The sequence below is a fragment of the Adiantum capillus-veneris genome, chromosome 7 (assembly GCF_014529385.1).
Source record: "Adiantum capillus-veneris isolate H3 chromosome 7, ASM1452938v2, whole genome shotgun sequence".
In the NCBI taxonomy this organism is placed as follows: Eukaryota; Viridiplantae; Streptophyta; class Polypodiopsida; order Polypodiales; family Pteridaceae; genus Adiantum; species Adiantum capillus-veneris.
This window is the reverse complement of record NC_140937.1, coordinates 93,226,926-93,371,104: the sequence shown is the minus strand read 5'-3', so window position 1 is coordinate 93,371,104 and position 144,179 is coordinate 93,226,926. Positions and strand designations below refer to the sequence as shown.

The 144,179-nt window shown below is 42.1% G+C and overlaps 1 protein-coding gene across 1 annotated transcript; it reads right to left on the bottom strand.

The window, feature by feature from the left end:
• Positions 1 to 29,851: 29,851 nt before the first annotated feature.
• Positions 29,852 to 80,270, bottom strand: DWF5 (Ergosterol biosynthesis ERG4/ERG24 family). Its single transcript, XM_086516241.1, has 13 exons — positions 79,891 to 80,270; positions 73,261 to 73,483; positions 73,128 to 73,183; positions 72,953 to 73,055; positions 72,789 to 72,854; positions 72,543 to 72,656; positions 69,342 to 69,468; positions 69,038 to 69,138; positions 30,989 to 31,114; positions 30,537 to 30,601; positions 30,381 to 30,462; positions 30,209 to 30,291; positions 29,852 to 30,121 (listed from the first exon to the last, which is right to left on the bottom strand). The coding sequence occupies exons 1-13, from the start codon at positions 80,052 to 80,054 to the stop codon at positions 30,055 to 30,057; spliced, it is 1,377 nt and encodes a 458-aa protein (XP_086372367.1). The 5' UTR covers positions 80,055 to 80,270; the 3' UTR covers positions 29,852 to 30,054.
• Between the last annotated feature and the right edge of the window lie 63,909 nt (positions 80,271 to 144,179).

Below are 144,179 nucleotides of genomic sequence, written 5' to 3'. Positions count from 1 at the left end.
ACGGGCAAAACATGGCCCTTGCGTAGAATCCATAAAGTACTTCTTCAGATGGTTGGCCAGAGACATCATAGCATAGACCTTGTGTATCTTCAAGGAAGGACATCCATGCTGCATTTGTTTGTTCTGCCTTATGAAAGGTTTGCAAACAAGTGAGGAGCATCTTTGCAATCTTTACAACCATAATACATGCTAAATCTCGAATACCTCAAAATAGTTGTATGGTCGATGATAGTGTCTCCGCCATGTATAATTCTGTCGGTTGGTTATTTCGAGCTGGTGGAAACTGGGGGTAGTTAAGCCAAGTTGGTTTTTTCTGTTTGAGGAGAAGGTGTTGTTGCCAATTTTTGACTCTTGGTACCATGCACTACACAAGATCCTGTTTGATAAGTAATGGTGCATTTCTGAAAAAAATTAGATACTTGAGATGCCGATTAAGCCAGATCTCTCGCCATTTTGAGTGTTGTAGTGCAGGATTGGCCTGGAGATCCTTGAGGAGTCTTTCTTTGATTTGGAGGACTTTGAATTTAATGAGAGGGTAAGAGAGATCTTGTTGATGCCACATTTCATTGATTGTGGAGGGTGTGAGTAGATTGACATTGATTGAGTGTATAATGCGTTCTTCTCATTGCATTGACTCCTTCCAAATGGTCTCTGTTTCCTCCTCTATCTGGTTTTTCAAAACAACTTCCTCCTCAACAGTGAGGCTTTTAGGAGTAGTGGAACGTTCCACTTCTCCTTGAGAAATTTCAAGCTCATGAGGACTGGACTCTTCTATGGTTGACACTTCCATATCCATGAACTGAAGGGTATCCTTACCTTACATTGCGTAAGTGACTTGCTCATCCCTCAACGTGGTTCCATGTGCCACGATAGCTTCTTAATCTTGCTTAACTCTCGTTAAGTTGAGCGGTCTGCTTTTGGTAGTTGTCTTCTCGCTACATGAAGCTGATTTACAATTCTCTTCTTTGCATCTGCTCAAGATTTAGCTCCATCTCTAAGTCCTTAACCTTCTGCCTCATTGTCTGATATGCAACAACTGTGCCTTGTAGTGGGGCTATTGTTGGATTATTCTTTAGCTGATTCTGAAGAGCATTCTATTCTTGGAATCTTGCTTCCGCCTCGGCTAACTGTGTATTTGCAATGTTAGCTGAATTTGTAGGCTTCGCACCATAGACTTTGATTCATGTAGAGCTAAAGTGGCCTTTGCTCGTGTTGCTTATTTTTTCTCTATAGAGATTCCATATTTGTTGATGTCTTTGCACTTAGTTCATCCAATTCTTGTTCTTTAAATTCTATGGCTTCTTTGTATGACTCAACACATATATTGGCCAAGTCTAGACTTTGCTATAGAGCCGCACATGCTTGTATACACTATGTAGATTTTGGTGTGGCGAGCATAGATTTCATCCTTCATTTTGTCTATTACATCGTGGGCATACTGTGTGTATTCATCTATGTCATCTAAATTCTCAATTGTTCTTGTGTTGCTCACTTCTGACTGGTCTGTTTATGTGTCCTTAGTCTCAGTCATTGGCGCATCTAGTTCGTTAGCTTGAGTAGTTGGTGTTGTTGTGGGACTAGCTCATTCAGTCACTTGTACCTTGATAGTTTCTTTGAGTGGTTCGGAATCAGGTTCCACATTGGTAGCAATGGGATTGGTTTCCTTTGGTGTAGTCCCCTATTGTGGTGGTGTATTTGTGGGAGAGAAGTGTGGAACTTCAACAACAGGGTTTTCTAGTGCTTTGGGTGAATTCTCTTAAGTATGTGTGTTGTCTTCTTCTTGTGCTTGGGCATGTTCTCTTTGTCATTCCTCGTAGAGATGCTCTAGGCCATCCCAAGGGTCATCCTTTCCATCATCGAACATTGGGTATTTAGTTTGAAGTTTCACTCTTCTTGGAGATGGTTTCCATTTTTCCTCAAAATCTCCTTTGAGTCCTCTTTCTAGCTCAAAAGCTGCCTTCTCTCTTTCGAGTCTTGTTGCCCTTTCTGCTGGTTCTTCTATAACTATTGTCAGTCTATGTTTCTGGTTTGATTTACTTCATCCACTTGAGCTTTCCCTTTCTCTTTCATTTTTCTTTCAAGAGGAGTGTCCTCCTCTTCCTGCGCTTCCTCTTCTATGTTCCTTTCTTCTTTTGTTGTTGCGGAGGTGGGTACTTGAGTTGGTACATTAACTAATCGAGTCCTCAGTATTGTTGCTACCGGTCGAGCCCGTGTTTGCACTTCTAGCTCCTCATTTGTCTTGTTGAGCAACCATAAATTTTGCTCTAGGGCAGGTGGAAAATGCTCTACTTGGCCTATAGCGTGATAGGCAATTCTTGTGAGCACTTCTAGAGCTCCTAAAAGTATGATTTTCTATGGCTTCTTCACATGAGTGAGGGTTGTGTAGATGCATTGTGCGTGGTTCACCTCTGTCATCCCCTCTGTACTTTTGGTATAGTCCTATCATGAAAACAGTGCGGTTGAAGTTGAAAGCTAAGGGTGCTCGAACGCATTCCCAAGGGTTGCTTGTCGACAGAAGTGGATGCACGCTACATGCGAATTCAAATGTAGAAGAGGGTTAGGGATCCTTTCTCCAACTCCCTCCATATCCACATAAGAGGCAAGTAGATCTTGATACATCAACTCTAAACATAGAACTATAGTGATTTCAAATGCGAGCTTCCAAGCCTTCGCTGCCAAAACTTGAGATATTTCGTTAGTCATAGGAATGGACAACGCTTCTTTTCCTAATGAAAACTTCAATTTGAACTTGTAATCACCAGCCCCTTCATCTTCAACAATTACCCGAAGAAAGAACATACATCATCTTCACGTTGATGTATTGCAAGTATACGCACCATTGCAGAAACATAGGGAGGAGTCTTTCTTATCTCAACGGGAGAAAGAACTTAGAAGGACAAACAAGGAACGATGGGTCTATATACCCAAAGGATCCTATAACAAATACGCCACCGCCCTTTGCTAACATCACTAACCTTTTACATTTCACCAGCGATGGCAAGGATGGTCTACTGGGATACACTAAACATTTGGAAATGCGAGGATTGAATGCGAAAACAAAAAACCTCCTAGCAATGGAGAACATGCAGCTGAAGAAACTTAATGAAGCATGCACTAAGAAGATTTCATCAAACAAAGAGACAATCCACAACCTTAAGAAGAAGATCACAAGTTTGCGTGTGAAAGACACCATGCAATAAGAGGGCGATCAGAAAAGCCCTCAAAACCTTCTTTCACATACACACACAATACGCAAAGACAAGGCTAAGTGAGGGGCATAGAGAAACTCTCACCTCATTTATATAGTGATACACTACCAATAGATCTATTGCGAAGCGCCACAAGGAGAATCCACTCCGGATCTGCTCATCAAGATTTTAGAACCCTGAGGCTTATGATTATAAGCCGCAGCCGCCATGGTAACTCCAAAGAGAGAGAGAGGTTAAGCCCTATACGTAGAAAGCGCGCATGCATAGCAGACAGAGCATCAGGGTTAAGGGGCAGAGAGTGAGACAGAGGGTGAGGCAGAGAGTGGGGCATGATGCTTTAGCAAAGTATGTACACACCATAATAGGTAATAATGCATTAAACTAAGCGTCACATAAATTAACAGTGGGAAATGAGCCAGGCGTCCCCTTGGGCGCGGGGGGGGCGGGGGGATCCCACGTGGATTTTACCAAAAGAGGCCAATCGCCCAATAAAAAGCCCCGTCTCACATGGGGTTTCAATAGATACCAAAAAGTGGGGAAGGAATGCGGCTTGATGCCATGAATAGGCACGAGTCATGCCAAGGGGGGGGGGGGGGGGGGGGGGGGCATACTACGTGGATTTTACCAAAAGACGCCAAGCCCAGGGAAGGGCCCCGTCTCACGTGGGGTTTCAATAGATACCAAAAAGTGGTAAGGAATACAGCTTGATACCATGGAAAGGCACAAGTCATTCCAGGGGGGCGGGGGGTTGGTTAATATCTATTATATAATGTGAAAAAGAGGAGCTAAGTTAAGATTGAGCAACATATGTTGCAGGAACGTACAAGGTGCCTAATGTATATCTATAGGCCAGGTTCAAAGAGTAGTCGAAGATTTGTAGAGGTTTTGGATAGGAGAATTCTGCGCGTATGGTAGAAAGCAATGCATATGAGTTTGTGAGTGTGTTTTATGCGTGGAACAGACTTCTAGTTACTTGTAGTTAAAAGTAGTACTTTGGTGTGTGTGTGTGTGTGTGTGTGTGTGTGTGTGTGTGTGTGTGTGTGTGTGTGTGTGTGTGTGTGTGTGTGTGTGTGCGGATGTGCGTGTGCGTGTGCGTGTGCGTGTGAGACACACACACACACACACACACACACACACACAGAGGGTGTGTTGTAACTTGAGCTAGGGCCGGTGATGTCGGAGGCAATTCATAGCTTGGAGGGAGCGCAGCAGAAGGCGAGAGAGAGAGAGAGAGAGAGAGAGAGAGAGAGAGAGATGCAACAAAAAAATAACACTATTCTATTGCTTTTGATTGAGTATAAATCCTTTTACATTTGTAGGCTAAACTTTTCATGCAAAAACCATGCAAACTCCACTTGTGGAGTGGCTCATAACTAAAAGTATTTGCATGCCATAGGATCTTGTTCCCACGGGTTCACACTAAACTAATATAGGGCTTGGAAACCCAACAGGGTGCTCTTTTAGACCACCTTAAGAACCCTTTTACTTTTACTAAGTCTAGGTGAGTCCACACCCTTTAGAAATTCCCCTCATGGGTACTACACCCTTTAAGTGTCTTTTCTGCATGATTCCATTCAACCTAGGCATCCAATAGACAAGAGGTGTTACACACACGCATAGCATAAATCCCATAAACCTAGCAACCCTCCATTTGGGGTTTACACTATGATATCTAACAACTCTAACACACTCCTATCTACAAGCAAAATAACATCTCCAATTTAGGAGGCCATCCCCACTCAAAGAGATAGATTCTATTGTATTGCATTTGTCTTTCTTGAAGCAATTGAAAGAAGGCTATTTAGGTGGCTTAGTGAGTATGAGTAAACTCTTGGTCTTGTGATTGGAGTGTGTGCTTAATTGTGTGCTTGTATGTGACTATAAGCACCATTCTCCTCTGTGAGTGAAGATTTTTATCAAGTACCTTCATTGGCATGTGGTGATTAATACAACTAGTGCGTGCTTGACAAGAGGATGCTCTTGAGACCCAAGTGATTGGTAAGAAGTCCTTTGCGAACTTAATGTGTATAGGTGGAGCTTAGTTAGTGATTAGAATATAATCAGTCAGTCAATTCAAGGATAATCTCTATGTACATTGATGGAGCATTCTCTTTAATCATTTTACTCTATGCATCCTATGAAGCTCTCACACTCGTTCCTGCGATGCCTCCAAGCCCTAGTCGAGTTATTGTGCCTTGGATTGAAAATCTGGTTGGTCTTGGGTTGTGGATTTTGCCTATGCTACGACTATCCCCAACAACTGAAAAACGAATGGGATAAGGGAACATCAAGAAATCAAGGATTTGAGGGAGATAGAAGCCTAAATTCCCTCATTATTGAAAAACTATGTGATTCTTAATGTTGAGATTGTGAGCATTCTCAAATAATAGAGTGAAGTCGACAATTCTATCATGTTGACATCTTTAAGCTTTGCCTCTTCTACCAAGTCCTTGCACTCAAAAATCATGTTGAGAGTTCACAACTAGCCCCTTTATCTCTATGGAGATCAATGTTCCATGATTATGGTGTAAGCATCCAACAAAAAATGGAAGTGGTGGATTTTATCATCTCTCACTATTTGAGGACAAAACCAAGTATAAATGACCTTTACATATGGTTCTTCAATATTGACTTTGAAGCCTTGTGATGTGAGCTCTTAGTTTTTCATTATCATGAGAGGTGGGTGGTTTGCAAAGGTTTTCTAGACTTGATAATCCTATCTTTCATTTTCACAAACTAATATGCTTTGGTCACAATTATTGTTAGCTTTTCTTGAACTATCTTAGAAGAACATCTATGGGATGGTACATTGTGTTTCACTCTCAACACATCATGACACTATGGATAGATTGTGCAGGTTGAATTAGCTTTTGCATACTGAATCAAGTTATTTGCTACTCAAATGTATATGAAGAATTGAAAGGCCCCAAGGGCAAACATCCTTCATGACTATTGATGTAGCTTTCAATATTTTAGATGGCCATGCTGCACAACGTTAGATGCTCTAAAAACATGCATGGGATTTAACTTTTTAGCTTCACAAAGGTGATGGAAAACTTCAAGAATCTATGACAATAAAGATTAATCATAATGTATCATTCATAGGAAAGTGGAGCTAAGAAGTTTATTGAAATACCCCTCACAAACTAGTTTGCACATGCATAGTCACTCCACATGTGGCTCCTTCTCTTTACGACATTATCAAGATTTTTTTGAATGGGCCTTACTATGCAAGTGGAGAGGAAGTCTACTTGGCACAAGATGCCAAAACTTTTATTTGTGCTACTTGAATTACAAGTGTTGGTCCTTCTAGACAACAAAAGACGTGCATTTGTAAGAAGTATAATCCAAAGGAATTGCAAGGACTCAATTCTATCATATATAATCGAATGTAAGCATTTCATTGTGATAAAAGCGATCCACACTAGAAAAACAAAATATTCTCTATAAAATGATGCGCACTATTTACTTAGTGGCACAAGGATGTTGGTATCATTATGGCCTGGACAACACCTTTTAGTGGAGGTAGATTCTTCTATCCATCAAGAAGGAGCACATTGTCTGTGTATAATTTTTCTCTACGATTTGACATACTATCACTCTATGACGCAAGTTAGATATATTCTTACATGGATTGTTTCATAAAAAAACACATGGCTACATAGTTATGATCATGATCCTAAGTTGGTAGTAACCTCCTATGGATCAAAGATCAACGAGTGAATACTTGGCTCAAGGCAGCATTCTGTGATGCATGCTAGCATCACTGAGGTTGCAAGTAAGAATACTAGACTCAAGAAGTATTGTCACCAAAAGAGACTTGGAAGATTAAGTCCATGAATTTTTCCGCAGCCTATAAGGTCTCCCCAATCTCATTTTTTAAAAAAAAAATCAAAAAATATTAAGTGCATAAGTGAAGGGTGAGTTTAAGAAATAAAAAGAAAGATCACAGTGGAAAGTCAAAAGACATATGAAGGTGGAAAGTCAATAGACTTTTTCTGTCCAAATAAAGAGGTTCTCTTCTCTTTTATTTACATTGAAAAAGCTATAAGTTAGGTTATGACCCATTTATAATACCCTTTAGATAAGGTGATTAATTTTTTACATCCCAAGGACAATCAAAGTGTGAAGGTTGGACAAAGTAGTTTTATATTGGGCAACGTACCTAAATAAGATGTTCCCAATAATATACTTTTAAGTTTTTACAAAACATGAAAATTTTAGTTTTTGGAAGTTGAGAATTTTCACTTGTTTTTGAGGACCAAAACTCTTTTCACGGGGTAGTAATGTTAGGACAATTCCCTTGCAATATCATTACACCTGTTTTATGGCCCATCTATTTAAACTAATTGTGTAGATTATAAGTCGCGTGTAATTCCATGGCCATTAATATAGCATATACCATATCCATGGATAGTGACCCAACCATGTTGATAGCGATACTAGGACCATATGAAGAGACTCGATGGCCATAAATCCCTAATATATGGCACCAACGGATTTTACACTACCATATGGGTAGCAAAAATAGAATCCCACTAGGTTTATCAATGAGTCTTACCAATTTTCCATCTTCATAGGTAGTTGCACAAAATTCCATCTCAACAACCATATTCCTATGGTCCTCTGCTTGCAAAGACCTTGCCCTATAGGCTTATTTTTGGTTTCTCATGTCTTTGGATTTTATTTTCTTTTTTCTTATATATTTTCCCTTTGTGGCTATGATGTTTTACAAAAAAAATACATCAAATTTTGTGTAGAGGGAGCGTGTAGAGTCTTTCATAGGCACCTTTCAAATCATTGACATTGACATCAAAAAGCTCTTACATGCTTCTTATGGATCGCTTAATTGTGGTGGCAAGGAAATATACTTATGTGGTCATACGTACATGACACCATATACTAATGGGTCAAGCACTTCAATTTCCCTCCTGCCAATTTTGCAAGGATGTAATGGCCCGTATCCATGAATGCCACACTTCTCTTCCAACTAAGAGATGAATGAAGGTGATGGGCATTCCACGTTAGAATCCACTTATGCCTCTCTTGCCACAGCATCTTTTGTGTTTTTTTCCTATTGCAAGAAGTAGAGAAGAAGCCAACATGATGGATGTGCAAGGGTAGCACCACCTTTTTGTTTCCAACAACAAGAATTCCCCTTGGAATGAGAGTTCTTGTAGTAAGGACATCAAATTTTGGCGATCCATTACTAAAATAAATTCCAACTAAGGAGATAGCCAAATTAATACAGATGGTCTTTACTCTACTTTCTTCCAAAATCTTTTTTCAAATTCAAGTATTTTACCATTTCTCAAAATTCTTTATCAATTTTTTTAAAGTTCATTTCTCACTCTCTCCAAACTATGTTTTGAAAGTAGATTTTTCACTATCTTCAAACTCTACCCTCTAGGTCTTGTTCACTAGCTTCAAAACAAAGCAATGGCATCCCAACATGCTCCCCTCTACCCTCTAGGTCTTGTTCACTAGCTTCAAAACAAAGCAATGGCATCCCAACATGCTCCCCTCTTGCAACTTCTGTAGATATCTCATGTAGATGACTAGTGTAGAACTTTAGACATGGTCATTCCATAACACGTAGGTTGCCAAAGTAGTTTTTTTTTAGTGACCTTAAGTGGCCTACCTTTAATAACACCTCTATTAGTGACCCTAAGTGGTCAACCCCTAATAACACATCTTTGGCCCTTTTTAGTTGAAAGAATGGACAGTCGCATACAAACTTGATGTACCTATGACTCTGATGAACTATATCTGTCTCATATAATTGTTTGCTTGCACTTTAATGATGGGGTTTGCAAAGTGTGAGAAGGCCTTGAGCAATTCCTTCCATGCTCAAGCAACAAAGTGGAGATTTAAGCCATTCACTATCCGTGGCATGCGAGGGGGAGAGTCCTACCATGCACCCAACTAGAGTCCATCCCAAATAATGTCCGGTGGCCATCGCAATGCTAACAATATCCTTCGCCATCCAGCCATAAGCCGTCGTAGCGCCTGATGATGGTGTGGCAGCCGCCACTTAGCGAAAACTCATGAAAAGGTACTTGCTAAGAGTGTCGAAGGGTGGATTGGGAACTCCGCAAGTGCAATAGAAATGACTCTCTCTCTCTCTCTCTCTCTCTCTCTCTCTCTCTCTCTCTCTCTCTCTCTCAACTGGATACGTAGAGGATACGAAGAGGACATGGTTACAACCTACACATGAGGTAGGTACGAAGATGACTTTCTATAGAGAGCATCTTCTCCAACTCACGAAGGATGGTTTTGTGATCAGACCAAGATACATGGACACTCATCTATCCCACGCGATATGATGTGCTATTCGTCGGATACGCACGCCCTCACATCAGCTAGAGATCGAGACAAGCAGATTTACAGTACCTGTTGAGTTCAAGATTTGTCAAGTGTGCCAGATAGAGCCAGAGACAGAGCTACATTACATGTCACTGCCCAGTATACTATGAGATACGAGGCTGCTTTCACTGTCTGTTCAAAGAGGGTTTTGGGCCACTTTCTAGGGTAATGAGATACCAAGATTAGAGATGCCTCGGATTATACTTACTGGAGATTCGCAAACACAGAGAGGACCTCTTGAAGACGGGCACAATGAGAGAGATCAAGCAACAACAGAAGATCACAGATTTCTTTCAATCACAGACAAAGGAGTCCGAGCAGCCCCAACAGCATAACAACACCAAAGGCATACTACTTCATCGGGCGATGAGAGTTACCACGGTCCCATCGCCCATCGATGAGGATGAGGGGGCCGTCTCGACATCGATGCAAACTGCGACAGAGGATCCATACCATACTGGCACGACATAGGAGCCGTCCCGACAGAGTGCCTACCTTGTAGGACATTGAATCTCTATAGCCTTTTGGATATTGATGTATATGTATATGATGCCTCGACATTCAGAGAGCTCCATTGTATCAGCTCACCCTTTGTATTCCCCTTGTATCAGCTTTCACCTCACCCCTACCGACTATTTTCTTTTCAGTTCTTTCTACTTTTTGTACCCAGACCTGGTATTAGATTCACCACATGTAACAATTTGGTCTCATAGGTCATTTTGGCCTTTTGAAGACGTTAATATTACATTTCATTTCTCCCCCTCTCTCTCTCTATTAGTTCACACCTACCGGCTTAGGATTTCACAGTATTTATATTCCATCATTTTGTCATTTCATTTCATTTTGTCACTCTAACTTTGTATGAGATCCACCACATTGTAGCGCTCTGGTTTCATAGGTCATTTTGGCCTCTTGAAGACGTTAATTCATTTCATTTCATTTCTCTCTCAGATAGTTTCCCGTCGAGAAGCAAGAATCTCAGCCCTTGAGGCCCAAAACAAGAGCTCATTGGGGAAAATGTTGCTCTCAAGCAACGCCTGAAAGCACAAGAGGTCAACACATCCCTCAATGAATCTGTGTTGACGGTCCAGAAGGAACTCCAAGAAGTAACCCATGGCATCACGAAGAGAATTGACATCGAGCTACAGGCGGCTCTTCAAGAACGCCAGCTACAAGAATCCCTTGGTCTCAAAGTTAGGATCGGGGGACTCCCATCACCATGGCGTACTGCCGAGGATACTCTCGAAGAAGCGATCTTCAAGCTCAATGACATACTTCAACCAGTCTCACCATCAAATCCAGCACAGTCTCTTGGATCAACGACACAAACAGACGCTTCCCACCCAAGCAATGCATCCTTACTCTCAAGGACAAACACGAGCATTGACGTTGTTACGTCAATCTCGCCTCCTCAAGGGAACGAAGCTTTAGATTGCCGAGGAATTGACAACAAACCAACTCAAATTCAAAGCAAGCAAACTCAAAAAGATGCACGACGCTCACAGAGAAGGCAATTGGGTAGTCTATCGAGATGGACAGGCTATCATCCAGGATTTTCGAACTCCGAAGAAGACCCCGCCGCAATCGGCTGAAGAAATCTCTTAGGTTTATCTTTTATATTTCTTTCTAGCCCCCCTTATTCTCGTCTTATGTCAACTGGCTAGTCCATCCCTAAATATGATTTACAAAAGCTAGAATTTTCCATCCAATCTATATCCTACCCAAATGAGTTGTCTCAATCATATCAAGAAGCCACTTTGTAATGTTTTATTTGATCCCATAGGTCATATTTGACCTCCGAGGACGATAGTCAAATCTCTCTCTCTCTCTCTCTCTCTCTCTCTCTCTCTCTCTCTCTCTCTCTCTCTAGGCGGCATACAACCTCACACTTGCTGGTTCGCGTAGCCCTGCTTGTCTGCGCACAGGGGCCGTTACGATGGAGGTCATCAGCGCTTCACCAGTTTGCAAGTCCCGTACAAAGGCGACCTTCATGCTTACAAACAAGCGGATAACACAAGTGGAAAGGGAGATGAAGGACTAGAAAGCAGAGATGGAAAGATGGTGGAAGGAGAAAGCCAACCTTCTTCAAATGTTCCTCAACGAAGGCACGCAATGGAAGAAGGAGAAAGAGGCCCTACACGTAGTGATACAAGCACTTAAGGCGGATTCACAAGCACTCAAAGAAGAGGTCTCAGGCCTCAAGCAAGAGCTTGCTGATAGAGCAAGCAATGGACTAGAGGAAGGTGAATTCCAACCCTCAGCGATAGAGGGAATCAAGGTCAACAAGAAGCAAGTACAGATGATCAAAGAGGAAGAGAAACAGAATGGGGCGAAGACGTCTTCGTGGGTGTAATCGTGAAGACACAGAAGAAGGTGGATGACGCCGAGAAATGGATATAAGTCGCTAAGAAAGGGAAAAGGGAAAGATGTTCGGTTAAAGGCCCAAATGGCCGCCTTTTGTGTATAGTTTTAAAGGTTATTAACCTTTGGCCAAGTTAACATTGAACTTGGTCACTAACTTTAAATTGGTCCTATACTTTTAATAAAGGGAATGTGAGTCAATTTACTCACTAACTCATTCCCCTCAAGAATCGTATAGCGTTCTCTCTCTCTCTCCCTCTTCGTTCTCTAGCGCTTCCCCTTTTGCAAGCCTTCGCCCCTCTCCAAAGCACAAGCCCTGCACTTCTTCGCGTGCTCTATCACTTGCACACACTGCTGCTCGCTCATCAACTGGTATAAGAGCAACATTAGGGTTTGCTCCCAAACCTGCAAACGCTGATTTTAAGCCAAGGAGGTCAACTTTCACACGAGATTTTGCAAGTTCGTCACCAAGGGACTCGTCCCCCGACACTAGAAGGCTCCCGGCAAGTCAAATTGACCTAAAACAGACTCAAATTAGGTCAAAATCAGCAAATTACAGGTTATGACAGCAAAATACATATTTTGCAAATCATGTAATAAGGTATGGGAACATCTTTACTAGGTCCCCGCTACCCGAAAACAAAGAAATTGCCGAAAAATAGGTCCCAAAACAGGCGTTTTCAGCAAATTTCAAATTTACGCAGGTTTTTGCAAGTGTATTTTTGATGCGTCTACATTGGGAAAAGTGCAAATTGATGCAATCTACGCACATTTGACAAGTTTTGGCTATGTATGACCATTTGTGGCTGATTTTTGTACAATTTGATGCTACAAATTGGGGCTTTTGCTCGTACATGCTTCTAAAGGCTGTGCATTAGCCTTATGCATGTTCTGTGAGGCTAAAAACAACTAAAATTGTTGTTTTTTAGCACAAATTCACTCGCTGAAATTTCCTGCGCATAAATTTCAGAAATTGTTTTTTGTGCCTAAATCGACCCATTTTGCCCCAAATTGCTCATGTGACCATTTGGAGCTGTAGTGCACACTCCTGTGAGGTTATACTCCGGTTTTTGTTCATTTTGGGGCAAAATGGGTCGATGGGTTCATCTTCTTCGGATGTGAAGAATCTCTTCGAGATAAGGAGGTTTGATGGAACAGGTTTCAACCCTTGGAAAGACAGGATCCAGGGAATCTTATTTCTTAAGGATTGTGAAGGGGCACTTGAACCGATAAAGCCACAGAATATGACGGACGAAGCATGGGTTAGCCTGAATAGGAAGGCAGTTACATACATTAAAATAGCCATGACCGATGAGATAGTCATTGATTTGAAAGGTCTCACAACTGCTTTTGATATGTGGGAGAAGTTAAAGGGCATGTATGAGAATACAACGCCTGTCAACCAAGTGCATTTGATACGAAAACTTATTGGCATGCAACTAGATGAGTCCAAGAGCGCTGCAGAGCACTTGTCGTTGTTCGAAGGTACTTTGTCGCAGTTGAGATTCAAGTTTGCCTCCTTTTGATGATAAGCCGAAAGCTAACTTCTTGCTTATGACCTTACCTGATTCATGGAAAACATTGGTGGTTTCATTGTTGAATAACCCCAATTTGACCTTTGATGGTGTTAGGGGTTCTATCTTGAATGAGAAAATCAGGAGGAAAGCAAGTGGAGAGGGAGGCAGCTCTACCAACATGGTTAGAGGCAAGACAGAGAAGAAGAATGTCTATGCACAAAGGAGTAAGAGTAAGAGTAAGGAAAGAGGAAATGCCAGCAAAGGCAAGGGTGATGTGACGTGCTATCAGTGTGGAAGTAAAGGTCACAAGAAACCCGATTGCAGGTACAGGCGGAGGCAAAAATAAAGAGAAAAAGGACGTCAAGACAAATGCACAAGATAGCTCAAATGACAAAGAGAAGGCAAATGTGGTTTCTAGTGTTGTCATTGAGGAGCTGTCAGATGTAGAGGACATCTTGTGTGCCACTTTGTCAGATGATGATGCTTATGACCTTGATGCCTCTCTTAATGTTCATTCACAGGATATGCAGATCACTAAGAGTGATCTTATTGATGCTTTGGTGCCTGTCAATGATGCATTATCCCAGACTTGGATAGTTGATTCCAGTGCTTTATTTCATGTGACTCCTATCAAGGAGTGTTTCTCTACTTTTAATGCAGGCAAGCATGGCCATGTATACCTTGGAAACAATCATGCATGTTCCATTGAGGATATTGGCACTTTGCATCTCTCCATAGATGGCACAAATGAGCTTGTCTTGCATGATGTTAGATATACCGGGAATCAAGAAGAGTCTGCTTTCTGTTGGTCAGATGGATATGCATGGTTACAGCATCTTGTTTGCGTGAGGATCATGGAAAATGACTAATTGTAAAGGGCACATAGAAAAGGACACATTAGTGCGTGCATGGAAAGGCCGTGTTGGGAAAATTTAGTGCATTGGCTGAAATTAACTCTCACATGGAGTTGTGGCACAAGAGGCTTGGCCATATGAGCCAAAAGGGCCTTTCTAAGCTTTGTACTTTGAACAAGCTTTCATGCTAAAGGCACAAAGCTTGACTTTTGTAATGAATGTCAATATGGCAAGCAAGCAAAGCGTTCTTATTACTCCGGTGTCTCTCATAAATCTTGTGTGCTTGATCTTGTACATTCTGATGTATATAGCATGCCTACTAAGTCTATGGGAGGTGCATGCTATTTTGTCTCCTTTGTTGATGATGTTAGAATTAGGGTTGCAGAGAAACGCACACAGCTTGGACAAGACGAAGGAAGCTCAAGGCACACAATAGAGAGTGTATTACTTAGTGTGCAATGGAAAGATAGATAGCCCTAGAGTGATGGGCCTATATACATTGCACGGGGGAAAAACCTCCTAGAGAGGGAAAAAATGCCCCAACGGTCCTAGTGTGTTCACACACATCACTACCACATGTATATGGTAACAAATCCCCCCTGGAGTGATGCGGTGAACGAGAGCTGGCACATGAGTAACGGAAAGTGCCATGCCCTGAGGACAGGATCAATCCACAAAAGGAGAGTAAGCCCAAAGCTTTGCGGAAAGCTTCAAGCTTCTCACAAGACAATGCCTTTGTGAAAAGATGAGCAAGGTTGTCCTGTGTTGGCACATGAGCCAAGCTGATCTCTCCTACTGAGAGCCTCTCCCTGACATAGTGGTGATGCACCTCAATGTGCTTTGTGCGAGCATGAAAAACTGGGTTCCTCGCAACTGCCGATGTCCTCAGACTTTCAGTGTAGATAGTGTTGGCAGTGTCCTGTCCAACACCCAAATCAGCCATAAGGCGTCTGAGCCATACACACTCAACCGTAGCTGTGACGAATGCCCTGTACTCAGCCTCAAACCTCGAAGTGGCCACAATCGGTTGCTTCTTGCTCAACCATGATATACATGAACTGCCAAGCATGAAACAAAAACCACTGGTGGACACTCACGTGTCAAAACAACCAGCCCAATCTAAGTCCGAAAAAGCATGTAAGTCTGGCAGCAATGATCCCCCCTTGGGATAAAACAAGCCAAGATGTAAAGTGCCACTAAGGTAGCGGAAAATCCTCTTGACAGCTTGCCAATGCTTAGACCCTGGGCTATGCATAAATCTGCTGACCTGTGAGACTGCAAACTGAATATCGGTCATTGGTCTCCAATTACTAGCGAAAGTCTGGTAGGAATCTGGTAAGGCATCAAGAACAGTCTGTACAAGGGAACTGTCTGAAATGACTTCACCTGCAGAAATAAGTTGCTCATTGATATCCTTGACACTAGAAAGGAAAGTGTTCATATCATCTTCCTCATGCATAATCTTTGACTCTAGCTCTTTACGCAGCAAAGCAATTTTAGCCTCATTACGACTTGCATAAAGACCAGCCAAATTATCCCAAGCCTGTTTTGCAGATTTTGCTGAACGGATGTGAGAAACAATAGTGCGTTTCACAGACAACGCAATCAACGCATGAGCGTGCGCATCTTTTACATCCCAACGAGCTTGTTCTGCCGCAGGCAAAACAACTCTAACAGCAGCAAGACATGCAACATCCTCAACATCACCTACATCCTCAGAACTAGGACGTACATCAATGCCCTGCACAATGTTCCAGACGCCCTTTGACACAAGAACATGTTGCATCATATAAGCCCACATAGGATAGTTGTCCCATCCAACCTGTCCTCGACAGCAAACATCTTGAACACATCTGTGTTGTTGCCACCCATGGTAAATGCTGCACCTAATGTGAAAACAGCACGAAAATAAGAGAAATGGAGTGGGAACAACCAGTGCTATATAGCGCAAACCGTAGAAGACTATAAGGCACCTGTTATACAGAAAACGGCACTGACAGAAATTCTGCACATAATGACGAAATAGCCTGTGCAGTAGTGCCTGTAGTGGAAACGAAGGTCGAAATGAGCCCAAATCAAATTTCTGAGCCCGAAATATTTGTCGACCTACGAACGCTCGCCAAAGCTCACTGAAATCAGAGAAAGTGAGCAGGCGTGTACTGGGACAGCTGGCGACTAAGCCCGAGAGAATGCAACCTGCTTTGATACCAATTGTTGGAATTAGGGTTCCAGAGAAACGCACACAGCTTGGAGAAGACGAAGGAAGCTCAAGGCACACAATAGAGAGTGTATTACTTAGTGTGCAATGGAAAGATAGATAGCCCTAGCGTGATGGGCGTATATACAAAGCACGGGGAAAAAAACCTCCTGAAGAGGGAAAAAATGCCCCGGCGGTCCTAGTGTGTTCACACACATCACTACCACATGTATATAGTAACAGATGATCATTCTAGGAAAATTTGGGTTTATTTGCTTAAATCTAAGGATGAAGCCTTTTCTGCATTTAAGAAATTTCATGCATTTGTGACCACCCAAATAGGTAGAAAGCTAAAATGCTTGCGTACAGACAATGGCGGGGAGTTCACAAGTGCTGAATTTAACAAATTTTGTGAAAATTTGGGGATTAAGAGGGAGCTTATTGTGCCAAACAGCCCCTCTTCTAATGGTGTGGCTGAACGATTCAATAGGACACTTTGTAAGAGGGTGAGATGCATGCTGTCCACAGCTAATCTCTCTCATGGATTTTGGGGAGAAGATTTGAAAACTGCAATCCATATATACAACCGATCCCCTCACATGTCTTTGAAAGGTGACAATCCCTGAAGAGGTTTGGTCTGGCAAGCCTGCTTCATATGATCACTTACGCATTTTTGGTTGCGAGGCTTTTGTGCATGTTAGACCTGAGTTGAGGAGTAAACTAGATGCCAAGTCTATTAAAGGCCTTTCATGGGATATGGTGAAGAAAGCGAAGTGGGTTACAGGATTTGGTTACCTCAGCTCAAAAGGGTTATAACAGCCAGGATGTTGTTTTTAATGAGTCAAGGCTACTTCAAAACAATTGTGCCTCAAAGCATGACCATAAAAGGGTCAAATTTCAGTATGACCAGCCACCTGTTCTTGACCCTCAGGATGCACCACATATGGCTGAAAATGTAGATGATCCAGTGGTGTTTGAGCCAGAAGATGTTAGGCAGCAAATTGAGGCTCCTGAAGGGCATTTGCAGCCATGAAACAATGTTGAAAATGGTGCTGAAAATGATGTACAGCAGCCCATTGTTGATGATTTTATCATGCCACCTGATGTAAACCCATTGCCGGATAATGTGGATCATTGGGTGAGGCGGTCTACTCGTCCACAACGGCCCGTGAGTAGATATGATCCCTCTTTGCATTACATTATGTTGACAGATGAGGGAGAGCCTCTACGTATAAACAGGCAAAGACATGTGAGCACAGCGACAAGTGGGAGCTTGCTATGCAGGAAGAGATTAAAGCTTTGCATGCTAATCATACTTGGGATTTGGTGGAATTGCCCAAAGGCAGGAAGGCTATTCCTAACAAATGGGTGTATAAAATCAAGACACTTATACAAAACCCAAGTATAAGGCAAGGCTAGTTGCAAAGGGATATGTTCAAACCAAGGGTATAGACTTTCGGGCACTGTTCTCTCTTGTTGTGAAGATGACCACTTTGCGTGTATTGTTTGCCATAGTGGCTGCTCTTGATTTGGAAATGAACCAAATGGATGTACATACCGCTTTCTTGCATGGTGATGTGGAGGAAGAGCTTTACATGAAGCAACCCGAGGGTTTTGTTATTCCTGGCAAGGAACATTTGGTATGTATGCTAATTAGAAGCTTGTGTAGGCTGAAACAATCATGTAGACAATGGTACAAGAAGTTCGATCGCTTCATGCTTAAACATGGTTACAAAAGAAGCCATGCTAACCATTGTGTAACGATCGTCCATCCTTGTAGAAGGCCACTTTCCCCTTCTCTCGAGCTATCATTATCTCGGGCATAACTTCTTTCATATGAGCAAGCTGTGTCAGTGTGAGGTCATCTCCAAGGAATATGCCCGTTTTCTTTAGTAAAGAACGCTTCTTCAAGAAGTCCTTGTGCCAATAGTTCTTGTGCCATTCTCCAATGCCAATGTCTATCCCATCACAAAAGCACATAATGTCATCCATGTAGACAAATACAATTACATACATTGCAAGAAGTTGTTGTGCTTGGCTGCAAGATTTTAATTTGTACTTTGGATTTTTGCATCAATGTGAAGCTCCTCTTCACTGTCGGTGAAGCCCCTCTTCACAGATAGGGGAAATGATTCTTTGCTTTTGATGCTCGAAAAAGCTGCCTTTGAATGCCCATGTAGAAGCTTTGCAAAACTTTGAGGCTTGATGCCCTTGGGGTTAATTGTCTTGCTGCAGTTTGGTGGGAGCAATGCCTTGAGATTGGAAGCTTTGGATCTCTTGGGATTGCTACTCCGTGGGAGCAAGGGCTTAAAGAGTCCTCGAAAACTCGGAGCGGGAAGGGGGAAAAGGGCAAGGCCAAGGGCTGGAGCTCGGTAGGCGTGTGAAGGGCGGCTAATGCCAGTGGGCAAGGCATACACTTTCCGGGCACGTCGGGCAGGCCGGGCAAGGCGCAGGCAGGAGGGCAGGAGCGCAGGCAGACGGGCAAGAGCGCCGGGCAACGGGTAGAAAAAGGGGTTTGATCATTGCGCGCGGCACCTGTGAGAATTTACCCCAGCGGACGTGCCAACGGGATTAAATTGCAACTTACTGCACAGTTGAAGTCCGCCTGTGGGCGGCCGGGGTGGGACTCCCTTCTTGCGGACCCGCTACCTCCAAAAAGGCCAATTTGAAGTCCAATTCGGGTCCGCCCGTTCTCCCCACTTTTGGGCAAGGGTATTTGACCCCACGACCTTAATGCCAAGAATAGTATGGTTAAATTGGGCTAGCCAACAAGCCAATGTACTTGGTTGTGGAAAAGCTCCGAAAAAGGAGATCTTAAGCTCAAGTCAGCAAGCCTTTTCCCACACAAACTCACACACACACACCTAATAATAGACAATATTGAAGATACCTTAAATGGAGTTCTCGAGCTCGGTTTGCAGAGCTTGAAGGCTCTACGGCGAGCTTGCGTCGAGCACTTCGAGATGAGGTTAATGTTGTTAGGCAATTGCAAAGGTATAGAGATTAATTGGAGGTGCAAATCACTAGAAAATTGACACAAAAATGACTTAGAAATGCAAAAAATTGGATACTAATCTTCTCCCTAATCAAGCCTATCTAGCCATGGAGGGTAGAGGCCTCTTGCGTGTGACAAGGACATGCCTACACATAACTAGATTAGGGCCTAATTAGTGAGATGCAAATAGTTATGAAAAATGTTAATGGGCCGTGACAATGAAATGCTAATCGATCTAAGAGAGATACTAATGATTAACACACACTAATGCATACTGAAAATCCTAGCTAGCACACCACGGCTCTGATACCAAATGTTAGGAATTGGATCGTGCTAGCTATGGTGGATGAAAGAGAAACATGGTGCAAGTGTGTGAGTGTGTGTAAGCAAGGTTATCACTCAAGTGAATTAGGTTCCAAGATAGACTAAGCTTGGACTCATAAACACAATCTTGAGTATTGACTTAGCTTAGCACAAGCTCACCATAGACAAGCATGTAGTGCAAAATGAAGTTGTTGTTTATTCATTCATGAAATGAGCTTTAAGTAGCTCTACAGCCTTGCTCCACAGTATGTGGGATAAATTCACTCTCCTCTCCTTGACTCACACCTTAAGACAAAGCTCACACTTTACACCTTTGAGGATAGTTTCAAAGGGAGAGATCATTTTCTACTCTGAGACGCATCAAGCCCCGAGGCAGTCCATGCCCCATGTGAGCGGATACAGATGGGAGACAACTTGCAGACCGGAGACTCAATTAGAGCGCAGAGGACGATGTTCAGGAGGAGTGGCAGTCTTATTCAAGGAGGAGCTACAGTCTCTGATACATATAGCTCGGAGCGATGACCATGCGAGGTACATGTGGGTGAGACTAAAGGCAGAGACAGGCAGATATCTCTACATCCCTATTTGCTATTTTCCTCCCAGTACGTCAGTATATGCATCACCTAGAGGACAACCCCCCTTCCCTATTTTAGATGATGTTATATGGAAGTTTTCCAGAGACGGCGACATTATTATCTTGGGGGGTCTCAACGCTAGGACTGTCCACCACCAGACAGTATTCTATGATACCTCAGAGGAGTTGATGCGGGAGCTTGATATTACAAAAATGCGACTGTCTAGATTATCATAGGATGAGGAGCACACTGAGTATGGCAGATACTTGATTGATATGGGGACTGCACATGGATTGGCCATTTTGAATGGCCTACAGAGATTCCCTGCAGCAGCTGGTGGTTTACATGCTTTCCACATCGGCATGGAGCTAGTACAGTGGAATATGTTATGGCTCCGCCAAGACTCATTCCTTCCTTTCAAGATTTCGTGGTGGGAACTAGACCGGTTGGGGTAGCAATCGATCATGCTATCTTGTCTTTCACTCTATCGTTCCAATTCAACACAGCTCCATTGGGAGAGGCCTCCACACATACTCGGTATACCTTCACGAGGGAGACGGATCACGTGTACACTGATGAGATCTACAAGCAGCTATGCACTCAGGAGCCAGGACGACCACTAGATGAGCTCACCCAAATTCTGACAGAGACGTTACACGAAGCAACATCAGAGTCATATCCCCAGAGCCAGCCTACACACAGACGATCTGGGAGCATGCCACAGAACAGCTTGTATCATGAGGAGTGTAGAGAGACGAGGATCTAATTACAGAGCGAGGTGCTCATGGGTACTACTACATATAGACAGTCACGTATTATCTTCCGCCGGCTAGTGCGATGAAAGAAGAGGGCTTACATATCTCAACTAGAGCGTGATCTCCATCAGCTGTTTATAGTCAGGACTCTAGTGAGGCATGGAGGCTTTTCAATGAGCACTCTCCACCGCCAGACATCACTTCCACAGAGCCATGGGGCGAATATGCTACATCTCTCTATACAGCATCGGGTGGCCACCTTTGCCTGACCCTCCAGAGGCATGCCCAGACACATGTACTTTCTTTACTGTTGAGAGGGTAAGGAAAGCCATTGACAAGATGAAGACAGGAAGAGCACAGGATCATGATGGCTTGGTAGCAGAGCACTTTATCCATGCCAAAGATATGCTTGCAGAGCCTCTAGCTATGCTATTTAATAGAGCCATGTATGAGGTTTTCCCTGAGACTTGGAGTATGTCCACTCTTGTGCCTATCCTCAAGTCGGGAGATCCTATGCTTCCCGACAATTACCGAACCATCATGGTTGGTCACACTCTGGCTAGGCTATATGCATCAATTCTTGAGCATGAGTTAAGTGGATGGGTAGCCAGAGAGGGCATATGGGCAGCAGGATAGGCAGGGTTCAGGAGAGGTTTCTCCACTCTTGACCAGATTTTGACACTCAGAGACATTATTGAGGAGGCTAGACACCATGGCAGGAGGATATACTGTAGCTTTGTGGATATCCGCAAAGCCTTTGATACAAAGCCACGAGCCAAACTCATACGCAGATTGCAAGACATGGGGCTGCCCACAGAGCTGATATGGGGGATCTTAGCTTTATACAGGACAATGGTAGGACAGGTACGCACCACTCAAGGCATGTCTGACATGGTTCACTCCACCATTGGGGTGAAGCAGGGTTGTCCCCTATCTCCGACTCTCTTTGAATTATATGTAGATGACTTTTCAGATTATGTACATACAAAGGGTGATAGAGGTGCTCAGCTTGCAGGGACATGGATTTTATTGCTATTATATGTTGATGATATTGCGCTCATCTCCGATTCTCCATAAGGGATGCAGCGTCATTTGGATGCACTCATGTATTTGCAGGGGACAGTGGATTGTCTGTGAACCTTGGTAAGACCATGGTAATGGTGTTTAACACCACGGCGCAGTGGGTAAGGAGGTCCACCCCCACTTTTACATATGATCGAGAGACTGTGGAATATGCAGACACATACACTTATCTTGGGGCGGTTTTCAGTGGTCCAGTAATTTCCCTGAGGCGTGCAGCAGATATGCGATTGACAAGAGCCTATGCAGCATTGCGGAGACTTGAGAGGATATGTTCGCAGGTTCAGTTACAGGAACCTCGGACAAAGCTTTGGCTTTGGTCACTTCGGCCATGTTGTACGGAGTGGAGATATAGGGCCCCTCAGTTGATCATCATAGCAGAGTTGGCAGTCCTGATGAATGGAGATGTATGGAGAAGCCATTGATGTCTATAATTTCTCGGATGATTAGGGCCAAGGCCTCAGTACCACATGACATTGTTAGGGCGGAGCTCGCTGCTCCTCCATTGGTAGTGGAGCCACTCACTCGATCAATTTCATTTATGCATAGCACTTGGGCTCTCCCTAGAGACACATATGCTAGATTAGCACTAGAGTCTTCGCAACAGCTATCATTGCAGGGAGGTAGATCATGTTGGTATACAGAGATGCCATCTTGGTTTTAGTTACATGGCTTTAGCATGGACCGGATACCCCCATTTCAGTACTCTTTGGATGCACCCTCCATCCCCCTCACAAGGGCAGAGATTACCAGGCTCATCCGGCAAGACTTGATTCAGTTGTATACAAAGAGGACATGGATACAACCTAAACATGAGCTAGGTACGAAGATGACTTTCTATAGAGAGCATCTTCTCCAACTCACGGAGGATGGTTTTGTGATCAGACCAGGATACATGGATACTCATCTATCCCACGGGATATGATGTGCTACTGGTCAGATACGCACATCCTCACATCAGCTAGAGATCGAGACAGGAAAATTTAGAGTACCCGATGAGTCCAGGATTTGTGAGGTGTGCCAAATAGAGCCAGAGACAGAGCTACATTACATATGTCACTGCCCAGTATACTATGAGATACGAGGCCGCTTTCATTGTCTATTCACAGAGGGTTTTGGGCCACTTTCTATAGTCATGAGATACCAGGATCACAGATGCCTCGGATTATACTTACTGGAGATTCGCAAACACAGAGAGGACCTCTTGGAGAGGGGCACAATGAGGGAGATCCTACGACAGCGGAAGATCACAGATTTCTTTCAGTCAGACAGAGGAGTTTGAGCAGCCCCCACAACATAACATCACCAGAAGTACCGCAGGCATACTGCTTGATTGGGCGATAGAGTTGGGGCGGTCCCATCGCCCACGGATGAGAGGGCCCTGTGGATATCGACGCAGACTGCGACAGAGGATTCATACCATACTGGCGTGACAGAGATGTATATGTATATGATGCCTCGATTGTCAGAGAGCTGCATTGTATCGGCTCGCCCTTTGTATTCCCCTTGTATCAGCTTTCACCCCACCCCTACCCACTATTTTCTTTTCAGTTCTTTCTACTTTTTGTACCCAGACATGGTATTAGATTCACCACATGTAACCTTTTGGTCTCATAGGTCATTTTGGCCTTTTGAAGACGTTAATATTACATCTCATTTCATTCATCTCTCTCTCTCTCTCTCTCTCTCTCTCTCTCTCTCTCTCTCTCTCTCTCTCTCTCACCCATCCCCGTCGGAGCTCTCAGCCGACCATGCCTACCTCTCTCTTTCTTTAAGTGAAGCAACCATCTCCCATGCACCTGCTACACCTACTCCACACTCTACCATCCACTTCACACAAGAACTAGCTCCTATGAGCTTTATGCAGGCCTTTGTCGGCTCGACCGGTCTGCATCATTATCCACACCTCCCAGAGCTTGCACACATAAGCCCACAGCTCCTTTCCACACACTACTCACACGGGACGTACTCCCCCCAGGGACTACCACAAAACTGTTGGTATGATGATGAATGCAGAGGGCTATACCGCACTCTACAACCACACAGAGCTCTTGGGAAGACTACAGAGCAAGAGGGCGAGAAGACAGATGAGCTGCAAGTGGCGAGCTTTTGAGGCAGCGAAGGGGCTTCAGCTTTACCACCTATTCATGAACATTGATAGTGTGACAGCATGCAGAGTCTTACAGAGCCCTGCCCGACCACATCGCCTCCAATCCTAGAGCCATGACCCACCATATCCACTTTCTTTGCCACAAACATGGTAACACGAGCCATACAGCACTGTAAATCTGCTGACTACAGAGGACTACAAGGGTGAGCACCTCATTTACACAGCCGACGCCATAGCCCTGTTGATTTCTCCACAGAGGAGCGGACTAGACACACTATTGTGCCGATCCACTAGTTTGACGATACCCTGGACCCAACGGATTACAAGTCCATCATGATTGGCCACACCATGGCCAAACTGTATGAAGCAATGCTTGAGGCACAGCTCAGATCATCTGCAGAGAGGGAGCCCTCCAAGCCCCTAGCCAGGCAGGTTTCAAACGAGCCATTGCTACTATTGATCACATCTTCGTTCTGCACTACCTCCTTCATAATGATCTGGGCTATATATTCTTATATGAGCAAGTGACGGGGAGAGTATGATGCCTCGGAGGCTTATCAAATCCTACTACTAGCAGCATTGGCCTGAAGCAAGGATGCCCGCTCTCCCTGAACCTCTTCGAGATCTACATTGATGAGATTACTGCGAGCTGGTGGCGAGGATGCAGATCTTGGGGATACTCTCACAGGACAGGCACCACGTGCCAATAGAAAAGAACGGACTGAACAACTTTAAGCACTTCAAATAACAACTAAGAGAGAGAGAGAGAGAGACAACACACGACACGGAGTGGCGGAATTCCACCCCAGAGAGCCAAGGCTTCGGTACCACGTGCCATTATACGAGCAGAGCTAGCTGCCCCCCCGCTAGTGGTTGAGGCGCTCACCAGATCTGTCTCCTTCATACACCGCATTTGCGAACTTCCCAGAAACAGATATGCCTGCCTTGCACTTGAGTCCTCTCGACAGTTAGCCATGCAGGGAGATACAGCATGCTGGTATGGAGAGATAACATCATGGTTTCAGGCGCATGGGTTCAGCATAGACACACTGCCTCCCTTCCAGTACTCACTCGATGCACCCTCTCTGACTCTCACACGGTCCGAAATCACCAAGCTCATCCGCCAGGACCTGACTCAGCTAGACATTAGGAGGACATGGATATAGCCAGTACAGGAGCTGGGCACGAAGATGGCTTTCTACAGAGAGCATCTTCTCCAGCTTAGGGAGGACGGTTTTGTGACGAGACCTAGATACATGGACACCCACTTGTCTCATGGGATACGGTGTGCTATTGGCCAGATACGCACATCTTCACACCAGCTGCGGATCGAGACTGGGAGATACAGCAGAGTACCAGCAGAGGCCAGGACATGCCTCCTATGTGACCTGGAGCCTGAGACAGAGTTGCACTACACATGCCACTGTCCCGTCTACTACGAGATACGCGGCCGCTTCCACTCCTTGTTCAGAGAGGGCTTCGAACCACTCCCCAGAGTCATGCGGTACGAGGATCAGAGATGCTTGGGTCTGTTTTTGCTCGACTTGCACAGACACAGACAGAGCCTGATGAGAGGAGAGGCCAGCCAGTCTCAGAGACGGATCACAGACTTCTTTAGAGCAGACACTGGACACCCGGAGGAGCTACTTCCACAGGAGAGGCACACTGATCGACCGAGCGACCGAGCTAGGGAGATCCAGACGCCCACGACTGCAGAGGACTACACAGCATCGACGGAGGTTGTATCAGAGGATTCGGTTAACTTTGGCCCAACATACACGATGCCTGGTCAGGCTATTGACCATGAAGGAGATTGATGAGATCCGCCAACGACCGATGCTGGATCTTTTGTGATCTGTGATTTAGCTATCCCACCTAGCTAGATCTTTTGTGATCTGTGATTTAGCTATCCCACCTATTTGCTTAGATCACACCTAGCTGTTTCAGATTCCATAGCATTTTATCTGTCATTCATTTTTGTTACTCTGACTTTGTATCAGATCCACCACATTGTAACTTTCTGATCTCATAGGTCATTCTGGCCTTTTGAAGACGTTGATATAACATACATCTCTCTCTCTCTCTCTCTCTCTCTCTCTCTCTCTCTCTCTCTCTCTCTCTCTCTCTCTCAGGCTATAAATACAAGCTTCCAAAATCATTTTGTCATCTTGTTACTCTGACTTTGTATCAGATCCACCACATTGTAACTTTTTGGTCTCATAGGTCGCTTTGGCCTTATGAAGACGTTAATATAACATTTCATTTCCTTTCATTTCTCTCTCTCTCTCTCATGGAGATGACAACTACGCATGGTCTGGCTATACTTGATGGTCTAGAGATTTTTCCTTCGTCTGGGGGATTCACATGCTTTCCACACAGACATGGGGCCAGTACAGTGGACTATGTCATGACTTCACCGAGCTTCATCTCTCATATTCAAGATCTCACTGTGGGCGCTATACCTGTTGGAGTAGCAGTGGACCATGCTCTCCTGACTTTTTCAGTCTCTTTCCAGTATAGTGTCTCTCAGACACCATGGAGGATTGCACACACACGGTATACTTTTACACCAGAGACGGATTCAGTTTATGTGGAAGAGATTTACAGACGGATGGGGGCAGCCGAGCCTGTATATACAGTGGAGGAGATCACCACTTTATTGACGGAGATCTTGCATGGGGCAACAGCAGAGGCATACCCACACACTCAACCAGATCAGAGAAGACGTTTTGGGAACATGCCTCAGAATAGTTGGTATGATGAGGAGTGCAGAGAGATGAGAGTTCAGATTCACAGCGAGCTTATACTTGGAAACATTACATATAGACAGTCTCGGATTGCCCTTCGGCGTTTAGTGCGACGGAAGAAGCGGGCCTTTTTAACCCAGATGGAACGTGATTTGTATAAGCTCTTTTTGAGCCGAGATTCAGGTGAGGCCTGGCGTCTCTTCCATGAGCACTCACCTCCTCCAGTGATTACCTCTCCCGAGATTTGGGGTCAATACGCAGCATCATTATATACAGTACCTGGGCAACCACCATTACCAGACCCTCTAGAGCCATGTCCAGCCACTAGTACCTTTTTTACCACTGAGATGGTTAGGAACGCCATTGACATGATGAGGACTAGGAGAGCATATGATCATGATGGTTTGGTGGCAGAGCACTTGATACATGCTAGAGATTTACTGTCAGAGGTTCTTGCGCGGTTGTTTAACCGTGTCATGTGTGAGGGACTACCCGAGTCCTGGAGATTATCTACTATTGTACCTCTTTTCAAGGTAGGGGACCCCAACATACCAGGGAACTACCGTACTATTATGATAGGGCACACATTGGCACGGTTGTATGCATCCATTCTTGAACAACAACTAAGTAAATGGGAAGAAAATGAGGGCATACGAGCAGCAGGTCAGGCTGGATTCAGGAGGGGTTTGTCCACTTTGGACCATATTCTTACACTCAGAGCCATAATTGAGGAGGGTCGGGCACATGGGAGACGGATGTATTGTTGCTTTGTGGACTTCCGCAAGGCATTTGACACAGTGCCGAGGGCCAGATTGATGCACAGGCTACTGAAGTTGGGAGTACCCACAGAAATCATATGGGGCATCATGGCTTTATGCGGCTCAGTGACTGGCCAGGTACGCACTCCTGAGGGGATTTCTGACATTGTTCATTCCACTATTGGAGTGAAACAGGAGTGTCCTTTGTCCCCTACACTTTTTGGTATGTATGTAGATGAGGTCTCTGACTACATTGACAGATAGGGTGACAGAGGCGCTCAGCTGGCAGGGACATGGATCCCTTTATTATTATATGCTGATGATATTGTGTTAATGTCAGAGTCGCCAGAGGGCATGCAAAGACATTTGGATGCATTGCACAACTTTGCAGAGGATAGTGGACTATCTGTGAACCTTGGTAAAACCAAGGTTATGGTGTTTAACACCACACCACAATGGATCAAGAGATCGGCACCTACACTCGTATATGGCCAGGACACTGTGGAGTACACAGATGAATATACATATCTGGGGGTGGTATTCACGGGACCGAGGTTTACCCTGAGGAGACCAGCAGAGACTAGACTATCCAGAGCCTATGCGGCATTAGGAGCGCTACAAAGGATGTGTTCGCAGGTTCAGTTTCAAGAACCACGAACAAAACTATGGCTCTTTGATACTTTGGTTGCTTCAGCTATGCTTTATGGGGTCCAAGTTTGGGGACCACCTGTGAATCATGACAGTTGGAGGAACATGGAGAGACCCTTGGTATTTATGATATCCCGGATGATTAGAGCTAAGGCCTCTATACCACATGCGATTATTCGAGCGGAGGTAGCCGCCCCTCCTATAGAGATTGAGGCTCTTACCAGATCAGTGTCCTTTATGCACAGTCTATGGGATACACATAGAGGCAGATATACTAGACTGGCTCTTGAGTACTCTAGACAGTTAGCGATGCAGGGAGATGCATCATGTTGGTATGCACAGATGACCTCATGGTTTGAGAGGCATCCCTTTCAGTATTCCCTGGATGCACCCTCCCTGCCAGTCACACGGACGGAGATCACTAGACTCATTCGTCAAGATCTTATACAGTTAGACACCAGGAAGAGCACCTTCTCCAACTTTCAGGGGATGGGTTTGAGACTCGTCCGAACTACATGGACACTCATTTATCTCATGGTCTACGATGTGCTATTGGTCAGATTCGCACATCCTCACACCAGCTCAAGATCGAGACGGGTAGATTCAGAGGGATACCACCAGAGTCTAGGATATGTCAACTATGCGGTAGAGAGCCAGAGACAGAGCTACACTACATATGCCACTGCACTGTGTATTATGAGATACAAGGGCGCTTCCATTGCTTATTCAGGGAGGGTTTTGGACCCCTAGATAGAGTCATGAGGTATCAGGACCAGAGATGCCTTGGCTTATATCTACTTGAGCTACACCGACATAGAGACAGTCTGTTGGGGAGACATGGAGTACGACAGTCGCAGAGACAGATCACAAACTTCTTTGGATCGAGGGAGCCAAGAGACCAACCACCAGCACAGGGTTGTACCCGCATTCATACCAGAGGCACCTTCATTGACAGGGCGATTGAGCTCGGGAGATCAAGACGACCACGACCGAGACACAGGAGCACACTACATCGACGGAGACTCCAGCAGAGGATCAGAGGCATTCTAGCACGACACCCAGATTGTCATTGAGGGCCTATTCTACATTTTCACATTTCACATTTCACACTTCATTTCAGTTTTCATTTTTAGTTTCAGTACTTTTTGTACTTGTACTTCAGACATTGTATTAGATTCACCACTTTGTATCTGATGGTCTCATAGGTCATTTTGGCCTTTTGAAGACGTTAATATATCATTTCATGTCTCTCGCAGGCTATCAGTACAAGCTTCCAAAATCACGCAAGCAAGCAATAAATCATGGCCAAACATTGCTCTTCAATACGCGTGCTTATCATTTGACAACAAAAGTACTAGGTGCTTGAACTGAATTAAATTAGAGATGTTTCAGTACCAATTACAAAAAGGAGGATTATGATTGATAAGAACCTAAACTCCATCTGTTACTCCTACTTTTCCATATTCAAACTGCGCGCCCCACTTTAGTTAAAAATCAAGCAAAAGAAATTTTTCTTCCAGAAACCCGAATCTCCTGTTTCTACACTAAAAAAGCAACATCAGTATACCCAAGGAACTATCTTGTAAGGCACCTTCTTGCAGTATGCAGCCCAGTACTTCCCATACCTGCAGAATAACCACAATCAAAATTAAAACTGGAAGGATAAACAAATATCTGCTTTGACTCAGCCAATATAAAGGGGAGAAAAGTACTTGGATTTGCACCGATGGTCATCCCTTTTAGACCGGTCAAATAGCAGGATGGTAAGAAAAATGACATAAAAATATGGTAAAAACTGTCATAACAAACACTCATAATTTAGCCATTTCAATCTGACAAAGCCCAGATGTAACATGCTTGAATACATAGCCATATAATACTTACATGGGAAAACAATGCTGGTACACTCCAGAAAAAAGCAGCTAATATCTCCCACATATAATGAAAATGCCGAGAAATACCCCACCTGTAATATGAAAAGAACCCAAATTGGCAAAACCACAATTTACCAGAAAAATTGGACCAGGTCGATTACATTACCAGCCAGAGCATAAAAGCAAGCTCGATTTGGTCTCTCCAGTCTCTGTAACATAAACTGCATCTATCTGCACATGATGGGTCAGTCTATGAGTGCTCATGTATGCGTACAAACTGTAAACCCCTAGAAGTGTGTCCTGGATCATGGAGATTATAGTTCAAGGAAAAGTCAACTTTTGCATACCCAAGCAAAGAATTATTTTGTGAAAACTCACATCCGAGACGAAGTAAAAGCACTTCAAACCATTTTCCCGCCAAGCATAATAAGCAATCACTAGCTTGTCATAAAGCATGGCAATATAAAACACACGGGTAATTCACACACAGAAGTGTATGCACACAAAACCAAAGAAAACAGTCACCATAATTAAAATGGATTGGGCTACAAAGTCTTGCAGCAAAACACTAAAGTACCTGGAAAATCCACAACACAGGAGATGGAATTCATGACAAACCTTTGAAGGTGGCTTTCCCCAGATATTGCATTTTCCATTTGTCCTTCGAAAAACTTGTCTTTGTCGATCACAATCATAATTGATGTAAATACAGGCAACCCCAGCCAAAAAGATACTTAAAGCCACCTGAAAACATTTTAATCTCTCTCTCTCTCTCTCTCTCTCTCTCTCTCTCTCTCTCTCTCTCTCTCTCTCTCTCTCTCTGTGTGTGTGTGTGTGTGTGTGTGTGTGTGTGTGTGTGCGCACTCACGCTGCTGCTGCTGCCCCTCGCGCTCCTGCTGCTGCTGAAGCGCACTGCTGCTGCCTGCATTGCCCGCCCGCTGCCTTGTTCACCCCCAACATTCTCGCACAGCCAGCCCCGCCACACACCCACCCAACCCCCCCCCCCCTCAGAATTACAGGGAAACAAAGAAACAGGAAAATCCCAAATTTCAGTTGGAGATTTTTGAAAGAAAGTGCAAGGACCTGCAAGGTTACAAAAGGCAGAACAGCTCTGACAAAAACTCTGCGGAAAATCAGAAAAGCAAATATCAAGAATGTATGATTGATTTGGGGAAACCCTATGTATACATTATGCGGGACAGGGATGTATGTGTGATGTGGACATAGTGGGTTGGTTGGCTTGGCAGAAGTACAGATTGTATTTTTGATGGAGGTCATGAGTGCTTCGCCAGTGTGTAAGCCCCATCCGAAGGCAACCTTTGTGCTTATAAACAAGCGGATTACACAAATGGAGAGGGAGATGAAAGACTCGAAAGCAGATATGGAAGGATGGTGGAAAGAGAAGGCCAACCTTCTTCAAATGTTTCTCAATGAAGGCACGCAGTGGAAGAAAGAGAAAGAGGACCTGCACGCAGAGCTACAAGCACTTAGGGCGGACTCCAAAGCACTTAGGGAAGAGGTCTCAGCTCTCAAGCGAGAACTTGCTAATACTAAATAGAGCAAGCAGTGGACTAGAGCAAGGGGAATTCCAGCCTTCGGTAATAGAGGAAATCAAGGTCATCAAAGAGCAGGTATGGATGATCAAAGAGGAGGAGAAACATAAGGTGTTAAAGACGTCTTCATGGATGGATGTGATCACGAAGACACAAAAGAAGGCGGATGAGGCCAAGAAATGGATAGAAGTCGCTAAGAAAGAGAAAGGGAAAGAAACCACACCTGTCCCCTCTCCTATAATCATCAACATGACTCTAGAAGAAGAACAGCGAAGGAAAACTAGAGCTTTGCATATAAGAGTAACCGGTCTAAAAGACCGAGATGATGTGGAAGGGGAAGTTAAAGAACTTCTCCGCATGATGGGTAGTGAGGCTAGTCATACAAAGGCATGGAGGGTGGGGACGAAGACAAGGCAATGGGGAGACTTCAAAAGAGAGAGCTTTAATCGTCCGTTTTCCATCCATGGAGGCAAAGGGGAGGTAAAGATAGTTATCAACAAATCTTTCTTTCCAACCAAGGGATTTTTCAGACTAAGACATTTGGACTTCAAAAATTTGCCTAACAGTACTCGAAGTTGAGTACTATGAGACTCTCTTAGCTCCAAATCTTCATAAGAGTAGTTCTCAAGGGTATACAAGAGCTTAAATAGGATCCTTATATTATACCTTTCAAATAATTTATAAGAAAAAGAACCCAATTCAATTGCTCTAGATAGGTAAATCAATCTCCGTTTGAAATCTCTATAAGCAAAAATTCTATGGTTAGAAGGGTCATCACTCTCAATTCTAGAGATCGAAGCCCTAGGGAGACCTTGTACACTACTAGAAATAGTGTTGTGCAAGACAACTTGATTGATTTCAAGGATAGAAGGCGGATACGAACGAGAACCTTTAGGAATCCAAGTTCTTTTAAACTGACTTGAAGGGAGAACTAACTCGGGTTTGGGATGCCTTCGCCAAAGCATAGGTTTCTTATGGTAAATTGTCTTAGTTTTACATAAAGAAGACTTTCCTTCCAAGTTGAAACCTTTAGGGAAAAAAGTATGCAAACTTCTCATCCAAAACAACTCTCGAGGCCACGCTGATTTATAGAACTCTTTAGAGTTTCTAAAATTACCTTCTATGTGCTCAATGGGAAAACAACGGAAAGACTCAAACCCATGTTTTGCTATTGCCGCATACAAGGGTTTCACACTTTCACGTACGGTGCTCTTACTTTGAACTTTTCTCGCTTCTCTTACATGTTCCTGAAAACGGACAAAAGTTGTTCGAAAGGTTTGGCCAACATACATCATAGAACTATCGTGAATATTATAAATAACATAAATAACTTGAGAGGTATGAATCGGACTTAGAGGACGATCTACCGCAAGATGTTTTTTCCTTAAACGCCTCAAACGATTGAGGGCTTTTATGGAAGAACTTGTGTAATCAATACTAACTAAGACATTCTTAAAAGAAGCCCAACGAATAGGACCATCACCAAAAACATGCAAATTCTTCAAATTAGACTTAGCTAAAAACTTTCTTTCTTGATACAGATTATGACTACTTCTAGCTACTGAAAAGAAAGAAGGGTCGAAAAGACGTACCTGAGAGTCATCAACATTGCTGGTTGAAGCTGAAGAAGAAGTAAAAGTGTTTTTCATTTTTGTAGTAAGGTCAGTGTTTCAGATCAACGCCCGCCTCAAGGCTAAAGATCCTAAGGTTAGATTGGTGCTAGCCACACCCCTCATTTGTATAGCAGGGCTGCTGCCAAGCATTGAGGTCCTTAAATAAGGCTGCCAGCTACACTCAAAAGATCATCGACAATAGCGTGCAATCGAGTGCCCGTGATCCCTTGCTAGAATCACTACTCAACCTCTCCTCTCACAAGAGATATTTCATGAAACCACACAAGAAACCCTTGATCGAAGGGACCCAAATTAAGATGTTATTTTTATTTTTTAAGAGTTTTAACAAAAAAACATTATTTATTAAAAACATGCAATCTACAAAGTTAGATTTATAATTTTCTCACTACAACAACCAAACACACACACACACACACACACACACACACACAATCAAAAACAAAAAACAACAAATAGATAAATCAAAACAAATTAAAAAATAGTAAAAGACATAACACTTAAACAAACCAAAATCAAGACGAAAAGAAGCTCTACACAATAAATCACGATACAACCAAAATTACAAAAAGACCCATTACTTATAAAACAAGTTTATTTAAAACAAGGAATAAAAGTAATACACACATAAAATCACATCGACACACACATGAGTATAAGATCGGTAGCTGTTGGGGTATGCACACCCTCCCAATATATCTTCGTGAAGCTCAACAGTTGGTCACCACTCGGACGAAAATCAAAAAGAGTATCATAACCCGATAACAGAGCAAGAGCAACATAAAAAACCATCCTCAACAGTAGTTTTTTCAAAAAAAAATTCTGCAACTAAAAAACATATGGCCAAGGAAGCGGACCTGTGTGCTAGAAGAAGTGAGCTCCATGCTTCAATACCACGCAGAATTTTCAAGGCAACCACAAAACAAAGCTAAGTGAGGGCCAAAGAAGAGCCCTCACCTCATTATATAGAGGACGGAGGGAGAGAGGCGGTCCGCTAGATCGAAGTAATGAGTAGAATCGTCATGAGTGTACCGACTATATTACACGACAGTGAGGCCGCCTATAGTTGCAAAGAGAGCCCCTACACCTTCACGGCAAATAATGGTAGTAGGGTAGCAAACTAATAAGTAAAACCTACTTGCAGGTAATATATACAAGCCTAGTCCTGTGGTGTGAGGTTTTTTTCAAAAAGCCAGAAACTATAGCTAAGTACCACAGAGTGTGTGCGCGCGCGCGTGTGTGCGCGTGAGCGCACCTGTGTGATCGTCTATGCACAGTTGGTTCAGGCCTCTCTAACACCTTTTGTCTTTAGAGACAAAATGGGCATCCTTCCCCTCCTCCTTCACTAGTAGTGGAGGAGTGCACTACATGGTGTAGCATCAGAGGCATACCCAAAGACTCTGCCGGATCGGAGGCGACATTCTGGGAGCATGCCCCAAAATAGTTGGTATGATGAGGAGTGCAAAGAGATAAGAGCCCAGCTTCAGAGGGATCTCCCTTTAGGAGTCATCACTTTCAGACAGTCTCAGATTGCTTCTCAACGCTTTGTGCGACGGAAGAAACAAGCTTACTTGGCTCAGATGGAACGAGACTTGTATCAGTTGTTCGAGTAGAGACTCGGGAGAGGTATAGTGACTCTTTCATGAGCACTCCCCTACCCCAATGATTACTTCTCCTGATGTGTGGGGCTAGTATGGAACCCCATCGAGATCCTACAGAGCCATGCCCACCTACGAGCACCTTCTTTACCACTGAGATAATAAAGAGAGCCATTGACAGGATGAAGACCAGGAGGGCATATGACCAGCAGAGCACTTTATACATGCTGGGGATATGCTAGTAAAGGTTTTTGCAGTGTTGTTCAATCGTGTCATGTGTGAGGGATAACCTGAGACTTGGAGGTTGTCTACTATTGTGCCTATCTTCAAGGCAGGTGATCCTACAGAGCCGGGGAATTACCGCACTATTATGGTTGGACACACATTGGCACAGTTGTATGCATCCATTCTTGAGCAGCAGTTGAGTAATTCAGCAACAGGTGAGGGTGTACACGCAAAGGGTCAAGCTAGTTTCAAGAGGGATTTCTCCACTCTTGATCATATTCTGACACTCAGAGCCATCATTGAGGAGGGCACGTTACATGGGAGACAGATTTATAGTGGCTTTGTGGATTTCTGCAAAGCATTTGGCATGGTGCCGAGAGCTCGATTGATGTGCAGACTGCAAGAGATGGGGATACCCACAGTGTTGATTTTGGCGATTATGGATTTATACAGATCAATGATGGGACATGTACGCACCCCGGAGGAGATATCTGACCGAGTTCACTCCACTATTGGGGTGAAACACAGTTGCCCATTGTCTCCTACTCTATTTGGTATGTATGTTGATGAGGTGTCTGATTACATTGACAGAGAGGGCGATAAAGGTGCTCAGCTGGCAAGGACGTGGATCCCATTGTTGTTATGTGTTGATGATATTGTGATGATCTCTGACTCACCAGAGGGTATGCAACGACATTTGGATGCATTACACAGTTTTGCAGAGGATAGTGGATTGTTTGTAAACCTTGGTAAAACCAAGATTATGGTGTTTAACACCACACCACAGAAGATCAAGAGATCACCAACTACTTTCACATATGGTCAGGATATCGTGGAGTATACAGATGCATACAGGAGTCTTCACTGGAACGAGGTTCTCGTAAGAGCAACAGAGACTAGACTGACGAGAGGTTATGCGGCCTTGCGAGGCTTGGAGATGATGTGTTTGCAGGTTCAGTTTTAAGAACCTCGGACAAAGTTACGGCTCTTTGTTACTTTAGTCCCCTCAGCTGTGTTGTATGGGGTGCAGATAGGGGAACCTTCTGTAGGCCAGGATGGTTGGAGATGGTTGGAGAGGCCCTTGGTATCTATGATCTCTCGACTAATCAAAGCCAAGGCCTCAGTACCCCACGCTATCATTCGAGGGGACACTTCATGCTGGTATGCATAGATGACATATGTCATTGCACAATGTACTATGAGCTACATTACATATGTCATTGCACAGTGTACTATGAGATACGGGGCCATTTCCACTGCTTATTCAAAGAGGGTTTCGGTCCTTTCTCTAGGGTCACGAGTTATGAGGATCAGAGATGTCTTCGGCTATATCTACTTGAGTTACACAGATATATAGACACTTTACTGGGGAGAGCTAGAGAGAGACAGATTACAGATTTCTTTTCACTAGATATGGGACAGCCATAGGAGCAGCCATCACTGCACAGCTCGGCCCACACTCTTTCGACCACTACCGGCACTCTCACCGACCGAGCACTGGAGCTACGAAGATCGAGACGGCCACGATTGAGGAGACGGACTACACAGCATCGATGGAGACTACAGCAAAGGATTCAAGCCATACTCTCTCAACATCCAGAGTGCAGATGAGAATAGATTCTAGTAGTAGTAGTAATTTTTTTCTAGTTCTTCTGTACCCAGATATGGTATCAGATTCACTATTTTGTAACAGATTGGTCCCATAGGTCATTTTGGCTTTTTGAAGACGATAATATTTCATTTCATTCCATTCCTCTCTCTCTCTCTCTCTCTCTCTCTCTCTCTCTCTCTCTCTCTCTCTCTCTCTCTCTCTCTCTTTTTTTTTTGTAAAAATAAGGGCTATATATTACTGAGTACAATATAATCCCCAGCCGATGCCAAAATAGCCTATCACGTGGGGTGTACAAGCGGAATGTAAGGTTGAGAGCCACTATAGTGACAACTCGACTAGAACAATCTCATGGTGGTCTGTATGATGAGTGGAGGAGAAACCACTGAGGAGGTGCATAATGCCATGTAATCTGTCCACCGGTAAGTGTGAAGAAGAGTGGAGAACGGGCCCAACGCCGAAGGAAGTCAAATCGACGGGCCTCGGCTGCTCTAGATGTACCTCAGGAAGAATCCCACTGCCAAATGAGGGTGTGAATGATGTCCAACCAAATGGCAGTGAGGGTATCCGGAAGGAGCTGTGGAGCCTCTCTCTCTCTCTCTCTCTCTCTCTCTCTCTCTCTCTCTCTCTCTCTCTCTCTCTCTCTCTCTCTCTCTCTCTCTCTCTCTCTCTCTCTCTCTCTCTCTCTCTCTCTCTCTCTCTCTCTCTCTCTCTCTCTCTCTCTCTCTCTCTCTCTCTCTCTCTCTCTCTCTCTCTCTCTCTCTCTCTCTCTCTCTCTCTCTCTCTCTCTCTCTCTCTCTCTCTGTGTGTGTGTGTGTGTGTGTGTGTGTGTGTGTGTGCAGACACACTGTCACAGGCTCCACAGCAGCACGCAACTTTAGGTGAAGACGCAGCACTACGCGCAAGCGGGCAGCTTACAAAGTGCAGTGTGGGGGCTTGCGCGTTGTTGAAGGCGGGCGCGCAGCAGTAGCTCAGAAGTACATGGGTGCTACATCTGCTACTACAGCCTGCAAGGCTGCCACCTACGTTTGTGGACAGCATGTGACCTGTGCCAACGACCAACCTTCTTGAATCTTACAGATGATTCAAGACTCAGGATGCAAACTACAACTGATGGACGCTTCGAGGCAGGTCGAGGCACTCTGTATTTTGCAGAGTTTGCACATCTTGAACTTTGAAGTTTGAAGAGAGAAATTGGAATCTACACGGCTTGTGTTAGGATTGTATCCGAGCTCAAGTGTTTATTATTTTCATTGGCCCAGACTTGAAATACATTATACAAGGGTTGTTATGATGGAGGTCATGAGCGCTTCACCAGTCTGCAAGACGCGTACGAAGGCAACCTTCATGCGTACAAACAAGCAGATAACACAGGTGGAAAGGGAGATGAAGGAATGGCAAGCAGAGATAGAAGGATGGTGGAATGAGAAGGCCAACCTTCTTCAATTATTCCTCAACGAAGGCACGCAATGCAAGCAGGAGAAAGAGGACCTGCACGCAGAGATACAAGCACTTGGGGCGGATTCACGAGCACTCAAAGAAGAGGTCTCAGCCCTCGAGCGAGAGCTTGTTGATAGAGCAAGCAGTGGACAAGAGGAAGGTGAATTCAAGCCCTCAGTGATAGAGGTGTACAGTGCAGCGGAAGTGGATATTGATATTCCTCAAGATGAGTGCTCCGAACTGTGCTCAAGGGTTCCTTTTACTTACGGAAGGGAGAGCCTTCCGTTCCTTTAGAGAGAGAATGCAATGATCAAACAAAGTGAATGCTACTGTGAATGAAAGTGTTCAGACTGAGAGAAAGAGAGAGAAGAATACGACACCAGACGGTTCTCAAACCCTCTTCCAAGGGCCCCCCTCTTTATGGCGAGAGAGGTCTATGCTATAGATTGCACAATTCTCGTACAATGATCTAGATGCAATGGACTTGCCGGCGATGTCGACGACAACAATGACGACGACAAGGACAAGCTGAAAACTGAAAACGCTAGGGCTGAAGTGCTAAAATCTGGAAAACGCTGACTTTCCATTGAAAACTGACACTGCGTCGGCGAGGATGGCGATGACAACAACTCGACCACGATGCGCTGAAAACGCAAATGGTGACATCTGAAAACAACGGGCTGAAAATGTAAACGTTGGCTGACTCGACCGTACGGCGAGGATCTGCTGCGGGTGGGTGAGATCTACGAAGCTAGGGGCTAGATCTGCAGAGGCTAAATGCTGAAAACTGAAAACGCTCGGCTATATGGCTGGATGGGGCTGCCGATGACTGAAAATGCTAGAGGGAATCTACTGCTAAAAACTGTTGGCTGATCTGGAACACCAAAATGCTAGCTGATTTGAATGGCTGAAAACGCTAAGGCCTTCTACTGGTCTTGCTGACAAGGTGCACTGTAAGTCGCCTGAGCTTCTTCTGCTGCCTGTTCTGCCTATAATGAGCGCCCCCTCTTCCCCTTATGTCACAAACTGGTGACGTGGCTTCCTTGTACATACACCCGCCCCACTGACATGCTGACATGGCAACAGCGTACGGACAGTTCCTGAAATTACGGTGCTTTCTGCGGAAATCCATACGGACAACTGACGTGGCAGATGCGTACGGAAAAGCAGCTTTTAGGTAGGCTTATTTCTACGCAAGAAGGATAGAAAGCTTTAATTTTTTAAGGTGATTTATTTACTAAGCAAGAGCGCTTGTGGGAAAAATTGCTTTATTTTTGTGGGAAAAACTGCTTTATTTTTGTGAAGGCTTTTTATGGGACAGCTTTTGGGGCTCTGCTTTTGGCATCCCTTGTAAAATCTTTATAGGTGTGGCTTGGCCTCTCACTTCTCAGAGCAACTGGACGCAGAGTCTGCGAGTGAGATCCAACCACTCACTCTACTTTGTGCAACAGATTAATACAAAATGAAATACCGAAAGGGACGCCAGTCTTTGGAGCCAATATCTCTAGGCACGGAACTCCGTCGGGCCGGTGGAATCAATTGTGAATTGTGAACTGTTTTGAAGTGAATTCCCGTCATGTCCCGGTAGAATCTTCACTTGGAGTGTCCAAGTTTGTTACAGTGGTATCAAAGCGCGGTCGATTTTTCTTCTACAGGGAAATCCGATCCTTTTTATGCGGCACTTATGGATTCAGACAGAGATTAGTCGACTTCCTCTACATCTGGAGATGCGGGAAGAGATCACGAAGAAGATTCACGCGAGTACGGCCCGCCTCGGCCTACTCAAGCGGAGCTTGAAGAGATGGAGCGTCGACGATTCATCGACGATGTAACAAAGATGATGCTAAATTTTGCGAACGACCTGAAATTTGCAAAATTTATGACCAAGACCTCCTTCAATGAGGTGCATTCACAGTGGTGGCAAACCACAGAACCACCCCTCAAACCGGCAATCACGAAACCTCCTTCTCCAAGGATGTTTACAGAGCAAGAATTAGGAGAGGTGGTTCATGCACGAATTTCTCAGCTTTTTGACGCGCAGAGCAAAGCCGAAAAGCACGACAAAACGCAGAAGAAAGGCACTGACTTCCGGGTTATTTGGGTCGTCAGTCTACATTTGCCTCGGCTAGAAAGCAGAAATAGCATGTGCGATTTGGAGTACCAAGTTCTTCTTCTTTAGACATTTCTTCTAGCTCCTCTAACTCGAGCGAAGCAAACAGAAAACGGAAAAAAGGAAGCAAAAAGCAAAGCTTCGGAAAGGGCAAGAAAAAGGCAAAGAAGTCTAAATCTCGCCCACTTATTGACAGTTTTACAGAGGACTCATCTTCGGATAGTTCGGACTCTGACGACAGCAGCTTTTATGCAAAGAAGAAGAATTTCTATAAAGCCAACCAGTATGACTTTCTGGAGGATAAAAGCAAGAAATTCCAAGAGTTCAAAGAAGGTGGACAATCGATTAAATTTGACACGTTTTCTGGATATCGAGATGCTTCGAAGGCTTTGGCCTTCATTCAACAGTTTGACATAGCTTTCTTTGGAGGGCGTTACTCAGAGCACTCCAAGATTCAGAGGGCTACCTCTTACTTCAAGGGAAATGCTCGAACTTGGTGGACTACGCTTCTATTAAACAAGATAGTGCCAGTTAAATGGCTGAAATTAACAAGGCTTTTAATTTCTCCTTGGTTGACTCAGGAGTACGAATGCAACATACGAACTACTTGGAATCATCTTCGGATGACCAAGAAGGATACATTGGACGCATATTGTGAGAGATTCTGGAGCTCTTTTCTACCAGCCTCTTCATTTAAGAAGATCTCGTTCAATAAACAGATTGGGCGGTTTACCTTGGAACTTCCTACAGAGATCCGAGATCACTGCTTAGAGCAAAAGTCAGATTCCATTCAGGAACTGATGAGTCATGCGAAACGGGGTTTTGCCAATCATTCAGGCAGTTTGACCTACCCCACATATGAAATCATGACGCAAAGGACTGGCCAGACTTCGAACAATGCAAGAAGAAAGAGCAAGAGCAACCCATAAAAGAATGAAAAGAATGCACGACCCAAGCTCACTCTTCGAGAAAGAGCTCTCTACATCAAAGAGGGGAAGTGTTTTGGATGCGGGGAAACTGGGCATCTCTCCACGAAGTGCCCTAGGAAGGCACTGAAAGAACAGAACGACAAGGATGAAGATAGGCCTGAGGGTTCAAACAGAGCTCTCAACAAAATCACCATTAAGAACAAAAAGGAGTCCCTTTCTCGTGCGGACCCACAGAAGTGACCGTCTTTCAGATATTGAAAGAGAAATTTACTACAAGACCAATTTTGACTTTGTTGGACTTGCAAAAGTCATTTGAAGTATATTGTGATGCTTGTGGTCGTAAACGTAGTGCGGTCTTAATGCAAGAAGGCCATGTCATTGCCTAGAAATGCCGATTGTTTTGAAGGCCAGAATTGACACCACAGATTTATGACAAAGAGCTTTTGGCGGTTATGCATGCTCTTACTCAGTGGCGACATTACCTACTCGGAGCGGATTTTACTGTCTTTACAGACCATCAAAGTTTACACTACTTCTTGTCACACAAGCAGCTATCGGAAAAGCAGATGCGGTCGGCGAACATCTTGTCACAGTTTCACTTCGAGATTGTCCATGTGCAAGGACAGAAGGATTTAGTTGCAAATGCTTTGTCCGGGAAACCGTTGGTTTTCGCTATTTCCGCCATACATCATAGGAGCTTCGAGGATGTGGTTGATCAATATGCCACAGATACAGATTTTGCAGATATTTTCACTCGGATACGGAATGGGGAGATAGTAGCGGGATATTCCATTCGGGATGGCTACTTGATGAAGAAAACCATGTTGTGCGTTACACAATCGTTGGAGGAAAAGGTTATGACCGAATGCCATTGTCTACCTTTTACGGGTCACCACGGCATTCCTACCACCTTGAAAGGGAAAGAGAGATACTTCTTTTGGCCGAGACTCAAGAAGGATGTGGACGATTTTGTGCGCATCTGCTTGGTATGGGTAAAGGCTGTAACAATCCCTATGCTTTATGCCTGTCAAGTATTGCAATGGTCTCTCGAGAACACAGAGTGGTCACGATGGTATCTAGACTGTTATTGACAGATTTAGCAAGCAAGCTCATTTCATTCCAGTAAAGAAAACACTCAAGCCGGATCACTTAGCGAGACTATTTGAGGCCCAGATTTTCAGATTACATGGCATGCCCGAGACGATTGTCTTCGACAAGGACCCCAGATTCACAAGTTTGTTTTGGAAGGCAATTTGGGAGAACATTGGCACGCGGTTGCAGTTCTCATCATCTTTCAAACCTCAGACAGACGGGCAATCTGAGATTGCCAATTCAGTGGTACTAGATTTATTGAAGTTTTACATACTTTCTTTATTGTTGAGAGGGTAAGCAAAGCCATTGACAAGATGAAGATAGGAAGAGCACAGGATCATGATGATCTAGTAGCAGAGCACTTCATTCATGCCAGAGATATGCTTCCAAAGCCTCTTGCTATGATGTTTAATAGAGCCATGTAGCAGGGTTTTCCTGAAACCTGGAGTATGTCCACAATTGTGTCTATCTTCAATTCGAGAGATCCTATGCTCCCGAGAATTACCGCACCATCATGGTTGGTCACACTCTGGCTAGGCTATATGCATCAATTCTTGAGCATGAATTAAGTAGATGGACAGAGGGAGAGGGCATACGGGCAACAGGACAGGCAGGGTTCACAAGAAGTTTCTCCACTCTTGATCAGATTTTGACACTCAGAGCCATTATTGAGGAGGGTAGACACCATGGCAGGAGGATTTATTATAGCTTTCTGGATTTCCGCAAAGCCTTTGATACAGTGCCACAAGCCAGACTCATACATAGATTGCAAGACATGGGGGTGCCCACATAGCTAATTTGGGGGATTTTAGCTTTGTATGGGATAGTGGTAGGGCAAGTGCGCACTACCCGGGGCATGTCCAACATGGTTCACTCCACAATTGAGGTGAAGAAGGGTTGTCGACTCTCTTTGAGATATATATAGATGAGTTTTCACATTATGTACAGACACAGGGTGATAGAGGTGCCCAGCAGGCAGGGACACGGATCCCATTGCTATTATCTACTGATGATATTGTGTTGATCTCAGATTCTCCAGAGAGGTTGCAACATCATTTGGATGCATTGCATGTATTTGCACAAGATTGGATTGCTTGTGAACCTTAGTAAGACCAAGGTAATGGTGTTTAACACTACGGCGCAGTAGGTAAGGAGATCCGCCCCCATCTTTACATATGGTCGAGAGACTGTGGAGTATGCAGATGCATATACTTACCTTGGGATGATTTTCAGTGGTCCAATATTTTCCGTGAGGCGTGTAGCAGATATGAGATTCACCAAAGCCTATGCAGCATTGGGAAGACTTCAGGCTATGTTCGCAGGTTCAGTTCCAGGTACGTCGCACAAAGCTTTGGCTCTCTCACAATTTAGTCACTTCGGCCATGCTGTACGGCGTAGAGATATGGGGCCCCTCAGTTGATCATCATAGCAGAGCTGGAATACTGATGGATGGAGATGAATGGAGAGGCCCTTGGTGTCGATGATTTCTCGGATGATTAGGGCCAAGGCCTCAGTACCACATGACATTGTTAGGGCGGAGCTCGTTGCTCCTCCATTGGTAGTGGAGGCACTCACTCGATTAGATTCATTTATGCATAGCACATGGGCTCTCCCTAGAGATAGATATGCTCGATTAGCACTGGAGTCTTCACGACAACTCGCATTGCAAGGAGATAGATCATGTTGGTATGCCGAGATGGCATCTTAGTTTCAGTTACATGGTTTTGGTATGGATCGGCTACCCCCATTTCAGTACTCTAGATGCACCCCCCATCTCCCTCACTAGGGCAGAGATTATCAGGCTTATCACACATGACTTGATTTAGCTGGATACGAAGAGGACATGAATACAGCCTACACATGAGTTGGGTACGAAGATGGCTTTCTATAGAAAGCATCTTCTCAAGCTTAAGGAGGATGGTTTTGTGATCAGACCATGATACATGGATACTCATCTATCCCACGGGATAGGATGTAGTTAGAGATTGAGACAGGCAGATTTAGAGGAGTACCCACTGAGTCCAAGATTTGTGAGGTGTGCTAGATATAGCCCGAGAGAGAGCTACATTACATATGTCACTGCCCATTATACAATGAGATACAACGCCGCTTTCACTATCTATTCAAAGAGGGTTTTGGACCACTCTCTAGAGTCATGAGACACCAGGATCGAAAATGCCTCGGATTATACTTACTGGAGATTCGCAAACACAAAGAAGACCTCTTGAGGAAGGGCACAATGAGAGAGAACCAGCAACAGTGGCAGATTATAGATTTCTTTCAGTCACAAACAGAGTTCGAGCAGCCCCACAACATAGCAGCACCACAGGAATACTGCTTGATTGGGCGATAGACTTGGGGCGGTCCCGTCACCCACGAATGAGGGGGCCCTCTCGACATCGACGCGGATTGCGACAGAGGATCCATACCATATTGGCGCAACATAGCTCAAGAGTGCTTACCATGGAGGACATTGAACCTCTACGGCCTTTTGGATATTGATGTCTTTGTTGAGAGCTCCATTGTGTCGCCCCCGCCCCCCTCTTTAATCCCCCTTCGTATCAACTTCCACCCCATCCCTACCCACTATTCTCTTTTCACTTCTTTGTTATTTTGTACCCGGACCTGGTATTAGATTAACCACATGTAAGATTTTGGTCTCATAGGTCATTTTGACCTTTTGAAGACGTTCATATTATATTTCATTTCATCTTTCTCTTTTCAAGCCCAAGCTTTACTAGAACCACAAGTTCGAAAACCAGAGGGTGTGATCCTTGTCCCACCTACACCAAGAATCCCACCAAACCAGGAACGAAAAGAGCCAGATTCCAGTCACGAGTACGAACAAAAGCTCAAGGACCCCGCATTAGATCCAAGGATAGCGCTGAATACCACGAATAACTCTTCCGAGGGATTTCATATAGGTATACCTGACAGCTGTAAAGAAATAGATGGTCTTGACGAATTGTGGAAACAAGTCAGAGAGGCCTATGAAACAAGTGAGATAACAAGAGTAAACTAGACGGACGATGGAAGAGGAGTGTCTCTTCAACCAATAGAGGAAATTGACATTGGATCTTAAATGAATCTAGAAGTGGAGTCGTATTGGGGAGACAAAGGATCTGCATAGTCTATGGACAGTCAACCCCATTCACTAAGAATACTACCGTCCTGTACGAGAGAATATGAGGCCAAGTCAGATGTTGTTGCAGTCCCATCACAAAGACTGTCTCCCAACAAGGACATCGATTCAAAAGGATTGATAGCCATTTTGTCGACACTAGTCAATTGTACGAAAACGTTAACCGAATTGCTCAGAATACGATTAAATATACGGGCTACTGTGGGAAAATGCCTGGAGAAATTTAGGATTAAAAAATCAATGACTCAAATCGAGGAAGAGATCAAAGAGCTTAAAATGCCTCAGCTAAACACTAAGCTAGTGCCATTAAACAAGGTCGACGAGTAATATGAGGGAGAAGATGGGAACACTACTCTTCCCGTGGAATTCCAAGGTGTAAAAACCATGGCAATCCTTTACGGTGGAGCTAGTGTTGCCATCGCAACAAAAGAGGTCTGAAAAAAATGGGGAAAATCAGCAATGAGGGCTACTAGAATGAAACTACATCTTGTAGACGGACACATGGAAAGGCCCATAGGACTATTAGAAAAAGCAGTTGTTACTTCCTGTGGTATTGAATATGAGCAAACCTGTGCTATTGTTGACTTTGATAAGAAGATCAACTATGATATCATTCTAAGAAGACCATTCATGAGACAATTGAAAATGGTCCAAGATTGGGAATATGACTATATCTACCTGAGACATATGGAAACCACGACAAGGATAAATATGAAGGACCATAGCTACAAGGATGTGATGAGAACAACTATGGAGGAGTTTGATTCTGCTACTGTAGCAGTATCAGAACTTCCAACATGGTTGGGTAAGCCTAAAGAAATGTGGATGTGTGAAGCTTTGCAATGCGGAAGCTTAAAGCGAGAGGAATACATCCTAGAAAGGGCAATTGAAGATACGGATTACATCTTTGAACCCTTTCCTGAGGAAGCTTTGGAGCCACTTGAATGGAAACACATCTTGGTTACTCTGGATGTGCGCGCTATTCAAGACGATCCAACAACTAAATTTTGTGATGAAAATGGCTATGATGTCGTTCCTTACTCTGAAGTGAGTGTAATCTAGGAAAATGAAGACGAAAAAGAAAATGAGTTCTACGACTTTGTAGAACACTTGGAGCTTCTAGAAGATGTTGACAATGAAAATCCAGATAACCCACCAGGTGACGTGAAAAACAATATAACAAATGCACAGTTTTATGTTTGTCTAAATCAAAGACCTAGGAACCAATGTCATTGCTACAAGAATAAAGTGCATCAGAGATGGATTCCAACATCCTCGATGGAAACGCGACTGCAACAAGCATCCTCACACATGGCTCCTATACATGAAGAAAAAACTCGACCAAGAAGAATACAGCCATGTCAACGAGCTAACAGCGCTCTAATCAAATGGAAACCAAAGTCATCCCAGAAACAACAATCCAAGAGCAAGCAAATAGTAACTTTCCATAAGCAGTCAAACCACACAAGAAAAGTGCTAGAATGCAACCTTGCTGAGGACAGTAGCGACAATGATGATTCTTTTAACATCCCCTACCAAGTACTCACGTCATCACCATCACTAAAAGCTTCCATGACAACCAAAGAGGGCCACAAGCAACAAACAACAAGTCAGAACCAAAAAGTTCAACAAATATGGATACCCAAGAGACAGATTGGCCAGGAGGAGGTATGAACCAAGAAGACAAAGATCTCTGATGAAAAATCACAAGATCCAATGCCAACAGGAAAACAGTCAAAGCTTGCAAGAGCATCTAGGAAAAACACAAAGTCACAAGCTTTCGCAACTCGGATTTGGATTTCAAAGAAGTCGATTCAAGCCAGAGAGATCAGGAGTTATTCCCGAAACGATTAAATATCAACTCCCAAAGTCTGAATCCCATTCTCAACCAAGATTACAAGGGCTGAAGCAAAGACCGCGGAAGACTCACACAAAGACAAGGTGGATCCCAAAGAAGTCTCTTCAAACACAAACAAAGCAGGAACAAGTATGGGTTCCCAAACAAGTAGCATCAACGAAACAGACAGTAATTACGTAGAAGTGGGTCCCAAAGGAAAGCAATAAAACTACTGCCACTGCATCGCCGCTTGAATTTGACCAAAGAAACCGTGGCTAAGGTATAAAAACCAATTTTTTTAAGTTATTATTAAGTTTTGGATAAGAAATAGACAGCGTGAGCTAATGGCGCTTGCTCACTTCTCTCCTTCTCATGCTTCCTTTTTCTTTGTCGATTGTCACATTGCAGTGCAGTCTGTTGCATTGCAACCGTGGGTAAGAGCTCTATGCATTGACGTAAACATATCATGGTAAATCGTAGCTTTTGGCGTCACCAACCCACGGCCTAATTTCATCATAAGTAAGAATTTAAGCTAGAAAATCACAAAGTACTAAGCATTTAAATGCATTCGGGGTCAAAAAAGACTAGGTCAAAATCTCATTGTTGTTAATAATCGTGTTTTTTGCACTTCATCAAAAGTGAGGTTTGAAACCATAAGTATGTACGCTTAGGTCTTATATACTTGTCCTATAAGTCTCGTAACATTTAGATGTCTTTTGATGATATAACAGTCATGTTTTGTTTGTCAGTTAGTGACTAGCTTTTGATTACTTAGGTCATTTGAGTGTAGCTTGAGTTAAATGCGAGTTGTCTGTTGTTTTCCAAGAGATTGACACCCGCTTGTAGCCTCTATGCACTAGTCGAATCAGTTTCGTCCAATGGATTGACAATTATGTTCGTGGTTCTTGCTATGTCTGCAATAAGATAAGAGTGACGTTAGAAAACCCATCCACATTTGACGCCGCTGCCAAGGACAAATAGACCTAAACTAGGGAAAACAAGACCGTCTTGTGTAGTTGTCCTTCAACTTTCTTTGCGATCACCTAAAGTAAAATTTTCTCTTTACAACCGCATAGCTTAAGAGTGTCTTCTTTTGCTGTGTAGAGGTAACCTAGAAGTAGATTGTACTTGCTAAGTACCTTGTAGGATTGTAAGATTAGGTAAGGATTTTGAGAATGATTGATAGACAAGGCAAGTCTTAAGATCACAACTGACAAAACCATAAAAAACAAGAAAACAAGTATTGTGGACACTTTCCACAACCAAATTCCAGAAGAACTTAGCAGTAGAGTAAGTAGATTCCGAGGTGGGATCTCAAATCATTACTCACTTCAAAAGAATTATTGGTGAGTTGTTAATGTGAAGTTGAAGAATTTCATATCTACGGCTTAGAAACAGCACCAAAAGACTGTCAACGGTTGAATCCGGCTCGAGATTATGCTCATAAAAGTTGTATGAACCAATAGGTAAGCTTAAAGATGCATTTGAGTAAGTTTTCAAGAGTTTGCAAAAATTCATATTATTTATATTTTCTTGAGAATTTAGGCCAAATTTAGACTCAAAGGCTTGAAACATATCACAAAAAGATTGACCATTCAAAAAATTGCAAAAAGAGTTCATTTTAAACCAAAAGTAGATAATCGCGATTATTTACTTTTAGCTCAAAATTGCCCAAGGTTGATACCAGAGACTCTATCCATGATTGCAAACATCTTTTGTGAAGACTTATAGAATTTAGTTCACAAAACAGACCAAAAACTTGATAAAAATTAAAATAAGTACTGATTGTCGAGAAAGTGAGTTTAATTTGATAAATCTTGATCAAATTTGATAAAACTTGACTTAGAGGCTTAGTTTGAAGTGTTTAACATGTGTGTATGCTCAGATGATCAACAATATGTTAAAATTTGCCAGAAATAAATAATTACGATTATTTACTTTTATCCAATTTTCAGACCTTTTTAGGAAAACCAAGCATACAAAAACTTCTATCATGTTATATTGAGCACATATATAAAATTTGGTAAGATTTGGATCCATAAAGTGAAAATTGTGACCAGATTTGTAAAGTCAGTCTGTAGACACAAAACTGTTGACAAATTGAGCAGAGTTTATCCCAACTTGGTAAAACTTGGCTAAGAAGCTTAAGTTGAGTTGCTTTACCTGTTTGTATCAACATTTTGACAAAAGTTGTAAAAAATCCCAGAAGTAAATAATCGCGATTAATTACATCTCTCCAAAATTGAGAATTTTGCACAATTGAGTATACGACAAGGTCAAGCATATCAAGTAGACTCCACATATCAAATTTGGTGAAATTTGGATTACAAAAGTGAGACTTAAGCCAGATTCTTAAAAACTGACTCTGCGGACACTAAACAATTGGCAAAGCAATTCAAAAAAGTGAAAAAAGTGTGAAAAGTAAATAATCAGATTATTTACTTTTGAGCCCCAAAAACAAGATTTTGGATTTTCGAGCTTGAACAGGGTTAGAACAACATAATACAGAGCCACTAGTCAAGTTGGATTCCATCGGGTCCAAATTGACGTGTTATGTCGATTTTCGAGTTGTAGATTAGTCCTTTAGCTCTTTGCAACGATAGAAGCCCAAAATCTCATTTGCTGACTCACTTAGCTCAGATTGAAGTGATATACACATGCCAATCACAATAGTTAGCAAAAAATGTACAGTCTTTGAGACAAAATTGCTAACTTGGTTAAAACTGACATAGGAACCAGGTTACAGACAAAGAATTGAGAGTTTGACAGGAGTTGAATTCAAGTCAAGTACAAAAACGGATAACAATTCAATCCGACGGTAAGTACTCTATCCAGGGCTTCACAAGTCTATATGAACCTTAGATCTGATCGTATACTAGCAAATCAAAGCATATTTGGAGAGATCGCTAGTAGGGTATCCACCCAAGAGAGCGTGAATCAAGGTGATCACTAGGGCACTATCTTTGAAGAACTCTCAAACACTTATTCCGACTCAACATCTGAAATGTCTTCGTATTCAACTCTGTCAAACCAAAACAACAGTGCGTTATAACCACATACTCACCTTTTATAAGACTAATAATATCCATGGAGCTTAGGTTTACCTGGATCCTAATGAAGAGTATGCCATTCGCATTGATGACCATGACATAGACTTTAGAGAGGAAATAAGGGCAAACAAAGTGTATATGGATAAAACCGAGACTCAATATGTAACAGTTGAAAATCCTGATGTGATAGACGAATGGGGATTAGAAGTGAATACAATAATTCCGGATCTGGTCCAAAAGCAAAGCCAAAAAGCTGTCAGCGTAAATCATGGAATTTTGTACAACAATCAGCGCAAAACGCCGAAATCTGTACAGCTTGCCACATCATCATGTGAGCCCAATTTTTAGAAATTTGCCACGTCATCAGTTTGTGTGTGTGTGTGTGTGTGTGTGCGGGTCTTGCTTTATTTTATTCCTTTATGTCACTTGGAGCCCCATCGGATGGGGTCCCCATAAGTTGGTAGGACTGCTACTTGTTCTCCTTAGGGTTTAGGCCCCTCGGCCAGCATCTGCAAGTTGGCTCCATTCTTTAGGTCTTTGACACGTCAACAGTTTGTTACACATTTGCTCAGCTTGTCCATTTTCTTATGGATGATATGAAGCGGATTTGTTATGGATGACCATAAATTAATTCAGCAGACACTCAATTAGCTCATTGAGAAAATGAGTTCTATCACTGACAATTTCTATTGGGTCCATATCTTGTGAATACATTCTCATATAAGAATGCGGTTGTGGTTCTAGCATCATCTTTCTGGTTGCCTTCGCCTCTGCCCACTTGGTCAATAATCCGTAGCTATAATGATATATTCAGCTTGAGTTTTATAACCAGGTGGTTGTATTGGTCCAACAAAACCTATGCCCCAATTTGCAAAAGCTCTAGCCCCCATCATTGGTCTTAAAGGCGTGTTATCTACCCTTGTTGGAATTTTTGCTCGTTGGCATGCATCACATCTTCGAACATATTCTATGGCATCTGCAAAAAGTGTTGGCCACCATATGCCTGCCATTAAAATTTTTGCTCTATCGGTGGTTTCACTAGAAAAGTGACATCCCGCTAATCCAGCAAGTGCTTGTTCTAGCGTGGGTATATATTCATCTTCATTTGCACAAAGACGCAAATGTTGATCCTTTCCTCTCCGATACAATTGGTTTCCAATAAGAGCATAGTCTCTTGCTTCAGTTTCAATAGCTCTCTGGCGACGTTTACTCATATCCTCTGATATGAGTTATGCTTGATAAGTAAGTAACTAGATAGTTACTCCACTTAAAAATAAGTGAAATTTGAAATAATGTCACGTGAGGTATGGGTGTTTGTTTCTGGCATTGATGACAATTTTCGCAAATGAATGAACATCACTTCTCATGGTTGGCCAAAATACTCCAAGTCTCAAGATCCGTTGCATAGTTTGGTCTTCTGCAAAGTGAAGTCCTACTATAGTCGTGTGTTTTACTTAGGTATTGGATTTTTTCCTCAGGATTAATACACAAAAGCAATATTTTATCTCAATTCCTTTTGTATAGTCTTCCAGCTAGTAATTCATACATAGCCAATTTCCCAATTAATCCTAGTGTAAAAGGAAGTGGTATTTGAGAACCCACTTGAGCTATGGTCATCAATGAAACCATATTTTCTGACCAATGAGGTATCATTTCCACAGAGAACAAATATACATCTGGTAGATCATCGTCTACCCCTTTTGGTGGTTCTCCAGAAATGATCCTTGACAAATGATCTGCTATTTGGTGTGCGGTGGTCTTTTTTACAACTACAATGAAATCAAATTCCAAAAGATGGATGAATCATCTCACGATTCTTCCTGTGTTGCATGGCTTATTGACCAAATACAATAAAGCTTGGTGGTCCACAAAGAACACAAATTTGTTGACTAATAGGTAGTGTCTATACTTTTTTACGGCATAGATCATCCCTAATCTTTCTCTTTCGATGGTTGTATAATTCTTCTCTGCCACATTCAGTTCTCTACTAGCATAAGAAATGGGAAAATCAATTTTTTTGTCTCTTGGTAGAGCTAATATACACCCAATTGCAAAATTGGAAGCATCAACATGTATATGGAATATCTTGTTCCAACCTGGTGCTTTCAATATTGTGGTTGAAGTCAGAGCTTGTTTAAGCTTCATGAAGGATTCTTCACACTCATTAGTCCATACAAAGAGTGTAATCAGGCCATACATGGGTTTTGCGATGATAGCATACATGTAAATGAATCGTTTGTAAAATCCACAATGTCCCATAAACGCCCAAACCCCTTTGACTGTTGTTGGTTTAGGGAATTCAGCAATAACGTAAATTTTATCTATATCAGTCGCTATGCCGTTTTTAGACACTATATATCCAAGAATTTTTCCTTGTCTGCCCATATAGGAGCACTTTTCAGGATTTGGGCAAATATTATAAAGTCTACATACCTTTTCGAGATGTTCAAAATGATATGCTCGGATTGATGAATGTACACATAACCATCCATATATACTTCCAAGAAATTCCTAAGATATTCCTTGAAGGCATGGCTCATCAATCTTTGAAAGATGGCAGGAGCATTAGTTAACCCAAAAGGCATAACCCTATACGCAAATATACCCCATTCAGTTGCAAAGGCAGTTTTATGCTGATCCTTGGGATCAACCAAAAGTTGATTGTACCCCGAAAAGCCGTCAAAAAAACTGTAAGCTTCTTTTCCTGCAACTCATTCTAAAACATGCTCGGTGATGGGAAGAGAGTAGTTATCTCTAATGGTGGCTAAATTCACTTTTTTGAGATTCACACACTCTTAATTTTTCTTTTTTTCTTGGGTACCACCACAACTGGAAACGCCCAATGTGTGTGTTCTATTTCATAAATGAATTTAGTTTCCTTTAGCTTTTCTCTCTCTTCTTTGATCTTTTTGACAAATATTTCATTATAAGTATATGGCCTTTGTCTACTTGGTTTTGCATCATCTCTCATGGGTATGGTATATTGACGTATTTCTAAATCAACACCCTTGAGATCTTTATAAGACAAAGCAAAGATATCTCAGTATTCTTTTAGTAAGCTTAGCAAAAGCTCTTCTTCTTCTTCAATCAAGTCGCTCGCTCTTATTCTTTGACACGTCTAGGCTCTTCTCCTGGTTCGGCTAGATCTATTTTCTTTGCATTTTCAGGTCCTTCATATGACTCACCCTGTTTTCTTAATTCCCTTACAGATTGTTCTACTATAATCTTTCGGTCTTGGAGAGTATATTTCTGATAATGGGATGGAACACTTATCACATCTTTACTCTCTTCTTCGATTATTTCCATTTCAGTGGTATGCATCTCCTTTAGAGTTTTCTTCAACTCTTGATATTTTCTCTTTCGTTCAACTTGTGTCATGAATGATTCATCACCTTGGTGTTTAAGTTTTGATTAAGTTTCGTTTCTTGTTTTCCTCGATGTTTTTGGTGTTCCTTGTTTGTTGTCTGAAGGATATCTGCTCGTGATTTTGTCTTTGACACAATCATGTGTATCTATCTGCACCAGAAACTGTGTTCTGCTAGAAACTGAAGGCATAGGTCTAGATTTCAAGTTTTTTGTCTCTCTTTTTCTTCTATACCATTTCTGTCTTCTTGTTTTTTGGTTTGGAAAGTCAAAAAACTTTTGCTTTCCTCTTTTTATGAGTAGTTGTGATCTCACATGTTCTTTGTCTGACCCAAAATCATCAAATGTAGCTGAATGTTCTTCAAACTCATCAATAGCATCATAATAGAGGTCTGAAAAGACTCCTTGAGTTCCTGAACTTCATTTGAATGTGAATGTGAATGGTTGAGAACATTTGTATGGGAATTATGTCATAGCCATTCTCATTGCAAAATTGAGTACGCATAAACGTATTCACACATACATCCATTGTTATCAAAATTTGAGTCCATTCAAATAATTCAAACAAATACTCCGGAAAGGGTTCAGGTACATATATTTTATCTGTGCAATCCTTTTCTAACATACATTCTTCTCGTTTATCCCGTTTTCTGAAGCTCCACATATCCAAATAGGTGTGTCTTTGTTTAAACAAGATAAAAGCTTTGATTCAATTGAAGAGACTGAGACAAATTCTTGATTCGGTGTTTTCATTACATCTCTATAAGTGCGATCTTTCAAATTGACCCTTGTGATTGATCCCTCTTGCTTCAAGTACATGTAACTGTTTCCCCAATCTTGAATGAGCTGTACTTACTGCATGAATGGCCTTTCCAAGATGATTTCATAGTTAAGTTTCTTTCCAAAGTCCACTATCGCAAAAGTATGTTGATAATCAATTCCACAGGAATTAACTATCACTTTTTCAAGTAGTCATAAAGGTTTTTCGATGTGTCCATCCGTCAATTGTAATTTCATTCGAGTTTGTCTAATGGCTGGTTTTCCACATGATTGCTATACTCCTTTTGTGGCTATGGCTATGTCAGCCCCACTGTCAAGTATTACCATGGTTTCTTCATCATTATAACTCACCGGAAGGGTTGTATTTCCTTCTTCCCCTTCGTAGTATTCTCTGACTTTGTTCATAGGGACGGATCTAATCTCCTTGTTATCCAATTCATGTTTCAATTTACCCAATTTTTTTGCGATTAGCCCTGTTATCCCCACTTTCTCTAGAGTTTTTTGTAAATCATTCCATAAATATGGTCTAATTTTTTACAGTTCTTCCAAGGTAAGAGTACATTGAATAGGTGTTGACATGATTGAATGGATGTTCTCTACCTCTAGGTCTGTTCCGCTCTTTTTACCTGAGTGGTTTTACATACTATGGACTCATCCTCGTTGTCTCCTAAGTAAGAGGGTAGTGATTTTAGAGTCATTGACTTAAACATTCCTGATGCTTCAGAGCCGCAATCCCCATACAAGGATTGTATATCATTGTCCATATCAGGGGGGGTAAATTGTCTAACCAAACTTCCTCTATAGGAGCTAATTTCAAAGTTATGCTCCCATCATTAATCTCTCTCACTTTTTCCCACAAATGTCTTGGCCAGTCTTCCTCCACAAACGAAATTCCATGTACAGCATCTTCACTGTCAGGCACTATGAGTTTTGGCTCTATAGATTCAAGGGGGGTTCTACCACAAGCTCCTCACGTTTTGCTATACTCTCAAGCTTGGAGTTTTGATTTTCCAACATTTCTTGAGTAATTCTTACCAAATTTTGATACGCTTCAAGCTTAAATGCTTCTATATCTGGAGAAGGATAGCTTTTCCATTTGTTTTCCGTGTTTTTACCTATTTTAAGTCCCGCTTGGAAAGCTTCCAAGGTCGCATTGATTGGCTCAAAAATTTTGTCTACCAAAATGGATCCTCCAAATTTTATTGTGGTTTCCTTAATTTCACTCCCAGTTCCTTTCATTTTTATCTTAAATAGTTTCTTGCTTTTTCCTCAATTCATTCCTTTGTTTCTGTTTTCTCATCTCTTACCTTTGACGACTTCTTTTCTTGGTCTTTTGAGAGGTCTATTTAGTATTCTCTGATACATCAAAGGAGCTATGTTTCTTTTTCTTAACCTCAGCTCTAGTGGTCACCTTGATTGGAACGTTCACTTTCAGAAGAGCTACTAGGCATTCGACTACATTCACCGTTGCTTTTCCCTTGTTTAACAGATTTTTTGAATAGTCTTCAGAGAAGTGCCCACTTTTTTTGCAACATTGTGTGCAAAAAGCGTCAGTTGGCTTAATGTTCTTGTCAGGTTCTGGGCATTCATTTTTCCAACGATCATCTGCACCATAGAAGTTTCCAGTCTTTGGCTTAATCATGGGTCTGATTGGAGGTCTAACACTCTAATTAGCTACAATGTACATCGGTGTAAGCTCTGGTGTAGCATAAGTCACAGGTTCGGTCACAAGACGAGCATCACTTGCCAACAGAAAAGAACAAACTGAACAGACTTTTAGCACTTCAATAACAACTGAATTGAGAGAGAGACGACACGCGACACGGAGTGGCGAAATTCCACCCCAGAGAGTTTTGGCCCCAAACCTTGGTGCCCCTTTCGGTATTTCTTTATATTGCATCAACAAATAAGCAGGTACTCCAGACTCTGCACCTTCTCCAAGAAGCATGCGAGAGAATGAGCCCTAGCCTCATATTTAAAGGCCCTTGGCCTAAAAGCAGTTACACTAAAAAGCCTTTAAAACTCAAAAGCTTCTAGTCCAAAAGCAAAGCCAAAAAGCTGTCAGCGTAAATCACGGAAATCCGTACAGCTTGCCACGTCATCAACCAACGCAATTTTCAGAAATCTCCTTGTTGCTCGTAGGGTTAGGGTTAGGGTTTCTTCAGTTTTAAGGTTAGGGTTTCCAGAATTAGGGTTTGCAAGTTTTTGGGTTAGGGTTTCCAAAATTAGGGTTTGCAAGTTTTTAGGGTTAGGGTTTCCAAAATTAGGGTTTCAACAGTTAGGGTTTCTAGCAGAAATTAGGGTTAATGTTTCTGCTCTCGGGCAGCCACGTCATCACTTTTTGATAGTTTAGGCCCCTCGACCACATCTGTAAGTTGGCTCCATTCTTTAGGCTTTGACACGTCACTAGTTTGTTACATCTCCCCTTCTTGAAAGAGAGTAATCGTCCGCGATTACAACATATCTGCAAAACAACTCAAGTTAGCTCAAAAATTTACGAGGGTCATTCCAAGAGACATTCGGAAGGACAATCACTTTGCTCTTTTTATTAAGGAGTTAGCTTCTCCTTTCTGCTCTTTTGATCAAGGAGTTAGCTTCTCCTTTCGACTGTTTTGATCAAGGAGTTAGCTTCTCCTTTCTGCTCTTTTGATCAAGGAGTTAGCTTCTCCTTTCTACTGTTTCGATCATGGAGTTAGCTTCTCCTTTCGTCCAGATCGGAACTCTTGATATTCCGGCGTAGTAAAATTAGCCATCACACCACCGTACTGATCTTCCACGGGTGTCTTGATGCACTAAAATTACATACCCACGCAATCTCATCCAATTAGGAATATCCAGTAATTGGCACATCACAATGCAACACAAATGCTTACATATGCATGTTACAAGACACGACAAACAGCGCCGTTGAGCACTCCCGCGAGACAAACGGTCTGCGGTATGAAGCTACTCAACGACTACCTCGTCACTCCCCCCGCAAATAACCTCAAAAGGTTCGGGCCATGAGCTCAAAGGACTGTACAACCAAACGCTCCCCACACCGCAGTCTGCGTCGCTTGGAGGTTCAAGCATACAACCAAACGCTCACCAAGCATCGGCCTGCGTCGTTCGAAGGTTTTCTAGCATACAACGAAACACTCCCCAGGCATCGGCCTGCGTCATTCCGAGGTTTTCAAACATACAACAAAACGTTCCCCAGGCATCGGCCTACGTCGTTCCGAGGTTCAAACAAACCACTGTCACAAGACGGGCACCACGTTCCAATAGAAAAGAACAGACTAAACAGACTTTTAGCACTTCAATAACAACTGAATTGAGAGAGAGAGAGAGGGAGAGAGAGAGAGAGAGAGAGACGACACGCGACCCGGAGTGGCAGAACCCCAGAGAGTATTGGCCCGAAACCTTGGCGCCCCTTTCAGTATTTCTTTATATTGCATCAACACAATACAAGCCAGTACTCCAGACTCTGCATCTTCTCCAGGAAGCATGCCAAAGAATAAGCCCTAGCCTCATATTTAAAGGCCCTTGGCCTAAAAAGCAGTTACAATAAAAAGCCTTTAAAACTCAAAAGCTTCTGATCCAAAAGCAAAGTCAAAAAGCTGTCAACGTACATTACGGAACTCCGTACAGCCTGCCACGTCATCAGCCAACGCAATTTTCAAAAATCTCCCTGCTGTCCTTAGGGTTAGGGTTAGGGTTGGGGTTAGGGTTTCTACAATTTTAGGGTAAGAGTTTTCAAAATTAGGGTTTGCAAGTTTTAGGGTTAGGGTTTCCAAAATTAGGGTTTGCAAGTTTTTACGGTTAGGGTTTCCAGAATTAGAGTTTCAACAGTTAGGTTTTCTAGCAAAAATTAGGGTTAGGGTTTCTGCTCTCGGACAGCCATGTCATCACTTTGTGACAGTTTAGGCTCCTCGGCCACATCTGTAAGTTGACTCCATTCTTTAGGCTTTCACACGTCAGCAATTTGTTACAGGTTCTTCCATTGATGGTGGATGTGAATTATACCACTCTCCTTCTACCATTACTGTAGATGGGCTAGGCTTTACATAAGGTGTAACAGACACTACTGCTTGTTCATCTATGAATCCTTCTGAACGCATGTACTTTACAGGCACTGCATTATGTCCAGGATATGGAGGTTGTTGACCCAGCACTGGTTCTGGTCTTACCATACTCATTGGCGGTCTTTGTGTTGGGGCCATATTAGGCTGATATCTGTACATGGGTTGTCCTTATGGTCTCATAGGCACATATTGAACATTTCCATCGTACTTTGGTCGGTAATAGCACTCATTGGTCTCATGGTTGGTCCATTTACTCTCGATAGCACACCATTTTTGCAGCCTCATCGATTGTCTGTTGAGGTATCCTTTGCCATGGTGCTCTCATAGGTGCTTTTTGCATATTATTCATCATCTCGATCATCCTTTTCAGCATGTCTTCTATGGCTGTAAGTGGTGCTGCAGCAGCTGTTCCCACTTGTTTTGGTTTTGTGGATGTTGTTTTCTCACTCTGAGTATCCTTAGGGACATCTTCTTCATTGAAAATATCACAATTGTCTCTCAAGTCAATAGCATCTGATACCCACTCTTCTAAGGTCATGTGCTTCTTGCTATACAATATAGCATGAAGTTCTTTGTTTAACAATCCTTCTAGAAAGAATGACACTAACCTTTCTTCTGCTGGTATTTTTAATTATGGGCATCCCTAGTTGCACAATCCCTAACAGACTCACCTTGTTTCCAATTGAAGCTATCGATTTGAGCTACCATATTATGTTTGATCCCAGTTTTGGAACATGCAGCTACAAATCCCTGAGCTTTTCCTTCTAAAGTCATTCCAAATCCCTGAAATTGAGTGTGGAAATCAAATATGCCTTATGTGCTTAGCACTAGCTCGAAGCTAACTAAGTGGTCATATGGATCCCCAAGATCCACTGTATTTTCTGACCCATTTTTGAAAATCAGCTGGTCTGACTCGTCTGTTCGGCTCAGCTCCAACTCTTCTGACAGTTGGTCCTGTCTCAAGTCCTTCAAACCAATCTGTTAAAAATAGTGACTCATGTAGCCATGCATTGGCTCTAATGTCACTCAGTTTTCTTCGTGACGAAGTAGGTTCGGGTTTTTCATCATAACAAAGTTATTGTTATAACAATCCCTAAATAGGTAAGATGGTATGTAACATTTAATGGTCTAGTAACTTGTGTGCATCGGAAAATAGCATGAACATAGTGAGCATTTCATTACAATAGATTCCTAATGAGAATAACAAGAGTGCTTGGGTGGAGAGAGCAACAAAAAGTATAACACCTAGTTAGATAGCATGAACAATACTTCAAAAGAGAGAAATTAAGCACTTGACAACAGTTGAGGAATGGATTTGCATGGAGCCGGTCCCCCTCCAAAAGGCTTTGTATTATGGTTTCTCCCATCAAGAGAGACATTTTACAATACAATTCTTTGTGTTCCTTCAATACTAGCTAGTGCAATGAAGATGGAAACTTCAAGCACTAAGCAAAACACTTATCAAACACAACATCAATTCCCTCACGGTCTCAGACCCAAGACCTCACACACCTTCGAAGATGGTGAGAGCTAGCGGGGTATGAGAGTAGATTGAGAGGAAGGAGGAGTCGTCTTACGAGAAAGATGTACATCTCCTCACATAATCGCTCATATTAGCATAGCTTAGCATAGTAATTAGCATGGTAGAGGAGATGAGCATGCATTGAAGCTTGGCTCAGCCAAGAGTTGTTGGTGTAGGCCTCCTTCTCACAAGCTTGGAGTAGGTGACAAGCTTTCCATTAAAGCTTGAGAAGAGAGAGAGTCTTCTTACTCCACACATAGACTAGTGTGAGTGTGTAATGCAATAATACCTTAAGAAAATCAGCCCCCTCTCTCTCTTGGTGGATCACTCTTGCTATTTGCTCATGCAGACACCCCATTGGACTCTCTCTCTTCTCAAGCTTTCCATTAAAGCTTGAGAAGAGAGAGAGTCTTCTTACTCCACACATAGACTAGTGTGTGTAATGCAATAATACCTTAAGAAAATCAGCCCCCTCTCTCTCTTGGTGGATCACTCTTGCTATTTGCTCATGCAGACACCCCATTGGACCTCCCCAAGCTTAGCCAATACGATAGCCTTCTGACATGTGTCCCCCTTTCCCCTTTTGTGAGAGCTTTAGGTAATTAATTAATGTCACTAAACTCTCATTGGACCCCTTTGTCTCCTGGCCAATAGGAATCAGGCAAGCCATTGGGCTGTTGAATGCTCATTGGACCCCTTGGGAGACTGTCCAATAGTCTTTTAGAGAGCTTAATTCTTATTTGCTCTTTTACTAAGTGTTTTTAATTAAATTAAACTAGATTTACTCTAGCCTAATTCTCATTAGTCCACCTTCAAGGCCATCCAATAGGATCTGAGTACACCTTGTGGGCATCTGGGCTAGGGAGCTGACATGTGTCCCTCATTCCCTTTGTGTAAAGGGAGCTTGTGTGTGTGTGTGTGTGCGTGTGTGTGTGTGAGTTTCTCTCTCATCTCCTACAACTAGAGCTTGCCCCTCCTATGTAGGGATGCATGAAGACTTTTTGGGACACACATGAAGCATCCAATTTCCCTAATGTTTGACCTTTGGACACAACCTTTGAATTTTGGAACCTTAGCATTTTGGAAGTCTTCATGGGCTGAACCTTAGGGTCTTTTAAGCCCATTGTTGCACATTGCTCTTTTGCAGATGGCCCCCCCCTTTGGATCCCTATTTCCCTCCTTTGGATCCCTACTGTGTGGCTGGTCTGCCAGTTTAACCAATATTCTAGCTTTTTCTCCCCTGGCACTTCCCCATATTAAAGGATCAGTTTAACATAAGAAAATCATGTAGGAAAATTAAATATTAGTTATTATGACATGGTAGATCTGCTGAATCTTTGTCTTTGATTTAGAAGATATAGATGATCTTCATGGATATTAAGTGCCCTGATTTGGCATGAGAGTCCATAAAAGATCCTTGACATTCCTATCCTCCCAACAATAGACTCCAATCCCAGGTCAATTTGATCGTATCCCTTGAATTCTACAGTGGGTGGACCTTCTCTTGCTACCATCTCCGGAATTATTGTATTCACTTCTAATCCCCATTTGTATATCACATCAGGATTTTCAACTTTAACATACTGAATCTCGTTTTTATCCATAAACATTTTTCCTTGATTGTTTGCTCTGATCTCATCTTCAAACTCTATGTGAATGGCATACTCTTCTTCAGGGTCTAGGTAAACCTGAGCTCCATGGACATTAGTCTTATAAAAGGTGAGTCATGGTCATCAATGCGAATGGCATACTCTTCTTCAACGTCCAGGTAAACCTGAGCTCCATAGTTTTATAAAACGTCAGTATGTGCTTATATCGCATTGTCGTTCCGGTTCGTAACTAAGTCGAATAGCAAGACATTTCAGATGTTGAGTCTGAATAAGTGTCTGACACTTCTTCGAAGATAGTGCCCAAGTGATCACCTTTATTCACCCTCTCTTCGGTGGATACCCTACTAGCCGTCTCTCCAAATATGCCTTGATTTGCTAGTATACGATCAGATCTAAGGTTCTTATAGACTTCTAAGGCCCTGGATAGAGTACTTACCGTCGAATTGAATTGTTATCCGTTTTTTCACTTGACTTGAATTCACCTCCTGTCAAACTCTCAATTCTTTGCCTGCAACCTGGTTCATGTGTCAGTTTTAACCAAGTTAGCAATTTTCTCTCAAAGACTGTACCATTTTTGCTAACTATTGTGATTGGTCTATGTATATCACTTCAATCTGAGCTAAGTGAGTCAACAAATGAGATTTCCGGCTTCTACCTTCATAAAGAACTAAAAGAATAATCTGCAACCTGGAAACTGAGTTAACATGTGCTAATTTGGACCCGATGGAATCCAAACTTGACCAGTAGCCTTGTATTATGTTGTTCTAGCACTGTACAAGCTTAAAAGTTCAAAATCTTGTCTCTGGGGCTCAAAAGTAAATAATCTGATTATTTACTTTTTACAATTTTTTCACTTTTTGGAATTGTTTTGCCATATAGACAGCTTGTTGTAGTCTATGGACAAGTTTCACTAAATTTGAACAAAACTTGTCCCAGTTATCAACTGTTTAGTGTCCACAGACTCAGTTTTCAAGAATCTGGCTTAAGTCTCACTTTTGTGATCCAAATTTTCACCAAATTTGATATGTGAAGTCTACTTGATATGCACTCAAATGTGCAAAAATTCTCAATTCTGGTGCAGATGTAATTAATCGCGATTATTTACTTCTGGGATTTTTTTGCAACTTTTTGCCAAAATGTGGATACAAACAGGTAAGCAACTCAACTTAAGCTCTCTAGCCAAGTTTCGCCAAAGTGTGGATAAACTCTGCTCAATTTGTCAACAGTTTTGTGTCTGCAGACTGACTTTACAAATCTGGCCACAATTTTCCCTTTATAGATCCAAATCTTAACAAATTTGATATGTGTGTTCAATACAACATGATAGAACTTGTGATATGCTTGGTTGGCCCAAAAAAAATTTGAAAATTAGACAAAAGTAAATTAATCGCGAGAAAGTGGTAGTTTTATTCAGGGAGGAGTTGCAACCATTGATATATATAGCCCGTAAGGATTAGCAAGCTAGGTACATGTGGGTGAGGCTAAGGGCAGAGACAGGCAGATACCTCTGCATTGCTATTTGTTACTTTCCTCCTAATACGTCAGTATATGCATCACCTAGAGGACAATCACCCTTTGCTATTTTGGATAATGACATATAGGAGTTTTCCAAGGATGGTGACATTGTCATACTAGGGGACTTCAATGCTAGACTGCCCATCACCAGACAATATCTTATGATACTTCCGAGGAGATGCTAAGGAAGCTGGAGGTTACAGAGATGGGTCTATCCAGACTATCACAAGATGAGGAGTACATTGAGTGTGGCACATACATGATACATATGGGAACTGCACATAGATTGGCCATTTTGAATCGCCTACAAAGATTTTCCACAGCTAGAGGTTTTACATGCTTTCAACATCGACATGGTGCTAGTACAGTGGATTATGTTATGGCCCAGCCAGGTCTCACTTCATTCTTTCAAAATTTCATGGTGACACTAGCCCAGTTGGAGTAGTAGTTGATCATGCTATCTTGTCTTTCACTCTTACGTTTCAGTTCAGCACAGCTCCATTAGGAGAGGTCCCCACGCACACTCGGTATACCTGCATGATGGAGACGGATTCAATGTATATGGATGAGATATACAGGCAGCTATGCACTCAGGAGCCGGGACCGCCACTAGATGAACTCACTCAGATATTGACAAGACGCTCCATGATGCAGCATCAGAGGCATACCCCCACAGCCAGCCTACACGGAGACGATTTGGGAGCATGCCCCAGAAGAGTTGGTATGATGAGGAGTGTAGAGAGACGAGGATCAAATTACAGAGGGAAGTGCTCATGGGTATTACCACACATAGAAAGTCACGGATTATCTTTCGCCGCCTAGTGCACCGAAAGAAAAGAGCTTATCTATCTCAGCTACAGCGGGATCTGTATCAACTATTTATGAGTCAAGACTCGGGCGAAGCATAGAGACGATTCCATGAGCATTCACCACCACCAACGATCACCTCTACAGAGACATGGGGGGAATATGCCACAACTCTCTACACAGTATCAGGGCAACCACCTTTGCCGGACCCACTAGAGACATGTACTTTCTTTACTGCCGACAGGGTAAAGAAAGCCATTGACAGGATAAAGACAAGGAGAGCACATGATCATGATGATCTAGTAGAAGAGCACTTCATCCATGCTAAAGATATGCTTGCAGAGCCTCTTGCTATGATAATTTAATCGAGCCATGTATGAAGGCTTTCCTGAGACTTGGAGTATGTCTACAATTGTGCCTATTTTCAAGTCAGGAAATCCCATGATTCCTGAAAATTATCGCACCATCATGGTTGGTCACACATTGGCCAGGCTGTATGCACCAATTCTTGAGGAGGAGCTGAGTAGATGGGCAGAGCGAGAAGGCATACGAGCACCAAGGCAAGCAGGATTCAAAAGAGGTTTCTTCACTCTTGACCAAATTCTGACACTCGCAGCTATTATTAAGGAGGGTAGACACCATGGCAAGAGAATCTATTGTAGCTTTGTGGATTTCCGCAAAGCTTTTCACACAGTGCCGAGAGCCAGACTTGTAAGCAGACTACAAGACATGGGTGTGCCTATAGAGCTGATATGGGGTATTCGGGCTTTATACAGGACAGTGATGGGGCGGATACGCACTACAGAGGGAATGTTTGACATGGTCCACTCCACTATTGGAGTAAAGCAGGGATGCCTCCTATCTCCGACTCTTTTTGGGATGATGTAAATGAGTTTTTAGACTATGTAGAACGTCAGGGAGACAGAGGGGCTGAGCTAGCAGGAACATGGATTCCATTGTTACTATATGCTGATGGCATTGTGTTGATTTCTCACTCTCCATAGGGAATGCAACGTCATTTAGATGCTTTGCATACATGTACTAGCGATAGTGGATTGTTGGTCAACCTTGGGAAAACCAAGGTTAAGGTGTTCAACACCACACCACAGTGGGTAAGGAGGGCAGAACCCACATTTACGTATGGTTAGGAGAATGTGGAGTACACAGATGCATATACTTATCTTTGGGTTGTTTTCGGTTGAGTGGTGCTTTCAATGAGAAGAGCGTCAGAAACTAGACTGACGAGAGCATATGCAGCCTTGAGAGGACTAGAGAGGATCTGTTCGCAGGTTCAGTTCCAAGAACCGCGAACAAAGCTCTGGCTTTTTGACACTCTAGTGACTTCAGCTATGCTCTACGGAGTTCAAGTATGGAGACCCTCAATAGACCATCACGGGAGATCTGGCAACAGAGATGCATGGAGATATATGGAGAGGCCTTTGGTCTCTATGATCGCTCGGATGACTTTTTACACACTTTATGGGACCTCCCCAGGGACATGAAAAATCTCCTAAGATATAACGGTTACAACAAACCGAAGGGGAAAAACCACTCATGATATAGTACAAAAGATGGGTGCTACATCAAAGGCTATGGACAAAGGAGGGAAGTACGACTGTAGCAAAGAGTTGAAGGAGAGTATAGGCGACCTAGACTTGTGACAAAGAGGTTGAAGAGTCCACCAAAGAATCTCCAATACCGCACTCCAAATCTCCAACGCCAAAAGGCGCACACTAGCAGAATTGGCATCACCACTGCACATCCACTCTACATCAAAACTCCGAGGACCCGGGGGAGGGGAAGGGAGACAGACACACACAGAGAGAGAGAGAGAGAGAGAGAGAGAGAGAGAGAGAGAGAGAGAGAGAGAGAGAGACTCAAGCCATCCTTGGCACAATCAACACGGCTACAACACTCTTCAACCATCAAACTTGCAAGCTTCAGCATGGAAAGGACAAAGTTGAAGAGGAGGCTAGTGACCCCTCCCACCAAAACCTCCACCTCCACCCACCACATCCACCTTATAATCTTAACCCAACACTTCAAATACAAAGGATTACATAGAAAAACATGCAAAAACAAGCAAGAAAAAGCATGCACAAATGTATACCACTCACATGCAACCACGCAACCTCATGCAAACAAGCAGCAGGAAACAAGCATCACAGACAAAAAGAAAAAGCCGCAAGCAAACTAAACGAACACACAAGCAGACAAACCAAAAATTCAACGATCAAATCAGTGTTAGGAAAGGAAACCAAAACAAGGAACAAAATATCACCGCTGGTAAAGAGAAAGGCACGGCATAATTGGGCGGGGGAGGGGGTGCCCAGCAAGGCTCACAAACGCATAGAGCAAAAAGCACACATCTCCTCATAGCCATAGACCTCTAGCAGAGGATTGTGCGAAGAAGGCAAAAGTGTGACACCCATCATGTAAGAGTAGGTCGTTGCCGCCAGACATGCACAAGAGACCAGATCCGTCCCAAAATCTCTCTCTCTCTCTCTCTCTCTCTCTCTCTCTCTCTCTCTCTCTCTCTCTCTCTCTCTCTCTCTCTCTCTCTCTCTCTCTCTCTCTACATATATATATATATATATATGTATTATTATTGATTTATCTATCTATCTAAATATTTATATTTATATTTATTTATTTTACAAAGCTCTTAATAAGATTACCATCAAAATAGGTTTCCAATACCCACAACCGATGATATACTTGATAGATCGCAGGGTTCTACTTTGTTTTAGCAAAAGGTCGATCTTAGAAATAATTATCATCAGATCAAGATCCCTCCTCAAGATGTTTACAAGACTGCATTCATTAACAACCTTCGGACTGTACGAGGTTTTGGTAATCCTCACAAATGCTCTTGCAACGTTCAATAGGATGATGTAACAGGGAACGGGCGGAACGTAGCCTAATGTTCCAAAATGATGTTCGGGATGGGTCCGGCTCTTGGAATGGAGTTGGGAATGAAACGCCGTTCTAGAACGGAGTGTAACAGGAACGGTGACCTGAAACAAGGCGAAACGACATCCGCAATGGCAGAATGAATATCCGGAACGGTCAACTTGAAAGGCAATGTTTTTTTAACTAGCCATTTGAGGGCATATTTGGGGCTGTTTGGGGGTAGGTTTGGGGCTATTTGGAGGGCAGATTTGGGGCTGTTTGGGGGCTTGTCTTAAGCTCCCCTTCTTCCTCAAGCTCTCAACGCCTCTCTGTACTGAGCTACTCTCCTTGTTAAAGCTTTAAGCTTCGGTATGGAGCTCTAGCTTCCACCTCTTCTTTTTTTGCCAAAAGCACAGCACCTTCAAGGAACAACTGTGCCTTTTACCTCTCTTTCTCAAGCTCCATTCCCCTCTCTCTCACTCAAGAGTCAAACTCCATCCCTCTCTCTGTCAAGCTCCGTCATCGTAAAACATAGCTAAATATGGTTCTTATTAGAGTAGTCAAATTCAAAAGCTTAGCTAATAATTTTCCACAAACATATGAGGGACGCAGTGCACAAGGAGGCCTGGTGTCCCTTGGCACTATGGCCCCCCACAGTGGGTCATTTTCCATTCCTCCCGACATGCCACCATGATGTGCACCAAGCCTTCAGGCTCCATTCTTTTGTATTGTCTTGTACTTCCTATTGGAGACCGGCTCTGTGGAGCATGCCAAAGAATAATCGACAATACTGCCCTGTCTCCACTGCAAAAAAAGAGAGAAAGCGCACCGCAAGGACGACCCTTGCTCTAAATTAAAGTTTGGCATTCCAGGTCAAACAGACGCAATGGCCAACTGCATCTTTCACCTAGATACTTAAGTAGGAACCCCCAAAACCCATACCCAGTCTTCATGTTGGTGGCATCTAGTTAATATCAAAGGTACATTGAATGCACTTCCATCGATTGCCACAGCAGAGATTCGACCACCTCTATTGCAGCCAGTGTTACAGCCTGGTCCCTTCAAAAGGCTCATCACCTGCCTGTTCCTAGCACTTCCTGTCCTGCAGAGCAGAGATTCGGTCTTCTTTTTTGTAGCCAGTATAGCAGCCATGCGCATTAGATGGTTCATTGTCTCAGCACAGAGCCTTCTGTTGCTGCTCACACACTAGCTAGGATTTGGGGCTCAAGCCAATTTATAACGTTCGTAGTATAGCGTAGCCGCAATGCTGTAGTTTTCTTCAGCACGGAAAATCTTCACACTCTGCAGAGAAGGGTTGGCATTGCACTAACTACCACCTAATTCGGGTCCATAGCTTTCTCTTCATATGCATCTCTTAGCTTTGTCCTGTGCGACCCAATTCAAGCTCCATCATGCATATTAACAACCAGAATATAATATGACATGACCATCAACAGCATCATTGCCTTATAATGGTGTGAAAATCTAAACAGACGACAATATATGCTCTCACACAGTGTACACAAACATAAATATAAAAGGTCAGTATAAGGATTTTTTGTCACAGATTTGGAGCAATGTACACTATAATTGAAGACTTGGTTCCATTGCTATGGGAATTACACAAATCCTAAGAGCTTGAAATATAAGTGTATAACACCAAATGTGACTTAAGTGTATAAGTGTGTGTGTATGCATGTATGTATATGTATGTGTGTGTGTGTGTGTATCTACATATGTATGCATATATGTATACACAATACACACAACATAGAAGTGTAAACATTCGATCATAACAGCTGCTAACCTAGCAGTCAAATTACTGGAACCACTCTTGCTAAAACTTAAAATTGGCACACAAATTCTTCACTTCCCTTAAGATGCTTAGCATAACGTACTTGAGACCCAAGAGTAACAGGATGGTTCACAAGATACATTGCTGGCGATGTGTACACGGAAGGAACCCACACCAGACAGCCCCAACAGATATAGAATCCAGCTGCAAACGCAATAGCTACACGTTTCAAACAATCGCACAAGGTTTGCCTCATCAAAAAATACAACAACAAACTAAAGAAAAACTCCAAACCAGAACTCACTCTAGGATCCCCCTCTTTGTGCCCTCTTCCCCCCTCTTAACCCCCTTCTAATGACGATTTTCCAGCCCCACAGCACCAACAAGTAGAAGTCAAAAGCATAAACCTCGATCATGAGCAATATCCATGGTATTCCAGTAACCTGACTCCCACCAGAAGAACTTCGTGATATATATTAACATCAAGGCAGTGCTGACCAGCATTGAGTCAGCAACCTTTCCTTGAACCTCATACTGCCAGAAAACACAAAGTTGTCAGGACTCAGCACCCCAATAGCAAAGAAAATCTTTCAACAAAAGTTGATTTTCAATCAGCTTCACTGACAAGACCTTACCAACAGTAGTTACAAACCAGTAGGAATAACAATACTACACAATGGTAAACCTCAAGTTCATGAGGTAAATAGGTTACAGAGTGTCTAGGAGATTATCCTCCATACCTGTACACTCACCTGAAACAACTTTAGTCAGCCATAACGTGGTGCTTACCAGAGCCGAGAACTGCATGTATATATGTCACGTGCACATTAAACCCTAGGTGCCTGTGGACAAGCTAACCCCTACTTCTTAGGATTTAGGACAGCCTAGAACATGTTGAGGCACCCTTCTGATCCTGTGCACATGTCCAAAAAGCACTTAAGAGTACCTCTGATTGCACATGAGCACAGCCAATGTCTGCTAGGTGTAGGCACTGGGGAGTGTTCCGATACACTCACATTCGTACCTAGCCTACCTGCATGTGAAGCACCCCTATAAGTGAGTTTATTAACTCATTAATAAGTGACAATTTAGCCATATTTTAATAAGACGTGGGGTATTTTGCAAGCCCTGCACGACCCAGAATTAAATACCTATATAAGTGACCGTAAGGGTCACCCATTGCATCCTAAGCTCTCAAGGGCAGCCATGCCCCGCAGTACCCAGTTTTGCTCCAGCAAACCCTTGCGTTTTTGCCCAACATCAGCCTACAGCACCAGATCAGCCCCACAGTTTCAGATCAGCCCTAGCGTTAGCAAATTCCAGCCCTCAAACAGCAGATCAACCAGCATTTTCTATAGTTGCCGACTTCAGCCGAGATCAGCCAGTTTTTTCAAATTTCAGCCCATTCCCATCGTCATCATCAGCACCCTTGACATCGGCAATAGTAGATCACCCATAGCCTCGTCAGTTGCACATCCCGTATCAAAACCACTAGCGTTTTGCATTTTCAGCCTTTAGCCTCGCACATCCCATCAGCATCTCAGCATCTAGGACCATTGTATCAGCATTTGTGCAATGTGGCAACCCTTCGAGGGTAGTCTTCTTTCTCTCTCTATCACTGACAAAACCTTCACTCAGTATCATTCGCTTCTCTCTCTAGTCTATTTCACATCTCTCTCATGAAGTAAAAGGAACCTTGACTACACACTGATCACTCATCCTGAGTTATCACCATAAATCACTTCCGCTATACATTACAATATCAAACTCCTGGAAAAGCAGCAACCAGTACCAAACCCTTCTTGCTTCTTGAGGTTTGTTCAAAAGGTAACGAAGAGCATGCTGATCAGTGATCATAGTGAACTTTCAAGTTCAAACCCAGAAGGTAGTGACCAAAATTTATGCAGTGCATAGACTATGACAAGGCCTTTTTTGGGCCACGCTTCCCTACACTTGTCAAAGATTGCGGGTCCTTGTTGAAAAAGGTGCTCTTCAAAGCTCTCTATAGCGGTAGAGCATTGTACACCTGAAAAGTTAGAAAAGTCATTCATGAAGATCCTCAGAAATTGAGTGAGCACTGAAATGCAGATTAGACGGACGATTCTATTGAAGAATAGTGGAGCATTTTGAAACCAAGGTCATCTCCGTGTCAATGAGAATGCCCAAAAATGTTGTTTTAGCTGGTCAACACGATGGTTGTAGCCACTCTGCATAGGGCATGGCCCGCGACATCTTCGTGTAGCCCTTGGTGAATGGTGTAGGAAATAGTTGCCTTGTTGACTTGTTGAAGAGCTTTTGGGGGCTATCTCCCGACACCGCTTTGACTGGTTGCCTAGAACTATGATACCTGCTTCTTAAATCTTCTCTAGTTCTTATTTCACTCCCGCTACATACTTGGGCTTGCACTTGTATGCTCATCCGCGGACTGGTCTAGCAGCACTGACTGAAGGAATGGTGTGGATGCCAAACTACGGTGGGATACCTTCTAGGTCATGGTAAGTCGAGAGAAACACAAATTTCAAAGAATGCATAAATGAAAGTACTTGATCCGGATGGTCAAAAGCTAAGTATGCAATACTATAGACCTTCCTACGACCTAGATCTTGCAAAAGATCAACGATGTATTGTTCGAACTGACTTGACAAATCTTCTGCGGCCTTTCAAGGAACAAGTGCCAGAAGATAAGGTGGCTAAGTTCTGAGGAGAGGCCAAAGCTAGAAGAGACAGTGGAAACCCTTCAATCTGAGCATATTTTGGCACATGAGGAAAGGAAAGTGAAGGGGAAGCTGGTCCAAAAAAATTTGGTCAAGTTTACAAATCATCTGGCCTTGGATGCATCATGCCAAGTGGATGGAGGAGAACTTGACAGATACTCCTCACTCGTTAGAGCTTTACCTTGAAGCTTTTGGCTTGACAGAAGTAAAAAAAGAAGCAGTTACTAGGGGCCTATCCACTCTTGTGCCATTGGAGAGCCACACTCTGTGATGCTCACAAACAAGTGAATGGATAACCATCACATTTTCAATGAGTTGTGAGAGTGTCAGAGTAGGTGATTAAGTGCATAAACTAATGTTCTCTACCATCTGTCTCAATTATTCACATATCTTGACCGGTCGAACTTCCTCCACATAAGTTCAAAAACTGGTGGACCTCCCAAAACTCAAACAAACAGTTACCTCTTAACATGGCTGGGTTGCAGAATTAAGAATCCTACCACAAATTGTTAAAAACCTTGCAAAATTGATGATAATCTTTTGAGCAAGTGTATAGGTCTCAACCTCTAAGTATTCTACAGTAAAACATTGATTTGTGTAATATCAGTGCTCAAATGCTAGAAAAAACAGACCCTCGATACATTCTGCAAGTGAAGGCAGCTCTTGCCCACACCATCCCAGACTTAATTTCATCCAAAATAACAGAAGGGCATGCTCCATGAGGGCAAGCATGATTATTGAGTCAACAATTAAGTGACAAAAAAGCTGTGTGAGTACAAGGCCAATTGCCAACCATCTGTGAAAGCTCTTCTTAAGAAAAACTTTGAGCTTGAAGAAAAATAATAATGAATCAAACTTGTCATATAAGCCAGGCAGGCCTTTTGAACTCCTTACCTGCTTTATACAGTATGTGATCGCCAGAACTGCCCAACCCATCATCCCAAATCTGCAGTTGGTGAAGACTTTAATATCAAAGTACTTTCCTATGCGTGGATAGAGTTCCATGCCCTGCAATAGGCAACAGCCTCAATTACACATGTACGATGCCACACATAGGTAGCACCATTGAAAACATGCATAAACATAAGTCACATGAGCACAATTATGCACAAAGAATCTAGTCCTGAAAATGGGATTTACCCAATAGAAATCAATAATAGGATCACCAGAAGAGCCAGAGTCAGCTGAAGATGGAGCAACATGGCCCTGGATATATATTAGAAGCAATAATTAATCAAATTGAAGATGATGTTGGAGAGAAAATCAGTTCCGTACAGGACAATTATTGACCCAGCAAACTGCACCTTGATGTAGAGGAGCATGCAAAAGACAAGGCTCCCTACTATCAATGCCGAAAACACCTCCCCCAAATGATCATAGACAGTTGCTGGATTGAACCAGCCCAGCCTGACAAGAAACGTTGATTCAGAAGCTAGCCATGTAAGAACAGTAGAAACTTTTGGATAGAATTACTGATACCTCCAAACCAGTAAATAAACCAAAATTGTGCATAGGTAAGCAGCAACTCCATTCTCCTGCATTCAATCAACTAGTATTTATGATACAATTAAAGGCAAAACAACCATTCGCCAGGAAGACTACCCTTACATACTCTGTACACTGGGCGATTGCCCATTGGAGAAATGGGACCCAAAACTTCTTTTCCCGGTAATAGAACCTGTAAAGCAGCTTCAAAGGCCGCATAACCTGCTATTAATTTCCATGCAATGAGAGAGGGTGAAGGCCAAATCTTGATGAGACCTTGAAGACCCTCATCTCTCAAAAACTCCCATGTTTTCAAAGCTGATCCATCCATATGCACCAAGGAATACCACCTGGGAGTGAAACAGTCAACAATCAAAGCACAGCTATATATCTTATACATAAGTCACAATCACCCTGCTTAATTTATAACCAGATGTTTGACTTTCTGCAGCACAACTTTTAATCTACTACATTTGTCACTGTCATTATCACGACACTCCCTAAATTAGAGAAATGTGCAAAAAATGTTTTTCAGTACGACGAATCATAGCCGAGTAAAAATACCCAATTTTCTCTTTGACAAGGTGCATAAATTTCAGCACCTTTCCCTGTGTTAAGACTCAAAAGTCCTATTAGCATTATGCATGGCTGACTAATTTACTGGTTAGCATCCGTTGCAACAAACGGCAAACCCTCAGAAGTCTCATAGTGTGCTAGCTATTGGTCAACTAAAAAATTGCTTACTGTGAGGTGCATCCATACTGAAAGACATGTGCATGAACATGTGCAAAAATAATATTTCGGACTGCAATACCATGTGTTCATGTGTTAGTGCCCCAAATTAAATCGGTGCAAATCTAGGACAGCAAGAAATGTGCATAACATGCCTGAAATCATGCGTTGGAGCTACAATGGAGTTGTAATCATGACCGGGATCAACACGAGTAGATGAAGCTATAAATGATTTGAAGGACTACCCAGTTCTTCTTCTCCTTCTTCTTCTAACAGTTCTTCTAGCTCTCCTGACTCAAGCGAAGAAGACAAAAAAGGCAAAAAGCGAAGCAAAAAGCAAAGCTCCGAAAAGGGCAAGAAAAAGGCAAAGAAGCCTAAATTTTGCCCAGTTTCTGACAATTCTATAGAGGACTCATCCTCAGACAGTTCGGACTCCAACAATCACATGTTTTATGCCAAGAAGAAGCATTTTTATAAAGCCAACCAATATGACTTTCTCGAAGATAAAAGCAAGAAAATAAGAGAATTCAAAGAAGATGGACAATCAATTAAGTTTGACTCTTTTTCTGGATTTCGAGATGCTCCGAGGGCTTTTGGCCTTCATACAGCAGTTTGACATAGCTTTCTCGGGAGGGCATTACTCAGAGCACTCCAAGATTCGGAGGGCTACATCTTTCTTGAAGGGAAATGCTCAACCATGATGGTCCACCGTTCTATTGAGAAAGAAAGCTCCAATTAAATGGTTGAAATTCAAAAGGCTTTTTATTTCTTGTTGACTCACTCAAGAGTACGAACGAGATATACGAACTGCTTGGAATCATCTTCGGATGACCAAGGGAGATTCTCTGGACGCTTATTGCGAGAGATTTTGGAGCTCTTTTCTACCAACCTCTTCATTTAAGAAGGTCTTGTTTAAAGAACAGATTGAGCGGTTTTGCTGCAGACTTCCTATAGAGATCCGAGACTACTGCTTGGAACAAAAGTCAAATTCTATTCAAGAATTGATGGGTCATGCAAAATAGGGTTTTGCATTACATTCGGGCAATCTGACTTACCCCACTAATGAGATCTTAACTCAGAGAACCCAACAGACTTCTAATAATGAAAGTAAAAAGAGAGAGAGTTCCCAAGAAAAGAAAGGCAAGAATTCACGACCCCGGCTCACTCTTCGAGAGAGGGCCAACTACATCAAAGAGGGAAAGTGTTTTGGATGTGGGGAACATGGGCACGTCTCCGCGAAGTGCCCTAAAAAGGCACAGCAAGAACAGAATGAAGACAAGCCAGAGAGTTCGAGAGCAGCTGAGGAACGTGGCAAAAAAGGCGAGATGAAAGCACGACTGGTTCCAGATTGCATGGGTACTGACCCAAGCACGATTGATGAAAGTATAGAACTTTGCCGAGCTTGGGGCAAAGTGAAAGATCAAGAAGCCCTCATTTTCTTTGATGGAGGAGCCAAGGCAAACTTCATTTCACCTGAATTGGCGGCGCCGCTCAAGATTACACCCGATCGGATGGGACCACAAGCAGAGGCAATTCTAGCGACACCCGGACGGGACGTAGCCATTACACCTGTCATTGGCAAACTTCGGTTGCATTCTCAAGGGTATTTGGGGCACGAGGACTTTTACATAATGCCCTTGGAAGGTTGTGATGTCCTCCTTGGAGTCCCTTGGTACCATAAGAACAACGTCGTGTCAATTATCGGGCGAAGAAAGCGACATTGACAAATGAAAAGGGCCGACCAATTGTACTTGATGTGAAATTAAAGGGCGAGTTCGTCCCTATTGTATCAGCTTCGGCCGTTTCAAAATTAATGAAATCCAGTCTGTTTGTTTACTCGATCTATTTGAAAGAGTTAAATCATGAACACAGGACAAATATCTCTGAACTTGATAAAGAACGCCAAGATTTTCTCCACACTCATGCCGATTGCTTTTCTGAGGGCCTGCCAGATGAGTTGCCACCATCTTGTCCTGAGGATCATACTATTGATCTGATACCTGGAAGCACACCACCGAACCGGCCACCTTACCATGTGAGCCGAGCTCAGAATGAAGAGATTATGAACCAAGTGAAAGACCTCTTGGAAAAGGGTCTTATCCAGCCGAGTACTTCACCCTACTACTCTCCGGTGTTGTTGGTTTTAAAGATAGACGAATCTTGGAGAATGTGCATTGATTATAGAGCTCTCAATAAAATCACCATCAAGAACAGATTTCCGATTCCAAGGATCAATGATATTCTTGACAGCCTACAGGGATCCTCTTGTTTCAGCAGGATCGATTTGAAAAGCGGATATCATCCAATCCGAATCGCGCCGGGAGATGTGTATAAGACGGCCTTTCGGACGAGCTTCGGTTTATATGAATTTTTAGTGACGCCTTTTAGCCTTGCCAATGCTCCAGCAACTTTTAACCGAATGATGGTTAGGATTTTCAGAGAGTACAGATCTTTTGTTGGCACTTTCTTTGATGACATTACAGTCTTCTCCAAGGATGAGGTAGAACATAGACAACATCTCCTACGGGTCTTTCAGGCATTGCGAGATCACAAGTTGGTGATCAATGCCAAGAAGAGTGAATTTTTCTTAACAGAGATACACTTTCTAGGACACATCGTCTTAGCAACAAGTGTACACATGGACGCGGCCAAGATTGAGACTATACGTGATTGGCCAGATTTGAAGAATGTCCATGAAGTTAGAAGCTTCTTGGGCTTATGTTCTTACTACCGGCGGTTCATTCGAAAGTTTGCAGAGGTAGCTTCCCCTTTGCATATCTTGACACAGAAAGGAGTCCCTTTCTCGTGGGGACCCACAAAGGTGACTGCCTTTCACACTTCGAAAGAGAAATTGACTACAGGACCATTTTTGACTTTGTCGGATTTGCAAAAGTCATTCGAAGTATATTGTGATGCTTGTGGTTGTAGTCTGGGTGCGGTCTTAATGCAAGAAGGCCATGTCATTGCCTACGAGAGCCGATTGTTTTCAAGGCCGAAATTGACAGCACAGATTTATGAGAAAGAGTTTTTGGCGGTTATCCATGCTCTTACTCAGTGGCGCCATTACCTACTTGGAGCCGATTTTACGGTCTTCACTGATCATCAGAGTTTACGCTACTTCTTGTCACAGAAGCAGCTATCGGAAAAGCAAATGCGCTGGACTGACATCTTGTCACAGTTTCACTTCCAGATTGTCCATGTGCAAGGACAAAGAAACTCGGTGGCAGATGCTTTGTCCCGGAAGCCATTAGTCTTGGCTATTTCCGCGATTCATCATAGAAGCTTCGAGGACATGGTCGATCAGTACGCCACAGATCCAGATTTTCCAGATGTATTCAGTCGAATACAGAATGGGGAGGTAGTAGCAGGATATTCCATTCGAGACGGCTACTTGATGAAGAAAACAATGTTGTGCGTTACACAGCCGTTGAGGGAAAAGGTTCTAACCCAATGCTACTGTCCACCATTTACGGGTCACCGCGGCATTCATACCACCTTGAAAGGTGTGGAGCGTTACTTCTTTTCGCCGAGACTCAAGCGTGGTTTCATTCACATGGTTTCAACATGGATGACTCCCTGGATGCACCCTCCTTGTCTCTCACACAGACACAGATCACCAAACTCATACGCCAAGATCTGATTCAGCTAGATACCAAGAGCACATGGATATAGCCGACACAGGAGTTGGGCACAAAGATGGCCTTCTATAGAGAGCATCTTCTCCAACTCACGGAGGACGGTTTTGTGACTATGCCTGCATACATGGATACGTACTTATCTCATGGGATATGATGCGCTATTAGGCAGATACACACATCCTCACATCACCTCCAGATCGAGACTGGCCGATTCCGAGGGGTGCCAGCAGGGGCCAGGATATGTCACCTATGTAACTTAGAGCCAAAGACAGAGTTGCACTATACATGTCATTGCCCGGCGTACTATGAGATACGCGGCCGCTTCCACTGCCTGTTTAGAGAAGGTTTCGGGCCATTTTCTAGAGTCATGAGATACAAGGATCAGAGATGTCTCGAATTGTTCCTGCTAGAGCTGCGCAGACTTCAGAGGAAAGACAGTCTCAGAGACGAATCACAAATTTCTTTACACCAGTCAAGGGAGAGCAAGAGGAGCAGTCATCGCAGCAGATCTCAGAGCCCACCCACACTAGAGGTACGTTGCTTGACCGAGCCACTGACCTAGGCAGATTCACACGCCCGCGACCTCGGGGGATCTCCCACCATCCACGAAGGTTGCAGCAAACGATACAGCTCGACATGCAAGACGGCTAAGCAAAGTACTGACCATGGAGGAGGTTGATGAGATTCGCAGCGACCGATGAGAGATTTCATTTGAACCCACCACCCTCCCCTCCTCCCCTCCCCTATATCTCGTCTCAATTCCGAATCAGCTTCAAATTCATTTCCTTTTTCCTTAGTGTTTTTTAGTGTTAGTTCTTTGTAATTTCCATACTTAGACATGATATCAGATTCACCAATTATAACTTTTTGGTCTCATAGCTCCTTTTGGCCTTTCGAAGACGTTAATATAACATTTCATTTCATTTCATCTCTCTCTCTCTCTCTCTCTCTCTCTCTCTCTCTCTCTCTCTCTCTCTCTCTCTCTCTCTCTCTCTCTCTCTCTCTCTCTCTTAAAGAGAGACCACAGACGGGTTGCCCTCTCTTGTCGCTTCAGTATGTTGTTTGTTTCAGCTCCAGCTTGACTAATGCTGGCAAAGCAAGAGTATATTGCCGATGGTCTTACCCATGGCAGGTTAACCTTCCACTATTAATTTTATGCAGCCCTGCAAACTTTAGCTAGATTCCCTCATACTAACAAAACCTCAACATTCCTTTGGGACAATAATGGTTATTACCAGCACAAACCAATATAATAATTACAACTCTGCCACAACTGAGAATCTCCTCAGATTTCAACAAGAAATCAGACTCTACTAGCTTCGATGTACATAACAATCCTTATACATGAGATGGATACATGCAATGTAGACATTCTTTTCTCTCATTTAAGAGCAATGAAGCTTACCTCTTTCAAAGCTTGTGTTGAGATATATAAGCAATGGAAAGACATCACCTAGACGTGTGCGTGTGGACACACGTGTGGATCCCTACTCAAAGGCAAAGATTACCACCCGCTCTGATACCAGTATAACATAGGCATAGTACATCTTTCATGTGAGCTCTAACTTAGGAGCATTGTATAAGCTGAAGCAATGGAAAGACATCACCTACATGTGTATGTGTGGGCACACGTGTGGATCCCTATTCAAAGGCAAAGATTACCACCCGCTCTGATACCAGTATAACAGAGGCATAGTACGTCTTTCATGTGAGCTCTAACATAGGAGCATTGCATAAGATTGTCCACCAGCCATAGAAGTCCCGACTCCCTTTATATAGAGCTTGCCGGACACTACCCAAGTATGCCACGCCTACGTCTTTCATGAGATTGTCCACGAGCCATAGAAGTCCCTTTATATAGACCTTGCCGGACACTGCCCAAGTATGCCACGTCTACGGTGTGTCGGGCTACACATCCATATGGCCATCTGACCTCCTCAAACCCCGCGTGGACGTGGACGCCACCCCTGAACTATGCATACACAATGTGGTCTACGCACCTATCCATGCATGCCATGCGTGCTCCATGGTCCGGATGCTATAGATGACATTGTTACTTCTTCCTTATCAATGTATTGAATAAATGCGAAAAAAAATTAGAATGCATGTGTGTTCCATCAAGAGGACAGAAAATACAACAAACCTCAGGAGTAACTTGAATAATCACAAAAATGCATTATCAACTTAGACAATAGTTGAACCGATGTCTTTCGGGAAACCTTAAATAATGGGGAAGTCCATATGTGCATGTGTGCGCTCAATGTACTGTGAATGAGATTACATTTCACAATATTCTTTTTGCTTTTAGCATGTAGACTGTTGAACAATGCTCAAGAATGTAGGAATTTAAATCCATAAGCAGATCCAGAGAGAAGGAGACAACTTACAGGAGGATGACGAAGGGAGGGCATGAGAGGAGAAGGCCCAGCATAGAGGCGTAAGCAAGAACGGGGGAGTGAGCAGCATCCTCCGCTGTCGTCTGCATAGAAGGCTGTTTCGAGACACCATTGCCAGCGTTGCTACTGCGCTTACGTTCCACTGCGGCACCCATCTCCCGACTCTCTCGTCCTCGCGAGTCACGACTCGCGACAACGACGTTAAGAGCTCTAAACTCTGTGTGTCTCAGTTGTGTCAGCCGCAACAACTCTTTATCTTTATCGAAGGGTGGCTTCACAAACGTCCGCGGACATTTGTTGTCCAGCTACAAAAGGGACTTTTATAAGGAAGTTTGTTGTGCGTTTTCACACAATTGCTTCCGAGGTTGGGCGAAGGGGGGAGTGCCGCAGCTTCGTTTGGGCACTTTGTCAGAGGCATCTCACCCACAGCGCTATTGCTAATGTTTGTCGATGTGATGGTTGATCATTGGCAAGCAAGTATTGCTTCACGACGTCCGTAACATTTGTGAAGCCACCTTAAGGGTCGGGTCCCCTATGCCTTGAGGTATTAGTGGCATTATGTTGTTGAATTAACTCAAAAGTAGTCCCACTAAAAATAGAAAGCTAACGCATTAAACTAAATTTACTAAGAGTAAGAGGGCCTCCACACAATGAGTTTCACAATTTGGTGAAACTATCCCTCTTAGCATTCTCACGCATGAAAAGAAATGCTTAAACTTCACATGGAAAGAAAAATGGGCTTTTAAAGATAGTGATGAACTTGCCTTTCTTACCAAACATAGACTTAGGATCTAGAAAACTGCTCCAAGTCTTTGAAACTTTTGCATATTTGCAAAGTCTCTCAAACGTTTCCCCTTTTTTCAAGGAAACAACCTTAGTTTAGTGTGTGCGAGTTATGAAACTCACTGTGAGAAGACTCTCTAAGTACAAAATGGAATCAGGACGTGCACTTTATCTTCAAAGGGGGAGTCAATTCTCACTGATTAGTTTTTTTTACAAGCTCCTAGTACTACAAAAAAAGTGTGTATTAGGAGGACTACTAGGTGTTCCCTTCATATTACTAAAATCAAAGAAGTAATATAAGACTACTTTCAACAATTTTAACTTAATCTTGTAAGACTTACTAATCCATAGGGGGGCTCAACTCTAAGATCGATTGGGAGAAATGAGCAAGAAGAGAAGTGCCACTTGGCAAAATATGATTGGATTGTCAAGGTGTTCTGAAGCTTGAATGTTGAAAGGAAGTAAAAAAAGTGTCCCCGAAAAGCACCAAGTCTTGAGCTAAAAGTAGAATTATTGCTCATCATAGCTCATACAGCAGCCCAACGGTGTAGAAGAGCATGCCCAAGGTATGAAAAAGAGAGAGCCTTCATTCATTTCTCTCGCATGTGTGTGTGTGTGTGTGTGTGTGTGTGTGTGTGTGTGTAGTTATTTTACTTAAATACATAAGCACAAAGAAGAACCATAAAGTTCAAAAGACAATTGGCTTTAGATAAGTGATTAGGGGTAGCACAAAAACAACTCAGTATTATAATTATTTTTGTACATTGCAATAAGAATGAGGTCTCATCCTAGTAACATAGTAAAAAGGAACAATTGTACTGTCTGCTTCAAAAAGTGGGATTAGCTTGATATATAAAGGATGGACGACAATAAAGCCAAAGAGATTCCAAGAAAGGATAGAGTCCTCACCTACATCCATTCAAACAAAACAAAAATTATGTTAGCCTTGAATGTGTATTACAAGTGTCAATGGACTATATCAGTTGTTATCCATATCCAACTTACAACCTTTTAAACCTAGACTATCATCCATAGTAATCAGTTGTGGTCAAAAAGGTATGTTTTTGTTCTTTTTAAGTTAATTTAATGGCAAGTCATCCAAAGGTCATCACTCCTTTGGGATAACAACTAATTAATGTAGTTTTAACAGATATGATTTGTATATACCCTAATTTTATCAAGACCTTATATAACATATTAACATACATATCATTATGATCAGAAGGCCACTACCCCTTCCGATCCAGTTGTTTTAATCCCAAAATTAGGCCCAAAATTTTAAGTCCTTCCCTACTGCAGGATCCTTTAAACAAATAGGCCAAATGATTGTGATTCCTTTATAACCTCCATTTTTGAAAAAAATCTTCAATAAGTTTCATTTATTCATGTAAAAAATACAATATACATCGCATTCGGTACCACTCAATAGCTAGTAGATGTTTTAAAATAAACCTCATGGCCTCAAAGCCCCATCTTTTTATGTGATTTCTTTATAACCTCCATTCTTGAAGAAATCTTCAATAAGTTTCATTTATTCATGTAAAAAATACAATATCCATCGCATTCCGTACCACTCAATAGCCAGTCGATGTTTTAAAATAAACCTCGTGGCCTCAAAGCCCCATCTTTTTATGTGTTTTTTATTTAGAAATTGACAGCACTTAGTAAGAGGTAAAACATCGTGACACTACAGCGTAGCGAAATCACCGTGCAAAGTTTTCTTTGCTTGTCAATATATGGGATAACCCTCCTATTTTTATCCATAAACATAAGCCAAATCCTTTCTAGACAAGACCAATACCAATATAACTGTTGTGTGCACGTGTGTGTGTTAGGAGTGTGTGCAAGAGAGGGGAAGAAGAGAAATGGGGAAGGGGGAGATGCACAGGAAGCCTGTGATGGGTTAGTGAAGAAGAAAGAGAAGAGGTCAACCCTTCCTCTTTTTCTCCCTATATTGATTAGGAGAAATCAAGTGTACAAGGGTGGTTTCTCACGACCACCTGGCCTACACCCCAACAACCTCCCACTTGAAGGTCATGGTGGCCAATAGTGGCATTAGTATAGTTAGTCTATACAAAATTGATGAAGCATTGCCGAGGCTTCATCCTACACCCATAAGTTCTATACAATGTGTAAATCGCTCCGAGGCTAGGCTCTTTGTGAGAGCATCTGCGGGGTTGTCGTCAGTGTGAACCTTGACAAGCTCGATACGCTTGCCAGCCAATGCATCTCGTATGACATGGTATCTGACCTCTATGTGTTTCGACTTTGAGTGAAACATTGGATTCTTTGCCAAAGCAATGGCACTTTGACTATCACAATGTAGTATTGGAACCTTGTGAATGCCCAAATCTCCCACTAGACGAGCCAACCATATGGCTTCCTTGCTGGCGTCAAACGCAGCAACATATTCTGCCTCAGTGGTAGATGAAGACGTGCAATCTTGGAGACACGATCTCCAAGAGATAGCTGCTTTAGCAAACATGAATACATAGCCAGATGTGGATCTTCTACGATCCACGCAACCCGCATAATCTGCATCCGTGTAACCTACAATAGATGCATCACTGTTTCCGAAGCGTAAACACTTGCTAGTTGTACCTTTCAAATATCTGAGGATTTTCTTCACTGCTTCCCAATGCTTCTTGCCAGGGTTTGCCATGTACCTACTAACCACTCCCACTGCATGTGCAATGTCTGGTCTTGTGGCTACCATAGCGTACATAAAACTGCCAACTGCTGAAGAATATGGTACTTTCGCCATTCCTCTTTCTCAACCACTGTCTTGGGAGAGTCTTCCTTGCTAAGTTTGGAGTATGCTTGCATTGGGGTACTCAATGACTTCCCCCCCTGCATACTAAAACGTTGCAAGACTTTGTGAATGTACTTTTCTTGAGATAATTCAAGAATTCCACGTTGTCTGTCTCTCTTGATGTGCATACCAAGAAAGTGATTGGCATCTCCCAAATCCTTCATGGAAAACTGAGTGCTTAGCATCTTTTTCAACTGATTGATTTCATCAATTGATCTGCCTGCGATAAGCATATCATCTATATACAAGATCAAGATTATTAAAGAACCATCGTTCAACCTTTTTGTGTATAAGCAGTGATCCTCTTGACTTCTAATGTAACCCTGAGACTGTATGAATTTGTCGAATTTTTGATACCATTGCCTTGAACCTTGCTCGAGGCCATAGAGTGCCTTTTTCAGTCTACAAACCAATTCTGTCCTCATTGGTTTTTGGGTTTCACATACGAATCCCTTGGGTTGTTTCATGTAGACATCTTCATCTAGATCCCTGTGAAGAAATGCTGTGTTCACATCCATTTGGACAAGTTCCATGTCCTGGATAGCAACCAAGCCAAGCACGGTGAGAAGTGTAGTCATTTTGACTACTGGAGAGAAAATCTCATCAAAATCCACACCTTTTTGTTGCTTGAAACCCTTGGCAACCAGACGAGCCTTGTATCTAGGCTCGGGATCTTCCGTTGTATACTTCTTCTTGTATACACACTTGCAAGGTAAAGCATTTTTGCTTCTTGGTAATTCAACCAAATCCCATGTCTCATTAGCCACAATCGAATTGTATTCTGGTTGCATAGCATGCTCCCACTTAACACTATGCTCCATTTGTATAGCTTCTTTGTAGCAAGTTGGCTCCACTGTCAGTGACCAAAATGTGGTGTATACCCGGCTTAAACCGCTCGGGCGCACGTGATACTCTCTCAGAGCGTCTCAGTGCCTGACTCCTGGACTCTGCTCTCTCCGGAGCAATAGTAGTATATTGCACTTGAGGAGTAGGTGCAACACTACTAAATTGAGTTGGTTCGGAGGCTACATCCTCAAAACGAACACGTCTGTACTCAACATCTTTGATGGGCTTCTTGTGCATTTTTGATTCATTGAAAATCACACGTGAGCTACGAATGACTTTGTTTGATTCTGGGTGCCAGAGACGATATCCCATCTCTCCGTTTGCACCATAGCCAATAAAGATGCATTTGTGTGATCTGGGATCTAACTTCCGACGAAGTTCTTTGGGCACATGTGCATATGCCTCGCATCCAAATACACGTAGATGCGCATAGCTTGGCCTTTTGCCAGTCCATAATTCTTCTGGAATTTTGAAATTCAAAGGAGAACTAGGTGACTTGTTGATGATGTGCACTGCTGTCAGAACAGCTTCCCCCCAAAACTCTGGAGTAAGCTTCGCCATAGACATCATAGAGACAACTTGCTCTTGAATCGTACGATTCATTCTTTCAGCTATCCCGTTTTGTGCAGGTGTGTATGGAGCAGTAAACTGCCGCCGAATGCCTCTTCTATTGCAAAAATCCTTGAACTCTGTGGAGACATATTCTCCACCATTGTCCGTGCGAAAAGCTTTGAGCTTTGTTCCTAATTGGTTCTCAACCATGGCGATGAATTTTTGGAATGTCGAAAAGACTTCTTCCTTACGCTTAAGGAGATACACCCACACCTTTCTGGTGGAATCATCTATGAATGTGAGAAAGTAGTTTGCCCCCCCTAGAGTTTTATGTGGCATTAGACCACACAAGTCATTGTGCACCAAGTCTAGAGGTTCGCCTAGTTTCTTATTCAATGGCGAAGATGTCAATCTAGTGTGTTTGCCATACAGACAATGCTCACGCAATGGAAAGTCCGTGTAATCTAACACAGGTAAGTAGCCAAAACACTGAAGTGTTTCATTCCCATTTGGCTAATATGCCCTAGTCGGCTATGCCACAACTCAGGAGAAGGCAGCTCGGCAACATAGATAGAGTGTTCGTCAACACTCGAAACAAACAAAGAGTACAGGGATCCGTTTTTATTGCCTTTCATCATGATAAGGTTGTTCTTGCGGATCATCCAAGAACGATTACCAAAAATTGTAGTGTAACCAAGTTCATCCAATTGCCCTATAGAAAACAAGCTTTTTGTAAGCTTGGGCACATGTTTGACACTCTGTAGCACAAAAGTAGTGCCATTATGCATATGAAGTTTCACATCACCAATGCCAATAATGTCAAGCTCATAGGAATCACCAAGCTTGACTATTCCATGCATGGATGCATAAGAGGAAAACCACTCTTTATGCGGTGTGACATGAAAACTTGCACAAGAATCAAGGATCCAATTCTGTGCATAACCCTCATCCTGTGCAACCAAAGCATCTGGAGTGAGATCTGAAGTGAAAATGAGAACATCTGAGGCATCTGTTGTCACCTCGGCATGAATCTCTGTGGGCATAATGAGCACCACGGGAGGAGGAGCATCCTCTACTGCAGTGATAGGTATGGGAGACTCAACAATATTGAGCTCCTCAATCTTTACTGTACTTTTGCCTTTGCCAGAATTATCCTTTTGCATGTTTTTCTGATCTCTTAGGAAACTGCGACAATTCTTTTTGTAATGACCCTTCTTGTGGCAATAGTAACACTCGACATTTTTGACATTGCGGTCTCTACTTTGGTTCCTGTGTCTGCTAGGACTACGAGGATTTCGCTCTCTACTTTTGCTTTTGTATTTGTTCCTGTCACGGCCTCTTGGCTTTGTTGAACTGCCAGCCATATATGCATCTCCATGACTAGCATTATCGAGAGATTTACGACAAATCTCTTCAGTGAGCAACGCATCTGTGACAGCATTGAATTCTAACTTGCCATTCGGAGCCGAATTGCTAATGGTTGTGCAAAAGATATCCCATGAACTGGGTAGAGAGCATAATAAGAAGATAGACTTGAGTTCATCGTCAAACTCCTTAAATCCCTGAGATGTCAGCTGACTGAATAAGGAGTTGAACTCATTTAAATGACTGAAAATTGTGCTACCTTCTTTCATGTTGAGCTTCATAAGATTTTTCATGAGAAAAACTTTGTTGGATGCACTTTTGCTCTCCCATGCTGAACATAAGCTATCCCAAAGTTCCTTGGTTGTTTTTTTCCTTATGATAGTGAAGAAGACTGACTCGGCTAGATGTAGACGTATCGTAGCCATGGCTTTTGCATCCAAAAGCTCCCATTGAGCTTGTGTATAATCATCATCCTCTGCACGCTCTTTCAACGGTTCTGAGAGGCCTTTGTTTATCAAAACATCTTTCATGCGCTCTTTCCACATGGTGAAGTTGCTACCATTGAACTTCCGAATGAAATACTTCTCCTTTTCTGAAGAAGAAGCCATCACTGAGAAGAGGGTTTGAGAGGTACCAAACTATGGCGAGACGCTGTAGAAATTTGGGCAGAGTAACCTTTGTATCGGGAGTAAAATCTCAACCGAAATAGACTCAAAAGTGCCAACTATGGAAGGCACGAATCGCGGGAAGTAAATCCGGCAGAGTCTCCTTTGTACAAGGAGTCAAAACTCAACTCAAAATGCATATGAATGTGCCAACTGCACTAACTGGGCATCTGCTGCACAAAACAATTGCTATGTGAGTGCCAACTCGGCGTCAAAAGCATAAATAACCGTCCAGATACATATCCTATGGCGAGGGTACCAAAAAAGGGGAACTCCAGCTACCTGTATCACCGAGGTGTCTCAACATTCGAGCACACCCCAGCTCAAAGAAAACCTCACGCTATCGACCCTCCAAAAGCTAATGCAGACACAAATGACTAGCCACAGTCTCAGAAAGGGCTCTTCCGGTCCGAGTTTCAAAAACGACCCGGAAAAACTGCCAAAATAGCCAAAAAATGGCTCCACACGTAGTACAGTGGGCAGTGTCCGCAACTCAACGTACATGAGTAAAATCGCGCTCAAACAGGCGCCAAGAACTGCTGCATGCAGTGAAAGCGATCCCTGCGGGGATATCTGCTCTCAAAAGAGCTCAGTAGCACTATGTGTGCTCACAACAAAATGCATCTACCAATGCATGTGTCCGCAGAGAATCTGTTGTCGAAATGACTGCCAAATCGCCTGTGAAAGCGCTGTGTCTGGTAACCTGGAGAATCTGTGAGTGAATGGGCTGAAAAACCCCCTTGTAGCCTGTAACCTGCATGTCGGTGTCGCTATGTGCCGATTTCTGCCACTGGGCAGAAATATGCTAGTCGAATAGCCGCCAAAGGTGTCGTATCCGTAAACTGTGTCGTACATGGCGATCGGTGCGCTCGGTGTCGATGCCGGCTGTCACTCCTCTATGACAGAGGTACCTCACCCGCGCATGTCGCAAGCACGGTCGTCGATCGTCTGGGGAACACGCTCGTCTGGGAAAAACGCCCGGTGTCTGGGTCGGATGTTGGAGATCCGCCGCAATGAGCAGTGTCAAGCCAGTGCGCATGAGCGGTGTCGATGTCGATGTCGCCTTCCGCCGCCGGGCGAAAGTGGCTAGCCCAGTAGCCGTAAAACGCCAATGCTCGAGCGGTCAATACCGAGTCGGATTGGTATCGATAGCAAATCTTGCTCGATCGGTGAAGATTGCTCCCAACGTGTCGGACTCGGTTGCTTGTGCTCGCTCGCAAGCATGGTGTCAAGCTCTCTCTCTCTCACTCTCTCTTTTTAAACCTCGTAGCTCTGCTGAATCCTCAGTCCAAGCCGGGTCAAGGCTGTAGTCGGGAATGATCGGGGTGTCGAGGGCCTTGGGCGGGAATAGCCCCCTTGCACACAAAGAAGTTTTATGGCTTTAAAAAAAAAAACCGATTTCTCAGTCAAATCTAACGAGCTACAGGGGGTTATGTGTGTGTATGTGTGTGCCACCACCATCACAAGCTCATAGCCCGGTATGACCCGAATTCTCCCCTCTGCTCGCTGCACTCTACCAGCGCTGCCTGAATGCACTGAGTGTGTGTGTTTAGCTCGGCTCCAATTGCTGCTACAACTGGATCACAGCCCGGTTTGCTGCTCGGTTTGCTACAACTTGATCACAGCCCGGTTTGCTGCTTCAATTGCTGCTCGGTTTGTTGACTAGCGTTGCCCGTCGGATGCAAATCCCCCAAGCCTGTGATCGATTCTGCCCGATTTGTTACCCGCCAAATAATCAATGCCTTCGATTGTATTGCAGGCTCACGAGCAAGTCGGGCTCATGGTCGGTGTCGATACCTGGCTGCTTCGGCTTGCACATACTCTCTCTCCTATGAGCTTCCAACTCACTGCAGTGCTGTCCGATTTGTTCTAGTATTTGGATCTACTAAATTCTCCCCCTATCACTATTTGCTAATTCCCTCCAAGCTCCTATGGAGCCTCGATTCAACTTCCCCCAATTGCTCCTTGCTTGTCACATTGCTGCCCTCGATGCTGAGTGTGTGTGTGTACACACACTCGTAAGCTTTACAATGCTCACACCAAAATCCACTCTGTGTGTCGACCTTGGTCTTGATTTGACCTGGAGCTTCTGCTTGGACTACCCCTTCTGAGAACCTGAGAACCTGATTCTCTCAATTCCTTGAAGCGCTTGATGCTCAAGCTTGCAAGGCTCTCTTCCAAGCCAAGCTTTGCAAACATAGATTTGCCAAATTTCCTGCAGAGCTTCAAAAAACCCAAGACTCCCTCTCCAATGGAGTCGTTGCACACGTCATGAAGCCGGGAACCGTCGACCTTGCTCGATCTCTCTTATCCGTGCCGGATTCGCTGTCACCACCAAGCTCAAGCACAAGCTCCGAGCTCCGCCATAGCCGGTGAGCTCTATCGCTTTCGAGTCGATCGTCGAAGAGCGGTCGCGCGTGCGGTTCGTCGCCGCAGCTATGATACCAGTTGTTGTGCGCACATGTGTGTGTGTACGGAGTGTGTGCAAGAGAGGAGAAGAAGAGAAATGGGGAAGGGGGAGATGCACAGGCAGCCTGTGATGGGTTAGTGGAGAAGAAAGAGAAGAGGTCAACCCTTCCTCTTTTTCTCCCTATATTGATTAGGAGAAATCAAGTGTACAAGGGTGGTTTCCCACGGCCACCTGGCCTACACCCCAACAATAACCAAGCCATAAAGTAATACAACCAAATGTGTGGTTATTTATACAAATTCGTAAGCAGTCAATACTACGCAAGGGAAAGCACGAGAAATCGGTATTAACATAAGCCATTTATTAGTGCTAGTATACCATATGCGAGATCAAATGAACAGTCTGTGCGCATGCCACTTTTTACTTGCTATGCAGGGCAATCAAAACAAAAAATGTCAAAGTGTGTTATCACAAGGCTTGTGAGCCTTACAAACATCATAAAATTATGCAGAGCTCTTTTACCCATTAGACTCAAATCAAAATAGAGTATGATAAGGTTGCTTGGCTTGGAAAACAAATAACCAGCGCTAACAAAATATAACAGTTTTTCTTGCAACAAAACTGTCAGCATGACATCATGTTACATCTAAATTTTATGGAGTAAAACCAAAGTCATTTCATGACCTGCGCCCAATGGGCAAGTAAATGTCTTTGCAAAAAAACCTTTTTAGTGCAGAGTGTATGGAATGATAAGGGCGGTTATGCAGAGTACGGACCTGTGCAGTTTCCTTCTGTTCCACTAACTCCATAGTTATGCAATGAGAGATCGACTAGAGAAAAGCCCTCAAATTCTCTATTTTCACATAAACTGACACACATGATCAAGGCTAAGTGAGGCAAAGAACCCCTTCAAGTGTAGTGTCATACGTGGGATGGGGGACTCTATACTATTGTAGTGTTTTATAATCTTAAAAAACCCTTCCCAACTAGGTAGGTGTTTTTTGCCATAAAGGTGCCAACCTTGAGTGAAAGAACTAAGTAACAAACTGTGTGTGTGTGTGTGTGTGTGTGTGTTTATTAGCAGACAAGGTTTTTGCTTCTGCACCTTTGAGGAAACATTCCCACGAGGAGTAGATGACAACCATATAGTGCTAGCAAAAAGCCATCTCGGGTAAAAAAGTTATTCACACTAGGAAATATCTCAAGAAATCACAACAAAACCTTTTAGTAGAGGTGGGTGTCCATATTGCCCCCCAAGCAATGGTGCCAACATTGGGTGAAACAAAAACCATCTCCCCCCCTTAAAATAAAAAAACTAAGTAGAAAAACTTGTGTGTGTGTTTGTGTGTGTGTGTGTGTGTGAGATAGGGGCCCTACACTATTGTAGAGTTTATAGTAGAAGAAAAATTCCTAATTGACTAGGAATTGCTACTAGACCCATTAAAAACGAATTTTTTATGTTAATTTGGTGTCTATGTTAAGCCTAGTGCCTTATTGGCCTTTGGCAGGTGAGGGGAACCTCCTTGACTCACTTGGTCAAGGCCCTAAACCGATGTCGTGGGCTGATAGGGGTTAGCCGTCACCTTGGTTGGCTAGTAGGTTTGGAACACCTCCTTGAGGGCTCAAGGAGGTGAGTCTCATAGCTCCTTGGCATAGTAGAGATATTGGAGGGTAGTACTAGCTATAGAAAAGCTTTAGGGCTTACAAAATAATAGGTTTTAGGCCTCATAGAAGAACACGTTAGTGGGTGATCTGATTATTGACACATCCAAACAAATGGTCGTATCATACAATGTCCCAATTATCATATATGAGAGGGAGATAATCGATGTCAATACAATCACGTTGTGTTGCCACCATTCAAACTGGATGGAACACTATTGTCAATACTCTGGGACAAATGATGGCGGCCCAAACATCCATCCAACATTCTAATGTCGTTCGCCTAGAGCAACAATTAGAGCAAGAAGCTGTCAAGGTTAACAACTACATGAAGGATGTGCTGAAGTTTAAGGAGATTCTAATATAAGAAGAATATGAAAGGGATCAACACATCAAAATAATCAAAGAGCTACAACAAAAAATAATAAATTAAAGCTATTAAATCCAATTTAAATGTTGAAAAATGGAGGCTTACAAAGAAGCCAAATGAACAAAAGTCGTTGTTACATCAAAAGCACATAGCTCATGAGAGTTTGAAGGAATTCCACAGTGTACTAAAGCAATTGATCATGGATAAATACATCAATCAATCTTTGGTAGACATCACAGATTTAGAGGGCAATCTCACCCTCACTTTAGAAGACTTACAAAAACTCGTGGTCACAATCAAACAAAATCTAGAGGATAAGAGCTCAATCTACATTAGCACATTGGTAAATCAAGTGAACCACTTGTTGTGGTCAACTTTGCTCCCACATTGACAGGCATATAGTTATTTTGGACATAGACAAGTGTTCACGTATCCACACTTGCAAGATTGCATATGAGATGTATGCTTGTGTGGCTTTGAGTTACAGGTAGGGGATTAGAGATTTGGCAGTGGCTGAGTCATTCTCCCACTCGCCCTATAGGTTCCAGGTACATTTGGCAGTTGAGATTTGCATCAATGTGCCGATTGCAGAGCATGGTGTGGTTACACTACTGCAAGAGATTTTATGCGTTGATGCGCTTGAGCACTGTGAGTGCTGGTGAGCTCTTTTTGAGAGCACTTTCTTCTCCACACAAAGATCCTTTTGGTCCAGGTTTTGTGCACTTCTCTTTGGCATCGGTTCATGCATATTGCCCTTGTACATCTTGTAGAGCCTTTTGATCCAAGTTTGGTGCACTTTTCTTTGGCATTGGTTTATGCACATTGCCCTTGTACATCTTGTAGAGCCATACCTCTTGTTTACTCCATTTTAATGGTCATGGTTTTGGTGATAGTGGTCGATTTATACAGTATGCTCATTGTGGCTATAAATTATGTGTTATACACTCTTTTCTATCAATGTATATTCCAATCATGAGTCTAATGCTTACATGTTACAGGTAGTCATAGGTTATTGGTTCTATAGGTTTCTGTGGTAGAGCTATATTGAGCTATAGGTTGCATATGCATTGATCATAGTTATAATTGCGTAGTGGTTGAGTTGAGCTTCCACTTTGACATTCACTAATGTAAGTTGATATGTGTGACAATTTTGAGTCCACAAATGACGACGCATGTGAGACAACGGTCTCGTTCGTGTCAACACTTGAGATGTTGGCATTGTGGTCACACTAGACACATTAGACATCGTTGTGTCAGATGTATGAGACATCGATGGAGATGCGTGCATGATGCATGGATGGTTTTGACACAGACTAGATAGATAGCTTCGTATGCCAATGACGGTGATGTCATATTTACCTCTATTGTTTCTCTTGCTTTTATGTTTGTTAGAGATACCACTTGCTCTCAATGGTTGCTAGATGAATATGCAACGTGCCACGTCACATCATGTCATGAGTGTTTTAGCACGCCTTAGCCATGTGCATCTAGCTAACGGATCAACATATGACATGACTTGTGTAGGAGATGTATACTTGTCATTGCCCAGTGATGCATCTTATATGCTATAACATGTGTGTTATGTTCCTGAGATTGTATGGATCTTGATCTCAGTCAGATGCTTGAGATATAGTGGATGTTAGGTAGAGAGAAATCTTTCTAGATGCATTGCGGTTCGCTAGTCATTGTGCGGGGAGCCTAGAGTGGCTTCGTCTACTCTATACATGTATCTAAGGTACGAGACGACATAGTCTTGATTGTGTTGCAAGCATGTCAGTGAGAGTGGGACAAGTATTTTGCGGATCTCCAAATGGTTGTGCTCATGTCTATATATGCGGAGTTAGAGCGGCCATGCTCTAGCAAGACATAACAGATTGATCCTCTTAGGACAGAAATGCCATTTACCATGGAGATGAGAGATATGGAGTTTTTGACATGCTCATGTTAGAGGTTGATATGGTGATGCCAAGACATGTGGATACAGTCCCTATGGATGATGAGGGAGTGACGACTACCTCGGAGTCATTATTGATGTATCCATACGTGAGGTGGTTATGCAGTGAGCGTTGAGATACCTACTACGGATAGATTGATAGAGGTCACTACACATGGCGTAGATGCAATTGCCATGGATATGCTGGCAGAGATTACACATTTTTCATCAACCTTCGAGACTCTCATGTACAACGTCTTAGAATCAAGACCAGATATAGCAGTTGCAATGGGAGAATTTGCAGTTCAATCGTCAGTCCAGCAATGGTTGACACAAGCATGATGCATCATGGAGTAGTGAAGGTCATTACAGGATACCTGCAGGGTATGCACATTGATTCTAGCAGGGACATACGCTTTTGCACACAGTTAGAGCCTATATGATGGCATGCATCAACTTTGAGAGAGCGAGAGGCATAGGTTGAGATGAGATTCCTCCCTATACCTCATGTACATATTGTTAGCTCATGTAGTAGTACCACTTATCGGCACATTCACCTTTAAGTGGGAAATTGTTGGGGTAAAGGGAGCGTGTCTCTTACCCTGATTGGATACAACGGAGACATCCAATCACCCATCATTTGTACACACACCTTATTCTTTACTAGATAGAAGGAAATAAGGGGCTCTCTCACACATATTGTGACGAGTTGCTCCTCCCACATTTTATGTTCTCTTTCCCTCTCCTTCTCCCTCTCCGCACATGCATCGCATTTGCACACTCACAAAAGCAGGTTAGATACGGGTGGGCATTTTTATAGGCGACACAATGTTGCAAAAATCTTGGTTGTATAATTGGTTCAGTGCTTGGGTAAAGCAATACATGACCAATGGATTGTAATACAAGTTGCCATTTGTTCGACCGAGGAGGTGGGGGTGGTTGCTTGCAAAATGCGGAAGGAGGTTGGCCATTTGATCTAGGATGCAACCATTTTGCGATCAAGGGGGTGGGAAACCAACCTAATGAAGGTAGGGAGGGATATGAATAAGACGTGTAGTAGGTTTCAAGTTCAATAACCATGTTTTTGGTTGAACATAAATGTTTAAAAAAAGGGTTGGCAATGATGGTATAGCCAAATCGAGTCGATGCCAAAAAAGGTGGAAAGCAAGGTCTAAGCTACTTATAGGCGCATGCTAGAATGTTAGAGTAGGTTTGAAGAGCAAGTGCACAAAAAGGCATCCATATAAGTATGATTTATGTGGTTATGTAGGCCCAAGTGTGGAGATTTAATGCTTGCAAAAAATGTTTTTTATGTGACAAGCCGATTAAACCATGCAAGGCAAGTGGGAAGCTAGAGGTCATGTGGCCAATGATAGAGAGGAGAATGGGTGAAAGATTAGCTCTACTGCATGGGGGAGGTCGAACAAGTTATAATCAATGATTTTTTTGAAAAAAACATTTTCTATACAAAACGATGGTCTCACGGGGAGGAAAAGGCCATTTTGGACATTTTTGCGTCTCAGACACATATGCATATTCTGTACCAATTGGAAGATAGTTTTCACACTTTGCTATTTTTTGGAGTTTGCGGGTAGAATAGAGAAGGAGAGAGAGCTCTAAGAGAGCCTGATTTTTGTATGCTCCATAGTCCATCACTTTGGAAAGAAGCAAGCTTTGATTGCATCTTCTCTGGTATCACCTCTCCCTATTCTCGATGCATTGACGTTCTCTTATGCAACGGCATCAATGTGTGTGTGTGTGTGTGTGTGGGTGAAGCCCTGAGCCGATTGATGCACGTGCACACACACACAGACACACACACGCACACAAAGGTGTTATGTGTGGATTTAGAATTGGGAAGTAGTTAAGCCAATTGGAATACAATAAGTTGTGCTTTTGTGCGTGATTGTGTGTTGGGGAGTGTGCAATCAAAGTTTTATTGTTTGATGTGTTTTTTCTGCTTTTGTGATTCCACCTAGGCTATATAGATGTGTGTGTGCGTGTGTGTGTTGTTGGGTTTGTTTTTCTTTTCGCTTTTCCATCTTTTGGTGGCCCCATGGAGGAGCATCTAATTTCTCCTTGATTAAAGAAAAAAACAGGGTTTGAAGATGGATGGTTTGCGGATTGCTTCATAAAATGTTTAATGGTCAAATCAAGAGTTGATGTTGATGATGATATCAAGTGTTTGCCTTATTTTCTTAGGTGTTTGAGATCCTAAAGATTGGGTAGCATATTTTGAGCTGTGGATGTTGTTGATGTGCATAATGATAAACGAGGAGAAGTTGTAGACGATGCTCTATTGGTGTGCGGACGATGACTTGATGGTGGTCGGAACGGTGGCAATTGAAGTACATGGTAGAATTATGAACTCAATTTTTGGGAAAGTTTCAAAAGACGGTTTCTCTTAAGTAAGTGGGTGCGAAGCTGAAGACACTGAAACAAGATGTAAGTAAAGATTTTTTAGTTTTTTTGGAGCAATTTGAAGGTTGTTGGAGATGGCTGGAAGTTGTTACTAGGTTTGTACGATCTCAATATTCCAAAGCGTTGAAATTCTTGGATTGCCTGCACGTGGTTCTTTTCTCTTCTTTGTGCAATGGCATCGGTGGGTGTATGAGTGTGTGTGTGTGAGCACCTCGAGCCAATTAGTGTGTGTGGAGAGAGAGAGAGAGAGAGAGAGAGAGAGAGAGAGAGAGAGAGAGAGAGAGAGAGAGAGAGAGAGGTGTTATGTGTGCAATCGAGAATCAAGAAGCAATTAACCCAATTGAAATGCGATAAGTTGTGCGTTTGTGGGTGATTGTGTGATGGGGAGTGTGCAATTGAAGTTTTGTTGGTGGATTTTTTTTTGGGAGAGGATCGGGGTGTTGTGATTCCACCTAGTCTATAGAGAGCCATGTGTGTGTTGTCGAGTGTGTTTTCCCTTCCCCCTTCCATCGTCTTCTAGTGTGGATATTGGAGAATGTGGATATCACCTGTTCGAGGAGAATATGTTTGAGCTAGTGATCCGTGACATGTTGAGCATAGAGGGGCTTGCATATTATGACATGAAACATGAGGAAAACACCCATTGTATGAGGGAGAGAGGGTGTCTAGATTGAAGATGCTTCTGGTCCTTTTAAACATGCTATCTAAAGTTTGGGTAGAGTGACACTAACATAACGAAACTTTTTAGGTAACTCTGTAACCTTCTTTACTCCATTTATGCAATGAAAATTCTTGAAAGGTATGTGATTGCTTTTCTTTATACATGTTGCTTAAGGATCATACCTTGCTAGCAAACAAAGCAATGCCATAATTATGGATTGATGCAAGAAAGGTTCTACAACATTTGGGAATGGGTTACAAATCCATTTATGCTTTGCCCTAATGATTGCATTTGGTTTTAAGGAGACTATGCAAACATGGAGATATGTACAAACTATGGAGAATAGGTATCAAAAAAACTATCAATTACAAAAAGTGCCACAATGGTGCTAACATGTTTGCTATCTCTACCTTGCATTAAACAATTTCAATGTAAATCAATGGTGGCTCAGGCATCGTGGCAACGTAATCACATCAATGATATGTGGCTAGATTTGCGCAAGATTCCTAAAATTTGATGCTCAACTTGGTTGTGGATGGTGTCAATCTATTCAAACAAATATCCACATCATCCTAGAGTGCAGGGCCAATTTTCATTGTCAACTACAATATTCCACCATGGCTAGCAACAAAGAAGGGACACTTGTCCCTAAGCCTAACTGTACCAACTCAAGACAAAGTGAAAAACATGGATGTATATTCTTATCCTTTCCTCAAAGAGCTACAACGATTGTGGATTGGCGTAGAAATGGTGGACATGAGCAAACATACAAGTCGGCATAACACTCTCATTGGAGTAATTATAATTTAGACAATGTATAACTATCTAGGCTATGGAGAATGCTCGAGTATATTGTGGATAGCTGTAGCAATGGTGGAAATGAACAAACATATAAGTCAACATAGAACCCTCATTGGAGGAATTATAATTAGATAATGTATAACTATCTAGGCTATGGAGAACGCTCAAGTATATTGCTAGCACACCCTTAACTTTGTCCAAGCAATGTATGCATCTTATGCTAGTATTGTTTGTGCAGGTGCAGGACTTTAAGACTAGTGACTACAATGCATGCCTTGTATGTGGGCGAAGATTGTGTGCTTGTCAAGTACCAACACTAAGGAAATGACCTTTCTTCCAGAGCCGAATGATCTACAAGAGGTAGAGATGAGCCACTTTGGGGGACAATGGATAATGAGTGCTTGACTCGAGTTGTGCCTAGGCAATAAAAGAGAACCAGTGCACACACACACACACACACACACACACACACACACACACACACACACACACACAAATGCCGTGGAATATTGACTTAAAAGGGTTAATAAAACATTTCCCTTAGCCAAAAATTTTGCCTGCTTCGTATGTAACTAATCTTGAAAATCTTTAAAAGTTTTTTTCACTCGGTAGGCATTACTAAAGCTGGGTAATAAGGGATAACTCAGATCGAGTGGAAGTGGAAATGGGTAATACTCTGCAGCACGCTAACTCTGGGCGGCGAAGTCGAGATTCATCACATGTATTGATGGAGTCTCCTAGCAATGCACATGGGCCATTTATGGCAAGCCACCTCCACCGAATGCATGGGTGAGGGTGAACGGTAGGACTATAGTTGGGGCTTTGAAATCTCAACCTAATCCGCAGGAACACTATAAAGGTGAGGGTCTCCCTCACTTAGTTGGCTCTTATATGCTTTTGTATTCTCTATGAGTAACTAAGGGTTAGTGCCTGAGTGATTGAACTTGGAGTGTATTAAACAATGGCGAAAGGGAAGCAGGTCCTAGAAGTCCACCCTTTGGCTTCTTCTTCTTCTCAGGTCGAGTTCCTTTGCTTGATAAGTAAAAATTGGGAATGATACTTGGTATGGTGAAATCATTTCAAATTGCTATGTATGGTAATATGCATAAGGACATGGGTCTGCCTGCGGTATTGATATAAATTGGTATGGTAATAAGAGGACTGCTTTAACCGCTAGAGACTATATCTGGTTGACATTATTCAGTAAGATTGGAATGGTGACAGCATAAGTAAAAGTTATAAAAGGCATGTTGAATAAGCATGTATATTCAGGAAAACCTGGTCATTATGCAGCTCCTACCCATTAGTGTACTGAATTTTGTTTTTTAGGGTACCATGATAAACTGTCTCGGTTTTTAGGTGTTGGATGCTGGTCATTCTTCTTATGCTAGTAGTGATATGCTTTCAAAACTTTAGAACATCTGACCTTACACATTTGTGGACATTGCCTGAGGCGGTAGAAAGTCTCGACCAAAGTACAGGGTCTCGACCTTGGGTAGATTGGCTGGGTTACTCCCTTCGAATGAAGGTATGCTAAAGAAGTTATGCCTTTTCTACTGTTGACATTAGTTTGCACTAAACTCATTGAAAACTAAAGTCTCTACCTAATACTAACCTTACCTTAATTCAAGCAGGGTAACCATGTAGGTACAGATATTGAGATAAGTTTGGTGAGGATTGAGAATGCGGTAAGTTTTCGTCTGAAACTAACAATATGCAATCTTGAAAGTTGCGGTATACATGCCGTTGTTTGATAGCAGTCCGGGCTGATACGGTATACTTGTCGGTTATGCTTTTTACTGACCTATTGCTGGATTCTTAGTGATGAAATAAATTTCAGGAAAAGCGGTCCTACCACTTGTGTCTTGAATTGAGTTACTTAGGAGGCTATGGTAAGCTTACTCAAGGATAAGTGTCGGAAGCTGGTATACAAAAATGATCATGCTTTTAGCCTGGCATGATAGTGATGTCAAAGACTTAAACACTTTTGTGGACCCGGACTAAGACAGTATAAGGTCTCGACCTAAGAATAAGGTCTCGACCTTGGGTATGGTTTGCTGGGTAATTTTCTTCAATTACTGGTTTACTTTGGAAGCTATTCCCTTCCAACTACTGACATTGGTTTACTCTAAACTCAATAACTACTAATGTCTTGACATAATACTAACCTTACCTGGCTTAAAGTAGTGTAACCAGGTATGTGCTGGTATAGAGATTGGGAATGAGGTGAAGTTTACTTGATGGATATGGTTTGTGCAGGCTTATTACTGAATTTCAAGCTTGATTGTAGATATAAAACTCTTGGGATTTTCATATATATGGCATGGATAATGTATATATCCTTGTTTGCTTCGTACCAAACAAGCTGGTTTTAGTAGACTCCCTACTCTAGATCTAAAAGCTTACTTTACCGAACCAAAACTGGTTACGGTCTACTAACTCTTTGCTAGAATATTATGGTCACTTAGCTGGACTTTTTTCAATTTCCTGTTTTCGAATGCTAGAAACTCATGATGCTTTCAATTTTTAGAGATTCTCGAAATAACGATATGTCTAAGGACATAGATGGTGGATTGACCTGCTAATGGCAAATAGAAATTTCATAAACTAGTGTTTCCTTTAAACTTTTTGACTATGCATGTTACTATAGCTAGTGAGGATTACTTCAAGTAAAAATCATGTTGTGGGACGCTCAGTTTTTTGAAAAATTTGATTCTATATGAAGACGAAGGTTGCTCAAGATTATGCATAATTTGTCGAGGTTGCATATATAAGAAAATTGTATAAGAGAGTTTACTTCTAATATGCCAAAAAATGACTTGTCTATTGTTATCAGGGTATACGAAGGTATAGGATGACAACTCGAATGAGTACTATAGTTGATCCGATCAAGAGAGCACATATCTCAAAAAAGCTCAAGGCAGCTAGGGCAGAATATATAGCCTCATTTGTGGCAAAGAACAAGGCATGGTCGAGGCACAGGGCATACCTTAATCGAACTTGCAAGAATAAGGGTGCTTAAAATCATTGGCAATTGTGGTAGACTGTTGAAGCTTTGTATGAAATTGTAACTGAGAAACAAGGTTGATTTTTTAAAAATCCATTGTTTAATGATAAGTTTATTTGCAAAGAAAAAATTGAACCTTTGTGACGTGGATAACAACTAGGATGCCCATACATCACCTGCATACAGAGCCAATGCTAATAGAATGTTATGTTGTTCTATGGGTGCATGTGAGGGCTACTCTCTTTGGTTCAGCTTTTTGGTTGATTTATGGTTTGGAGGATTAACTACTGGTTTGAAATTTGTAAAGGAAGTTTTACCTTTTGGATGGTGACTTGTACCAACGTGATGATATTCATTTAGACAAAATCGTGCTATCTAAATTTTGTTTTGTATGTTAAACCTTGTATTTATCTGGGTACCTTGGTCTTTGAACATATGTATGTTCGTATGTGGGTAATATATGTAGATAACTAAAACACACACACACACATAGGCTATACATGCTTTTCAATGGGGAAAATGACCATCGATGCACTACCCAAGGGATCTTGAGATTTCTTTCATGAGTCTAAGAGGGCTACACAATGGTTTTGATGAGGACCCAACAAGAAGTCATACATGTAACAATGATTAAGAAGCGGCTTTACTTATACACAAATGCAAAGTAAGAGATGGAAACTACATGACATGGCTTTCCAAGGGGCAAACAACCACTGGTGCACTGTTGAAGTGAGCTCAAGGCATTGTTGTCTTTCATGAGTCTAAGATGGCTACATAATGCTCTAGTGAGGTTCCAACAAGAAGGTGTACAAATGACAATGAGGAGCAGGGATTTTCTAAAGTTGTAGTCCTAAAGTAAATCTCTAATCTTTGACCCTTCAAAGGGTTTGGCTTGGCTACCTTGCATATTATCTTGTAACTATCTTAACATAGTACAAGTCACACACAACAACTTGGTTTAAATGCCAACACTTCAGGGTAGAGCCGGTTGACACAAAGCAATGCATGTTTGATTGTGGATCCATGGCTATATTTGAGTAGGCTAGTTGATGCCAACCGTCAGATGCCAGTTGTGGTGGAAATTTGGTATTTTTGAATGCTACACAAAATATTGAGGGTGTATTCCAAAGGCTTTGACATGGGGATATTTGATGTTCTATATAGTTTAAGGTGAACATGGAGGGCCGTGCTACAACAATCCGAAGAGGAGAGTCAAGGTGTCTTATGGTGGAATCAATGGAAAAATGAAGCAATCTTTGAGACACACTCTTCCTTCCTTAGCATTGCCAACAAATGCATCCATGCTGTTTACAACAAGCAATTGTGAAAAATTTACTACAAATAATCTCATACGTGCCCATTACTTTTTGCAAGTGATCTTCAATCCGAAGTCTTTGGACCCGAGTGAGAGACTATAGCCCTTAAAGTGCACAAGTCTATGATGGCGACAATCTCCCACTCATCGAGTTAGAGGAAAATGCACACATTCAAGAAGATCCCTTGGAAAGGGTGCTCAAAGCAAAAGTTATGAACAATGCCACATATATAGTTGTGATTTGCCACAGTTGATTGCTCTAGATCATAAGAGAAAGATTCGATCTCATTGTTTGCATGTGTTTGATGAACGGATTGTCACTCCGTCTCTATGTTCATCTACATTGCATACATGGTCTTTAGCGAAGACAAGATTTTTTCCACTCACTTTACATGGAATAGGTATGTTCATGGTTTTGTGTTGGAGATGGTTTCAGGAATTTTTAGCCATGGAGATTCTTGAAGATGGAAGAAGCACGACTCTCGACGAAGTTGAAGCATCGAAGGAGCCACAAAAGACTGTCACTTTCGGCGTGGCCCATAGAAGCAAGGTTGCAGACCTTTATGAAGTTCAAGTACCGCACGACCCACACAGCAAAGTGGGCCAACGAAGAGTCCCTTCCAGGATTCCGGATGTTATTGGCGATCTCCCTCGACGCCATACAGTTCAGTACCAGTACCTCACTTTGAAAACGAGGGGATGTCACGTGACACATCCAACCCTATGTGTCCGTGGACAAGCTACAGCATCTTTGAAAAATTTCCACTTGCATTCTAATGTTGGGCTCTCTTGATGCTCTATCATGCTTAACATTTGGTCCACCATATCAGCATATATAAGTGCTCGTTTGAAGTTTAGACGTAGGTACAAATGATTCACATCATGATTGGAGGCGACATGCTCGGGACGTTTACCACACTTGAGGTCAATACATAACATCCTATGATCTGATTCTAGATTCCATTCACCAAGTGTAAATCTTTGTATGCATTCTAGAGTGGCTTTCAAAAACAACATATTGTCAATCACGCTATCACCATTGTGCTTTCTACATGTAAAGTCATTGGTGCCTTGCCATAGAGATACACCATTTTCAATGAGCATTCTGGTACTATTGCACATATGTAGAAGTGAATTTCCATAGTGATCCACTTCTTTTGCATCATTAGAACTTCGATTATACATGTATGAGTCATCCATTCTTCTTGAGACATGCGGCATGTTGACTTGTTGTGTGTCGTGTTGTAACATATTTGTGCGAGCATTCATGTCTCCAAAAACAATGACTTTACCTTGATCCTTGTAATGAGCAATGTCTTCCTCTAGTTCAACAAAGGGCTGATCTCTATCCATATTCAAGAGATATCATAAAAGTTGGAGTCATAGTGAGGAATGTAGCAACCAGCCACAAACATGACTTGACCATTTGGTGGGCTGATTTTCAGCCATAAGTAACGTTTATACTCATCTTCTTTGACAATGGAAACATCTTTCAAACCCTTTTTGGTCATACATGCTACGCCTCCTTGGCCTCTTCGTTGATTTTCATTTTTGGCCCACATCAAAGAATGCACCTCGTATTTGTCAAATCCAAGAATTCATTGCGCATCATGCTCCCATGTTTCGACAAGAAGTATCACATAGGAGTCATTGGTAAGCTCACCAATGCCAATTCCCGCATTCCATGGATACCCGTTACAATTCCAAAAGCTTATTCGCAAGCGTGAGTTGGTCTCATAGATCATGTGTCCCTATTTTTTGGGTGGACTTGCATCCTCCTCAAGTGGCTTTTCTTCTTGAGATGATACCTTAATCTTCTTGCTTCTTTCCTCATATGATTTGCGACGTACATTTTGTTGCACAAAAGTGCAATCCTCATATACATTACAACCCGTTTCTTTGAGGTAGATCCAACCATTTTCAAGAATTATCTTTCTCTTTACCTCATCATCCATGGTACATACAATAGGTCTTTCTCCCGAGTGAGGGACTCCTTGTTTTCCAACTCAATGTGCACCATAAGCCATGATTCCTGACATGCCAAAGTGTGTAGCAAAAAACTCTTCAATAGCAACCGCAAGAGATTGGGGTGTTTCCATGCTTTCCTCCTTGATTCCACAAATGACAATGTTCTTTGAGCGTTTTTGTCGTTCTTGCAATTCTTGAGTGTCCACATTCTCTACATTCTTTGCTTGGACAACGGCTTGCGTGATAGGAGATGTAGAAACCACATTATCCTTACATATATCAGCACATGATTTGGATGCATTTATCATCTCACATACATCATGTCGTATTGTATCTATCGTTTCCTTTTTCAATACATGATCACTCTCAACTTTGCTCAAGCGTTCTTTCAACACATTCATGTCAACAAGAGAGCGTTTACATTCTTGAACTTCATTCTCAAGATGCATCAAATGTGTTGTTTGCATTTCAAGAACCTTCTTGAGGTGCTCATTCTCCACAACGAGAACTCTTAAAGTGCCATTCTCCATTGCAAGTGTGCGCAACTCTTCACCTTGCTTGTTGACGGTTTCTTGTAAGGAGATCAAGTAAGCCATGATCATTGCTTCCGTTGTTGTAGACGATGTGGTTGGATTAGCATCCAAATTCCTTGGAGATTTTGCATCATTCTCCATGGCGAGTGTGGCTTTTCCATCCTTGCGAGTTTTGTCTGACATTGCCTTCAAGTCGGCAACAAAAACAAAAAGTTTTGACAGTTTTTCAGTTCTGAGATGCTGTTATAGCAAAGCCTTCCATTACATAGAAAATTTTTGTCTTTACATCAATGCGTAGAGGGCTTCGTGCTCTTCGATTGAGGCTATAGATCACCTAAATCGGAGTTCGGATGAGCAAGTTATGGTCAAAAGAGTGAATTGTTGTCTACTAGGTCAAAAAATGGCTGTGAGAGAGAGATACAGAAAGAGAAATGTGGGGGAGAGAGAGAGAGAGAGAGAGAGAGAGAGAGAGAGAGAGAGAGAGAGAGAGAGAGAGAGAGAGAGAGAGAGAGAGAAATGGAGGGATAGAAAGAGAAAGAGGAGAAAAGAGGAAGAGAGGTAGAGAGACAGGCAGGGAGAAATGGAGAGAGAAAAGCAAAAGAGAGAGAGAGAGAGAGAGAGAGAGAGAGAGAGAGAGAGAGAGAGAGAGAGAGAGAGAGAGACGGATACAAACAGGGGAGAGAGACAATTGGGCATATAGACATTGTCTATAAATATAAGCTCTTAAAGATACTCCCAGGGATGGCTTTAGTCTCATCAAGCAAGTTGAGTTTGTTCTTGGATACTATTAGCAGTGAACCTTTGTTACTTGATTTCCCTACAATATTTTCTATGTTCAATCCTAGAAATTATGGGGGTAGTAGTAACAGCGAGATGTTTGCCATCAATTTTCCTCCAGATGGCGACATTGAGACTCAGGTGAAAGATGGTGTAAAATTAGGTGATCAATTTCAATTTGAATTGGATTCAACCTTGTCCACAAAGTTTATGTTGGTCACCAATATGGGTGTGGGAATGTCCTAACGATCAAATGTGTCAATGGTGGAGTTTTTTGACAGCTCCACTAATGAAAGGGGTTTTGTGGATGGTAGGGGCTTTATAATCAACACATATTCTCCATTTACCATTCTTTTTGGGAGCTACAACAATTGGAGAGACCCATTCTACATTTGTGATAGGATAAATAAACGAAACTTTTAGAACTTGTTTACCTCCACAAAAAGTGCTTCTTGTTGCATCGCCCCAAGCCTCCTTAGCTTTTGTGCTACGGACTTGGCATCAGGTTTTAGGTGAATATGGTGTAATATCACATTCACTCCCTTGATCATTGAGTAGTCCATGATGAAAAGATGTGGGTACCTTTTGAACATGTTGATATAATCCTCCTCCTCTTCTTTGGTGAGGTCCTTGGATAGCATTTTCCTTACTCGGTCCTCCAACAAAACTTCTTCTTCCTTTGTCACCTTGGCCTCCTTTGATGTTGTAGACTCCTTTGTATGTGGTTGGAAGAAAATTCCCATTACTTCAATTGATGAGTCCTCACTTGTGTAAGACTCTTCTTCATCATAAAAGCTCTCATCACTATTTGGATCCTCATCTGTACTTGTCTCATAGCAAAGGTTAGATGGTTTACCAAGCTTCGTGTCATAAACAATCTTTTTACCCTTTTGGAGGACACGTTTACTGCTGCCCCACTTTTAATCTGCATTCACCTCCATTAACCAAGGCCTTCCAAGGATAAGAGGATAGCCCTCCCCCTTGGATGGCATTTAACATAAAAGTCCACCCTTGCAGAAATATTTAAGACAATAATTTGAACATCCTTTATGATTCCAAGACATTTAAGTTTGGAGTTGTTAGCCAACTTTGCATGACAGTTCGATGATTCTATAATATCCAAACCCAGTCTACGCATTGTCCGTTCAGTGATTACACGCACTTTTGCATGCCCATCTACATAAAAATTTGACACCCTCTTTCCCTTTACATATGCTTCTACTACATGCTCTATATCTTTGGGGGTACTTGACTTTATGGACTTAATAGCTTTCTCTCCTCTCTTTTTGGGAATCCTTGTGCTAGCCAATTTGGGCCATTGATGACCTATTGAGGAAGAAAGATGCATGAGTTGTGGCCAAGTGATGTTAGGTCGTTGGGTTTTCAGGTCTTCCATTATAGGGTTCAAGATCCTTAACAAGAGGAAAGTCATCCATGGTGATGACTCGGTTGCCTTGACTTCTTCTTCTTACTGCTACTCTCTTCTTCATCCTCTTTGACCTTCTTCTTTCCTTTCTTTGGATCCACAAAGTTGTCAATTGCCATCTCTTTGTCCTTTCCTTGAGCTCTTGTTCTCTTAATTTTCGGCATGACATTGAATTCCTTTAGCTATTCAAGCTTGATTATGTTGACCTCTCACTCTTCCACCCTCTTTGGCACTGGTGGAACTGTTGCTATGTGTTGAGGAGGTGGAGGGGCTCTTCTAAGTATGGTTGGATCTTGTTGAGCAACATCAAATTGGATTGTTTGTGGAGGTCTTTGAGGAGGGTACATGTCTCCAAGAATCCTTCTTGGATATGGATAATGGTACATACCATGACCCATTTGATTATAATTCTAGCACCTTAGATCTTGAGTATTCCTCCTTGGTGGTCGTGCATCATCCCTAGCTTGTCCTCCTCTTATTGGTGCCTACACTAAGTTTAGAGTAAGAGTTTCCAATTGTTGAGTGAGCTTGTGTAGAAGATCCTCTTGAGAGTCACCACTTGTGGATGCTACTCTAGCTTGTACATCCTCTACATGTTTAGGGCTCACTCCCTCTTCTCTATCTTTTACACATTTTGACTTGTGCTCATGGTAGGCTAGATTTTGAAACTTAAGTGTGGCTATTTTTTGTGCTTCTTCAAAAGTTTGTGGAAACTTTGCCTCTACCTTCTCTTTTAAGGCTGGAAACATACATCCCACAAATTTGTCCTTCTTGAGAACGTTTGGGGCTCCACCTTGGCCTTGTAAAGATGCATCCCACCTCTCCCACAAATTTGTAAATTTAGATTCATAGAGAGCGTAGTCACCTAATGAGACTTGACGACGTTGAAGAAGTTGCTTCCATAAGCTCTCTAGAGTGTCTCCTTGACCAAATTTGCTAATGAAAGTAGCACAAAGGTCATCCCAGGTTTCTTTAAATGGAGATGCAAGAGTATCATACCACACTCGAGCATCACCTTTGAGCACCAAGGGAAAAGATGTTAGCTTCACCTCTTCTTGATCACGCCCAACCATGAGATAAGCTATCCATAAAATCATGAGCATTCTCATCATGACGTCCATACAAAGTGGGAAAGTAATTTGCCATCGTGATAGTGAGAGCTTGTGATAGGGAAAGCACAATAAAGCTTTACAATTGAGAGAGATCAAAATAGCACAAAAATGTAGATGTCAAGACTCAAGTCATATCTTATGATGGAAAAAAGAAAAGGGTTCACGGAGGCATTGATTGCAGCCAATCTGTCAGGCTCGAGTAAGTTCCTAATTATGCATTGGAACCTTATCTTTGTGCTTACAATAATGTGGATAGCTTGCCTTGTGATGGGAATTAGTGGTCCACTAATTTCTTGATGACTCATATGTGTGTGAGATTAGTATAAAGACCTTAAAGAAAGATCAAGATAGAAGAATACGTCTTGAAGATTCAATCCCAAAGAGAGACGCAACACGCCATTGAGAATGTATTTTGTGACTAATACACACATTCACCTTGAAAGATTGTAGAAAGAAAAACCCATGCATAGGTGGCCCATTGGTATTGTTATTCTTCATCAACACACACGAAAGGTAACTTGTAAGTATCTCCTCAGTGGGGACACCAAACTAATGAGGCAGAAAATCTTGAGTGGAGTGGCCTCTATCACCACCCTAAAGCTCCTCTCTCTAGGCAACAAAGGCCAATACAAAGGGCACCACTTAGTCAATACAGTGGACGAAGACACATTACACAAGTAAGCATTAACAAACCAGGCCTTCACAAACACACACATCAACGCATAGATAGCATACATGTTTCCCCGAAAGCAATCTTTTCCTCAATGCCACTCTCTTGCTGCACACACACAATCTCCAATCTTAGGAGAATTCTTCTCCACTAAGATTGAGATCAATTAACACAAAAAAAATCACATGAAATCAAGGAGAAAAAAGGCAACACAATAGAAAAGAAACACTTCAATTGAGAGGGAGAAGATGCACACAAAGTAGTGTAATGGGGTGGTGTAGGTTAGGCGGGTTATGGCAGCCTTTTGAAGTGATCTAGCCATCTATCTCCAATAGGTGGAAAGGAGGGCTATTTATACAAATTTGGAGAGGTTTGGGGTTGCTCTTAATGATGGTTGGGTTAGCATTTTCCATTATTCAAAATATGTACAGTTCCAGCTTCTACACTTTTCCTCTTGACCAAAATGACTAAGAGAGAAGGTGAGAGCGGGGAGAAGGTGAGGTAAACATTGGAGGTGATTAAAAGCTAAATTATCCACTTCTATATTGCGCATGTTGAACGGGTTAGTATTGGAGTGACTTTAATTCTTGGAGGTAACTCACAGAGTAGAGTTTGCACCTCCTCTTACCATGTCGTCGGTGTAGGTGAGAGTAAATTGTTGTATGTTTGTGATGGAGGGGATGACCGCTTTGAACCATGATTTTTTGAGTTGAATATCCGATATTCTTTTGTAATCTCCTCCAAATCTCCACTTGAGCTCATTATTATTTGTGATTATGAGAATAGATGATGGTAAATGGTAGGTAGTATAGGAGGAGTAGCCAACAAGATACATAAGAGAGGGAGAGAGAGAGATGGAGAGAGCAATGGAGAAGGAGATGGTACAGGTGGGTGGGAGAGTAGAGAGAGTTTCTACTGAGGTGAAGAGTGATTAATAATGGAGAATTTTCAATATATGGTGCAAAGGGGAAAAAGTGGGTGGCTCCACAGAAAAAAGAGCTTTACTTGAAACCACTGTTTTGGCCATAACTTTCGCTCCGTAACTCCATTTGGTGCATTCTTTATATGTACAAAGATGGCCAAGCATGCCCCATATGACTTGAGGGAGTACTTGAACCAAATTGTAGTGGAAAGGCTCCAAAAGAGGCGTTGAGAAAGTGGGTGTCTTCATACATAGGTGGAAAGTGTAGGGTGAGAAAGAGCCAAACTAAAAAGTCTTTTCTTTGGGTCCCAATGATTTCAGCCCCATCCCCCACTTTTTAATAGGTGGAATTAAGTGCCAAGGAGGTGATGCAAGAGAATCAAATTTCCTATGGTTTTGCATGCATCCTCTTTTCAATCCTCCCTGGACTATAGTGTGAAAACAGGGAGTCTCTGAGGTCCAGGTCACATGGCATTGTCGGAAGATTTTTCATGTGTGACTAAAAAGGTGGAAAAAGGATAAAACCATGGATAAAAATGAGTGTTTTGACTTGGTGAATTATTACAAAATATTATTTAGACAAATATTTATGTAAATAGAGTATAAAAGTGAATGATATGTGAGGCATACTAGGTTTTCACTTGCATAAGAGTGTTTTTTCTTTTCTACAAGAGTGTGAGAATGAAAGTATGAAGATAAAAAGGGAGGATAATACAAAAGATAAAGTAAAAAATAGATTAAAATATGAGCGATAAAAGTGAAATGTGAAAATGACAAGTGAAATTATTTTATATACAAGTTGGGGTAGAATATGCAATTGTTAAGTATCTAAAGTGTGTAAATATATACAAACGGTATTATGGTTTTTGAAGGAGGTTTCAAAAATTTCACCTTCACCAGAGCTGAAGGAATTGGGGCGGAGATATAGTTGTTAGACACATCAATTTGAACCTGAAAGGAGCAATTGGTGGCCTCCTTTAAGCTTGATATAGGAGAGGTCATGATCTCCTATGGTTCTAAGATGCATCTGATAAAGAGGCCTTTCCTTAACGTCTACTAAAAAAAAAAATCAAAGCTTTTTCTCTAGATATGTGAGATAACTCATCTACTAACAAAAATAAATCAAAGCTTTTTCTCTAGAAATAGAAGCGTGCAAGCTGCCACAAGAGAGAGAGAGATATGAAACATGGATTCTTAAAATAGGCAGAGAAAGATAAGAGAGCTCTTTCAATATATTGCTAATAGGTTGTTGGATTCTTTTTGGGGGTCTGTTAAAAAGAATTTTCCCGGTTGGGTTAAACGACAAAAAAGGAGATGATTGTAGGACAAAGGGAAATGAGGACTCCTGCACCATTGGCAACCAAGCAGAGAGAAATATTTCATTTTTGTTCTATGATATATGAGACAAAGTTGTAGCGATAGAGGGAGATTGCCCATGATTGTTTAACAGAGCATGATAATGAGGACCGAGCGTGAGTGAAAAAAGGGGAGGATTGTGATGTGTAAAATTGCATGCATGAGGGGAGTTTCTCTTTCTCTCTCTCTCTCTAATTTTTTTGCAGCCTATGGATTATCTTCGTCCGTCTCTCTCTCTATTAAGCGCACAATTTTTCTCTTGTTTGTGTGCAGGAGCACAATCTCTCTTAGATGGTCACCGATTGGACCAAGGGTGCAAAGATGTGGTCATTGCCAGCCCTGTGTGCATGTGTGTTCACACGCACGATGTTGCCACATGCCTTTATTCTTCTCTACAATGATCTATATTATGTTTTCCTGTCAGGATCATGCTACATTATGCAAGTATCAACATGTGCGTCTCGTGCTAACCACCATTGCAGCCCAGATTATAGAGGAGGGCAATGACCTAAGATCACAAGCGCCTAGGCTACAAGCTGCCAGAAGAAAATTTCATGTAGGCTACTGTGCATCAAGAAGGCAGCTTGTGAATGAGAAGTTTACATTGAGGCACTAGCGAGTGAGGCTTTGACAATTGTGCAACTAGGGAAGGGAAACAGGGAATCGGTCGTGCATATGCAAGAGGCATGGCGAGGAGGGATGTTGTGTAGAGATATTAGGCGATGGCCACGGTGCATCCAATTTTACTGTGGAATTGCTAGTATACCTAGATTCATGGCTAATTAAAAGAGATTTTCCAGTGTAGATTCAGTAGAGTCTTCTCTCTCTCTCTCTCTCTCTCTCCTGGGAATCTTTCTCTCTATTTTTTATATCTCTCTCTACTTTCTATTTTCTTTCTCTACTTTTTATTTTCTAAAATTGCTTTTTAGTTCTCTCTACTTTTTTTATACCCTAAACTTACTTTTTATTTCTCTCTTCTTTTGATTCTCTATTTCTATTTTCAATTTCTCTACTCTATCTCTCTCTAGTAGATAGCTCTATCTATACCTATTTGTTTCTCTCTCTCTTTTTTAATTCTCCCCCCCTCTCTCTCATTTCTCTCTCATTCTCTCCCTTAATTTTTTTCTTTCTTTACTTGCATTTTTCTATTCTATTCTTTATTTTTTCTATTTACATTTTTAATTTCTACTCTTTTATTTTTTACTTATCACTTCATTAGTTTTTTAAATATTTTTTTCCATAACACTCCATTAGTTTTTTTAATATTTTTTAACACAATCCCTTTCTTTAATCTCTTTTCAAGTTTTAATCTAGGTGATCAAGAAAGTTTCAAACAAGCTTAATCTATAAGCATGTCGATTTACAAACAATGTGCATCTTCTACAAATTGTCCTAAGCTTAATCTACTCTACCAATCGATTTACAAGGAAAAACCCTACTTTACTCTTATAAGCAAATGAAAGAGGTATGTGCATCTCTACTTTTCCTTTTGGTATGTGTATTGTGTGTGTGTATGTACGTGCATGCAGGTGTGTGTGCATGCGTACGTTGTGTGTGTGTCTGTGGGGTATAATCCAATAGGGGAAGGGGGGGGGGGGTATGTGCCTACCTTGACTTAAATGTTAAGTTGCCATTTAGGTTGAGCATCCTATCTCCCTCCCTCTCTACTCTACTCTATCTCCCTCTCCTTCTCTACTCCATCTCTATCTCTCCCTCTTTCTCTACTGTCTATTCTCTCCCTCCCTCTCTTTCTCTATTTTCTCCCTCTCTCTCTGTTAACCGGCAAGGTTAACAGTGGCCAACAAATCACTTAAATAGGGTAGTTACTATTTTCAGTAAATGCTGATGATGCCAGATGATGCGGATGTGAAGTACAGATGATGATGAAGCAAACACGAGCAAGAGATGTAGAGAAGACATGGAATTGATGACTATTTATGAAGTTATGGTCACTTAAGTTCTTATGATTTTTCGTCAAATGATCGGAAGTGCGGGTTGTAATTATGTTTGGGCTCACACGAGCTCCAAGTTGTAAACATTGTGCTATATTTAGAGCCTAGGTAGTGCATATATTATATTAAGTGACTCTGGCCATTTGGGCACCCGACCACTCCTAAAAAAGCCTAGTGGCGCCGCTGCTGGGGATCGATTGCCTAAGCTAGAGGTGCCATTGGAGTGATTAGAAGAAACTAATTTCGCTAATTTTTTAGTAATTTTCATTGGTTTTTGGTTATGTGTGTAGACAGATTGAGTGGTGATTAGTGTGATTGGTTCTTGGATTAGCATTGGTTATGCTTTGTACTTCACAAAACACCCCACACACATCATTAGATTCATGATTTTCATCACTAATTTTGACCTGCTAATTCACTAATTTTTACTAATTTTGCCTAACTTTGATGCTAATTTTCTGTTGATTGATAAGTGTTTTTTGTGCTAACACACAAGTAGAAAGTCAGTTAGAAGTATGGACAACATGACTATGTGATCCGCACACTCATATCCTACTCCATTTTTGCGCAAATCATAGCCGAAATCACTCATTAATCACTAATTTTCACTAATTTCATTTACCAATTACTCACTAGTTATTTGGGCACTTTGCAAAGTGGTGATTTGAATCGCTATTTGATGCATGTCCATTGCAATTGTGTGTTTATTTTCATGCTAATCATTGCTACACATTGATTTTTGTGTTGATTGCATGTAGGTGAATTTATGGGAAACGGTACACACACACACACACACACACACACACACACACACACACACACACACACACACACACACACACACACACACACACACACACACACTAAGGTACTATATGCATTTTGAATACAATTTATTTCCACACCCAACCACCGACCACAACCCCCCCCCCCCCCCCCCCCCACATTGATGTAATAAGACATTATTTTACTGTTTAAAAGCATGCCTTATAATGGGACCTGGCCCTAGCATAAATAAACGTGTACACTTCATCTGGAGTATCGAGCGTGAATAACTCCCTGTTCTCATTACACTGAGGAGGGTTTAGGGATCTCCCCTGGAGAGGGTATCTGCCTGCCGCTTGATGATTTCATACAATGGAGGGCGGCTTGGCCCACTCATTACGCAAGCTCAGAACACGTGCAGTTCATCCTATTTAAACAAGGTGAGGATGCACCTTTCCCCTCACTTAGCCTTTGATTGGTTTTGTTGCGTGTTGTTACTGCCTGCTTCACGAACTGAGCTATGGAGCTCACTACTCAAACTTCTCAGGTGCTTTTTCTGGCCTTTACTTGCCTTACTGCCGGTTTTGGTTTAAAAAAAAAAAATTAGCAGCACCCTGGCATTATGGGTTTTTTACTTGCAGACATGATTGGTTTTTTTGACAGTTGATACACCAAGGCTCTTGTACATTATATTGTTTGCCCTTAACACTTTAAATGTATGATGATTTGTTGCTTAAAGAAGTTGAATGTTGGGGTTTCCTGTCGACTGGTTTTCTGAGTTAAAACTGCGCGCAAACTGGCATCTCTCGACTATGTATTTTTGGCTTTGTTCAAGCCGCTGCATGTCTTTGCGACTGCTGACTAAACTGGTTTTGTTGCCTTTAACTGGTTTGCTCATGGAAAAAGGGGGTTATTCTTTGACTTCGTTGCATTCAAATCGTATGGTACCTTGAGTTACTATGCAGTATGGGAAAATATTGATATCTTACACATTTAACAAACATGGCCGAGCATAACCTTTCTTTTTTAAGGGGAATGCTAATGGCTGGTGTAATATGATCATTGTTCTTCTACTTCTGAAGGTAAGTATATGGCAGCTACTCTTGGGTTTGGCATATGGAAAGGTACCAAACTATGGCTCCTTTTATGATGTACCTCATTAAAAAGATGGATTCTTACTATTCTTGCCGCTGGTAGTACTATATTGCATGCTATCTACCACCCTTTTGGTACTTTGAGAAACCTGTCGAATGGAGATATTGCTAATCTGTTGCATTTTCTCGGACCTAAGTACTGGGGTTAGAAAATGTTATGGGGCTTACTTTGAATGACCTGATCAATATGGCATTTACAATCTTTTTTGGACGAGCTAGGCCTCTACTTTTTGGCTAGCCATTAGTGGATGTCTAATTTGATTAAAATTACATTGGGCTTCATTACAACATCAGTTCTATAATTAGAAGGAAATTTCCTTGCTCTAAATAACAATTAAACCTCATTATTATAATTTCTTTTAAAAAAACTCATGATGTGTGGATTCTTGGTGGACTATACCACTCTGATTAGAAGATGGAATTTACCACTCAGATTAGAAGTTATAAGAAAAGACTGCAAACGTAAACGTTCTACTAATGACCTAGCTTGTTTAAAGAAAATAAATTCTTTAATATGGACATGGATAACAACTGATATGGTCCATTGATACTTGTAAAACACATCCAAGGCTAACTGAATTGTTGTCTTGTTTGGATGGATGCAGGTAAGGACTCTATCTTATCCTGGATGGTTTCTTTTCTTTGGCAAGCTAGCCTACGTTGGATGGAACACACACTGATGACTTGGCAAGTTCTTTTAATATGTGCATACTGAAAGGGGATCTCTTTCCTACAAACATTGTACTTAAATAATTCTAATACTGTTTTGTTTTTGTACATATCTATTCCTTGATTCCATGGCCAGCTGTCTTTTGAATGTAAAAATTCAATTATGTCTTATTAATTAAGATTTAACAGCTACACACACACACACACTTGTGTGTTAAGCACTAATCAAGTGCTTAACTACTGATTTGGTGGCTAGTTTTGGTGCTGAATTTGATGCTAATTTTCTGATTTTATGTGCAATTTTAAGTCATAAATTATGTGCACACAATATGTGCAAATCTATGTGCCGACTATGCTTGCTTGTGTGTAGGCGAAAGTGCCTAAATTGGTGCAATTTGGGGATGTTTTGGTCTTGAAGTTTTTTATGTGAAGCATCTAGTGCTTATGATTGTTGATTGGTATATGGTTATGGTTTTTAATTCCACTGTGATGCCAAAATGATGTCGAAATTTGGTCAAATTTGGTTATGTATGCGTATTTGCATGATTTGGTGCTTAAAGCGTGCTTGGTGTTGATTAATCTTGAGATTTGTATGCTTGACTCCATGTTTATTTGATAAGAAATTTTGTTTTGATAGTACTTATTCAACATCCAAGAGTTGGTAATTTGTACTAATTTTAGGCATAATTTCAAATTGATTTGTGTGCAAAAGGATGTAATTTGGTGCTTAAAGAATATTTCTTTTGCAATTGTGGCCATTGATTGATTAATTTTTGTGTTTCAATTGTGTGATGGTGTGCCTAAAGGATGGTAGAATGATCAAGAATGTTTTTGAGATTTTTGGCTAATTTTTAGCAATTATTTGCTAAAATGTAGTTGATGCTACTAATTTTTGCCAAGAAAATCTATAAATTTCCTAATCTAGGAAATTTGGGGAGTGTCAAGAGGTGCCATACAAAATCAAGAGCACGTTTGTGATTATTGATGAATTTTGGCAAGTTTTTGGGGTTCGTTCCGTGCTAGGGTAATTTTTTTAGTATTTTTATTTTATTTCTTTTTTTTTTTTGTCTTTTGAATGTTTTTTAGTGTATATAGTTTCTAAAAGTGGTTGTTTTTAAATTTATTATTGTCTTTTAAGCTTTTTTTGCGTATATTTTTTGTGTGTTTTTGTGCATTTTATGTGTTTTAATATGCTTTTATGTATTTTTTGTGGGTATTTTTGTTAGTTTTAATTAGTTTAGCTTAGTTTCATTCTAATTTTATTTTAGTTCATTTTCTTATTTTTTATTAGGTTATCAATTAGTTAGTTTTTTTTTAGCTTACAGGCCCTCTTGCCTTCAAGGCGATGCTATTCATACCCGGAGCCAACACCTCCCACCGCTAAGTCACCGACCTACCACAACCCCCCTGAGCACTACACACCAAAGTTCTTCATACGAGGACAGAGGCTGCAGCTTGGGCGTACACTTTATACGTCGTGGCAAGAAGCCCATTCTATCTGTGTGTGTGTGTGTGTGTGTGTGTGTGTGTGTGTGTGTGTGTGTGTGTGTCTCCACCCCTACCTCATCATACGTGGATGCCCCCCACTCTTCATAGGGGCGTGCTACAGTGCCCTCTACCACTCTCTCCCTCTCACATCATTATACGCTTCCCTACCTCAACTCTCCCTATCTCTCTCTACGGAGCCACATTCACCAGACTCTCTCACATTCTCTTCCTACATTCCACTACCCTCGAGGCTCGAAATCCCTACCCAACTCTAAGCTCTCCATCTCTCTCTTCGCCAACCCTCATACTCTTTCTCTCTTCAATCTTATGACTCATCCTAGCCCTTGACTGATCTCTTCTTCTTCCTACGACGTTAAAGATTCTCTTCTTCTTCTTCTTCCTACGGACAACTCCTATGCCTCTCTCTATACCCAAAATTCATACATTGCATAGCACGAGCCATTATACCCAAGGTGAGCGTCATGCATAGCAAAAAAAAAACCAGCTCTTCATGAGACTTCATCTTCCTGAACTCGAAACTCACATTAATCCCCCATATGCGGATAGATTATATTGTGTAAATCAGTGCATCAAGCACAATTCCTAGCTAGATTACATCAATTGTATACACAATAACTGAATTTGAGTGAGTGCCAGGTATTTTGGTACCAATTGGACTTTGAAAAAACATCTAAATTTTGGAGAGATACACATCTTGAAATTGGGATGACCTATGGTCACTCATGTGGCAATTTTAATTTAAATTAAATGCCATAATTGTGCATTCAACAAGCAGTTTGATGCTAGAATTGTAAATTAGTGCACAATTTACATTGCGACCACCAAAGGGCAAAACAAATTAGTTTAAATTCTAGTAAATATTGTGTATTTTGACAATCGAGAGTTTTGCAAATTAATTGCACAATTGATTACACAATTGATTAAAACCAAGGGATTACACAGACCAGGAGTCATTGTAGTACAGTGGTAAGTGACTTACCAACTAGTGCTACAGCCACAAGAAATCATGCCATTGCAAGTGACAATCAGAGCAGGGATCACATCTAAATTTTAGTAGTGAATCTTGAAATTGATAAGACAAGGTCATCCATGGGAGAGGCTAATAATAAAAAGAATAAAGTGCTTAACAGGCCAAGAAGAAGAATGGAGCAGCAGAGGATGCAGACACAGTCAATGGAGACAATGGCTAGTCAAAGCAACTATAATGGGGCTTCATGCTCACTAATGACAATCAAACCAGCTAGCGTCATGCTAGAGCTGATCGGTCATTTCAAAGATTTTCCATGCTATATGGATGATGGAGAAAATTACTATCTAAAGTCCAAGCAAGATGCCCTAAAAAGTCCAACAATACAGGTTGTGGAATCAGAAGAAGCTACAAGCACGACCAATCCATAAAAAAGCCTAATGGAAGATTGTATAGGATCCGTGTACATGAAGCTAAAACTAGGTTTTGAGTTAGACATATATATGTTGTCTAAGCAAGATCTTCTAGAAGTTAACAATTCTCGAGGCACCGTGCACTTGATAAAAAACAATCTGATGGACAAAAACTTTGGCAGTCTCCACAGATATGTGAAAGGTAGATGGTACAAATCCAAATCAGCTACATAAGCAACGGAAGGAATAGATCAGTACTTTATAGCTCATGAAGATGGTTTAAAGTTAGGTCAAAGATACATATCGACAAGTGGTAATTTTTACCGCTTAGTAATGAGCTCACCATTAGCTTCAAATACAGATCCAGTGGTGTCTTAGACCACGGAATCAACTCAAATGATGGGGCCTACCACAAGCCATTTGCCAAAAAATAAAGCCGTTGTGAGCAGAAAAGAATTATTTGAAGCTGTTTAAGGATAGATCGAACGGGCACCGAACTGGTCGGAGACGTAGCCGAACACCACATTTAGTTTTTCGAGCTAGTGTAGTAAGACTATGTGTAAATCTTGATTCCAAAGTAGCAGGTCAATTCCCTGAGTTGTAATGCTGTCATGATAGTGTAAAAGTCCATGTGGACTTGCCACTAGCCATTTAGAAAGCCCTAGGTATAAAGGTCAATAACTTTAATGTGAAAAGAGGCTTACTTTTAGAAGAAGAAGGGAGATCTGAAACGTACGCTCAAGCTACGAACTGCTCCAACTTGTAATCATCGCAGTTAATGAATGGGTAATTAGTTTTCAATTCCGAAACTTGCATTTTTTTCCTCTTTGTTTGCTCTTTCATTTTAGTGTAAGCATTGCCAGTTTTGCTATGGTTTGTGACTACGTGTTAGTAAGCCTTATTTGCAGATTTGAGTGCTTAAATCACTATTTTTAGTCGTTTTGACCATAGGAGAGTGTTCTTAGACCATAGGACGACATTTTTGGCATATTTTGTTGCAATTTTTAGGACCTTTTCATGATGGATCGTGATTTTGGTACCTTGTCGGATTGCAACCAGACTTGGTAGGATAGTACCCCTAGGTGTCCTAGACCTCCTCCTAAAGTTTCGTTGCATTTCGAGTCCATTTCGAGTGTCGAAATGGCGTGATTACCTAGAGCTATGAGAAAGGACATAGGCAGATTTTCCTGATTATTGAGTGTTGGTTTTCTTGTTGAGTAGGCATGTTTGCTTGTTAAGGTTCACTTCTTGAGATTGACGATCTCAAAGAGTCTCTGTGCCCCATCCGAGTCACTTCCCTGAGTATTGACATTACGTTAGTACCAAAAAGATATGTTGTAGATGTCCGTCGCGGTGACCCGCTAACATTGGCGCCGTTGTCGGGGATATGATCCTTAGATGGTGAGTGACCTAGTTCGTATTTAGAGCGTTATTTTTTGAAGATTTGTCTCTCCATTCCATTTACACTTTAGCAGTGAAGCAGCTAGACAGGGGGTTTAGTGCTTGATAGAGTTTAGAAGTCGAGGACTTGCTAGATCTATTCTTGAGAAGTAAAGAGGGTTGTGAGTGAGATAGCCAAAAGCATTTCATTCTTCAATTTTCTCTATGCTTTTAGAGCGCTATTTCGTTTTTCGTTTTGACTTTATTTTGTGACGTTCAGTTTGTTTTTATTTTATGTTTCATTTGAGTACTTAGGAGTAGAGTAAGTAGAAACTACCATCATCAAAGTTGGGCTAAAATATTGAGGAAAAAACGGGTGAAAACTATATTTCGGCCGAAACAACCATAACTCTGAAATTCTAAAAATTTGATGGTAGAGATCTCAAAAGTGATCCAAATTCAAAAATTTGTGGATCAAGGACATCAACAAACTCTCTAGAAGTAATCTAGGAAGTTTGGCTAGAATCTGTGGAGGAACATGGATCGCGATCCATGTATCCTAGAGACCATTTTTGGTAAAAAGTGATCAGTGATGCTGTGCATCAGTGGGAAATTTCTCTGATCAAGTTTACTTGAAAGAAAAACTCAAAAATCACATCAAAATTGATTGTTGGGGCAAAAACAGCAAAAACAGGGATTCAGACACAAAATTGGACAAATCTTGAGATTTTGGGATCCAAATTCAAAAAGGGGTGAGATTTGGCTTCTACAAGGCATAGAGAACCAACATAACAAAATTCATGAAAAAATGTTGTCAATCATAAATCGCGATCCATGTACCTTTTTGACATTTGGGACTGACATTTGACAAGTACATCCCTGATAGCATCTAGAACAACTTTTCCAAAAGGCACAATGTCAAAAAATTGAAAAAAGTGGGTCAAAATAGCCAAATACAGAAACTAGCCAAAAACCGTAGGGCAGACAAAAAAACTCACTTTTGACTAGAAAAAAATTGTCCAGATTCAAAAAGATTTGGGAAAGAGTATCACCATAACATGGACTATGTCAAAATGAGGTCAAATATGGATCATGATCCATGTACCTCATGAAATTTTTTGAAAATTTTTTGACTGAGATTTAAGCAGTAGATAGCTGGTACTATTTGGAACAACTTTCCCAAAAGAACCATATGCAAAAAAGTTGTAAAAAGTGGTCAAAAGAGCCAAAAATAGTTCATTGTCAAAACTGCCACAACAAACTGTAGAAGTCACTTTTGGTTGGGCAAAACTAATCCAAATTCAAAAAGATTTGTGGAGCAAGCTACAAACATCATAAGCTATCAACACACCAAAAATTCAGATCCAAATGCGCTAGAACATGGATCGCGATCCATGTACCCTTGAGAAATTTTGGACATAAACTTTTCCAGCTTGTAGCAGAGATCATTGTGAACAAAAGTCCTCGAAGGATTTTTGTCAAAAAAGTCCAAAAAACTCATGAAAAGTGCCAAAAAAAATTCAAGGTAAAAACCCTAAAACAGACCTAGGGATTGACTTTTGCATCACCCAAACAAGTCCAAATCACACAAAAACCATATAGTAGGGATTAGGAGACCAAGGGGCAAGCCGTGTGTCAAGTATCATTACTATCTGACACGTAGGTATATGGATCGCAATCCATGTTCCTTTGTCACAGACTAAGACCAAACTTGTACCATAGCTAGAGGACATCACAAGGAGTCTACTGGTCTTTAGTGAATTTGGATATCAAAAACCAAACGAAAAGCCCTAAATTGCCAAGTACTCTGACAAAGTGCCAGAACTAACGTAGCTTTCAATCCAGAGGTCCATTTTCAAAAATTTTGATACTATAGGACCTCCTAATCATGCTAATTCTGATGGTACCAAGAGAAGTCAATTTGGGCTCCAAACATGGATTGCGATGTTACCATATACATGTGGTAGTGATGTATGTGAACACACTAGGACTGCCGGGGCATTTTTTTCCCTCTTTAGGAGGTTTTTTCCCCCGAGCATTGTATATACCCCCATCACTGTAGGGCTATCTATCTTTTCCATTGCACACTAAGTAACACACTCTTTATTGTGTGCCTTGAGCTTCCTTCATCTTCTCCAAGCTGTGTGCGTTTCTCTGCAACCCTAATTCCAACAATTGGTATCAGAGCAGGTTGCATCCTCCTGGGCTTAGTCGCCAGCTGCTCCAACACATGCCTGCTCACTTTCTTCGATTTCAATGAGCTTTGGCAAGCATTCGTAGGTTGAAAAAAGTTTCAGGAATGCTCGTAGAGCTCAGTCTACTCAGATTTTTGATTCGGGCTCGTTTCGGCACAGGAAATTTTGTCATTTTGTGTAGAATTTCTATCAGTGCCATTTTCTGCATAACAGGTGCCTTATAGTCTTCTTTGGTTTGTGCTATATAGCACGTGTTGTTCTCGATCCGTTTCTCCTATTTTAGGGCAGTTTTCACATCAAGTGCAATATTTACCATGGCTGACAACAACAACACAGATGTGTTCAAGATGTTTGCTGCTGAGGATAGGCTGGATGGGGACAACTACCCTATGTGGGCTTATATGATGCAACATGTTCTTGTGTCAAAAGGCATCTGGAACATTGTGCAGGGCACCCGGGGCAGTCACTTATCAAAAGATCCCTATATCACGTGCGTTCAGGAGGTAATTAATAATACCCCAATATACATACTATACTTACACTGTGAGCCTATTTAAAAAAACCCCACCCCCCTCTAATGTATACATAAAAGTATACATTTTTATACATTTTGGTCTTTTAATAATCCTCTCCGGTTAACTCACGTGATATCATACACATTCTAAAAAGTGACCGCCCCGGGGCAGGGCACTAATGTACGTCCTGGTTCTGAGAATGTAGGCGATGTTGAGGATGTTGCAGGTCTTGCTGCAAGGATTTCTACTATTAGAGTTGTTTTGCCTACGATAGAACAAGCTCGTTGGGATATAAAGGATGCACAGGCTCATGCATTGATTGCGTTGTCTATGAAGCGCACCATTGTTCCTCACATCCGTTCAACAAAATCAGGAAAACGGGCTTGGGATATATTGGCTAGTCTTTATGCAAGTCGCAATGAGGCTAAAATTGCTTTGCTGCATAAAGAGCTAGAGTCGAAGATTATGCATGAGGAAGATTATATGGACACTTTCCTTGCTAGTGTCAAGAATATCAATGAGCAACTTATTTTTGCAGGTGAAGTTATTTCAAACAATTCCCTTGTGCAGACTGTTCTTGATGCCTTACCAGATTCTTACTAGACTTTTGCTAGTACTTGGAGACTTATGACCCAAGGAAATCCAGAAGTTGTCAAGTTTGATGCATTATGCACATTGCTGTTGAAAGAGTCACTTTCCAGAAAAAATAGGACTAGACAGCGTGCAGTTGAATAGGCTTTTATTGCTTCTCAAAGAAAGGGTGGTAACAGCAATGTAGCCACTTCTTATGGTTCTACTGCGAGTGGCAAAACTTCTGTTCCAAATGCTTCTGCTGGCAGCACTTCTTTTGGAAATTCTCGTGATAAGGAAAAAAAGAAGATGCGTTGCCATTATTGTAAAGCTAATGATCACTTGATCAAGCAGTGTCCTAAGTTGAAGTCCAAAGAGGCTAAGAATAAAGAGGGTGGTTCCACTGCAAATGCTGGTTCCACTACAAATGCAGCCTTTGTTGAGTCTTTTGTAAAAGGAGACTGTAATGCTGATGTTGATGCAGAATGGGCTTTTAGTGCAGAGGGCACTTACAATCCTGATGTCCATGATGCATGCTTGTCAGTTGTTGCTGCAGATTCACATGTGTGGTATTTTGATAGTGGTGCTACAAAGCACATAACCTCACATCGTGAATTGTTCACCTCTCTCGAGTCTGTCCCTCATCGGAATTTAGTCACTTGTGCCAACAATGCCTCTTATCCTGTTTAGGGAGTTAGAAAGATTGTGCTTACTGCTGCAAATGGCAGTTCCTTCACACTTGTTGATGCACTTTATGTACCTGGGATCAAGAAGAATCTCTTGTCTATATCCGCACTTGCTAGACTTGGACTTGTAGTCAAGTTTGTGGATGAAAAATATACAGTTCATGATCTCAGTTTTGGTGATGAAATTGTTGCATTTGGCCTTTTGTGCCATGGACTGTATAAGCTTACTTTGTATGACAAGTGTGGACAAAATTTTGCAAATGCCGTTGCAAATTCAAGGGCTATTTCAGATGCAAAACTTTGGCATGCACGTTTTGGTCATCTGAATTTTGCCAGTTTGCTGCGTTTGCAGAAATATGATATAGTTGCTTCTTTGCCGCCTCTTGAAGCACCTGTCAAACATGTTTGTGAAGGTTGTATTTTGGGTAAGATGCAACGTTCTAAGTTTCCAAAGGATGGTTCAGTTCGGGCCATATGCAGGTTGCAGCTTGTGCATAGTGATGTTTGTGGGCCCATGCAAACTCTGTCCTTGGGCAATTACCTTTACTTCGTGACTTTCATTGATGGTTACTCTAGGAATGCATGGGTATTTCTGCTTCAAGTGAAGTACGAAGTTTTTATGTGCTTGAAACAATTACTCGCTATGGCTGAAAATGTCTCAAAATGTACTATGGGCACCCTCCGTTCCGATCGAGGGGGGGAGTGTATGTCTCATGAATTTAATGCATTTTTGGCTAGTCGTGGGATAAAACAGCAATGTACAGTGCCTTATATACCTCAGCAAAATGGTGTTGCTGAGAGGAAAAATAGGTCACTGACGAAAATGGCACGATGTATGGTCAAACGTCAAGCTTTGTCGCATTCTTTTTGGCTTGAGGCCATCATGTGTGCCACTTATGTACTTAACAGGTGTCCTACGAAAGCTTTGTAGTCTATTACTCCATATGAAGCATGGCATGATAAAAAGCCTTCTATTGAGCACATGCGTATTTTTGGCTGTTTGGCATATGCTTTGATGCCACAAAACACAACGCAGAAAATTGGATGATAAGGCTGTCAAATGTATTTTTGTTGGTTATAGTGCTTAAAGCAAAGGTTACAGGTTATATCATCCACAAACAAAGTGTATTCTGGTTTCACGGGATGTAGTGTTTGTGGAAGATTCTGTTCAGCCCTTGCTGTCATGTACTAGAGACAGTAATGTAAGCTCATAGGACATTTATGACACTTTGTTGCCTCTTTTTAGTGGTGGAAATACGAATGTAATTTCCAATGAGGCAAATGTACAGCCTATGGGGGTTTTTGAAAATGTTACAGATCAGCCTATTGTTGATGCAGATGTACATGATGTACTTGATGAGGAAAGGGCTGAAAATGAGTAGGCCAGAGGTATGCCAAAATGGCTGGTGCACTTTGCGTGACAGTAAATTGGCTGCACCTTTGTCTAGTCATACTCGTTTAGGATCTCACCATGCATCTTATGCATCAGATTGTTATGCTTTGGCTATGTCTAGCTTACATGATTTTGAGGAGCTCTGTCTTTCGATGAAGCACAGAATTCAGAAAATTGGATGGCTGCCACACAATCAGAATATGATGCACTTATAGAAAATGACACATGTACTTTATGTGATTTGCCTCCTGGCAAAAAGGCCATTGGTACGAAGTGGGTTTACAAGTTGAAACGCAAGCCGGATGGTGAGAACGATTGCCATAAGGCTCGTCTTGTTGCAAAGGGTTATGCACAACAAAAAGGCATAGATTATGAAGAGACTTTTGCTCCCACTTGTCGTATGACTACTGTGCATTTTCTATGTGCATTGGCAACTCATTTTGGTTGGGATGTACATCAATCAGACATTGTTATTGCTTTCTTGAATGGTGACATATTTGAGGAAGTTTATGTAACGCAACCTCGCGGTTTTGTCATAAAAGGACAAGAGGACAAAGTGTGCAGATGTAAGAAGGATTTGTATGGGTTGAAGCAATCTCCTTGTGCTTGGTATGAGAAAGCTGACACTCATTTGGTTAAGCGAGGCTTTCGTAACAGTCCAACAGAAAGCACATTGTACGTAAAGCGTGAGGGTGATGTACTTCTCATTGTGGTTCTTTATGTCGATGATTTGTTGTTCACTGGACCAAATGAGAGACATATTGCTGAATTTAAGGCTGATTTGAATGCTACTTTCAAGAATTGCCTTGTGACAGAAAAGTTACATAGAGACATTGCTATGTAAGTTTGGACTTGAGGATTGCAAACCTATTGCCACTCCCATGGAAACAAATTTGAAATTGAGTCTACATGATGCTGGCAATCCTGCTGATGTCACTCTTTACCAAACTCCTGTTGGCTGTCTCATTTATGTATGCAACACGAGGCCAGATATTCAGTTTGCAGTCTCACAGGTCAGCAGATTTATACATAGCCCAGGGTCTAAGCATTGGCAGGCTATCAAGAGGATTTTCCGCTACCTTAATGGCACTTTGAAGGAGTACGAGCGAAAGTGCGACACGAGAGAGAGTGCGAGAAGAAGAGCACGACGATATGGTGAACTCGCTCTACTGTAATGTGTAGAGCATAGTGAGTTCTTATTAGGTTTTTACAAAAGAATATGTGTAAATACCTGGCGGCCCGCCCACTTACCTGGGCGACCACATTGGGCTTTATACCCCAACAACCTCCCACTTAAAGTCCAATGTGGTACTTTAAGTGTGAGAGAAGCTACTATACAAGCTAATATACAAGAGATGTAGAGAAGTGATGTACTACCCTACACCTAACTGCTTGCGAAAATGCGCAAAGCTCTCTGAGGGAAGTCCTTTTGTAAGTAGATCAGCAGGATTTTCTGTGGTGTGAACTTTGACAAGCTGAAGTTGCTTATCCTCGAGCATTTCCCTGATGAAATGATACTTCACATCCACATGCTTTGTCTTTGAGTGATAAACTGGATTGCGAGCCAATTGTATAGCACTTTGACTATCACAATATAACACAGGCATCTCTTCTTTGATTCCCAAATCTGTTACTAGTCGATTAAGCCAAATTGATTCTTTGCATGCCTCTGATGCTGCAACATATTCAGCCTCTATAGTAGACTGAGTAACACAATCTTGTAATCTAGAACGCCATGATACTGCTCCACCAGCCAATGTAAAGACATACCCTGACGTAGACCTTCGGTTGTCTAAGTCACCTGCATAATCTGAGTCTGTAAAACCCTTTACACTTAGCTCCTGACTCCCATAGCATATACGCATACTCTTTGTAGCTTTCAGGTAACTCAATATTCCTTTCACTGCCTCCCAATGTTTCTTGCCTGGGTTTGACATGTATCGACTTACTACTCCCATTGCAAATGCAATGTCTGGGCGAGTAGCAATCATTGCATACATCAAACTACCCACTGCAGACGCATATGGAATCTTATCCATTTCAGCCTGTTCTTCCTCAGACACAGGACAATCTTGTTTGCTAAGTTTCACATATGGTGGCAATGGAACACTCAGTGCCTTTCCCTTCTCCATATTGAAACGTTGCAAAACCTTGTCAATATACTCTGTTTGAGATAACCAAATCAACTTCTTTGATCTGTCTCTCTCAATGCGCATACCAAGTATATGACTTGCCTCACCCATGTCTTTCATGTCAAACGATTTTGCCATCTTTGACTTCAAAGCTAAAATTTCTTCCAAGTGCTTGCCAGCAATCAACATGTCATCCACATACAAAATAAGGATCAGCCAACTGCCATCCTTAGCCTTCTTTGTATATAGACAGTGATCGAACTCACTACGTTTGTAGCCTTGAGAAAGCATAAACTTGTGGAATTTATGGTACCATGCCCTCGATGATTGTTTTAAGCCATAAAGACTCTTTAACAATTGGCATACCCAATCTTCCTTGCCTTTCTCAACAAACCCTTCTGGCTGCTGCATGTAAATTTCCACATCTAAATCACCATGCAAGAACGCTGTCTTGACATCCATTTGGTGCAACACCAAATCTAATATGGCAACCAATGCAAGAAAGCATCTCAATGTAGTCATCTTGACCACCGGAGAGAAGACTTCATCAAAGTCAATGCCTTGTTCTTGCTTAAAGCCCTTGGCAACAAGCCTTGCTTTGTACTTTGGCTGACTATCATGAGTGGTGATCTTATACCTGTAAACCCATTTACAAGGTAGACCCTTTTTTTGCCCTGTGGTAATTTAACTAGCTTCCATGTCTTGTTTTTATGCAGAGCTGTCATCTCTGACTGCATGGCCAATTGCCAATTCCCGGAGTCCTTCATTTGCACTGCTTCCTTGTAACATGAAGGCTCATTGCAATCAGTCAACATGACATAGTTCATAGATGGAACAAAGCTATCAGGAGGTCGCGTGACACGTCCAGATCTATGCACAATAGGTGGCTCAGGCTCAGCCACAACCTGTGGTTCCACTCTATCCTGTCCTTGCTCCTCTTGAGCCCTGACATTTTGTTTTGCACGTGCAGGTCCATCTTCTTGGAAGACAACTCTTCTAATCTCCTCAACCCTCTCTGGTTTAGAATGATATTTGGATTCATTAAAGTGAACATCATTGCTACGGACAACCTTTCTAGATTCGGGATCCCAAAGTCTGTACCCCATCTCACCAGAATTACCATAGCCTAGAAAGATGCACTTTCTACTCTTTGGCTCAAGTTTGTTCCTAAATTCCTTTGGAACGTGAGTATATGCCTCACAGCCAAAGACTCTGAGATGTTTGTATGAGGGCATTTTGCCTGACCATACCATCTCTGGCACTGAATCCTTCTGCAAAACCTTGCTAGGAGATCTATTTACAAGATGAACAGCTGTTGATACAGCTTCAGCCCAAAACCCATTTGGCAGTTGTGCATTAGACAACATACTTCTGACCTTCTCTTGTATGGTCCTATTCATCCTCTCAGCAACACCATTTTGAGGAGGATTGTAAGGAGCAGTAAGTTCATGTTTTATACCGTTTGACTCACAAAAGTCCTGAAAGGCCTTTGAAACATACTCTCCACCATTGTCAGTGCGTAAGCTTTTAAGCTTCTTGCCACTCTGATTCTCCACAAGTGTCACAAACGTTTTGAAAACACTAAACTTTCATCCTTGTGCTTGAGAAAGTAAACCCATACTTTCCTCGAGTAATCATCTATAAATGTCATAAAGTAAGAAGCTCCCCCTAGAGATAGGTTAGGCATAGGTCCACACAAATCACTATGAACAAGTGCCAACTGTGTATCTCTTCTACTGCTTCTATGCTTATGTGGCTGCTGTGTTTGCTTACCATACAGACAATGTTCACAGAATTCAAAATCAATAAATGAAAAGCCAGGCAAATAACCAGAACGAGACAAGATTTCCATTCCCTTCTTGGACATATGTCCTAACCGGCTATGCCACAAAGAAACGTTCGGCTGCTCGGTTACATTTATTACATTTTTAGAGACATTTGATACATAAATCATGTAAAGTCCTCCAGACTTTACTCCATGTGCTACTGTCATAGAACCCTTGGATATCTTCCACATGTTCTGTCCAAAAGTGGTGACGTAGCCAGCATCATCAAGTAAACCTGTGTTGATCAAGCTCTTTGTAATTGCGGGAACATGTCTCACATTCTTCAGCGTGAAAGAAGAGCCATTCTGAAACTTCAATTGAACATCTCCAACACCTAAGATCTCACATGTCTGCCCATTGCCTAGCCGAACATGATCTTTAGTGGTCACATAAGAGGTAAACCACTCCTTGTTTGGAGACACATGAAGTGATGCCCCTGAGTCTATAATCCAGTCACTCAGTGCATTTCCATCAGATGCTGTAAGAAGAGCTGAGTCCATTGTATTCTTCAAGAAGTAGATGTCTCCTGACACTAGACTGTCATCCTCTGCAACAGTGTTTGTCACATTTATTTCTTGAATCTTCACTGAGGACTTGTTCTTCTCACCATGGTCTTCAGATTTCTCTTTGCCTTTTTCTGCTTTCCATTCTCTGCAGTCTCTTTTCATGTGACCCTTCTTGCCACAATGGTAGCATTCTATGTCACTCTTGCCTTTAGCACTGCAGGACTTGCTACGAGACTGATTCCTCTTTCCACCTTTGTACTTTTCTTTGGTCCTTCCCCTGACTACTAAGGCTGTTCCTTTGCCTTTGTCCATTGTATTTCTATTGGTTTCTTTAGTAAGCAGACTTCCTTCTACACCTGCTATGTTCAAACCATCTGGAGGTGCAGAATTACTCAAAGCTGTGCGAAAAGTGTCCCAAATTTCCGGCAATGTGATCAACAGGAACATAGCTCTAACAGGTTCATCAAACTTGACACCTTGAGCTGACAACTGACTATAGATTGTGTTGAATTCATTCAGATGATTGGACACAGGTGTCCCTTCTTTCATCTTCAAGTTAACAAGCTTCTTAAGCCAGTATACCTGTGAAGCTGCACTCTGCTTCTCATAACGATCACTCAGCTTTAACCATGCTTGATAAGCTGACATCTCGTCTGCTACATTGAAGTAAACGCTTTCTGCCAAAGTCAGCATAATGGTAGAAAGTGCCAATTCATCCATTTCGCTCCATTCATCTTCGTCCATATCTTCTGGTTTTATCCCCTTGAGCTTTTTAGGTTTTATCTGCTTCTTTTGTACCAACACGTGCCAAATCTGCTTCTTCCACAATGGGAAATTGGTTCCATCCAGCTTCTTGATATTGTAAAGAGCAGTGTCCTGTGATCCAGCCATAGCTACGCTTCACAGTAGTTTACTTTCCTGGGAAAAATTCGGCAGAGTTTCCCCTGTAAACTGACCTTTGAACCAATATCAACCTGTCAAATGAACTAAGAAAGATTCAGATTCTGCAGAAATTTTGGCAGAGTCTCCTTTGTAAAATGGCTATGGTGTACTAAAAACAGACCAAAAAACAGCTCAAAAAACACTGTCTCTCTGACACTGTAAGCTGCGGGTAAACCTGTCCTGCACCTGTACTGTCTCTCACTGTCCTGTCACTGTCCTATAAGCATAGACTGCGACAATGCCTCAACGGCAGTAAAGCAAAGATGCAATCCCAACTGTCTAACTCACAGTCAATACATCCTAGCTGCCTATCTAAGGGTGCTCGAGGGATCGCTCCAAGACCTGTATCACCGAAAGGATCTCAACATTCGAGAATCCCCCAGGTCAATAAAACCTCACTCGACCCTCAACAAAGGCTGCAATAAATCTGACAGTACATAGACTTCCCACAAAGTCATACATCCAACAAATTTCCCACTGTATGCTGTAACCGCTGCGGCGGTTGTTTGCTGCGTGACTCACAGCCAGCAAACCCTCAACAGACATACATCATCTCTGACAATATATCCCATGTGGAAGTACCTGCAATGTCAGGATGAAATTTGGAATATCAAGCAGCAAACACAAGCTACCTGATGAACTAGTGGATGTCGCCTACACTCTGTGTGTAGATGCGCCCGTGTCGTATGTGACACGCCTCCAAGAACTGTGAGCCGTCCTTCGATGTGTAGACAGCCACAAATCAACACTTTGGGAGTGTCGATATCCACAACACCTGCAGTCGTAGGCCGAAAACCCCAAATTTGCAGAGTCGGATCTGCACCCGTCGAGACCACGTAGTCGAAAATGGCCTGCGCAGACCTTTGTCGAAGCCGAACGGTTGCCGAGATGACCTCATAATGAAATTCTGACAACACCTAGCCCTTTGGGCTTACCCACGAGATTTGAGTCCGTGTCTTTGCCTGTCGAATTTCACTCCAATCTCAGTTGGTGACTCTAGCCTCCTGCAGTGCTGCCCCGAGCCTCGATCTGAGCTCTGATACCAGTTGAAGGAGTACGAGCGGAAGTGCGACGCGAGAGAGAGTGCGAGAAGAAGAGCACGACGATATGGTGAACTCGCTCTACTGTAAAGTGTAGAGCATAGTGAGTTCTTATTAGGTTTTTACAAAAGAATATGTGTACATACCTGGCGGCCCGCCCACTTACCTGGGCGACCACATTGGGCTTTATACCCCAACTCACTTTACATCTTGGCTTGTTTTATCCCAAGGGGGGATCATTGCCGCCAGACTTACATGCTTTTACGAACTCAGATTGGGCTGGTTGTTTTGACACGCGAGTGTCCACGAGTGGTTTTTGTTTCATGCTTGGCAGTTCATGTATATCATGGTTGAGCAAGAAGCAACCTACTGTGGCCACTTCGAGTTGTGAGGCTGAGTACAGGGCAGTCTTCACAACTACGGTTGAGTGTATGGCTGAGAGGCCTTATGGTTGATTTGGGTGTTGGACAGGACACTGCCAACACTATCTACACTGACAGTTAGAGCGCATTGGCAATTGCGAGGAACCCAATTCTTCATGCTCGCACAAAGCACATTGAGGTGCATTACCACTATGTCAGGGAGAGGCTCTCAGCAAGAGAGATTAGATTGGCTTATGTGCCAACACAGGACAACCTTGCAGATCTTTTCACAAAGGCATTGTCTCATGAGAAGCTTGAAGCTTTCCGCAAAGCTTTGGGCTTACTCCCCTTTGTGGACTGATCATGTCCTCAGGGCATGGCACTTCCCTTTACTCATGTGCCAGCTCTCGTTCACCGAATCACTCCAGGGGGGATTTGTTACCATATACATGTGGTAGTGATGCGTGTGAACACACTAGGACCACCGGGGTATTTTTTCCCTCTTTAGGAGGTTTTTTCCCCCGAGCATTGTATATAAGCCCATCACTCTATGGCTATCTATCTTTTCTATTGCACACTAAGTAACACACTCTCTATTGTGTGCCTTGAGCTTCCTTCATCTTCTCCAAGCTGTGTGCGTTTCTCTGCAACCCTAATTTCAACACGCGATCCATGTACCCATGGTAACAGCTTGACTAGAAGTTTTCGAGATCAGTAGGACACACATAAGGAAACATATCCCCAAGTACAATTTTGGAAAAAAATGAGCAAATTTGGGTTGAATGGGAGCAAAACAGGTGACAGATAGAAAACCATTGTGCATACCTTGTATTGGATATTTGACCCATCAAACCAAGTCCAAATTCGAAATAATTTGAGACTTAGCTTGTGGACATAGCCAGGAACAAACTCCTAAGAGATCAAGTCCATATGTGTTTGAACATGGATCGCGATCCATGTACCTCAACCTCAGAATTTGATGAAAATTGGCATAGAGCCTGCACATGACCTTGTCTACACACAGTCAAAATTTGGGGGAAAAAATTTGACAGAGGAACATGGATCACGATCCATGTACCTCAGCACAGTAAGGGTATTTGACTTGATGATGTTGTAGACATACTTGAGAACATCCCAAATCTCAATTGAGCTAAAAATATCTTCTAGAGACCAAGATACGAGCCAAAATTCCTGTGTTGGTCTTGAAACTATTTTGAGTGTTGTTTCAAGTGCAGTTCACTAAAATTGCTCTAACTTTTGATAGACAACTCCAAATTGAGTCAGGTATAGCTAGGAAGAAAGCTTGTGGGAGATTTTTGGTTTTAGAGGTGAATTTTCCTAGGTTTCCTAAATCCAAACTTTTAAGGTTCCTAGAACTAGTTTTCAAAAACCAAAAGAGTCAGAAATTCCTCACTAGACCTGGTTAGGGGGAAAAAAGAGATAAGTTACACAAAGCCAAAGTGGGCTTGTAAGACACTATCTTGAGACTCTTAAGTGAGCCTTAACCATGACAAATCATCCACCTCCAGGGTTTTCTAATTCACTCAAAGACATGAAAAACTCAACAAACGCTGCAATGCCTTGAACATGAGGATTGAGAGAATACATAGAGGAGAGGCATCCTCTGATCAACAAACCAAACGTGAGATTCATTAAAGCCAATGAATGCATGAGAGTGATTACAGATTACACTCATGAGGGCTTGTACAGGTTCACAAATGGAGATCATATATCTTCTACAAGTGTGTAGAGCCCTATGCTAGAGAGTTGACCAACCATAAGAACCTCTATGACTTTACGTATACGGATACCAACGGAGTGCAAGTTTTGATGGTAGATAAGTATGGACACGAGTACAAACTTGTCAATTTTAATTGACTTAGAACAATACACATACAAGGGTACTCCAACCTCTACTTGCTTTCAACCATAACAATGCCAAAACACGCAACAGAGAAGATTCCACCAGGATTCTTTCCAAAACGAGACGAGAGAAGTCTTTCCAAGAGACCACAAATTGGTTAGATTAGTGGCTGAACCACAACGATTAAGACCATATCAAGTGGCTCAATGTGTCAAGACAAAATAGATGGGTCAGGGGATCCATATGCTCATGTCTCACTCTTCAAACAGGTTTTGAGAGCTGAACGGATTGTAGATTTCCATACTCAGTATGAGGGATTTGGATTGACATTAGAAGGGACGGATTTGATGTGGTTCCAACATCTAAACAGACATGATTTTCCAAACATAGTGCAACTCTTACAAGAGTTTGTAGAAGAGTTCTCAAAAAGGGGAATCAAACATAACACGGTGTCACACATCTACACTTTCAAGCAGAAAAAGAACGAGAGAGTGAAGGAGGCTTTACTTCGCTTCAAATAGTACATAGACAGATCTTCTGTGAGAGAGTTATTGCAAAATGAAAGATTATCAGTTCTCTTCATAGAGGGCTTGAGGAATGAAACTCTAAAAAATGACCTGCATTTGAAAGGATGCATGTTGTTTGAGCAAGTCACTAGAGAAGCTCTATATCTAGTTGACAATTGCAAGGTCTACAGAGAGGTGAGTGAAGATAAAGACAACACGACTAGTAGTGCCTCATCTCCAAAGAGCGAATCAAAAACAAAGAGAGATGTTCAAACTACGTGGGAACAAATCATTGATCAAGTGGTCGAGGGGGTGATTAGAAGAATAAACCAAGGCTACAAACAAAACCTGAATGTACAATAGCCTCAATTGAGGATATGTAATACTTATGGAGGGGATCACCCCACTCCATGGTGTAGCACTCAACCAAAACCGCAACGTATGCTAGGACAACAGCCACCTCTTCAGAATGATGGTAGAGTAGTAGTCAACTACACTTAGCCAACATATGTGCCACAACCCGTGAAAAACCAATACTCCATGGATGCGAATACGCTCATGTTCATAGCCATCATGAGTATGGGTCAAAGAATATTTTTACCAGGTGTTGAGCCAGTAGAGGATCACACCCACATTTTTGCTCACACTCATCATTTTTGTAACCATTGATTGTAATAAATGTCTTTCCGACATTAATTTTGATTTAAGCCATTCATTAAGTAACGGGACTCAATTGAGTTTCCAGCTTGTAATTCCGAAGTAATTTCACTTGCTGATGTAATTAGTTAGAGATGTTCTCACCTCCAAGGCTGAGGTATATAAGCCAAAGTTTTTGTAACCTAAGGGGATTCAGATTATTAATCAAAGTGAGTTTTTGAGCGCCGTGACTGTGTCTGAGAGAGAGAGAGAGAGAGAGAGAGTCTTATCTACTCGCTACACGAGCTACGGAGCTGCCATTGGAGAAGCGACACCGCCATTGTGTTAGCAACGGCGAGAGCTACGCACAGATACCAAGAGTGCGCGCTATCGGCTTCTATGTGTGGTAAGTTCCTACGAGCTTCGGTGTGAGTTTTCTTCCAACTCGTGTGTTGGAATGGAGCGTGCAGCATATCTATAGAACCACAACGAGTAGAGCTACGCATTGGTACCATCGGGGTCAAGTTTCGATCACCTGTATTTTTCGGCCTGTCTTCATACGCGTTTACCGCACGGAGTGATTATAGGTTGATTTTGCAGTTCAAGTCTTTAGGGTGTTGTTCTTACCTAGTGTATAGACTTCCCCTTGAGTTTGAGATCGATTCAATGATTCTAGATCCTGTTTCGTATAGCATTCGTTCGTAGTACGGATTTCAGTCACTTGCGTATTTTAGAACTTAGATTTGATTTCCTTAGTAGTGATTGTCATTAGAAGGTCGAGTAGGTGATTTGACACCCACCTAGTTGTTTCCATGCGCCTGCGGGTCAAGCTCCGTCCTCGTCTGACAAATTCTGTTGTTGGTTGAGTTCTCGCTATTTAGCTTCCGCTAGCGGCGTAACCGCCTTAACATTTGGCGCCGCTGCCGGGGACGAGAGCCCTAAGTAGGTGACCTTAGACTAATCCTACGAGGTGAGTCGTATAAACTACTTTGTATACTTTAGTTAGAAAAGATCTAGGAGTGGTGGACTCCGAAGATCTCGAGAGATACTAGGAAGTGGGGTATTCCTGGGTCTTCCGTGTTGACAGTATTTTTAGTTTAGCTTAGATTTGTTTGTTGTTTTGTTGGTGTTGAGTAGTTGTTGATAGAAGAAGAATTTGCTAGTCCGTGAGTGACAGTGGATCTCTTTAAAATCACAATTACCAAACCCATTTGATGATTAGGAATAGCTTAGGTAGGACTTCATTTGATCCTAATCTAGAGCTAGTAATCATTGGAGTATTTGCTTGATATGGTTGATTGCATGTTAGATCACTAAACCGTCGAGTTAGTAGTGAAACTTGCAATAAACAAAAGTTAGAGAAATTTTCTGTGTATCTGGGAGCTGGTGAGCACTTGAGAAAGCTTTAGGAAGGATTCTGTGCCAAAAAACTGGAAATCTGCAACTTTAGACATCATACGCGTATGATGTCTAAATGACCAAACAGAGACCAAAACAGAAATTTTGACTTTACCAGAGTGTTCAAAAAGGGGGGTTATACCCTAATTTCAACTTAAAACAAAAGCATTAACACTCAAAGAAACCCAAAAAGACAAGTCGGAGTCCAAGAAACGCAAAGAATAGGAAATTTTGGATTCAGATCTTGTTTTTACATTCAAACCTGACAAAAACACTTGAAACTCAATTATAAACATTGGAGAAGGCTTAAAACCAAGAATAGTCAAAATCTGGGACAAAAGACATCATACGCGTATAATGTCTTTTAGCACATCCACTGCTTATTTTTGATATCTGACCTGACAAGATTGTTACAAACACTGTAGAAAGCATAAATATCAAGTCTTGACCCAAATTGATGAAAAAGACATCATACGCGTATGATGTCTTTGACCTAATTTTGGACATATTTTGATACTTTGCCAGCACAGATCCATTGTAATAGCTGTCTAGAGGTTATATTTCAAGTTTCATCCCATTTGGATCACAATTGACCCAAAACAAGTCAAAAGCGGAAAATTGCCAAGAAAAGCCTAAATTAGCCATAACTTGCTCAAACAGAGTTCAAACTGAATTTTGTGAGTGGACAGAGCATAAGGGGGCTACTGAGAGTGAGCATAACCAAAATAGTCTAAATCTGTGAAAAAAGACATCATACGCGTATAATGTCTTTTTCAGCATAACTGCAACAAAATTCTCACTTGATGAAACAGAAGTTGTCCAACTGACAAGATTAAACAACTGACCAAGTATCAATCAGTTTGGATCAATTCTGACCACAAAAACTTGGGAAAACAAATTGCCGAGACGGAAAAGTTAAAGTCCTTTAGGGGAATTGATGAATTTGAGATCGGGTAGGAATCTCCAGAATAACCAACCAAAACAAGGGGAACAAGCAAGTGTCATATCAACCGAGGGAAGTGTGAACCAAAGTTGGGTGCAACCATTAGAGCCGATCTTTGAAGGAAGTGTTTCTGATACTTCTTCGGAGAGACCTTACGAGATTTTCACCGAACACTTGGAACACTTGAACCTAAACAACAGAGAAAATATGGCAGCAAGATCATCAAACCCTTCCGCCACAATGAAGCTATTGTTCATAAAATACCAGTACGACAATGAGCAAGGTGCCAAGATCTACAAAGATGGAATGGACCGCTATTGTGTAAAGATAGAAGATAGACCTAGTGAGTTCAAGGACTTAGTGCCTGTGAGCTATAGCGGAGATAGATATCTAGATGACGAGGGTACCATGTACTTGGTAGTCCTAAACCCTAACATTGTGGGGATTGATGGGCACCAAAGCCAAAGTAGATGAAGAAATTGAGGAGAAAGCACCAATAATGAACTTCCCTGATGCGAGGTTAAGAAGAGAGAATGAAACTACAAGGATCAACACTGATAACATCTATGTGGGGCTATAAAAATATAATAATGGGGAGCAAGATCTCTATTATAGATGTGAAGAACCCTACACTGGAGAGTTGACAGACCAAAAAAGACTTTATGTCTTTACCTACACAGAGGGATCGGAAGTGAAAATTGCCGCTTACGACAAGTATGGGAGGCAATACTCAACAATGGGCAAGAAAGAATTAGAAGGATATACATACTTTGGGGGACCACTACATCAGTATTATGTTACTTCTAGCTCACAAAGACCAGCACCAACAAATGGAGTGCAAAACCCAATGACAATAGGAGGACAAAGAACTCAGGTTGCTGACTCTTTCACTCAACCTCAGTACTCGAAGCCCGGACCAATGGGATCATTACATTCCAGAGAGTCAATGGATACGAATCGAGGTAGTGCAGTTCCAATCCCCACATATACCACTCCAGGTCCAAGGTTCGAAGCGGAACCATCACATTTACCTCCTAGTAGTAGATTCAGGGCAGGGGAACCTACAAGGGTAACCCATGAAGTCCATGATGCTAGAGAAAGCTTTAGCCGGGACACAGGAGCAATGAGATTGGTAGCAGACCATAGACGTATGAGACCATCTTAAGTAGCCAAGTGTATGCCAAAGAAGTATGGTGGTTCAGGAGATCCGTATGCACATGTGTCACTCTTTAAGCAAGTCTTAAGAGCTGAGCAGATAACAGATTTCCATACACAATACGAGGGATTTGGTCTTACACTAGAAGGTACGGCATTGACATGGTTTCAACCACTGAACAGAGGGGAATTCCATGACATTGACCATTTGCTAAGAGAGTTTGCTGAGGAATTCTCAAAACGAGGAATTAAGCACAATACGGTCTCACAAATATATGCTTTTAAACAGAGAGAACACGAAAAAGTGAAGGAAGCTTCACTTCGCTTCAAACAATACATTGAGAGATGTCCAGTACGTGAACGACCACAAGATGACAGACTATCTGTTCTCTTTATTGAAGGATTGAGAAACGACACTCTCAAGAAGGACTTGCACTTGAAAGCTTGTACAAGTTTCGAGCAAGTAACGAGAGAGGCATTGTACTTAGTGGATAACTGTACGGTTTATGGAGAGGTGTCAGCGGATACAGATTTTGCATCCAGTAGCTCTTCCTCCATAGCGAGCGAGACTACCACTAAAAAGAATGTTCAAACAACAACCATGCCAAATGTAGAGCAAATGATAGAAGATGCTCTAAAAAGGATGGCACCATACCAAAAACCATTGCCAAAACCACTGAAATGGTGTGCTATTGAACAAAAATGGACAAACCATCCAATAGAGGAGTGCTATTACAACAAAGGGTATGTAAGGGAGCGTCAGTATGCACCTCCTGCTCAATTAGCACCACCTCAGGTACATCCAGTACCTCGATACCCAACGGGAAATATACCCGGACCTATGGGGATAGAAAGACCGCAACCGGTATTGGGACAACAACCACCTTTACCAGGAGCAAGACCGGTGGGCATTAGATATGCACCAACCTTAGAGAATCAGGAAGAACAAGCCTTAGTGCCTGTTCAAGCCTATTATGAAGAATCTGGTGCACACATGTCTCCAACTGTGTATTACCCACCAGAAGAACCCCAACAACCAGAACCATGGGGCATGATGGGGAATGTTGGAACACCAACAGTTACAAGTGCTTCTGATGAAGAGAGATACAATTTGGACGCAAGAACATTGATGTTCATAGCTCATGGAGGGTTAACAGGACAAAGACCATCCTATCCACAAAGGACGAATCAAGTGGGACCAAGACCAGCACTAGGACCCTGTTACAAGTGTGGAGGTGACCATCTGATGAATGTTTGTCCACATACGGAAATCATTAGGATCAACGCTTATTGCACTGAGTGTGGGGTTACTCACTTCATTGAGGATTGTTCAAAGAATCCAAACAAAGTGCAAAAGACGACATTGAATATGCTAGAAACTATTCCTACCAGCAGTGGGTCTGAAAATGAAACTCTGATACCAACGCAAGTTGTTACTAGAGCTCAAGCTAAGAAAACCACTAGAGAACTTGAGAATGGAAAGTTAGCGACTGAAGTGGTTAGTCAAGGACCGCGGAGTCAGAGAAACACATGGAAAGCTAGAAAAGCACGCATGAAGTTGAGAAAAGAACGTGAAGACGCTATTCTAGCTGAGGAACTAAAGCGAACTAAAGATAGATTAGAAAAACTTGAGAGTCAGAACGGGAAATGAGAGATGAGTCTGGAAAGAACAAAACAAAAGAGTGTCAAAGAAACAACGAGCTTAAGCTCAGGGGGATCAGTGCTAGTCGACAAAGTACACGAACCATTGGACGCACTGATGAGAGCTTATGAAGCTAGGTTAAAGAACAACCAAACACAAGAACAGAGGTGGATGACATACCCAAACGCGGAATTGGAAAAGCAGAGACTTGAAATGTGCCAGAGAATGATCGAGACTGCACAAGCCTTATTAGAACCACCAAGAGAAACAATGAATTGTGGAACGAAAAACCCAATTCAGCAAGAGACTATCATTTCACGGGTAGCTGAAAAGACTTCCAGTGCACAAAATCCTGAAAATACACACAAGGATGACCGCATAATATTGAACACAACCGATCAGGAGATAGAGAGTTTTCATCCAGTCATACAGAGGTCTTACGGAAGAGATGAGGATTACAATGAATTTTTGAAACAAGTGAGAGAGGCAAACTTTGCAAACGAGCTAAGTTGCTAGGCTAATCAGACAAATTGGGAAAAGGACATCAGGAATCCTCCCATAGTGGAATTTGAGGCAGGATCTCAAGTGGACTTGGATCTGCAATCTTACTGGGGAGATGGGGGCTCTGTTAGAACAATGGAGAGCAAACCTCATTCACTGAATACCTTACCTTCATACTTAGGAGAGTATGAAGCAAAATCCGAGATTAGAGCACTTCCCTCACGAAGAATCTCATCAGAAAAAGTCATGGACTCGCAAGGATTGATAGAGATCTTGTCAACACCAGTGACATGCACTATCACTCTAGCTGAGCTTTTGAGGCTAAGACCACATATGTGGACCACTGTAGGAAAATGCTTGGAGAAATTTGGGATAAAAGACCCAACATCGAGACTGCAAGAGGGTATACAAGAGCTGAGCAAACCACAAAAGAACGCTAAGCCTGTACCCTTAAACAAGGTCGGAGAGTATTGCGAAGGTGAAGAGGGGAATACAACCTTACCAGTTGAATTCCAAGGCGTGAACACGATGGCAATACTAGACAGCGGAGCTGGGGTAGCCATTGCTACAAAAGAAATCTGGAAAAAATGGGGGAAACCAGCAATAAGGAAGACTAGGTTGAAACTCCAATTAGCAGATGGACACATGGAGAAACCTATGGGGTTATTAGAGAAAGTCGTAGTGACTTCTTGCGGCATTGAATACGAACATACTTTTGCTATTGTCGATTTTGGCAAGGAGAATAACTATGATATCATACTGGGAAGACCATTCATGAGACAATTGAAAATGGTCCAGGATTGGGGCTACGATCACATATACTTGAGAAATAGGGAAACCACTACACGTGTGAACCTAAAGGACCATAGCTACAAAGATGTGAATCGAACACCGGTAGAGGAGTTTGATTCAGCTACTTTGGCGGGATCCGAATTTCCAGCTTGGTTAGGTAAGCCCAAGGAGTTATGGATGTGTGGAGCCTCGAAATGTGGAAGTCTGAGGCGAGAAGAATATGTTTTAGAAAGGGCTATCGAAGACGAAGCTTATATAGGAGAACCCTTTCCAGAGGACACGCTTGAACCATTAGAATGGACGCACATTCTAGCAACCCTAGATGTTTGTGCAATTCCGGATGTTCCCACAACAAAATTTTGCGACAAGGACGGGTACGACGTGGTTCCGTACTTCATGTTGAGAACTGTACTCGAAAAAGAAACTGAAAAGAACGATACACTGGAAAAGGAAGATGAAGAAGAGGTGTTTCACGACATTCCCGATCATCCAGAGTGGGGAAATGAAGCAGACAACGAGTCAACGGACAATTCAAGCGGAAACGAAGAAACTATAACGGATGTCAGATTTTATGATTTTCCGAACCAAACTAAACAACGCCAGAAACGCTATAGAGAAAAGAGAAAAACAAAGGGGGTTAGAACCAATCCGATGCCTAGAATAAGAGGAAAAAATCAATTCCTAATGCTAGTAAAGGCGGAAGATTGTGTTAAGGATAAGATTTCTGGAAGAATGAGAGGCAATGAGCAAAAAAGCTTACGAAAAGACAAAAGAAGCTCAAGAAATCAAGTTCAAAGGAATGAAACGAAAACTGAAACAGAAAAATCAGAAAAGAACAAGCGCAACAGAGAGCACACTGAGTCCAAGTTAGAACGTAGAAACAAGTACAGAGAGCTCAAGAAAACTCTGAAAGAAGTTTGGACGACAGAAATTGAGAGTGGAGAGGATGAAAACGCCAAAATCAAGGAAAACATGGACGTTCCCTCTCACTACAGGAAATTCACAATAGAGGATAGGAAGGTGGTATTAACCCAACCTATTCGAGAGAGAAAGGCGAACGAATCTTATGACGGACCGGAGGATGCAAAAAAAGTTGATTTAGCAGCTCCAGGTGAGATACCTAGACCAGTGTACATAGCCACAGATTTGTCTCCAGGCGAGGAAGAGAGACTTTTGAGTCTTCTCCGAGAGTACAGGGATGTGTTTGCATGGTCTTATAAGGACTTAAAGGGAGTTGACCCATCGATATGCCAACACACAATCCCACTAAAACAAGATGCAAAGCCTAGCAGATAGAGACCATACACATATAATGATACGTTTGCTAAGCGAATCAAAGAAGAGATAGATAAGCTAATGGAAGCTGAATTCATATACGAGATTGAACACACCGATTGGGTATCTCCGATTGTGGTGGTACCCAAGAAGAACGGAAAACTCCGAGTGTGTGTCAACTTAAAGAAAGTGAATGCTGCAACAATTAGGGACAATTATCCCCTGCCGATAACTGATCATGTTCTAGAGCGTGTATCAGGGAAAACAACATACTCCTTTCTTGATGGTTTTTCAGGATATAACCAGCTAGCCATAGCACCGCCAGATCAACATAAAACAACTTTTGCAACGGAGTGGAGAATTTATGCTTATCGGGTTATGCCTTTTGGTTTAACCAATGCTCCCGCAACCTTCCAGAGGCTGATGACGCATGCTTTCAAAGAATACTTAAGGTTGTTTCTAGAAATATACATGGATGACTTATGTGTACATTCTCTTCTGAGAGATGAGCATCTAGAACACCTAAGAAAAGTATTTGAGAAATGTAGGACATATCGCATTTGTCTCAATCCTGAGAAATGTGTGTTTATGGTCCGACAGGGCAGAATTCTGAGAGATATTGTCTCACAAAACGGAATATCCATGGATTTAGAGAAGATAAAAGTTATAGTGGATATGACTAGACCAACCAATGCGAAACAAGTACAGAGCTTTATGGGACATTGCAGATATTATAGACGGTTCATTTACATGTACGCTATAATAGGCCAACCACTTTACAGGCTAATAGTGAACTTTGAATGGACAGAGGAGTGTGAGGAATCATTCAAGAAATTGAAAGAGGCACTCATTACTGCTCCAGTCTTGAAATCACCAGATTGGGAGAAGATATTCCATGTGCATATAGATGCTTCGGCATATGCAATAGGATACATTCTGGCTCAGCCAGAAGAAGGAAACATGGATTTTCCTATCTGTTATGCCAGTCGACAGCTCAACAATGCAGAGAAGAATTACACCACAACAGAGCGAGAAGGATTAGGAATGATATATGCTGTGAAGAAATTTCGGCATTATCTTCTAGCCAACAAGTTTGTGTTTTTTACGGATCACCAAGCCTTGCTCTACCTAGTGAATAAACCATGTAATATCGGGAGAATAGTGAGATGGTTCATTATCTTACTGGAATTCGACTTCACGGTAGTAGTAAAGAAAGGAAAAACACATCTTAGAGCTGATCATCTTTCGCGATTGACGAATGGAGAAGACCCTATAGGAGTAGATGATGACATGCCAGATGCGTACTTGTTCAACATAGAAATGATACCGAAGTGGTCTCAAAATGTCGTTGGCCTATTAACCTATGGAGGAGAGTTTGATAGAAGAGAATACAACCAGAAACATATTGCTATTCAGCAATCCAAGAATCTTCAATTGGTTGCAGGAAGGTTGTATCAATTGGGAAATGATCATGTTTTACGACTATGCATCAATCCTGAGGAATATAATATATATCTGCGCGAAGCACATATTCAGGAATGTGCATTTCATTGTTCAAGAAGGAACACATATAGGAATTTGTTACAATTGGGAGTCTATTGGCCAGGAATGAAAGAAAGCGTACATGAATATGTCACTGTATGTATTGTATGTTCATCAAAACCGCCAGCAGAGTATTCGACATTATATCAGATAATGATAGCTCCGGAATGGAGTCAGTATATTGTTGAATATCTCACAAATAGAACTTTCCCAGAAGGAATGTCAAAAGCTCGTCAGAAATCTGTAGAGACAGAAGCTAGAGATTACGCTTTAATAGGAGATCAACTCTATAAGAGAGGTAAAGACAACCAGCTTAGGATTTGCGCATCAGAGTCTGAGTATGTGATAATCCTGGAGCAAGCTCATGGAGGAGTAGGTGGAGGCCATTTCTCAGGTGATAAGACAGCAAAACTTGTCTTAGCCGCAGGAATATGGTGGCCAACATTACATATGGACGCAGAGGAATACGTTAAACGGTGTGATGACTGTCAGCGGACCAAAGTACCACTTAAAAGAGATGATATGCCGCTTAGACCAATGATGGGGGCAAGAGCTTTTGCAAAATGGGGGATTGATTATGTCGGACCCATTTCACCTCCTGCATATAAGACTCATGCACAATACATCGTTGTGGCTACAGACTATCTAACAAAGTGGATCGAAGCAAAGGCAACTCAAAAAGC

Excerpts from the sequence above, each read along its gene's own strand:
- DWF5 (XM_086516241.1), bottom strand. The coding sequence starts at position 80,054 with ATGGGTGCCGCAGTGGAACGTAAGCGCAGTAGCAACGCTGGCAATGGT. Across the intron at positions 73,056-73,127 it reads GTTTATTTACTGGTTTGGAG|GCTGGGCTGGTTCAATCCAG; the intron begins GTATCAGTAATT and ends GTTTCTTGTCAG. Across the intron at positions 72,855-72,952 it reads GCATGCTCCTCTACATCAAG|GGCCATGTTGCTCCATCTTC; the intron begins GTGCAGTTTGCT and ends ATATATATCCAG.